The sequence below is a fragment of the Coregonus clupeaformis genome, chromosome 36 (genome assembly GCF_020615455.1).
Source record: "Coregonus clupeaformis isolate EN_2021a chromosome 36, ASM2061545v1, whole genome shotgun sequence".
NCBI classification, from domain to species: Eukaryota; Metazoa; Chordata; class Actinopteri; order Salmoniformes; family Salmonidae; genus Coregonus; species Coregonus clupeaformis.
Genome location: NC_059227.1, coordinates 34,411,295 through 34,555,473, shown reverse-complemented (window position 1 = coordinate 34,555,473; position 144,179 = coordinate 34,411,295). Strand labels below are relative to the sequence as shown.

At 41.9% G+C, this 144,179-nt stretch overlaps 2 protein-coding genes and 1 long non-coding RNA gene across 4 annotated transcripts; 1 reads left to right on the top strand and 2 right to left on the bottom strand.

The window, feature by feature from the left end:
* Positions 1–68,922: 68,922 nt before the first annotated feature.
* Positions 68,923–72,076, bottom strand: LOC121552749 (H2.0-like homeobox protein). Of its 2 annotated transcripts, XM_041865776.2 has the most exons (4): positions 71,462–72,076; positions 70,946–71,107; positions 70,476–70,660; positions 68,923–69,627 (listed from the first exon to the last, which is right to left on the bottom strand). In XM_041865776.2, exons 1-4 carry the CDS (start codon positions 71,895–71,897, stop codon positions 69,310–69,312), a joined length of 1,101 nt encoding a protein of 366 aa, XP_041721710.2. In that variant the 5' UTR covers positions 71,898–72,076; the 3' UTR covers positions 68,923–69,309. The 2 variants fall into 2 exon arrangements, with proteins under 2 accessions (XP_041721710.2, XP_041721711.2); XM_041865777.2 differs by lacking the exon at positions 70,946–71,107 and having other exon boundaries at positions 71,462–72,073.
* A 3,860-nt stretch (positions 72,077–75,936) lies between these two features.
* LOC121552756 lies at positions 75,937–81,666 on the top strand. The gene is made up of 2 exons (XR_005997292.2): positions 75,937–76,033; positions 80,817–81,666. It is a non-coding gene; the product is annotated as an uncharacterized LOC121552756 (long non-coding RNA).
* A 7,722-nt stretch (positions 81,667–89,388) lies between these two features.
* LOC121552748 (solute carrier family 35 member F6-like) lies at positions 89,389–109,267 on the bottom strand. The gene is made up of 6 exons (XM_041865775.2): positions 109,072–109,267; positions 106,219–106,291; positions 105,804–105,975; positions 105,049–105,264; positions 91,643–91,753; positions 89,389–91,325 (listed from the first exon to the last, which is right to left on the bottom strand). Exons 1-6 carry the CDS (start codon positions 109,146–109,148, stop codon positions 90,847–90,849), a joined length of 1,128 nt encoding a protein of 375 aa, XP_041721709.2. The 5' UTR covers positions 109,149–109,267; the 3' UTR covers positions 89,389–90,846.
* Between the last annotated feature and the right edge of the window lie 34,912 nt (positions 109,268–144,179).

Genomic DNA, 144,179 nt, shown 5'->3' with positions numbered 1-144,179 from the left:
CTCCGCATAAGCCGTACACAACCGACCGAAGCGACTGCTAACGACACCAGATACAGTGGGGGAAAAAAGTATTTAGTCAGCCACCAATTGTGCAAGTTCTCCCACTTAAAAAGATGAGAGAGGCCTGTAATTTTCATCATAGGTACACGTCAACTATGACAGACAAAATGAGAAAACAAAATCCAGAAAATCACATAGTAGGATTTTTTATGAATTTATTTGCAAATTATGGTGGAAAATAAGTATTTGGTCAATATCAAAAGTTTCTCAATACTTTGTTATATACCCTTTGTTGGCAATGACACAGGTCAAACGTTTTCTGTAAGTTTTCACAAGGTTTTCACACACTATTGCTGGTATTTTGGCCCATTCCTCCATGCAGATCTCCTCTAGAGCAGTGATGTTTTGGGGCTGTCGCTGGGCAACACAGACTTTCAACTCCCTCCAAAGATTTTCTATGGGGTTGAGATCTGGAGACTGGCTAGGCCACTCCAGGACCTTGAAATGCTTCTTACGAAGCCACTCCTTCGTTGCCCGGGCGGTGTGTTTGGGATCATTGTCATGATGAAAGACCCAGCCACGTTTCATCTTCAATGCCCACCGTTCTTGTGATCATTTTGACCCCATGGGGTGAGATCTTGCGTGGAGCCCCAGATCGAGGGAGATTATCAGTGGTCTTGTATGTCTTCCATTTCCTAATAATTGCTCCCACAGTTGATTTCTTCAAACCAAGCTGCTTACCTATTGCAGATTCAGTCTTCCTGTCACGGTTTCGGCCGAGGCTGCTCCTCCTCCTGGTTCGGGCAGGCTTCGGCGGTCGTCGTCCCCGGAGTACTAGCTGCCACCGATCTATGTTTCATGTTTGTTTGGTTTTGTCTTGTTGTTGTACACCTGTGTCTTGTTAGTCCTCGTTAGTGTCCTATTTAGTTCTCGTTGGTTGTGTTTGTCTTTGTGTGTGATTGCTCTTCTGTTTTCGTGTTGGAGCTACGTACTTTCCCTCCAGTGTGTTGGAGAGGTTTTTCGCACATGTTAGTGCGCCGTTTGTTTGACGCCTGTGTGCGCCGTGTTTTCGCCTTCGGGCTTATTGTGCTTATTTTCTACGTGAATATTGCACTAAAGTCTTTTGGACTGAGCTTCTGCGTCCTGCGCTTGATTCATGCACCACACCCACCTTCAGCACCCCTTGACAGAATCACACACCAGAATGGAATCAGCAGGATCTGCAGTTACGCCTGAGTCGCTCGAGGAGCATGTTCGCGGCCAAGATGACCAGATACGACAACTGGGGACCGCTCTACAGGACGTCATCAACACCCTGCACCGATGGGAGGCCAGCGGGGTACCCACACCTCTACCTACCCTGCCAACCCCATCGGCCGGTCCACCAGTCCCAGGTCCGGAACCCAGGGGGATTCGGCTCTCGCTCCCGAGGGCGTATGACGGAACAGCTGCCGGGTGTCAGGGGTTCCTCCTGCAGGTGGAGCTCTACCTGGCCACTGTACACCCGGTGCCCTCGGGACACGAGAGCGTTTCCGCCCTCATCTCCTGTCTCACGGGCAAGGCGTTGGAGTGGGCTAACGCCGAGTGGAGGAAGATGGACGCCAACACCATCTCCTACGCCGAGTTCTCCCGTCGCTTCAAGGCCGTGTTCGACCATCCACCTGAGGGCAAAGTGGCGGGGGAGCGTCTAGTCCACCTGAGACAGGGGAGGAGGAGCGCACAGGCGTTTGCTCTAGAGTTCCGGACTCTAGCGGCGGACGCAGGGTGGAATGAACGGGCCCTCATCGACCATTTTCGATGTAGCCTACGGGAGGACGTTCAACGTGAGTTGGCCTGCAGGGATACCCATCTCACCTTCGACCAGTTGGTCGATATGTCCATCCGTCTGGACACCCTGCTGGCCACCCGTGGACGTCCCGAGCCGAGCCCTATGGAGCTCGGGGGTGCCGGCGCTAGAGAAAGGAGGAGGAGGAGCCCGAGGGGGCCTGTCTCCTGCACCAAGTGCGGTCGTGGAGGGCACACTGCGGCCAGGTGCTGGGGAGGGTTCTCCGGGGGAGAAGACAACAGGCCACGCACTGGGGGGGCCTCCCAGGTGAGTAGACGTCCCACTTACCCTGAGCTTTCTGTTGCGCACTTTTGTATACCTGTTTGTTTTCCACAGGTTGCACCTCATTCCCAGCATAAGGCGCTAGTAGATTCAGGCGCAGCTGGGAATTTTGTTGATCGGAAGTTTTGTTTAGATTTAGGGATCCCTCTCCTACCTGTTGACAAACCTTTTCCCGTTCATGCCTTAGATAGCCGCCCGTTGGGGTCGGGGTTGATTAGGGAAATCACTGCTGGGAATTCCCTGGTTAAGCACCCATAACCCTGCTATTTCGTGGCAACAGAGGGCTCTCGATGGGTGGTCTGCTCAGTGCGAGGGGCGATGTCTGGGTGTTTCCGTGGGGGCGACTTCGGTGGAAAGTCCAAACCAAGTGCCCGCACTGCACATTCCGCCTGAATATGGGGATTTAGCTCTCGTGTTTAGTAAAACTAGGGCGACGCAGTTGCCTCCTCATAGACAGGGGGATTGTGCGATTGATCTCCAGGCAGGAGCAGCGCTCCCACGGAGCCATGTGTATCCTTTGTCTCAAGAGGAGAGAAAAGCTATGGAGACTTACATAGCCGAATCTTTGAGACAGGGATACATTCGGCCCTCCACTTCTCCCGCCTCCTCGAGCTTCTTTTTTGTGAAGAAGAAAGATGGAGGGTTGCGCCCGTGCATTGATTACCGTGGTCTCAATCAGATTACTGTGAAATACAGTTATCCACTCCCTCTGATTGCGACCATGACGGAGTCATTGCATGGAGCGCGGTTTTTCACAAAATTGGATCTCAGGAGCGCGTATAACTTGGTGCGCATTAGGGAGGGCGACGAATGGAAGACAGTGTTTAGTACCACGTCAGGTCATTTCGAGTATCTCGTCATGCCATATGGGTTGATGAATGCTCCATCAGTCTTCCAATCCTTCGTAGATGACATTTTCCGGGATATGCAGGGACAAGGGGGTGGTCGTGTACATTGATGATATTCTGGTGTACTCGTCTACCCGAGCGAGCATGTAACCCTGGTGCGTCGTGTATTGAGGAGGCTGTTGGAGCACGACCTATATGTCAAGGCAGAGAAATGTCTGTTTTTCCAGGAGTCGGTCTCCTTTTTGGGTTATCGGTTGTCCGCGTCAGGGGTGAGAATGGAGGTGGATCGTGTGTCCGCTGTGCGTAATTGGCAAACCCCAACCACTGTAAAAGAGGTGCAGCAGTTCTTGGGCTTTGCGAATTACTACCGGAGGTTTATCCGGGGTTTTGGACAGGTGGCAGCTCCCATCACGTCCCTTCTGAAAGGGGGTCCGGTGCGCCTGCAGTGGTCAGCTGAGGCGGACAGGGCCTTTGGGAGACTGAAGGACCTGTTTACTTCGGCTCCGGTGCTGGCGCATCCGGATCCCGCATTACACTTTCAGGTTGAGGTGGACGCGTCTGAGGCAGGTATAGGGGCCGTTCTCTCTCAACGGTCCGGCACGCCACCTAAACTCAGCCCCTGTGCTTTTTACTCAAAAAAGCTCAGCCCGGCGGAGCGTAACTATGACGTTGGGGACAGGGAGCTGTTAGCTGTAGTTCAAGCCCTTAAGGTGTGGAGGCATTGGCTTGAGGGGGCTCAACACCCTTTCCTCATTTTGACTGACCATCGGAACCTGGAGTACATCCGGGCAGCGAGGAGACTGAACCCTCGCCAGGCTCGATGGAGTATGTTTCTCACCAGGTTCGTATTTAAAATCACGTACATCCCTGGGTCCCAGAATGGTAAGGCAGATGCGCTGTCCCGGCGGTATGACACGGAGGAGAGGTCCGTTGAGCCTACTCCCATACTACCGGAGTCTTGCCTTGTGGCACCGGTGGTGTGGGAGGTCGATGCCGAAATCGAGCGAGCGTTGCGTGCACGACCCCCAGCCCTCCACAGTGTCCTGAGGGTCGGAAGTACGTTCCGCTCGAGATTCGGGATCGACTCATTTACTGGGCTCACACGTCACCCTCCTCTGGACATCCGGGTATTGGCCGGACAGTGCATTGCCTTAGCACTAAATACTGGTGGCCCACTTTGGCTAGGGATGTGAGGGTTTATGTCTCCTCCTGCTCGGTGTGCGCCCAGTGTAAGGCGCCCCGACATCTGCCCAGGGGTAAGTTACAACCCCTGCCCGTTCCACAACGACCATGGTCCCACCTCTCAGTGGATTTTGTGACAGACCTTCCCCTCTCTCAGGGGAATACCACCATCCTGGTCGTTGTGGACCGGTTCTCTAAGGCCTGTCGTCTTCTCCCTATGTCGGGTCTTACTACTGCCCTACAGACCGCTGAGGCCCTCTTTACCCACGTCTTCCGGCATTACGGGGTACCCGAGGATATAGTGTCTGATCGAGGCCCCCAGTTTACCTCCCGTGTTTGGAGAGCGTTCATGGAGCGTTTGGGGGTCTCGGTTAGCCTTACCTCAGGGTACCACCCGGAGAGTAACGGGCAGGTAGAATGTGTCAACCAGGATGTGGGTAGGTTTCTGAGGTCGTATTGCCAGGAACGGCCTGAGGAGTGGGCACGGTACATTCCCTGGGCCGAGATGGCCCAGAACTCTCTCCGCCACTCCTCTACCAACCTAACCCCCTTCCAATGTGTGTTAGGTTACCAGCCGGTTCTGGCACCTTGGCAGCAGAGCCAGATCGAGGCCCCTGCGGTGGATGATTGGATGAGGCGCTCGGAAGAGACGTGGAACGCTGCCCACGTCCACCTGCAGCGGGCCGTCCTTCGTCACAAGGCGAGCGCCGATCTCCACCGCAGTGAGGGGCCGGTGTACGCACCCGGAGATCGAGTCTGGCTCTCTACCAGAAACCTACCCCTCCGCCTGCCCTGCCGGAAGCTGGGTCGGCGGTTTGTGGGGCCCCTTTAAAGTCCTGAGAAGATTGAACGAGGTGTGTTATAGGTTACATCTACCTGTTGAGTATAAGAATATTAACCCCTCGTTCCATGTGTCTCTTCTCAGGCCGGTGGTAGCTGGTCCACTCCAGGACAATGAGATAGGAGAGACTCCTCCGCCCCCACTAGACATCGAGGGGGCTCCGGCGTACACCGTTCGGTCCATCTTGGACTCTAGACGCCGGATGGGGGGTCTCCAGTATCTCGTGGAGTGGGAGGGGTACGGCCCGGAGGAGCGGTGCTGGGTGCCGCGGAGGGACATCCTAGACCCATCTCTCCTGTTGGAGTTCCACCGGGACCATCCCGCGAGCCCTGCTCCGCGTCCTCCTGGTCGTCCCCGAGGCCGGGGTCGGCGCACGGCTGGAGCCGCGCGTCAAGGGGGGGGTACTGTCACAGTTTCGGCCGAGGCTGCTCCTCCTCCTGGTTCGGGCAGGCTTCGGCGGTCGTCGTCCCTGGAGTACTAGCTGCCACCGATCTATGTTTCATGTTCGTTTGGTTTTGTCTTGTTGTTGTACACCTGTGTCTTGTTAGTCCTCGTTAGTGTCCTATTTAGTTCTCGTTGGTTGTGTTTGTCTTTGTGTGTGATTGCTCTTCTGTTTTCGTGTTGGAGCTACGTACTTTCCCTCCAGTGTGTTGAAGAGGTTTTTCGCACATGTTAGTGCGCCGTTTGTTTGACGCCTGTGTGCGCCGTGTTTTCGCCTTCGGGCTTATTGTGCTTATTTTCTAGGTGAATATTGCACTAAAGTCTTTTGGACTGAGCTTCTGCGTCCTGCGCTTGATTCATGCACCACACCCACCTTCAGCACCCCTTGACACTTCCCAGCCTGGTGCAGGTCTACAATTGTGTTTCTGGTGTCCTTTGACAGCTCTTTGGTCTTGGCCATAGTGGAGTTTGGAGTGTGACTGTTTGAGGTTGGGGACAGGTGTCTTTTATACTGATAACAAGTTCAAACAGGTGCCATTAATACAGGTAACGAGTGGAGGACAGAGGAGCCTCTTAAAGAAGAAGTTACAGGTCTGTGAGAGCCAGAAATCTTGCTTGTTTGTAGGTGACCAAATACTTATTTTCCACCATAATTTGCAAATAAATTCATTAAAAATCCTACAATGTGATTTTATGGATTTATTTTTCTCCATTTGTCTGTCATAGTTGATCTGTACCTATGATGAAAATTACAGGCCTCTCTCATCTTTTTAAGTGGGAGAACTTGCACAATTGGTGGCTGACTAAATACTTTTCCCCCCCACTGTATAGGTCGCTACCCACTAAAAGCCCTTGTGGACTTTTCTTTATTGTGCGCTCTTCGTGCCCAGACGACAAATCATCAACAAATCTGCTGCCTGGGCTTCTGACATAAAACAAGACAATCACACATTTCTGGTCGATGGACCTTTCGAATTAAAAAGGGATTTGTGGGAGAAAAAAAATACAATAAAAGTATTGTCCACGGAACGGCCGCAGTGCTTTTCAACTATTCCAGAGAATTCTGGGAAGGTAGTAAATTACAGTATGTGCAGTTTTTTCTTCTGTCTCTCTGTTCCCCCAATGATCCATTATATGACAGTGAATCGGGGGCCTGGAGTTGAGTGGTCTCGGATGACTCTTCAGTGTGTTCCCTCCCCCTGCACCCCCTTTCAACAGAATACGAGAGATTTGGATGTGCAGAGCTCTACTCAGCCCCTGATGTCAGTGATGATGACTTCATCCAGGAGGTTACAACAGGCCCAAAACACAGCTTGGAGATGCTGAATGGTGAGGAAAAAGAAAGGAAGGGGAGATCAATTTATGTATTTTTACCCCCCAATGGTATGTTTCTCGACACTTCCTCAAATATTCTCCTCATGATTTATCATGTAGCGCAGAGGAGGGATTTAAAATGGACCAACAGGCGAGGTGACTAAACTTACAATGTAAGTTTATCGAGCATTAGAGTTTATGGTCCGTCCCTACTAGGTTAAAAACTCTCTCTCTCAAATGAGAATGTTGATTGTTTATGGTGGTGTACGTATAATTTCTGTTTACTCTTTTTCTCAATGAAAGAAAATATGGTTGGTCCATATTTCTCTTACACTGTACTAATTGTAACTTTATTAAAAGCCTCCTGGCTTGTAGTCTTCCCTCCCTACAAGCCCAGCCTTCCGACCCGGGGGTTCCAGTCCCTGGAGAAGGCTAGATTAGCTAGTTTGCGATGAGATGGTGAAAAATACCCAACAGTCCTCTACCTTACAGTCCTGAATGGGGGTCTACGACCGATACGAGGATAGCTTGGATAAGGAGAGGAAGCAAAACAAAACAAAAAAGGAGAAATTGGAAGCAGGAAACACGCTATCCATTTCATACCCCTTCCATTTACCCTGCCACCTGTTGGACATGAGCTGTGGCGCTAAGGAGGGGGCTAAGCCGGCCACATTTATATCACCAAACCCGGACAAAACTGTCTAATTATCCCCAACGGCCCCCAAGTTCTGGCCCACCAGACCCCTTTAGGCCCCCTCTCTCCTCACTGATCCAGACCCATTTGCCAGGTTGGCCCGGGGCCGACACTGCAGGCTGGTATCTGTAAGCAGTCTAAGCACATCTTAATGACAGCTCTCTTTCAATCCCCAGGCTGTATAATTGCCCAGTGTAGCTTACAGACGGTCTGTGGGCGCTCGTCCAGGTCAGTCGTAAGGAGGGTCAAGGAGAGGTTTACTGGAACATTACAACCTATGTGGGCCTAAATAAAAATGTCCGTATTATTTACAAATGGTGAGGGCTTGTGTTGCATTAGTGATGTCTCGATCCAAACAAGCGGTGGATCTCGGGATCTCGGAATGACATACTCCAGGCGAGGTGAAAATACATGGTCTCAAGTGTCTGTGTGGTTCTTCAAGGATTACTTGTGAAACTGATAGTACTCGTATAAAATTGTCAGTGGTCAGTTGCGTGGGAGTGTTTGGCATTCTTTGAGTGAGTCTAATTGTACTGTACATGTGACTATCTTCTGAGTTAATTGGACATCTGTGAGGAAAGTCTTTGGTTGGGGAAAGTTTGACATTGATGACCTGTCTTGGTTGGTCATTAGTAAAGAGCAAATGTCTGAAAAATGTGAATAATTTGCACCTACACAGACATTTTAGTGAACCGTAAAACCATAACAGTTTTAGGTAGGATTAGCTGTGTAAAATACTTTCCAGTTCAAAGCCAAAACACAACACAGTACCTTTCCAATAAATAGGGCATCTAAACGTCCAGTAGCCTAACCTTCATGCTAAGCCTCTGTAGCCCTGTCCCATTTACAGGTTGACTGGACTCACTGCAACTGTTTTCTCAGGGAATTATCAAGTGTGTCCACCACTAAACATTTAAATTTTAGTCATTTAGCAGACGCTCTTATCCAGAGCGACTTACAGTTAGTGAATACATTTTTTTATACTGGCCCCCCGTGGGAATCGAACCCACAACCCTGGCGTTGCAAACGCCATGCTCTATCAACTGAGCTACATCCCTGCCGGCCATTCCCTCCCCTGGACGACGCTGGGCCAATTGTGCGCCGCCCATGAGTCTCCCGGTCGCAGCCGGCTGCGACAGAGCCTGGATTCGAACCAGGATCTCTAGTGGTACAGTTAGCACTGCGATGCAGTGCCTTAGACCACTGCGCCACTCAGGAGCAAACAGTTGCCCCCGGGGCAAACCAGGGCAAACAGTTGCCCCTGGGGTGGGCTATTAAGGTCTTAATTAGGATGCAAGGGGAAAGGTTCAAAGTGCTCCAATGGGAAACCCAAGCCGATCGTCTTCCCCAGTTCAAGGCTAATTGCTGAAAGGGATCGGACACTAAGAGGCACTGGGAGACAGAGGAAGCATGTAATAAGTCATTGATGTGAGGCCATTTCTAAATACCATTTCTGGGCTATTTTCTAATCTTGAATTCTAACTCATTATACAGACAAGGTTTATAACGTACATCTCCAGACCATTCATTCTAATAGGAGGCTCATTTAAGCGACTAAATATCTAATTTGATGTTTATTTTTCATATCAAAATAGCCAAAACATATAATTAGCTGGTTACTATTACAGTAGGCTAATGTATATGCCAAACATTCACAGAATTTTAACAGGGATAAAAATATATGCTGCCTTAATCGATGTATTTCTTACCAATGATGTGTAGCCTACAATGGGCAAATATTGCTTTATTATCATTTGACTTGAATTAACTCATTTGTTTCAAACTTTCAACACAATATCACTTACTGAAAACGGCAGTTTGCATCTGCGCCAGGAAGTCATCCTGCCACTGGTGGCTTTTCACTGGTGACCTGCAGGAGCGACAACTGAGGCAGATAGGGTTACCCAATCAAAATGTGCTGTCTGTCGAGAAAAACCAAATGCAGGAAGTTGGAACTGGGGAATACACCGAAGACGACCAAGTAAATCAATATCAGAAGCCACTAAAGAGCCTATGTTATTTACCTGCAACGTTATTGACTGTTCCTCTTTATTATGACGGGTTTCTGCATCTTTTCCAATGCAAAACCTACCTCAATGACAGTTGGTAATGTTGCCTATTTTTTGTGTTACAAACAGGGTTGCATCGGATTCTACATTGGGCAGAAATGAGCATTTGAATCAGGAAACTTTCCTCACGATCTCTACAAGCCAGAATGTTGAATAAAATGTCTGGTTGTCCGTGCGGTTGATTCTTTTGGCGGTAGGAGACAATATATCCACAGGAAAGTATAATTACAGCAACTTTTCAAAGCGCTGGTAGTGCGTTCAGATTTCTATCACCTGAAGCATGAACATAACCATGTAAACACGTGCATGAGCTCAGCAGGTATGCATGCATCCTGTGCATGTCTTTTTATCTTGTGCACATGCTTCGGGTGATAGAAATCTGAATGCACAAATAGTGCTTGTCTCACATTCCTACCGCTAAAAGGACCAACCGCAAGACAACCGGCAAAGTACATTACAAAATAATTTTATTCAACATTCTGGCTTGTAGAGGTCCTGAGAGGAAACTTTCCTGATTCAAATGGTCAATTCTGCCCGATATAGAATTCAATGCAGTTCCAAGTCAGGTTTCCAGGCAACAAAAATAGGGGTGTTCCAAATCGTGTAGCTACCCCATCCTAAAGTGTCCAAAAAGCAATAACAAATTAGGAAAACATACGCAGCCTACTGTAGCAAGCCTATGTGTAGTCTGCATTACATATTTTCCCCATCCATCACTAAATATGGCTGCAATAGGCATTACAACTGTGAACATAAACAATTACAAATGCCATACATACTTCACATCAATTCAAGTGCACTGAGTCAATGGAAATACAACAGCCGTACAGAGCAAATATATTTGATAGGGTTAGATTGTGTTTTCGCAACACATATTTCTGTGATAATCAGGGGGCCTGTGTTTATAGGAATTCATTATATTGATTTAAGTTAGTTGCCTTCAAAATAACTCTACATTCAGGAATTCTAGAGACAGTTTGAAATCATTAAGGAAGATGACTACAGGGATGTAGCTCAGTTGGTAGAGCATGTTGTTTGCAACGCCAGGGTTATGAAAAAAAAAAAAATGTATGCACTCACTAACTGTAAGTCGCTCTGGATAAGAGTGTCTGCTAAATGACGTAAATGTAAAAATAAGGATATTACTGCTGCTGATTGTCAAAATGAATCCACACATCAAGAGGTACAGCATGGATAATAACCACACAGTGAAATAAAACAATTCCAGTTAATACCAAGTATCATGTCCTCCAGCATGACATCATTCTCAACACATCTGTTTCCGGACAAATGACCAGATTTGTGTGAACAAAGGAGGAGCGCAGCGCTGCTGTTCAAAAAGATCATCCGAAAAATTATTCCCTTGGCAGGAGTCTCCACAAGCCCTTTTGAGGGTAGTTTAATGCAAGCCTGCCCCAATAAAAAGATACAAGTTTTCCCACAAACTTTTATAGACCTCTGTTTAATCAATAAAAATAAGACATCCTCTCCTCTCTCTTTGGCTGATGAGATCTTTGCTTTGTCTTAGGATGAGACAATACAACGAGCTGAATGACACAGACATGAGCAGGCCACCACGAGGATATCCCCTCCCTCCAGCGTTCGTTACAAAGGTAAGTATTTTTTAATGATTAGAAATGATTTGCCAGCCTGCTCGAAACATCAAAATGTCAGCTCGTTCATCTCCCAAGTAAAAGAGTGATCCCCAGCTTTTGAAGCATTTATAGGCCAATGTGAATGGGGGTAAAAACCTTATACAATTTCCACTTGAAATAGGAAGATGGGGGTCTTCGGGGAGACACTAAATTGAAACTAAGGCTGTGCCTGGTGGACCACAGGATATGCCTGCAAATTTAGTCATATCAAAATGGCGAAACAGTCTGTTAGTGCCCATTCACATAAACTGAATGGCTTGTAATGTTCTCGGTTCCTTCGAGGATACTTGCAAGGTTGAGGAAAGACTGCAGGAAGAGCAGAATGGTTTTGACATAACTTTATTTTAGTGCACTACTGGTGTTCTCTCATCCCCATGGTTTAATGTTGTATTCCACTGGGTCCCAGAAGAAAGCTGCCCAGTAAGTCCCTACTGCTCCACTTTAAAAGGAAACGTTATCTGAAGACAGGTGAAAACCGGAAAGAAAAATACACCCAGCCCCTCTCGCCTATAGCTTTCCCCTCTCTAGAGAGTCATCATCTCCCAGTGCCTCAACGTAATGGCTCAGGTCCGAGGTTTACATTTAGCCAGAGAGGAAGTTACAATGATAAAATAATATCCACTCACCTTTGAAACCATAATTTATTTGATTAAAAAAGTTATACTTACATATTACAGGTGGCCGTCATGTTTTAAAAAAATCGGGTTTTGGTTTTCAGGCCCCAAATGCAGTGTTTAACTGTTTAGTAGACTAGGTCCCGCTTCGGGGATCTCCTTGCCGGAAGTGGGATCATTTGAAACCACACAGGAGATGCTCTAGACGGGGACGAATTAGGAAGTCTTCACTTAGCCTGCCGTGATGAAGTGAGCCAATGTCCACTGCTGTAAGGTTTACAATTTTGCCTTTCTTTATTGGAGGAAGGAGGTTGGGGGTTGAAAAGTAAACAATGAGAAGGTCTGCAGACGCCTCAACCGCTCCCCACGTGCTTCAAAGGACCTTCCATATGTTTTCGAGATTTGAAATGAAATTGAGCTATTGCCGTTTAAAGAGCGCCTTGTTATTGATGCTTTTTTCTGTCTGTTTGTTTCATTCCCGGCCTCGCTTACCTTCGTTTGCTCTAATGTGTTTCTGCCGCTCTGAAATCTGTTAATATTGCATTTTCTAAACGTATAGCTTTTAGATGGTTACCAGGATCAGGGGTGTCGTGTTGTGGGGAAGGGAAGACAACAACCATCTGGTAACCCTACAAGTGCTTGTCATTGTAAGATCAATAGAAGTGTACTGGCTTGTCAATGGTATCCCAAACACCACTGAGTGCTTTATGGGCTCATCAGACACTGCATCTTACAGTACAATAAATAGATAAAACACAGGAAACAAACAATCCTGGACATGCCCCATTTTTCTTCCACATGTTATTCCAACAATAACTATTGGACAATTATCAGGGTGTTAACCTTCAAATTGTTCAAGTTTAATAATACCAATCAGTACAAATATCTAGCTGGCCATATCTGGTTAGTTTCAGTAATGTTTATCAATGAATGCAACCACTAAAATCAACTGGACATAAAATGTTAAGGCTTCTAACCTCATTGTTAAGGTTTTCTTAGCCAGCTCAGCCCCTTATCATTATCAACCACAGAGAGATATGCACAACCTAGGAACCGTGCAAGAAGAGGCCAAACATGTAGCGTACTGCAAAGGCTCTGGCTTCACTTTACCATAGCCATGGTACAGCCGCATTCATAGAATAGTTTAATTGTTACCTTTCTATGGTTTGTTAAGCCGTAAGCTCATTATTCTTTACTTAAAGGTAATCAACGGTCCTCTCTGGGCCAGATATTACAGGACACAATATTTACATATCTGCTTTAATCATGGTGGTTCATTTATTTTAAGACTATTGAAATAAACTGATGAGAGTATTACCAGCTGGCTAATAGAAGGAATAAAAAAAACAGTGAGCATACAAACGACATGGCAACAGTTAGTTAGTTACCATGGTGCAGCACTGTTCATGAGGCATTTCAAAACAAACATAATTGACGGGTAGCAACTACACGGAGGAGTTGAGGATTGACCGCAACATCTGTGTGGATCTGGGAACGGAGAGTCAGCTGAGGACTATGTTTCATCTCAATCACAGTGACGTGTGATTATGACAATAGAGAATCATGGACTTTCAGGTTATTAAAACAAAACAAAAATGTGTTGGTTCAACAGGTAGATAAAGGAACAAAAATGTTAATAACATGTACCACTGTTACAAACTGTTACTGTACCAGCAGACATGGGCTAGAGTCTTTGTATTGCTCATCTAAACACTCTCCCACATTCATTTATAACACCAGAAGATGAAGCAAATTGCTTAAACACCAGCAATTCTCTTGGACACTTAAATTTTTTTTATCTGTCTTTTATTTATTTTAAACACAGAGGCAAGAAAAGTCTGCTACGCACTTTCTTTACTGAACAAAAATATAAACGCAACATGCAACAATTTCAACGATTTTACTGAGGTACAGTTACACGCTCCCTCAAAACTTGAGACATCTGTGGCATTGTGTTTTGTGACAAAACCGCACATTTTAGAGTGGCCTTTTATTGTCCCCAGCACAAGGTGCACCTATCTTGGCAAAGGATAAATGCTCACTAACAGGGATGTAAACAAATGTGTGCACAACATTTGAGAGAAATAAGCTTTTTGTGTGTATGGAACATTTCTGGGATCTTTTATTTCAGCTCATGAAACATGGGACCAACACTTTACATGTTGCATTAATATTTTTGTTCAGTATACAAAATAAGTCAAACGTTATCTGAATGTGAGGAAAGGCATAAAAAGCTCTATGAAACCAAACTGTTTCAATCTCTTAAAGTGCCGTGACCGTGCACCATCTGTTTTTCCCCCAACAGCGAGGTCCACTGCGATGCATAACCTCAATAAATATTGCTGAGATCCTCTGGGATGGCCCCCAATTTGTCCGACGCTGATTCATCTGGGAACTACTAGAGGAAGACATTGACCATTAAGCCGCTCCATCTGAAACACATCAGTAAACACACACATAAATCACACAGAGCCCATCGTGATGGGAGGATGGAGGATGGAGAGGAAACCCTCTTCTCCAAATGGTCTTGTGGTGGGGACGACTGTATAGGGCTAACCACCGGAGATGGCAGAGGCAGTTCTGAGTGTGCTAGTGTGGATGAGTTACGGGAGCCTGTCCTCAAACAGTGGTGCCCAAACAAGGAAGCTAGGCGCCTCCAGATGTCCTGCTAGCCTGATGTTGTGCAGTGGATGCTATGCTGGGAATACGGCAGTTTGCCACGCAACCTCACAAGTGGGAAGAACATTGGATTTGAAAACAACTGATGCTCTGACCTGATTTAAACTGAATCCAGTCAGTTGTCTCTCTCCCCAGATTTCCACCACTGAAATGCAGGGTCACACGAAGAACTACTGTTTGGATCATAGCTTTAGAGAAGGGCCTGTGGTGTCTGAAAGGACTGTTGGGGTGCAAAATCCAAACTGTGGCTCTATCTCAATCATACATTGTTTTTTTGCAATGATCATTTAGATGTAAGTGAACATCAGTCATTTCTATGAAGACTGCTTAGCATACACACACATATATATACACACACTCACATACACACACACACACACACACCTCTAATACAGCACATGCCCATATATTATCCATCATCTAATCCATGTGCAATGACAATTTTATTGTACTCGTAAAAAAAATATTTAAAAAATACATATGCCCTAAGCACAATGTATTTTCAGCAGCCGATTTCAAAAAGGTTTAAATTGCACTCAAACAGCATTGAGATTAATGGATTGGAGTATTCATGAGTCCGATTTTTTTTCTGAGGCAGGGAATTTTCCTTTGCTCTACCTTGCCAAGAGCAGGAGGGGAAAAGCAACTCTGTTCAACTATTTGTCAACTCCCATTAGAAACATTTAATAGTAATACAATTTATGGCCCCAGTTTCCAAAGGATACTGCCAGTAAAGTTCATCACTGCGAAAGCGGTAGTAAATGCTACCATTGTTTGCCCATTATGAATTATTGTCAAACTGGGCACCTAGGTTTTTGGAATTTACAGCGCTGCTGATTTTTTGTAAGTGACTACTTTGTGAAAACCTAGAGATCCAGGGGCCAGCGAAGGAAAACTCTCCTAGAAATGCCATCCCAAAATTGTTTTCCCTTTTTTCAGGGATGCCTATAGGGAACACACACACAATAATGGATTCCCCTCCACCAAAATCCCTCAAACCAATTAAACAACAAATAATTCCCCAAAAAGAATGGGGGACTTTGAATGCTAGACCCGCTCTCCTTTTGCCAGGATGAGCAATGACAGTGGCAGATATCTTTGAGGAATCCATTGAAGCAGCTCCTCCAATATTGAGTTCCCTTATGGTACCACTGCGAAGCTAATGCCTGGAGACAGGTTAAGCATCCATGTCACATGTCATCTCTATCAGCTTTCATTTCATAGCTAGCAAAACCTTTACATATTGCACATAGTTTGAAAAAAAAAACTTTAAAATTATTGTATTGTAGTGACTATTGTAGTTATGTTCTGTTCTGTTTCTCTCTCAGTTCTTTATAACAGCAAATCTCTCCAACTCTTTTTGGGCTCCCTTTTCCATGGTTCCATTACTGTATATCTCATGAAATATTATAAAAAATGTTACTCATACCATGGACCACAGTTCAAAGTGTAAACCTTTTATTGGACTGTGTAGAATTGCCTGTAATATGGCCCTTAAAACACAGCCCAGTGGATGGTGAATCCACCAGTATGGAGGGGCGAAGGGAATCGCTGGCCGGGTGACTTACAGACCATAGAGGAGCAGTAAAAGACCAGTGATGAAATAGTATGTATTTTTCCCATTTTTTAATTTTCCAATTTTTTTCTCATCCTGACACAGGGAAGGACATGCTCTGTGTTTTCTTTAGGATGTGCAATTTTCTCCTCTTCATCCATTTAAAATCCTCCTGCTGAATCCTCAAGCCATCATGGAGGATTTAGAGGCCTTTGGCGGCTGTTACGGCTCCCAGTAGTATCGCTCTCATGATACCTAGCAGCGACTCGGCAAGGTCAGGGAGGAAAATCAATTTAGCTGAAAAAATATATACTCCGGAAAAGAGAGAGAGAAAAAAACTGGCGAACTTCCGCAATTCAAGTTTCATATGGGACATCAATCAATTCTCGTGCTCTCTTTACTATAATTACTGGAGAAATGTTATAAATTCTGCGCTGATTTTCATGTGAATTTTGTCTTGCATGCATAAAGCGCTTCCTCTGTTGCAGGAGAGAGTGAGTCACTTGTGCTCTATCGAATCATTATCTTTCTCTCATTGAGGAGATCAAGTGAGAAAATCATAATATTCCTTTCTCTGTGTTAAGTGAAATGGACATACTGCAGTATATTGATACAGTTGAAAGATACTGTAATATATTATATTTAGAACATTTAAGGCAAAAGCTCTATTCAATTATAGTAGATAGCAGTCCTGTTATAAACTTTTAATTCTTATTTATAAAACTATTAAAGTTTATTGATTCACTGGAAGGCAACTGAATTACAAATGCAAGTACATCATCAAGTCAAGTACATTGCAGTTTGGCTGAATCAGACTTCTGCAGCACAGTGGTCATGGATGATCTTTATCACTAACCATGTGAAAAGGCTAACATAAGAATATCATAGAATGAATGCTCGAAGAGTGCACAAAAATGGCTTGGGACCACATCTTAGCACTGCAAAATGGAATAAGGGATCGTCGTATAACATCAACTTCACACTCACCCACACAGTTACACATCCGCACACATGTAGATTGCATTATGTACTGGGTCCTGCCACAGAAACCTATGTAATTTATATGCCAATAAATCTATCCCCTTCCTGAAAACTACAACTGAACTCTTAAGGGTGGCACAAAAGAAAAGGTTTCCTTTAAAAGAAGAAAAGGGAACAACCCCCAGCTCTATCTTAAATCAGTCACAGCAATACCACTGAGATCTTGGACTCTTTCTTGGGAGTGTTTTGCTATTGGGACTGAGCATTGAGTGGCGCACAGGGCTACTGTGTGTTAGTAAGTGCATTAACATTGAAGTGTGCATCTGTCATATCCCCAGTGAATGTGGGGTTATTTGTGACCGGGGCAGGGATGCTGATGGTGGTCAGATAGCTAACAGGTGGCAGTAGTGCTGATGGATTTGTTGACACCGTCTCAGTGAGAGAAAAAGTATTTAGTGACACAGTATAGTGACTGTATAGTGACACAGTATAGTGACTGTATAGTGACACAGTATAGTGACTGTATAGTGACACAGTATAGTGACTGTATAGTGACACAGTATAGTGACTGTACAGTGACACAGTATAGTGACACAGTATAGTGACACAGTATAGTGACTGTATAGTGACACAGTATAGTGACTGTATAGTGACACAGTATAGTGACTGTATAGTGACACAGTATAGTGACTGTATAGTGACACAGTATAGTGACTGTATAGTGACACAGTATAGTGACTGTATAGTGACACAGTATAGTGGCTATATAGTGACACAGTATAGTGACTGTATAGTGACACAGTATAGTGACTGTATAGTGACACAGTATAGTGACACAGTATAGTGACTGTATAGTGACACAGTATAGTGACTGTATAGTGACACAGTATAGTGACTGTATAGTGACACAGTATAGTGACTATATAGTGACACAGTATAGTGACTGTATAGTGACACAGTATAGTGACTGTATAGTGACACAGTATAGTGACTGTATAGTGACGCAGTATAGTGACTGTATAGTGACACAGTATAGTGACTGTATAGTGACACAGTATAGTGACACAGTATAGTGACTGTATAGTGACACAGTATAGTGACTGTACAGTGACACAGTATAGTGACTGTATAGTGACACAGTATAGTGACACAGTATAGTGACTGTACAGTGACACAGTATAGTGACACGGTATAGTGACTGTATAGTGACACAGTATAGTGATTGTATAGTGACACAGTATAGTGACACAGTATAGTGACTGTACAGTGACACAGTATAGTGACTGTATAGTGACACAGTATAGTGACTGTATAGTGACACAGTATAGTGACACAGTATAGTGACTGTATAGTGACACAGTATAGTGGCTATATAGTGACACAGTATAGTGACTGTATAGTGACACAGTATAGTGACTGTATAGTGACACAGTATAGTGACACAGTATAGTGACTGTATAGTGACACAGTATAGTGACTGTATAGTGACACAGTATAGTGACTGTATAGTGACACAGTATAGTGACTATATAGTGACACAGTATAGTGACTGTATAGTGACACAGTATAGTGACTGTATAGTGACACAGTATAGTGACTGTATAGTGATGCAGTATAGTGACACAGTATAGTGACTGTATAGTGACACAGTATAGTGAATGTATAGTGACACAGTATAGTGACTGTATAGTGACACAGTATAGTGACTGTACAGTGACACAGTATAGTGACTGTATAGTGACACAGTATAGTGGCTATATAGTGACACAGTATAGTGACTGTATAGTGACACAGTATAGTGACTATATAGTGACACAGTATAGTGACTGTATAGTGACACAGTATAGTGACTGTATAGTGACACAGTATAGTGACTGTATAGTGACACAGTATAGTGATATAGTATCTGAAGATTATGCCTTTGTTAACTGTTTTTCATGAAGAAATAAAATGTTGTTTATGGTAGTATCAAGAGGGAATGTTTTAGGTGTAATACCACATACCACAGATAGGAGGTGGGTTGTAGACAGGGGAGACTGGTGATTGGCCAGAAGAGGGGGCATCAGGGTTTATAAATAGGGGTTAAACGATGAGACGTTAGAACGGCCATAGCAATCTTGAGGAGGCGTTCTCCGGACAACGCGTGTCTGTAATTTATGCTGTAACCTCGTGGTATGAATAAAAGCCTCTAACACGATGCAGCATAGATCGGACTCTTTTGTTGACAGCGATAATTGCCACCATTCATCATATACGACAGTGACACAGTATAGTGACTGTATAGTGAAAAAGTATAGTGACTGTATAGTGACACAGTATAGTGACTGTATGGTGACACAGTATAGTGACTGTATAGTGACACAGTATAGTGACTATATAGTGACACAGTATAGTGACTGTATAGTGACACAGTATAGTGACTGTATAGTGACGCAGTATAGTGACACAGTATAGTGACACAGTATAGTGACTGTATAGTGACACAGTATAGTGACACAGTATAGTGACTGTATAGTGACACAGTATAGTGACTGTATAGTGACACAGTATAGTGACTGTATAGTGACACAGTATAGTGACTGTATAGTGACACAGTATAGTGACTGTATAGTGACACAGTATAGTGACTGTATAGTGACACAGTATAGTGACTGTATAGTGACACAGTATAGTGACACAGTATAGTGACACAGTATAGTGACTGTATAGTGACACAGTATAGTGACACAGTATAGTGACACAGTATAGTGACTGTATAGTGACACAGTATAGTGACTATATAGTGACACAGTATAGTGACACAGTATAGTGACACAGTATAGTGGCTATATAGTGACACAGTATAGTGACTGTATAGTGACACAGTATAGTGACTATATAGTGACACAGTATAGTGACTGTATAGTGACACAGTATAGTGACACAGTATAGTGACGCAGTATAGTGACACAGTATAGTGACACAGTATAGTGACTGTATAGTGACACAGTATAGTGACTGTATAGTGACACAGTATAGTGACACAGTATAGTGACTGTATAGTGACACAGTATAGTGACTGTATAGTGACACAGTATAGTGACTGTATAGTGACACAGTATAGTGACTGTATAGTGACACAGTATAGTGACACAGTATAGTGACTGTATAGTGACACAGTATAGTGACTGTATAGTGACACAGTATAGTGACACAGTATAGTGACACAGTATAGTAACTGTATAGTGACACAGTATAGTGACTGTATAGTGACACAGTATAGTGACTATATAGTGACACAGTATAGTGACTGTATAGTGACACAGTATAGTGACACAGTATAGTGACACAGTATAGTGACTGTATAGTGACACAGTATAGTGACTGTATAGTGACACAGTATAGTGACTGTATAGTGACACAGTATAGTGACTGTATAGTGACACAGTATTGTAGATTACAACTTTACTACACCCTTTCCCTTTTTGGAGGTTTTCGATGCTCAAATCGACTTAATCTCTTCAATATTTCTGGTTGTTAATAATAATATGTTACTTCTGAATTTAGGCAGCATATGAATGCAATGTGATATAAAACGAATATGTCATTATAGTGCCAAATAAGTTAACACATAAGTAATATGTTAAATTAACACATAAGTAATATGTCACCATAATTACATACAGTACCAGTAAAAAGTTTGGTCACACCTACTCATTCAAGGGTTTTTCTTTATTTTCACTATTTTCTACATTGTAGAATAATAGTGAATACATCAAAACTATGAAATAACACATATGGAATCATGTAGTAACCCAAAAATATATTTTATATTTGAGATTCTTCAAAGTTGCCACCCTTTGCCTTGATGACAGCTTTGCACACTCTTGGCATTCTCTCAACCAGCTTCATGAGTTGGTCACCTGGAATGCATTTCAATTAACAGGTGTGCCATCTTAAAAGTTAATTTGTGGAATTTCTTTCCTTCTAAATGCGTTTGAGCCTATTAGTTGTGTTGTGACAAGGTAGGGGGGTATACAGAAGATAGCCCTATTTGGTAAAGGACCAAGTCCATATTATGGCAATAACAGCTCAAATAAGCAAAGAGAAACGACAGTCCATCATTACTTTAAGACATGAAGGTCAGTCAATACGGAACATTTCAAGAACTTTGAAAGTTTCTTCAAGTGCAGTCGCAAAAACCATCAAGCGCTATGATGAAACTGGCTTTCATGAGGACCGCCACAGGAAAGGAAGACCCAGAGTTACCTCTGCTGCAGAGGATAAGTTCATTAGAGTTAACTGCACCTCAGATTGCAGCCTAAATAAATGCTTCACAGAGTTCAAGTAACAGGCACATCTCAACATCAACTGTTCGGAGGAGACTGCGTGAATCAGGCCTTCATGGTCGAATTGCTGCAAAGGAACCACTACTAAAATAATCCAATAAGAAGAAGAGACTTGCTTGGGCCAAGAAACACGAGCAATGGACATTAGACCGGTGGAAATCTGTCCTTTGGTCTGATGAGTCCAAATTTGAGATTTTTGGTTCCAACAGCCGTGTCTTTGGGAGATGCAGAGTAGGTGAACGGATGATCTCCGCATGTGTGGTTCCCACCGTGAAAAATGGAGGAGGAGGTGTGATGGTGTGGGGGTGCTTTGCTGATGACGCTGTCAGTGATTTATTTAGAATTCAAGGCACACTTAACCAGCATGGCTACCACAGCATTCTGCAGCGATACGCCATCCCATCTGGTTTGCACTTAGTGGGACTATCATTTGTTTTTCAACAGGACAATGACCCAAAACACACCTCCAGGCTGTGTAAGGGCTATTTGACCAAGAAGAAGAGTGATGGAGTGCTGCATCAGATGACCTGGCCTCCACAATCACCCGACCTCAACCCAATTGAGATGGTTTGGGATGAGTTGGACCGCAGAGTGAAGGAAAAGCAGCCAACAAGTGCTCAGCATATGTGGGAACTCCTTCAAGACTGTTGGAAAAGCATTCCTCATGAAGCTGGTTGAGAGAATGCCAAGAGTGTGCAAAGCTGTCATCAAGGCAAAGGGTGGCTACTTACAAATATATTTTGATTTGTTCAACACTTTTTTTGGTTACTACATGATATGATACATATGTGTTATTTCATAGTTTTGATGTCTTCACTATTATTCTACAATGTAGAAAAACCCTTGAATGAGTAGGTGTGTCCAAACTTTTGACTGGTAGTGTATATTACACTTGTCTCTATAAAAATATCAATAACTAATTTGGATGAAGCATTAGCCTGCCCTATATATGTACTTAATAATTATCTAGGCTTCTCATAGAATTTATTTGCCAGAAATGTGGATTTATCCTCTAAACCGAGTCTGTTGTGACTAAGCCCCTACTTCAGAGCCAACATGGACAAAGATGTCTTTGTACCTGGCCTATAGAGAGTCATTTGGTAAACAGAGAATGTATTTCAGCAAACCTATAGCTATGTAAGTCAGGTTTGTGAGGACAGAGGTGTCGCAGATTTGGGGATTTTCGTAACTGTTGTAGGGTTCAACCAAACAGTAAGCAATTCCTCAGGCTAGAGACAATGTCAGGGAAATAATGTTCTCTGGTTTGGCGCTGTTGTAATTATTTGGAAACGAGGAGGACCTTTACTTTGGCCCAATTCCTACCCTCTAACATTTCATTAGAAAAAAGTGAGAGTCATGTACTTATGTTCTTCAAACGAGCAGAGGGGAATTCCTCAATGTAAGTAATGCTACCATGTGTGACAACAGTTCCATCTACAGAATGCTGAATCCAATAGGCTGTTTATACACATGTGTTCGTCATTGTTTTCACTTTGGACACACTGGAGCTCTCTGACATGAACTTTCCAATAGTCCTAGATTCAACCCAAGGGAAACAGTATATTATAACTTCTAAAACATATAATAATAGTACAGGGAAACCTCAGATTCCTGCCTGTGACCTTAAAGGGAATGTTGGAATAATTTTACGGCACTGTTAAAGGTAAAGGTTCTAGTTTTAGATGTTTGATTCAATAAATCTCCAGCAAACGGAAGAAGAAAAGATCTTGCCTGGCTTACAATGCAGTGAATTCAAGTATTTTTTACAAGTGACTACTTATACGAGAGTTCAGCTGCTCCATAAGATGTCCCTCTCGGTCGGCAGAGTTGCTGCACGTGACTGTTAGAGTCCCGTGGAAGAGTATTGGGAGCCTTCAACAGGGTATTGAACTCTGAGGTGGGCGACTTCTCCTCTATACGATCATTTGAGATTTAATTGTGGTGGATACAGCTGTTGAATTATGGCCTTTTCGGATAGCAGACTGACAGCATGACAGTTTCATAGGTAGAGTGAGAGAGGATGTTAAAATGGAATCCTGGCCAAAGGATAATCTGCAAGGAGTCTCTTGAAATCACTTTAGGATCGTTACTTATAGATTTCCTATGTAGCACCCTCGCCCTGAACTCTTTCAGATCGACCAAACCTACTACCAATGGTTATTGTGTTTGAGACATGCTTTATACTTTTAAAATAATAAATTGTGTCCCTTTTTACACACAATGCAAAGTAGGGAGTATTGATGTTTGTTATTTTGAAGAGTTAGTGATACCAGTGACAAAATCATTTTTAAGTACCTGTTTAAGTTTTCTCAGGTGTCAGTTTCTTGTGTTATTTTGGGGATGCAGACTTCTCATGTCTTGTTGTTAGAGCCATTACGGAGACACACTGTATGTCACAACTAAGTGACATGAGTAATATGTCACCTAAAGTGACAAAACTACTATGGTTAAAAAGTCAACATTCTGACATATTTCTAATGAGATAGGTCTGGTGTCAGGTGATGCCAACAGGTAGTGTATTGCATAACCTTACCTGTAATTAAGCAGATGTTTAGTTCAACTGTTTCTGGCATGCATTTTGAACCACTACACCATCACCTTGCATCAATGAAAAAACACATTTTGAACCCTTTGCCTCCTGCTGTGTCCCTAACCTTAAACCATATTTTCCTGGTTTATTATGGCACACATTTGCCACCCATACTCTGTTGTGGTTAACACCTAAATTCTGTGACACCCCCACAAACTATTATGCCAGAAGAAAACCTATCTCCAAATTTGATAGTACTAATTACTGATACAATTACAGCTAAATGTATATTTATATAATTCACCCCCTTTGCTATGGCAAACAAATGAGTAATAAAGAAAGCTGTATTGATGCCTAAGGTGCTCCCACCAAGTAGTGACTGAGATGAGAACGCCTAAATAAAATCAAGGCATGTACTGTATTTAGTATTTAGTTTGACTTTCTGTTGAATTTTCTGTTGTATTTTTTGTTGTATTTTGTATTTAAATGTTGTTGTTTTTTATTCTGTTTCCTTTTGACAGTTTGGAGTAGGCAACAATATATAAAAACTGTGCAAGTTGGGAATACTATTGAAAGAACATAAATATTTGATTAATCCCCAAGGGGAAATTGGTTAAAGCGGCATTGTATCTAGGACAAATAAGACCAAGTCAGACATGCACAGAGCTGAATAATCTGCCACCTGTGTCCTTATTAGTGGCCAGACCAAATGTTACATTATCTTTATCTCTGTACAAACTACTGCTCTGTATAAAGGATCAACCAAAGACTAAATACAAAACTTTGTAAAATGTACCTTAAGTGTACATTAATGAATATGTAACTAAATAGTAATATATGTATTTATCACATAGTAGTTACATGTAATATAGCGAACAGGAAAATGGTCTGTAAACATTTTCTCAGAGACAAAAATGACCTTGTAATAAAGATAAATCATGTTGACATCAAAATGTTTTTAAACATTTAAAAAAATGTTATCTCATTTTGTCTTTCCAAGATCTACATATACTTTTTTGGGTTTGTGATTTCTTTACTGCTTGCAGATTAGAGGGGCATATATAATTTGTATATGCAATGCACTGCTCTCCCTTTCATTCTCACTTTCCCTCTCTTTCTCTCTCTCTCTCCACATGCCGTGCATTCCTCTATGTTTGCTCATGCAGAGGCCTCCCCGTGGAGCCTGGGCCTGACTTTCTCAAAGCCGATATTAATATCACAGGCCATTGTGATGGAGTTATTTTCATGGAAGCCCCGGAGGAAGTCACGTGGCTATGATTAGTCCCTGGAGAGCACAGAGTCTCCATTAAGCTTGTTGTTTTAACTCACATAACCATCAATGAAGTACAAAAGTTAAGGAACTAGCAATCACTGTGGCCAGCTGGGGTGTTTTTTGAGCACCTATTTTGTTAATGGGCCCAAAACCTTTTTGGGGGGGAATTATTCTAGCGGATGCTAGATTTCAAAATGAACACACACGTGTGTGTGCATTTTACGCTGACCTACTACCATTAAGATTGATAGCAATGGGATCTGGTGGTTAACACACTGTTTATGCCCAGGGAAAAAAGAAAAAGATGTCCAGAAAAAAAACGACATAAGGAAAAGCACAAGGATGCACACACACTCAACAACGACATGCAAGGGTGAGTCCCAATGCATCGGCCATCAGGAAGACAGCTTGACTTAAGCTGGAAAAAAGCATCCCTGAAATACATTTACTCTGTCAGGTTGCTACTTAAACACACATGACTGAAAAAAAACAGACATTGCCAGATGCATGTTTCCTCTCATAATTCTGTAAGTTCACCTCTCTTCTTGACCTAAAAGCTTCCATTATCCACTGGGCCACATCCAAGAAAATGAGCAGAACAGAACTGGGCCAAAGAGTCAGTGGCTGAACAGTTTTCAGATGGACTATTGGTGATCTCCACCATCACTATATCCCGCCTTGATGGAAACTTGGACCCGCTCCTGATCATCATTTTCGAACTGAGATTACTCCCGATGCTAAACTCATAATGCTCATCCTCAAGTTTCTGTTGTCAGAAGGTATTCAGAATATGCTGATTGCAAGGAAAAGGGTGGGCCGGGAATCTGAGATAACGATTGTCTTGGTAACCAAAAGATTCTGAGAAAATCCCAAGAAGGATTAGCTTTCTTTCTTTCTTTCTTTCTTTCTTTCTTTCTTTCTTTCTTTCTTTCTTTCTTTCTTTCTTTCTTTCTTTCTTTCTTTCTTTCTTTCTTTCTTTCTTTCTTTCTTTCTTTCTTTCTTTATCTTTTTTCTTTTTTTAGGGGTAGATCAGCTTTAATATTGCAGATAGATTGTAACTTCCATCAATGTAATTGTCTGCATCACTTGCAATCCCCCATATGTTTTTTTCTCTCGCAAATATATATATATATATATACATACATATACATTCATACATATACATATCCTTTTTAAAAATATATTTCCCTTTATTACTTTCGAACCCCACTACCCCTTCCCTAATTGGAGTAAACTAGTGAACAACAATGCTTAGGCCTCTACTTCCAGCTTATACATACTATATACATTTTATGGACACAGTCAATTTTACAATAATTCTATTTTGTTTGTTTTTACTCCTGAACTTCCTCTACCCTTAAACTCTCCGATCATTTTCATGATGTCCATCCGGTTTGCTTCTATATATATGCCATATATTTGTCATGAACGTTGAGAGACGGGTCGGACCAAGGTGCAGCGTGAAAATAAACATAAAACAAAACAAGAAACAACGTAACGTGAAGTCCTCAGGCTAAACACATACAAGCCTAAATGGAACAAGATCCCACAATACGCAGTAGGCAATGGGCTACCTAAGTATGATCCCCAATCAGAGACAATGAGCGACAGCTGCCTCTGATTGGGAATCATACCCAGCCAAACATAGAAATAGACTAACTAGAACCTAAACATAGAATATATAACATAGATTTCCACACCCTGACTCAACAAACAAGAGTTCTATAGGTCAGGGCGTGACAGTACCCCAAAGGTGCGGACTCCGGCCGCACAAACCTGACCTAACAGGGGAGGGTCCGGGTGGGCTTTCAGCCTCGGAGGCGGATCCGGCTCCGGGTGTGACGACCTCTCCCTCTCTGCCTCCCCGTTGCGCCCCTGGTCTGGTATGGACCTCGGCGCGATGCTTCCCCTCTCCTTCCTCCCACGATGCACCAAGCCCTGTCTGGACCCTGGTGTGGAAGACCCCGAACCTGGAGAGGGGCTGACGTCTGGGCCTGGATCGGTAATCCTCCCGCGATGCACCAAGCCCTGTCTGGACCCTGGTGTGGGAGGCCCCGACCCTGGAGAGGGGCTGACCTCTGGGTCTGAAGTGGAGCCGCTGACTGGAGCTGAACTGGACCCCGGTGGAGCGGACTGCTCTGGCTCCGGAGTGGAACCGCTGACCGGAGCTGGACTAGAAACCGGTGGAGCGGACTGCTCTGGCTCCGGAATGGATCCGCTGACCGGAGCTGGACTGGGCACCGGTGGACCGGACTGCTCTGGCTCCGGAGTGGAGCCGCTGACCGGAGCTGGACTGGGCACCGGTGGAGCGGACTGCTCTGGCTCCGGAGTGGAACCGCTGACTGGAGCTGGACTAGGCACCGGTGGAGCGGACGGCTCTGGCTCCGGAGTGAAACCGCTGACCGGAGCTGGAATAGGCACCGGTGGAGTGGACTGCTCTGACTCCGGAGTGGAGCCGCTGACCGGAGCTGGACTGGGCACACTCACCACTGGTCTGGTGCGAGGAGCAGGCACGGGCCGTGCCGGACTGGAGACACGCACCACTGGTTTGGTGCGAGGAGCAGGCACTGGCTGTGCCAGACTGGATACACACACCACTGGTCTGGTGCGAGGAGGAGGTACAGGGCGTACCGGGCTGGCGATACGCACCACTTGTTTGGTGCGGGGAGCAGGTACGGGCCGTACTGGACTGGATACACGCACCACTGGATTGGTGCGGGGAGCAGGTATGGGGCGTACCGGGCTGGCGACACGCACCACTGGTTTGGTGCGAGGAGGAGGCACGGGCCGTGCCGGACTGGATACACGCACCACTTGTTTGGTGCGGGGAGCAGGTACGGGCCGTACTGAACTGGTGAGGCGCACTGGTGACACAGTGCGTAGAATCGGAGCAGAATATACTGGACCGTGGAGGCGTACTGGAGGTCTGGAGTGTACAGCTGGCACAACCCGTCCTGGCTGGATGCCCACTTTCGCACGGCACGTGCGGGTCGCTGGCACAGGACGCACTGGGCTGTGAACGCGCACTGGCAACACAGTGCGTAGGACTGGCACAGGATATACTGGACCGTGAAGGCGCACTGGAGACCAGGAGCATTGAGCCGGCACAACCCGTCCTGGTTGGATGCCCACTTTCGCACAACATGTGCGGGGCGCTGCACAGGACGCACTGGGCTGTGAATGCGCACTGGCGACACAGTGCGTATCTCCGCATACCTAGGTTCCTCAATGAACACACGCTCCCTTTGTTGCCTGACTAGCTCCTCTCTCCGTGCCTCCACTACTTCCTTCTCCCTTTGAGCCTCCTGTAGCGCCTCCCTCTGAACGGATAACTCTTGCTCCCTCTGAGCTAACAGCCCCCGTAACGTGGTGGCCTCCTCTCTCAGACTCTCGATCCGCAGGTCTTGGAGGACCTCTAAAATAGCGGCCTCCTCCTCGATAGTCAGCCCTTTCCCGGCCTCCTGCTGCCTCGTGGTCCACCCTGTGTGCACCCCAATTTTTTTTTATTGGGGCTGCTTCTCGGGCTTCCTCTTCGGCCGGCACCGTTGATGTCGCCGATGATCCTCTCCCACCCGGGCTTCCTCCTTCATTGCCTTACCGTCACGGACGGCCTCCTCCTCGGTTTAAAAAAGTTCTGAACCTTTCTATTCTCATTGTTTCTACAGATTGTAAATTGAAAATAAACATTTTTGCTAAAAGTATTATTATATTATTGATCGATTGACTATGACTTTTCAGAACACCCAGTAATGCTATCTGCAGGGTTAGCTCCACGTAAATATTGCAATCCTTTAGCCATTCCTGGACCTGTGTCCAAAAACAAGCTACAAATGTACAGTACCAAAACAAATGATCTAATGATTCTGTCTCTTCGCAGCAAAATCTGCAGACCTGGGAAGACTGTATCCCCCATATAAATAACATTATATTGGTAGCAAGAATGTTATATAATAATTTTAATTGAAAAATTATATGTTTTGAATCCGGCGTTGTTTTGCGTATCAGTTCATAAACACTATGCCATGGGATCGGTACGTCAAAAATCTCTTCCCAACTATTTTGCAATCTATATGGGACGGCTGTCAATCCTTTGGTCCTTAAATGAAACTGGTATACTTTTTTTTATTTATCACAGTTTTCTTTAACCAATTATGTTCTTTAATGCAAGGCCGACAGACAAGTTCCTTACTTTTTCCCCCTTCCATTTTCCTCTTCCATTTTTGCGGTAATGCTGTAATTATTTGGTTGTAATTTTGGGTAGAGCAGACATTTCCATATGTTTTTGTTAGCTGCATGTGCAACATAACTCCACTAGTCCTACCTATGATGTCATTTACGAAGATTATACCTTTTTTAAACATTTTGTCAAAAAAAAAAAGTTTTCTTATCAATTAGTATGTTTGAGTTTAACCACAATATTTGTTGCATCATTTGTTCTGTCGTTTCTGGAGGATTAAATTGAAATTGCAACCAACTTTCTTTGGCTTGTTTTAGAAATAGTGATATTTGGGAGATGATTTCCTTTTCAAATAACTGAAAGTGAGAGGTTGTAATCTGAATAAAGGGAAAAAGGCCATTCTTGAACATTAGGTGAGACAATCTTACTAATTTGCTAGAGAATCAGTTCGGATTTAAATATAACTTTTGTATGACTGAAGCTTTTAGTGATAGGTCTAATGCTTTAATATTTAATCATTTATGTCCTCCGAATTCACATTCATTATATAAATAGGCCTGTTTAATTTTGTCTGGCTTGCCGTTCCAAATAAAATGGAATATTTTTTTCTCATATAATTTTAGAAAACTGTTCGCTAGGCGTAGGCAAGACCATAAGCAAATAGGTAAACTGGGATAATACTAAAGAGTTAATCAGGGTGATTTTTCCACAAATAGACAGGTATTTACCTTTCCATGGTAGCAAGATCTTATCTATTTTTGCTAACTTTCTATTAAAATGTATTGTAATGAGATCATTTATTTCATTTGGGATATGTATTTCGAGTATATCCACATCATTATCAGACCATTTCAGTGGTAAACTACATGGTAATGTAAATTTTTTATTTTTTAGTGATCCAATACGTAATATAGTACATTTATCATACTTTGGTTGTAATCCAGAGAAGTTAGAAAATGTATCTAGATCCTCTATGAGGCTGTGGAGGGATTCAAGTTGTGGATTTAAAAGAAAACATGAATCATCAGCGTACAATGACACCTTTGATTTTAAGCCCTGGATTTCTAATCCGTTGATATTATTGTTGGATCTGATTTTAATAGCTAACATCTCGGCCATAATAAACAGAAATGCCGACAGTGGACAACCTTGTTTCACTCCTCTTGACAGTTTAAAACTTTCAGAGAAATAGCCATTATTTACTATTTTATGCCTAGGGTTACTATACATGATTATAACCCATTTTAGAAGAGATTCTCCTAAATTGAAATGCTCCAGGCATTTATATATAAACCCCAGTCGTACTTTATCAAATGCCTTTTCGAAGTCTGCTATGAATAGCAGGCCTGGTTTCCCAGATTTTTCATAGTGTTCTATTGTTTCCAGTACTTGCCTTATATTATCTCCAATGTATCTTCCATGTAAAAAAACCTGTCTGATTAGAATGAATAATGTCCGACAATACCTTTTTAATTCTATGCGCTATACATTTTGCTAGAATGTTTGCATCACAACACTGAAGTGTAAGGGGCCTCCAATTTTTTTAAATGGACTGGATCTTTAGATTTTCCACTTGTATCCTGTTTCAGTAATAATGAAATCAGACCTTCTTCTTGAGTGTCTGATAATCTACCATTTACATAGGAGTGGTTAAAACATGCTAATAACGGTCCTCTGAGTATATTAAAAAAGGTTTGGTATACCTCGACTGGTATGCCATCCAACCCTGGAGTTTTCCCGGACTTAAAGTCTTTAATTGCATCCAGAAGTTCCTCCTTTGTAATTTCACCTTCACATGAGTCTTTCTGTATGGCTGTTAATTTTACAATAGAAAAAAAATCTCTACAATTAGCTTCAGTTAGAGGAGATGGAGGCGACTGAAACGAAAACATATGCTTAAAGTACTTTGTTTCCTCCTTCAAAATATAATTTGGTGAATCATGGGTGACTCTGTCATTTGTAACCAGTTTCAGTAAATTATTTTTGATAGCATTCCTATGTTGAAGATAAAAAAATTATTTGGTACATTTTTGCCCATATTCCATCCAGTTTGCTTAATTTTTTATAATATATTACACTTGATCTTTCTTGAATAAGTTTCTCCATTTCTTTTTGCTCTAATTTATTCTGAGCCTCTATGTTACAGTTTTTATTACATTTACGTCATTTAGCAGATGCTCTTATCCAGAGCGACTTACAGGAGCAATTAGGGTTAAGTGCCTTGCTTAAGGGCACATCAACAGATGTTTCACCTAGTTGGCTCGGGGATTAGAACCAGCGACCTTTCGGTTACTGGCACAACGCTCACTAAGCTACCTGCCGCCCAGGTTGCTATCTATCTGTTCTGTTAGACCTTATATTTCCTTTGTTAGTATGGACTCTTTTGACCTAAATTGCTTTCGTTTTCGAGATGAGTACTGAATTGCATGGCCTCTAAAGACACATTTAAAGGTGTCCCATACAATAAGGGGATTTGCTGTACCTATGTTATGTTGGAAAAAATCAGTTATAAATTCCTCTGTCCTAGTTAAAAACAAGTTATCATCCAATAGGCTTTGATTACATTTCCAATATCCTCGCCCACTTGGAAATTCAGTAAGAGTAATGTATATCAAATAAAATAAAATAAAATGCTATTGGCCACATGCGCCGAATACAACAGGTGCAGACATTACAGTGAAATGCTTACTTACAGCCCTTAACCAACTGTGCATTTATTTTTTATAAAAAAGTAAAATAAAACAACAACAACAAAAAAATTGAGAAAAAAAGAGCAGAAGTAAAATAAAATAACAGTAGGGAGGCTATATATATACAGGGGGGTACCGGTGCAGAGTCAATGTGCGGGGGCACTGGCTAGTTGAGGTAGTTGAAGTAATATGTACATGTGGGTAGAGTTAAAGTGACTATGCATAAATAATTAACAGAGTAGCAGCAGCGTAAAAAGATGAGGTGGGGGGGCAGTGCAAATAGTCCGGGTAGCCATGATTAGCTGTTCAGGAGTCTTATGGCTTGGGGGTAGAAGCTGTTGAGAAGTCTTTTGGACCTAGACTTGGCACTCCGGTACCGCTTGCCGTGCGGTAGCAGAGAGAACAGTCTATGACTAGGGTGGCTGGAGTCTTTGACAATTTTGAGGGCCTTCCTCTGACACTGCCTGGTATAGAGGTCCTGGATGGCAGGAAGCTTGGCCCCAGTGATGTACTGGGCCGTACGCACTACCCTCTGTAGTGCCTTGCGGTCGGAGGCCAAGCAGTTGCCATACCAGGCAGTGATGCAACCAGTCAGGATGCCAATTATATGATGGTCCGACCGCATTCTGTCCCCTATCAACAGCTTTTAAACCTTTGGTGGCAACAAGAATGACATAAGAAAGAAGTCAAGACGACTAGCTTGATTGTGTCTCCGCCATGTATATCTCACTAGACCAGGATATTCAAGCCTCCATATATCTACTAGTTCTAATGTATCCATGACATTCACGATTTCCTTAAGAGCATGAGGGTGATTGTTTGTAGTGTGATTTCCATTACGTTCCATTGAGCTATTTAAAATGGTATTATAATCTCCCACCATAATAATAGAGTCTTGAATTGCTTGCAGGGTTGATAATTTATTATATATATTGTCAAAGAAGTGTGGATCATCATTATTTGGTCCGTAAAGGTTAATGAGCCATATCTGTTTATGGTCCAATAACATATTTAAAATAATCCATCTACCTTGCGTTTCTGTTTGGACAATTTGCACATTCGGATCGAAATTACTGTTAATTAATATCATCACCCCTTTTGAGTTTCTTTGCCCATGGGAGAAATATATTTGGCCCCCCCTCCATTCCTTTTTCCACGCAACTTCATCTAGAATTGTTGAATGAGTTTCCTGTAAACAATAGATATTATATTCCTTCTCTTTGAGCCATGTAAATATTGTTCTTCTTTTGTTATTATCTGCTAAGCCATTACAATTATAACTGGCTATACTTATTTCACCATATACCATAATGAGATACAAGTTTCAAATCTATTTATCATTATATATGTTTGTAAATTTACCAATAAAAAAACCATAGTGATTGAGTGTCCATATATAGTAGCTGTACCATGAAATTTGCATTGCTACTAAGTAACCCTCCAATTGTTCTCCACTCCCCCGCTAAAGCCCCTCCCCATCCCAAGTTGGGTTGTCATCCCAGTGATCGGCATACCACCCCCGTCCCTCCGGATCCCTAGGGCCCCGAGAGGCCAGGACCCATCCATCGAAAACAGCACACAGTGCCACCCACAAAACAGAAGCAGGTCAACCGCCAAAAGCATTTCCAATGCTCTCACCTCAATATATATATAAAGCTATTTAAAAATATATATCTATTCAAATATCTTGCATATCTTATTTTTACTTTGTGTCGCGGAACATTTAGTTGTCAATATACAGTTTATCGACAACAAGTGCAACACGCTTCCCTTTTAATCTATTTTCCTTGAAGATTGGGTACAGAACTTTGCGCCGTTCTGCAATCTCCCTCGGGAACTGATCATTCATGCCTATTTTCATGCCAGCAAGTCTTTAACTTAGGCTTTTAACCATTACTTTGTCCTTAAAAAAAGCAAATTTGGCAACGATTGGATATCTCTGTCCTCTTTGTCCGAAACGGTGTACATGTTCAAGTTGGATTTTGTCGACAGCCTCGAGTGGAATTTGAAGCGCTGTAAGAAAGAAGTCCTTCACAATTTTTTCTGTAATCTCTCCCTATTTTTCCTGGATACCCGTAAATACTAGATTTTCTCTCATCGATCTAGTTTGTATGTCTAGTAAGGCTTCTCTCAGAAGTTGTTCTCCTTTTTAAGTTCCTTAACGTCCGTTTCCATCCTAGTGACTGTCCCTTTTAGTTTTTTTGTATCGCTCTCCATTATCGCAGCTTTTCCGTCACTCATTTCCAGACTCGCCTTCAACTCTTTTACATCATTATTGACCAACTCTAGTATGCCCAGTTTGTAATTTATCGACTTCAATAGGTTGCTTTCCACACTTACCAGTCCCAGTGGTGAAAAGCATAAATCATCTGTATCAGTCGACGAGTCGCGTTTTCTCTTGGAGATTGATTCTCCTCGTTTATCTTCCATCATGTTTGGGTGTTGCGTGTTGTTGTAATATTTGTCGATACATTTTTCTACCCTTATAATTTGTTTTGTGTTATTATCCAGATGTAATGTTATTACCCTCGAATATATGAAATGTTAATATTTAGTCTAACTGATATTACTGATATTGAATATTATGTTTTTATCTTGAGGTGATTTGTACCGCTGTGTATTCAATACGCCATCTTGTATACCTGCCCTCTGATGAGCTTTCCTTTGGGAAATTGAGAAATAAATAAGAAAGAAGGTTTTGACTTGGAGAAAATTGATCACCATCTCCTGTCAATGGAAATAACCTACCATGATATTAATGGGTAGAGGATGAAAAAGCCTTCAGAGATTGTCTGTTCTTCCACTTTAGGGGTTGATATAATGAATAGAAAACTCAAGCAGATGTATAAAATATATACTACATCTTTTCTTTGGATTACTGACAATCTATATCCATGTTTTTTTTTTTAACTTAAACTCAGGAAAGTGACATAGGTCAAAGTGAGGTTGTGAAAGAGCTCTGTCATCCATTAACACTTGAGGAAACATGAATGGCTGAAAAAACAGGAACTAGTTGTCAAATAGGAGCCTGCTTTCCCTCGTAAAACAGACATGGTGCAGAGAGTCAGTGAACGTCACGTGGGGGAAACCTCTCCCCCGTCTGGGCTACTGGGGGAAACCTCTCTCCCCTATCTGGGCTACTGGGGGAAACCTCTTTCCCCTATCTGGGCTACTGGGGGAAACCTCTTTCCCCTATCTGGGCTACTGGGGGAAACCTCTTTCCCCTATCTGGGCTACTGGGGGAAACCTCTATCCCCTATCTGGGCTACTGGGGGAAACCTCTCTCCCCTCTCTGGGCTACTGGGGGAAACCTCTCTCCCCTATCTGGGCAACTGGGGGAAACCTCTTTCCCCTATCTGGGCTACTGGGGGAAACCTCTCTCCCCTATCTGGGCTACTGGGGGAAACCTCTCTCCCCTATCTGGGCTACTGGGGGAAACCTCTCTCCCCTGTTGGCTACTGGGGGAAACCTCTCCCCCCTCTCTGGGCTACTGGGGGAAACCTCTCTCCCCTGTTGGCTACTGGGGGAAACCTCTCCCCCCTCTCTGGGCTACTGGGGGAAACCTCTCTCCCCTATCTGGGCTACTGGGGGAAACCTCTCTCCCCTGTTGGCTACTGGGGGAAACCTCTCCCCCCTCTCTGGGCTACTGGGGGAAACCTCTCTCCCCTGTCGGCTACTGGAGGAAACTCTCCCTGATGTCCATAGGTTCTCTGGGAGGTTTTCCAGTGCTTTACACAGAGGTATACCCAGTGTTGTTCTACTGTAACATTTCCCCATTCCAGGGACTGAATTGTCTGGCAACAAATCACTGACTTGGAGGATGGTATGTTTTGACCATTACTTGCCATTGAGGCATTGAGGACAGAAAGGTTTTCACTGGACAGGTTGTTCTAATAAAATCAATTGTAACCAAATAAAATCAATGGTTGTTTTTTTGGGAAGACCAAGTTGGACACCTCTTTGTGCAAATGGAGGACTTTTCAGTCATCTGTTTTAAACATTCCATTGGCTCACATCTGCATGTCGTCCAAAACGATGTAAGTTCCCATCACTTTCCCTTATTAATGTCAGCTCCATGTTGAGCGCTGCACTACACAAACACCCACACACATGTTCATAATACACGCGCAGCAAGACTCAGGCGGGCCCCATTTGACCCGCGTGTTAAACAGACACACGTAATACACCGTCTATCCCCTCTCGTTCCCCCTGCTGTTCAGCCCCCCGATAGGGACCCCAGGAAAATGGAAGATCCACATGGAGACTGTGACACCACCGGCCCTCTCCCTTTTCCCCAATCACCAGGACCAGAGGAGGCCGGGGCCGAGCCGGGGGTCGGGCCGGGGGTTGGGCCGGCTTAGGAACAGGTGCAGTGAGTCGGGCTTCTTTTTCTTTGTTGGCTCCTCAGGAAATCATAAAGCAAATATATTGCAGGAGGATGGTTTTCGGGGTGCCCTGTGAGCAAACTGAGAGGGGAAATGGATCAACGAGCGGCCACCAGGGATAGTAAATCAACAGGCTAAAAGGAGAGCTGAATGTACTGTGGAGGCCCCGGGAGCCCAGCCCAAGGCCAGGGCCTCTGTCAGTCAGGGCCTGGTGTTAATGTCAAAGCCAGCTGGGGCTGGCAGCGCGCGCCTATAAGGAAATGATTGAGCTGTCTGTGTCAATCGCCAGTGCTCCACTAGAGGCCATTGTGTCACAAGGAAGGAGCATTCAGTATTTGGAGGAAAACATTTATGCAACTGTATTTTCTCTGAAAGTTCACTTTTTTAATGTACCAGATTTCGCTGACCATTTTATTTCAAGACACCACAAAACCTTTTTGTCATCAGACCTTTATGGCATTGATATGGAAAAATTACTTTTACAGTTGTTTGTAACATTGAAAACCCCCCTTTGTTTTTACACTGCTGCTACTCGCTGTTATTATCTATGCATAGTCAATTTACCCCTACCTACATGTACAAATTACCTCAACTAACCTGCACCCCCTGTATATAGCCTCACTATTGTAATTTTATTGTGTTACTTTTTTTAAATTACATTTTTATTTATTAAATGTTATTTGGCACATGTGACAAATAACATTTATTTGATTTGATTTGGATAGCAAGATATACAGTGTACCTTCATTCAAAGCATTCCACAGGAAGCGAATGCTACAATGTGCAGAGGCTATTCCACTGGCTCTTCAGAGTCATGGGACATCACTAATCAATTGGTCGTGCCTGTGCGAGCTCAAGTGAGATATCCCTGTCGCTCTGTCCAATGCCTGAGCGCACACAAATTTATCGCTGGCTCAAAACACAGCCCTCTCTGCTACCACACTTGATTTCAATCGTCGTCAATCAGTCCCATATGCGGTTCCCTGCATGCCTGCCCACACCCTCACCACGCCAACGCCACCAGCACCACCATGCTCAGTGCCACATACATTTTCCCTCCCTGCCCACTCTGCTCTTTGTTTCTTCTTTTCCTAGTTTACAAATGAGCACAGCTGACGTTTACTGCTACTTCTAAAGGGGGCCAGATTGGCCAGTGGAAGCGGGACCCACTTGGTTACACACTGCAAGTCCTGTGAATGGACCATTATCATGGGTTGTAGTAGACACAAGCTGGTCTGGCCCAATGTTTCTGATTGAGCGTTTCAACACATCATGTAGGGAAACAGCTGTACTACAAATTAGCCCTTTCTCTGTGACGTTGACGAATGCGCTTCTTGGGTTGCTTAAAAGCCCTGTAGAGTTTCCAGAGCCCACACTCCCCCTTGCCTCTTCACCCCCACATTATCCATTCCACTAGCACCTCCTTCCCCACTCCTACACTTGTTATTCCAGATAGTGATCTTACAAAGATTTGAAATATTGAAATATTTTGGTTATGTTTCCAAACTTTGGACTGGAAGTGCAAGCTGATACATCGGAAGTAAAATCAACTTGAGCGTGACATGACAACGGGTCATTCTCTGTAGTTATGTGGCTTACCGTGTTAAATGGAGAAGTACAATATGAGAGAGTGTACTGAATAGAAAGTATGACATGTTGCCAGTCAGAATGTCACCTCAGTCACCTCAGTCATTTGAAGTCAGTTACAATCCACACAGTGTGGTCAGATTGAAAGTTATGACTGTCACAGTTACAGTTATTTAGACATTGAACACCTCACTTACTGTTAACTTGTGTTGCAAATTAAAACAAAGACGTGCATTTCCAGAGAGAACTGAAACTTTTTTTTGGGTGCAACCTCGGGGTAGGCAGCTGGATAGAAATATATGTTCTGAGGTTCAAGTAACAGGACAATAAAAGCTACTTCTCCAATTTGATCTATGCTTCAAGTGGAAAACAACTCTACACAAAAAACATGCCACCCAAAGATATCATCATATCACTCTCTGAAATCATTGCAGTGTCATGATATACTCAAAGTTATGCCTCTTTATTTTCAAACATATCTCATAAAAATGTCAAAATGTTGACATTTAACCATTGTAGTTATATAGTGACATATAACTAATACTATACATCAGTATATGTGACATATAACTGCAAAGGTAAATGTCACTATTTTTACATATTCTAATGAGACCATGTTGTTATTCTAGCTCCCTCAAACTCAACTCTGGACCTTGAAGCCAGTTCCACTGCTTGTTTTCATTGTTCCCCTCTAATCAGGGACTGATTTAGACCTGGCACACCAGGTGGCTGCAATTCATTATCAGATAGAACAGAAAACCAGCAGGCTCTGGATATCGTAGGGTAAGAGCTGAAAATCTAGCTATTTGGTGTGATTGTAGCTTGTTGTGGAGAAAATACACACTGTCCCTTTGCTCAAAGTAAAAGTCAGCGAAACCACAGTGACCTTTCCAGCTTATATTTTATTCTGAAAACGATATTAATACCACAGCAGCATCTTTACTTCCTTATTCTGATAATGACACATTGTCACTACTTCCTGTTCTGTTGTCATGGTGCTCGTTTTTTACACTTTAATCTAATCAATACAAATACAATAATTTAATTATAAACACAAAGATAAACATACAAATAGTGGGCTTACCTGACCACAAAATCCCTTATACATCATGCAATAGTCTCAAAAGTAAAGTTCATAAAATAATGCCCCTCCCTAAAGGTTGATTTCTTTAAATGCAACTTATGTTTTATGCATTGCAAGATGTTAGCTAAATCATGATCTGTAAATTCAATAGCTAAGCTTCGTGTTGTCTGCTCCAACTCAAGTCTGCTGACCAAAAATGAGAACATCATAATAAATAAGGAGACCACATGGAATAAAGTTTTTAAACTCACAGAAGCTGGGGGATTTTTATGTTTTAGATTTAGCCTGACCAGGCCTCTGAAGTATAGCCAGACTAGTCTACTCCAGTCTTTTGATGGGAAACATCTATACTCACATAGGCAATGAAGGGCGAGGCTCAATGTTATTCTCCAGCCCTTTAACTATGAAGTGGCGAAGACAAGCTAAATATCTACCCTTACATTTTACTCAGTAGTATTAGCCGAACATTGACAGGGTGTACCTTTGTCTTGAATGCCTGGGCCTTTGCACTGCAGAAATCCTGATGCTCCAAACCAATCGCACCACTTGGGATTATTATTAATACGGTTGCACATATCTTCATGGGCCATACACCCAGGCCTTCATTTTCCTCTTACTGTTTATATATATTTTTGGGGCCATACGTGAGAGTTAGAGGGGTCACCTCTGGTTATTGTTTGAGAATCAGACCCCTGGAAAGTATAAAACGGTCTATTTCTTTGTACAACTATGAGGCTTGGGGTATGAACAACTCAGCACATTTTCAGGGTTAGCAACCTAAAGAGGCAGCCATGCAGCGTTGCTACTGTGTCACAATGGCCACGATCACCGTGACAAGGCAGATGGCGCCTGGGATGTGTCAAATTTCTTAACACTAGGGTTGACAAACTGTTTGGGGTTAGATTATATAGTTTTTCAAAGAAACCAAGGTCTTGAACAATTTGGGCAGACCCTAAACCGCATATTTCATCCATGTTTCTGCCAAGAGGGTAACACAATCTCACATCCCACTGGCAAAATTAACGTTTATGAGTGTTTTTTAAAGGGCGCTAGCTACCTCAGACCTAAGCTTTTTAAAATTATGCTACCAGTGCCTCTGAAAGGATTTCAAAGCAATAAAGAAAACAGTATTTTCTACTGCCCATACTGAGAATAAGAGCAATTTCCCCTCAAGTCATTTAATTTATGACAATGAAGGAAAAGCCCTCGCTTCTAAATGTTTAGTTAATCAAACAATGTAGTTTCTTCACTTCTGTGATATATATTTTTGCAATACAGTACAGTAGTGATTTGCACAGAGAGAGAAATTGGAAATAAAACAATGAGATTATAAACACTCAGGTGTACGGCATCCATATTATTGTTTCCACTGACTTAAAGACAATACAATTATGGGTATGGTGAGATTTGGGGAATTAAGTGTAATGGGTTTGACGTAAACGTTGGCTTGCTGTTCTGCTGGTTTGGACAAAAATAATATAATCCACCCCATCCTATCAACACTTTACAGCTTTCATATTTATTTTTAAAAAGCAGATTTTGTTTATACAGTGTGAAATATCAAGATAGAGGACACACCAATATACACATACAGTGGGGGAAAAAAGTATTTAGTCAGCCACCAATTGTGCAAGTTCTCCCACTTAAAAATATGAGAGAGGCCTGTAATTTGCATCATAGGTACACGTCAACTATGACAGACAAAATGAGAGAAAAAAATCCAGAAAATCACATTGTAGGATTTTTAATGAATTTATTTGCAAATTATGGTGGAAAATAAGTATTTGGTCAATAACAAAAGTTTCTCAATACTTTGTTATATACCCTTTGTTAGCAATGACACAGGTCAAACGTTTTCTGTAAGTCTTCACAAGGTTTTCACACACTGTTGCTGGTATTTTGGCCCATTCCTCCATGCAGATCTCCTCTAGAGCAGTGATGTTTTGGGGCTGTCGCTGGGCAACACGGACTTTCAACTCCCTCCAAAGATTTTCTATGGGGTTGAGATCTGGAGACTGGCTAGGCCACTCCAGGACCTTGAAATGCTTCTTACGAAGCCACTCCTTCGTTGCCCGGGCGGTGTGTTTGGGATCATTGTCATGCTGAAAGACCCAGCCACGTTTCATCTTCAATGCCCACCGTTCTTGTGATCATTTTGACCCCATGGGGTGAGATCTTACGTGGAGCCCCAGATCGAGGGAGATTATCAGTTGTCTTGTATGTCTTCCATTTCCTAATAATTGCTCCCACAGTTGATTTCTTCAAACCAAGCTGCTTACCTATTGCAGATTCAGTCTTCCCAGCCTGGTGCAGGTCTACAATGTTGTTTCTGGTGTCCTTTGACAGCTCTTTGGTCTTGGCCATAGTGGAGTTTGGAGTGTGACTGTTTGAGGTTGTGGACAGGTGTCTTTTATACTGATAACAAGTTCAAACAGGTGCCATTAAAACAGGTAACGAGTGGAGGACAGAGGAGCCTCTTAAAGAAGAAGTTACAGGTCTGTGAGAGCCAGAAATCTTGCTTGTTTGTAGGTGACCAAATACTTATTTTCCACCATAATTTGCAAATAAATTCATAAAAAATCCTACAATGTGATTTTCTGGAGAAAAAAAATCTCAATTTGTCTGTCATAGTTGACGTGTACCTATGATGAATATTACAGGCCTCTCTCATCTTTTTAAGTGGGAGAACTTGCACAATTGGTGGCTGACTTAATACTTTTTTCCACCACTGTACCCATGTGGGTTCAGAGATGTGGCTACATGATAGGTTCGGTCTATATTTCCTCTGAACTCATGAAAACTTCAGTCTAAAATATTATGAAGTGATTTCATTTTCTCATTGTGACAATCTGGTTGGGGTGTTTATACCCCTTTCACACCATCGTTCTGACCATCGTTCTGATATTTTATTTTCACATTGTCCTTTTCAGCATGGTTCCAGCCACTATGGTGGTTGCATAACCAGGCCTGCGCAGTACAGCTTGGCTTGGCTCGGCCCAGGTGTCTCCTGACCCCACTACAACAGCAGGTACTGGCCTTGCTGCTTGGGGTTAAAGCCGGAGAAAGCCCTCCACTCGGGGAGATGAAATGTTGCGTGGATGAATATGTGTACCGCTACACACTGAGAGGATATGGGAGCCCTTTATCACCTTCCCGAGCTGTTGAAGAAAAAGAATGCCCCCTCTGTTATCCTCATTACCGACACAGCGAGCAACGTCTGAGGGGATATCCTGTTGGGGAACCGAACACATTTATCCTGCTCTGTGGTGGTTTTGGTGACACAAGATTTACAAAATGTTCCACCCGCCTCCCTTACCTCTTTACAATATTCCAAATATAGAGTAATGGGCCTTAGTTCCTCTGTTATTTCAGAAAACGGGATAGTCCAAACGAGGCTAACTTCAGTGAAATGGAAACCTGAGGACCAATAGCGGTGGGGCGTCCTAATCACCCTCGGCAACCAGGACTTTGGGATAACTGACTCGTCAATCTAATGGAGAGGGGTTAGGATTCTTCATTAATTGTTTGGAAATTATATCACTTCAATATGGTTCATGTTAGTAAGACTGGCTAACATTGCTTGAGTTTTTATTTCATATGCGCCTAAGGTATTTTCAAGCATAGTCTTGTGTTATAGAATATAAAAAAATTAACTAACTCAAAATGTGTGAAATTACGAATAAAGATGTTGAACATGCAGTAGTTGATCTGCAATAGCAGACCATGATTTTCACTGTATTCACAGGGTTGCAAAAAAGAGGGTGGAGATTACTCAGCGTCCAACTCAATGACTTAAGCAAAGGTTTCAAACCACGGTGAAACAATTATGTGGGCTGGGTAAGGAGTAACTATTAAGTAGTTCAAGTAATTCAAAACATCCACTCACCATAATGCACTGTGTGGTTTTAGATTTCTGGAAAACTTAAATACTTAAAACAATCAGAGCAACAAAAAAAAACTTTCCCTCTATGTCAATAAACACTTTCACTGACCAAAATAAAGTTTGATCTATTTTTTATGCATTTCTGAAATGTGTTTAGGGTCAAAAGTCTGCTTGCTGTTTGTGTTTGTATGAGCAATCATCATAATCCCATCATCCCTTTGTCTGACCCAAACCACGCTTGTGGTCGGGTCCCCTGTCATGCGGACGAAAGCAATGACATTAACATTGGAAACCAAAGGAAGTTAGGGTAAGGGCCACCCAGGCTTTTCAGGGGTCTGGAGAACCAGGGAAAGTGTATCTTGGACAAGCCGCTGGGCTACTCTTGCATTTCCTATTATTAATTGTACGCACTGCTCTGTAAATCATACCTGTGGTTTAGAATGGTCTCTCTCTCTCTCTCTCTCTCTCTCTCTCTCTCTCTCTCTCTCTCTCTCTCTCTCTCTCTCTCTCTCTCTCTCTCTCTCTCTCTCTCTCTCTCTCTCTCTCTCTCTCTCTCTCTCTCTCTCTCTCTCTCTCTCTCTCTCTCTCTCTCTCTTTCTCTCTCCCTCCCTCCCTCCCTCCCTCCATCTTGAACATCTCAACCCTTGGTACTGAGATAGAAAGTTTGTGAAGTTCAGGTCTGTTTCATGGATGTAGTCATAGTGTAAAGTTAAAGTAGTCTGGACAAGTTGGACATACTTTTACTTCTGGCATAGTCTTGTTTCTGGCACATTTGTGTTATTGCAGTGTCAGAGCTACTTTAGTGAAGAAACTGTGGTGAATACTGGCTACTAGTTTCACCCTCTGCCCTACAATTTAAGCAGAAGCATAAACGGGCCTGCTTTCTCAACATCATACACACAGAGAGGTCAGTGGGGAGATCGGTGAGAAAGAAAGAGAAATTCATTCTGATGCTCAGCTTGTAGATGGCTTACTGGTGAAGTATTTTGTATCTGAAGTTCAGACTGTGTAGACAATCCAGTCATTATAGTGACACCACTATCATGTCAGCATCTGTGACATGTAACTAATATGTCAGCTTGAGTGACACATTTTTTCTAAGAGTGTATTTATCTACAACCAAAAAACATTATTTGGCTGTCCCCATAGGATCATATTTTGGAGAACCCTGTTTGGTTCCAGGTAGAACCCTTTTCACAGAGGGTTCTGCATGGAACCCAAAAGTGTTCTACCTGGAACCAAAAAAGGTTATCCTATGTGGACAGCCAAACAACCCTTTTGGAACCCTTTTTTCTAAGAGTGTACAATGGTTAAATGTCACTATTTTGACATATTGTAATGAGACCATGTTAGAAATGTTCTGTATACGATAGGCATATCAGGGCTTCAAAATCGAATTGGCATTCGAGCATGACAAAGCTCGTATTTCTCCCAAAGCAACATGCCCCTCATTGAGAACTACCCAGTGTGGGCATCTTTGGTCTCAAAATACAGCATATACTTTTCATACAGACAACATCAAACAGTGGTCGGGCCCACAAAATGACTAATCTCTTATCCTACCCCGGATTTAAATGGATCCGTTTTTTTATTTAATGGACTTTCCAAACCATTCCCCATTTATAGAAGTATTTCAAGCAGAACCCTCAGAGGGACTATCAGGTACATCTTTTGTTTAATAAAGTAACTCCATTCATTCCTTTTTGTTATTCTTGGTGCTTTAATCCCATTTGCAAAAATTAGATTTGGATCTCCTTGGCGATTCCAATCCGTCAACACTGTATAAGAAAACTGTCTGTGAAACCTCAAGTGATCGCCAAAGCCAATTATCTAATTGTTTTTTTGGCATGCTCCAAGAAGAAATTGTGACTGCTATTAATATAATAATTGGATAGTTTACTTTGACATCCGTTGAATATGTTATGGTAAAAATATGTGAAGCATGCAAATCAGCTGGTGGTACATTTTAACCGGTAAATTGGTGTTACATCTAAATTTCGGGCAAAGGTTAGAAAATACCATTGTTGTTATTTTATTATCAAAATGGTAATATCTAGTTATTTAGATCATTGTAAAAATGTACTTCCTCCTCAGAAATACTTGAAATAGAACTTGAAAATACAATTTGATCTATACTCAATTTAGCTCCATAAAATTATTTAATCATTAGGATTATTTTAACACTTAAAGTGTTTAATAAGGATCGGACCCTTTTTCCTAAAATGACATATAAACAAATTAGATCTGGTAAAAGATAATACAAACAAAAAAACATGCATTTTCTATAATTTTCCATCATCTTTGAAATGCAAGAGAAAGGCCACAATATAATATTGCAGTTTAAGCGCTATTTCGATTTTGGCCACTAGATGGCAGCAGTGTGTGTGCAACGTTTCAGATTGATCCAGTGAAGCGTTGCAAAACTGGACTATTTTGTATCAAGTCTGCCCAAATGTGCCGAATTGGTCAATTGATACATTTTCAAGTACATAACTATAGAGAACATACATAAATGATATGGTAATACAAAATGTAAGTTTACACACTCCCAGGAATGTCATACAGGTTGAATCATTAGCTTATACACTAACTTTCACACATCTAGGTGGGTGTGGAGCCAGAGACAGCAGGGGTTCAAACTGTAGAACCCAGTTCCTACATTTGAATATAAAAATGGATTTTATCAAAAAAACGATGCTACATTTTATCTCTGGGACCCTTAGGATGACAAATCAGAGCAAGATTACTGAATGTAAGTACATTATTTACCTTCAGAAGTGAATGTATCAAACCAGTTGCCATGATACGTTTTTTGTTGTTGTGCACTCTCCTCAAACAATAGCATGGTATTATTTCACTGTAATAGCTACTGTAAATTGGACAGTGCAGTTAGATTAACAAGAATGTAAGCTTTCTGCCCATATGAGACATGTCTATGTCCTGGAAAGTTTGCTGTTACTTACAACAGTCATGCTAATCACATTAGCGCACGTTAGCTCAACCGTCCCATATACGGGACACTGATCCCATAGAGGTCAACACTGTGTAAGTGTCTTTCCTAATCCTAATGTTAGGATTAAGTAGACTTCATTTCTAATTTCCCTAGTAGATTTAAAGCACGTTTCAGATAATATATGTATAGTTACTACTGTGTAGTTACATTCTCTGGATGGATAGATCATGAAACTAATAAAGATGACTTGGAATGTGCCTTTAAGCTCTCCAGCAAGTCTCTGTGTGAATGTGTTTAGATTCGATGTCATCTAAAAGCATTAGTTACTATGTAAACACAAAGGAACAGGCCTTAACCAGACACAAAAGAACAAGCAACAATCAAACAAGTCACCCGAAGATGAGTCTAGTCGTATCATGAATACAACCATAATTTTTTGGACTATTGCAAGAAATCCTAAAATACTGGGAAGAGGTTAGAGCGGTTGGGTGGGGAGGTCGGCGCACAAGTCATTCTGTAAAAACACCGGGCAGACAGTTCAAGGAATGTCGAAACAAAGCCGGTGGACATCTATCATATCAAAACCGTTTTACGTTTTATTTGGGTCTCTGGTATCTCTCATCCCTCTTGGAACATGACAGTAATTACAGCCATCAAGGTGTTTCGGCCGGAGCCATCGGCCAAGAGCGCCGAGACTGCTTCTCCTCAGCGCCTTTCGGCAGTGGACGCTTGACATCATCTCCCCGTTTATTTTAAAAGGGCCTGAAGTATGTAATGGCGGTCTAATTGCAGACAAGTCAGATTTATACCGAGAGCTGTCGCCCCGGCCTAATCCATGCATCAATTTAACTGTTACTTGGTGAATAATCTTATAAACAAGATAAAGTATTACCCATACCAGAGAGAGAGAGGAGGGAACATTCTAGATGGAATGCATCGTGAGTTGGCGGCTGGCGCTACTTATTCATCGCTAGCGGCTAAAAAGAGTGAGTCCTCCTCGCAAACTGTATCTGAGATGATGCCACTGATATTGAGGGAGTGGATTGAATTGGGGTGATAAATGTTGACATGTTTGTACAGGACCTAGCCCATAAAACAAGCTGCGATGACACAGAAGGATGACCACATCTGTGTATTTTCACTTTTTAGTGCAATACCAACTTTTGGGGTATGCCCTGGCCTGGCCTGGCTTAAAGCTGCAATAAGTACCTTTTTAGGCGACGCGACCAAATTCACATAGAAATTTCAGTTATAGATCTGTCATTCTCATTGAAAGCAAGTCTAAGAAGCGGTAGATCTGTTCTATGTGCACTATTTCTATGCTTCCCGTTCTTAAGTTTTGTTTTTGTATCTTTTACTTTCGGTTTTGTACACCCGCTTCAAACAGCTGAAAATACAATATTTTTGGTTATAGAAAATATATTTCACAGCGGTTTAGATGGTACAATAATTCTCTACACTATACTAGCTTGTTTTGTCACATAAACTGAAATCAGGCGAATTATACGAATTTTTGCAACCAGGAAAGGGTGGAGCGATTTCTGCAGAGTGCACATTTAACAATGAGTAAAAACGTTCCACTTAAAACACTGAGTAATAACTTTTACACTTTCCATTTGTAACACTTAAACACTTCTCGTCTATAACACTGACCTAGTCCTTTCAATTTCTTGCAAATAGTTGTGATCGAGATGTTTTCATTACCAAGACTGATTACCAACATCCATTCCCTGTTTCTTTGCTATGCTCACACTGTCTGTCAACAGAGGCAGAAATTATGGGCTAGTCTTCCTGCAATTTCACTAAGATAGAGATTATTGACTTAACTGGTCCGCACATTGGCAATGAGAGACGGTTGAACATGGAAGATGGCTTGTCAAGCTCTGAGAGTTGATTTACTTTTCTAGATGAGGAGATTACAAACTATATGTGCTTGTTTTGTCACTTAAACTGAAATTAGGCGAACTATTAGAATTTTAGCAACCAGGAAATGGCGGAGCGATTTCTGCATAGTGCAGCTTTAAAGCAAGCAGCCAAGGGCATGGCAATGCTTTTGAATTAGCACCGAAGCAGTCGTCTTGCTTCAAAATTCCATTGACTGATGACATGTATCCTAATTTCATGCCTGTGAGGGATGTTGTCACCTTTTCTCCTCTTACATATGAAATGCTAAACACAAGAATATGGCATATATCATTTTAATTTCTTTTTTTTAATGCTGGTTTAAAAAAGGCTTGATTGATCTGCTGTAGTCATTATGTGTTCCTCTATGAGGTTTCTCTGTATTGATTTCTATGATGTCATTATTTTCCACATTATAAACGTGTTCAGAGTGATTTAACAATTAACCACCACATATTAATTCAAAGGGACATGGTCCTGCTAAATTATGTATTAGTCTTTAAAAGACTCCAATAAAACTGGGACCTGAATGGAAACAAGGCCCATCTGGAGAGAGCAATGTGCATAACATCAACAATCTGCTAATGAAATGTGAAATGAAGAAAGTGACCTTTATTGGCCTCGCTGCTGTACCCCTACTCCCATTCATCAGCTGCTTCAGACGCCACTAAAAGCAGGCTTTACAGCCAGCCGACGCACTCGCCCTAAAATATGTTCTAGAGGATAGACAGAACGTGTCGATGAGGTGGTATTTCTCAGGCCCCCTTGTCTGTCCGTTACGCAGGATGTGGAGTCAGGGAGAGGGAGGGCGAGAGGGAGAGAGAGAGTGGGGAGGAGTGTGGAGCTCTAAAGCATGCTTTTGACCTCGTTGAGCTGGAACTCACGGTGAGACCCTCATTAATTCAATTTGGACATAAATTGGTTAAAAATTGGAACGCGTGGAAGACTTCCAGACATACACAAAGAGTTATGAAATCTCAAGCACCCCCCCCTCTTTCTCTTGCCCCTACTTCCCTCCCTCTATGTCTCTGTCACTCTCTCTCTCTCTATCCAGTCCCCATTCCTAACGAAAAGCATTTCTAAATCGCTCCACGTAAATCAGTCCGTTCGGAGGAGTTCTCTAATGCCGATCTGAGGGGAGGCGGCCATAGGAACGTTTGGTGCTTATTAGTCTGCAAATATGGTGTTGTTTTATGCGATTATCAACTGCGAATGATTTTTCACTCCCATCCATTTTCGAAGCCCAGGCCTGTCTTTTGTTTGGGAAAGGAGGCGAAGGAACTGCAGAGCCGAGTGGGAAGCCCAATAAATTACACTAATGCACACATTTAAAGCGGCTCATATTCCTGCTGGCCTGTTATCAAGACTACTCCAGCGAGAATGTAAACTACCTCTCTCTCTCTGCCCTCCCAGGCCCAATATTTAATGTTATCTCCTTCTTAAAACATCTCTGTTTATGTAATAACAAATAAAGGCAGATTATTTAAACTTTTTCTCACTATTTCATCAGCCCCTGGCAAATAGTTGTCTAATAGTGTTGTTACTCTCATTAATTCAAAGAGATACACCACTGGGTAAAATAAACATGAGAAAGTCCTGGGTGGTGGAGTGAGTCACACCTCCAGTTTACAGACACAGAGGGAAGACACTGTTTTAAAGAAACATGGGGCCCACACAATAAAGCTAGAGACTAGTTCGTTTCACATCAAGTTTATTTGGAAACACTGACTAGGTCGGAGTGGAGCTAATGAGACAGCAGCCTGTCCAGGGTGGATTCATCACTGCTATATCGGGGTTATCAGGCTCTGCCGTGCTCCAGTACTTTTAATCAGGCTCACCGCTGGTCACTCCCTATCACCAGGAGCCGTCACCATACATCAGGCCCCACAGACAGGCCCAGGGAGCATGGCTGTGGAGTGCATTAGTAAATTATGGCCCGGTGGCTTAGCTGCTGTGTCTGTCATGTCTTCGACACACTCACGTGCGCGCACGTGCACACACACTTATCTCCTGGGCACTGCTCTGTCACACTCTTTATGTGTGTGTGTGGACTGTCTGTCTTCTGATTAATTTAAGTTTTAAGGTGATTTAGTGTTGCTGGTGTTAAAGCAACATCACTCACACCAAATGACAGTCCGGGTTCTCCCCCCACCCTCCTCTTGCAGGAATATGCGGCCAAAGCACTTCCCACTGGTTGAATCAACGTAGTTTCCACTTTATTTTAACCAAAAAAATCTGTGACTATGTTGAATCAACGTGGAAAATGTATTGGATTTGCAAAAGTCAAAGAACATTTCATATTTTTTTCCCCACAAACGTTTAACCTAAACCCAATGACATGGTGACCTTTTGTTGATTTCACATTGAATTCACGTTAGTTGAAAATTCAACCAAATGTAAATCAAAACTTTGAACTGATGTCTGTGCCCAGAGGGTCTTTTGTCTTGCTCTGTAGAAATGGGATGACATGAAAATTAAGAGAAGTGTGTCTGGGGGGAAATGGTGCCACAGTTAAAGCACATTATATTTTTTAAAGGAGAGAGTTGTACTACTTTTATTTTGAGAATAATAGCAGACATTGCTATTTGTGTTTAGTATAGGCTATTTATGTGTTTTGTAATCTCCTCATCTAGAAAAGTAAATCAACTCTGAGCTTGACAAGCCATCTTCCATGTTCAACCGTCTCGCATTGCCAATGTGCGGACCAGTTAAGTCAATAATCTCTATTTTTGTGAAATTGCAGGAATACTAGCCCATCATTTATGCCTCTGTTGACAGACTGAGTGTGAGCATAGCAAAGAAACAGGCCATGGATGTTGGTAATCAGTCTTGGTAATGAAAACACCTTGACCACAACTATTTGCAAGAACTTGAAAGGACTCAGTCAGTGTTATAGATGGGAAGTGTAAAAGTGATTAGTCAGTCTTAAGTGGAACGTTTTTACTCATTGTTAAATGTGCAATCTGCAGACATCGCTCCGCCATTTCCTGGTTGCTAAAATTCGAATAGTTTGCCTAATTTAAGTTAATGTGACAAAACAAGCAGGTATAGTGTAGAGAATCATTGTACCATCTAAACCGCTGTGAAATATATTTTCCATAACCAAACATATTCTATTTTCAGCGGTTTGAAGCTGGTCTACAAAACCAAAAGTAAAAGACAAAAACTAAACTTAAGAACGGGAAGCATAGAAATAGGGCACATAGAACAGATCTCCCGCTTCTTTGACTTGCTTTCAATGAGAATGACAGATCTATAACTAACATTCCTATGTAAATTTGGTCAGGTTGTATACTGATAGAAGACAGGCGCAGAAATACATAATAGGATTTTTTATTACTCAACCCAACATAAGGTACGTCATGGAAAACGACGTGGACGAAGCCCAAAACAAACACATATAACACAGGGCTGTAACCCAAACAAAAGAGCGAGGTGTAAACCTCTAAATAATACACGGGACAAGACCCGTAATAACAAGAGCACAATTACTCTGTATGTAAACTGTAATACAAAGTACTCACGAGACCAACGGACATGGGACAATAATCAACAAGGACAATGGGGAACAGAGGGCATATTATGCACATACTAATCAGGGGGAATAAGAACCAGGTGTGCGTAATGAGACAAGACAGTCCGGGGTTGGTGGTAATGATCCATGTCAGTAACGCCTAGAAGGCCGGTGACGTAGACCTCCGGAACTGGTGAACGGAATGAGCAGCAGTACCGGGGGAATCCGTGACACAGGTTGCCCAAAAAGTTACATATTGCAGTTTTAAAGGTGTAAAGTAAAATGCTTAGTTATAAGTAGTATGTTTAGTTAGTGTTATTAATGGATAGTGTTAAAATGGTTAGTCAGTGATATAAGTAGAATGTTTAGTTAGTGTTATTAATGGATAGTGTTAAAATGGTTAGTCAGTGATATAAGTAGAATGTTTAGTTTGTGTTATTAATGGATAGTGTTAAAATGGTTAGTCAGTGTTATAGGTGGATAGTGTTAAAGTGGGATTAATCAGATCACCATTTGTCGGCTATGCACAGTTTAAAGGCAATATTTCCATGTTTGCGGAGACCGCATTCCCGGTAAAAGCTACATATGTCGGCTCAATTGCAAATTCCCTTTAAACGGCAAAGTACGATTTGATTAAATCCTGGCCAAAATGTTTAGTCAGTGATTTAGGTATAAAGTGTTAAAATAGTTTGTCAGTGGGTATGTTTACATGCACACAATAATATGATTGTTGTGAATACTCAGATTAATATAATAGTTTGATTAAAGTGTTTACATGCTGTCAGTGGCGACAGAGTTTTGAGCCCCACCTGTTTAGCTAAAATAAAAAATAAAAATATATACAGTACCAGTCAAAAGTTTGGACACACCTACTCATTCAAGGGTTTTTCTTAATTTTTACAATTTTTTACATTGTAGAATAATAGTGAAGACATCAACACTATGAAATAATACATGTGGAATCATGTAGTAACCAAATCAAAATATATTTTATATTTGAGATTCTTCAAATAGCCACCCTTTGCCTTGATGACAGCTATGCACACTCTTGGCATTCTCTCAACTAGCTTCACCTGGAATGCTTTTCCAACAGTCTTGAAGGAGTTCCCACATATGCTGAGCACTTGTTGGCTGCTTTTCCTTCACTCTGCTGTCCGACTCATCACAAACCATCTCAATTGGGTTGAGGTCAGGGGATTGTGGAGGCCAGGTAATCTGATGCAGCATTCCATCACTCTCCTTCTTGGTAAAATAGCTCTTACACAGCCTGGAGGTGTGTTGGGTCATTGTCCTGTTGAAAAACAAATGATAGTCCCACTAAGCCCAAACCAGATGGGATGGCGTATCGCTGCAGAATGCTGTGGTAGCCATGCTGGTTAAGTGTACCTTGAATTCTAAATAAATCACAGACAGTGTCACCAGCAAAGCACCCCCACACCATAACACCTCCTTCTCCATGCTTTATGGTGGGAACAACACATGCAGAGATCATCCGTTCACCCACACCGCGTCTCACAAAGAAATGCCGGTTAGAACCAAAAACCTCAAAGTTGGACTCCAGACCAAAGGACACATTTCCACCAGTCTTATGTCCATTTGTCATGTTTCTTGGCCCAAGCAGGTCTCTTCTTCTTATTGGTGTCCTTTAGTAGTGGTTTCTTTGCAGCAATTTGACCATGAAGGCCTGATTCACACAGCCCCCTCTGAACAGTTGATGTTGAGATGTGTCTGTTACTTGAACTCTGTGAAGCATTTATTTGGGCTGCAATTTCTGAGGCTGGTAACTCTAATGAACTTTTCCTCTGCAGCAGAGGTAACTCCGGGTCTTCCATTCCTGTGGCAGTCCTCATGAGTGCCAGTTTCATCATAGCGCTTGATGGTTTTTGTGACTGCACTTGAAGAAATTTTAAAAGTTCTTGAATTTGTCAGTATTGACTGACCTTCATGTCTTAAAGTAATGATGGACTGTCATTTCTCTTTGCTTATATGAGCTGTTCTTGCCATAATATGGACTTGGTCCTTTACCAAATAGGGCTATCTTCTGTATACCCCCCCCCCCCTGCCTTGTCACAACACAACTGATTGGCTCAAAGTCATTAAGAAGGAAATCAATTCCACAAAATAACTTTTAAGAAGGCACACCTGTTAATTGAATTGCATTCCAGGTGACTACCTCATAAAGCTGGTTGAGAGAATGCCAAGAGTGTGCAACGCTGTCATCAAGGCAATGGTGGCTATTTGAAGAATCTCAAATATAAAATATATTTTGATTTGTTTAACACTTTTTTGGTTACTACATGATTCCATATGTGTTATTTCATAGTTTTGATGTCTTCACTATTATTCTACAATGTAAAAATTTTTAAAAATAAAGAAATACCCTTGAATTAGTAGGTCTGTCCAAACCTTTGACTGGTAGTGTATATATTTGTTATTATAATTTTTTACCTGTTTTACATGTTATTTTGGCATTAATAAGTGTCAGTTTGCCAAAAAAAAAAGTTATTAAAGTTAATAAAGCCGCATGCAAACATGGTCTCTTTTTTGCTTTCTTGAGTAAGGCAGCTCCAAAATGCAGTTGTTTCAGCCTAGCTCAGTGCTTTCTGTGGTGGAGGGGCAGCCAGTGGAAAATACAGAGCGTAGGGGTTGGTAATCTTCTCTAGTTGCCCTTGGGTGCTGCCATAGATTTACATTAGAAGTGTCCATCCAAGAAGGCTCAAGGTCATTGGCCACAGATAAAATGTTGTCAAATCACATTATATCTACCGTAGCTTTGATTGGACTGATCATGTCAACATCATACTTTCAAAATCTTAGCTAGCAAGCTAGACAAGCAGTCATCATCATGAATCACGTAGACAATCTACTGGCAAATCCTTTTCAATCCTTGTCATATGAAGAGAAATTATAGATAAAACGTACCGGTGCTCATCGGCCATTAGACATAAACATTACACAACAAGTTGGAAATCGCAAATTAAACAATGAGTGGTTTGGAAGGAATCAGTGGCTAACTGCAAGGGTTGCAAATCAATCACTCTTTTGCTTCCCCTGCTATTCGGTGGAGAGGGTGTGTGTTCCAAGTCTGGGATTAAGGGTCTCTTTTCCAAATTTCAAAGGATAAAAATTCACACGCAACACCATGGGCCAGAAAAGGTTGAATACATTGGCCATGCTGTCAATCCAGAATGACTTCTGCCAAGTAAAGAAAAAACTGGAAACTCGGGAACTGGGAAATCTCAGACTTTAGTGAGTTCAAGACAACTGTTGAACTCTGAAAAAAAACGAGCTCCGACTGGGAAAATACATTTTGAACAGTCATCCAACGGAATTCCAAGTCGGGAACTCTGCCTCTTTCTAGAGCTCCGACCTGAAGATCACTGACGTCATGATTCAACCTTGTTTTTTTCCATGTTCCCAGTTGTCTTGAAAGCACCATAAATCCAGAGAATGAAAGACTTTTATGACAAAGTTTTATGGCAAAATTTGCCCACAAGAAGGACCGCCTCGCCACCTTCTGGTTCAAGTGAGCACAGCACAATGGTGAGTCCAAAAATGTATTGTATGCTGCTACATAAATAATGTAATATGCCAGGGAGATATGTATACTGTAGCTAAGAAAGTAATACTAAGTGTATGTTGTGTAGTAAGCTGTTGGTAGCCCATGTGCCTCACCCTAATAATTTGGTCTCTTTTCCCCTCATAACTTAGCCTACTCTTCAGACTTGGTGGTGCACATGTAGCCTATTGCCTGTTTTAGAGAAATTGTCATCATCGAATATTGTAATTGCTTTCATTGTCTGCTTATACACCCCCTTTATTTATCCTACAGTTCTGTCTTGGTGTACAGGGAGAATACTGTAAGAACGGCCCATGTTCTGAATTCTGTCGCTGTACATTTCAAAAGTGCTGAACAAATAGTTATATTGACTACGTCTGTCTTAGCTCGCTCATTAATGTCTTAATCGAAATTACGGATTGCCTCTATATCTGCTCATCGTTCCCTTATGCCATAGTTTGTACATCTCAATTGTCAGTAGAAACCACATTTGTTTAAGCAAGTCAGCCATATCAGCAATGGTTTTTTAAAAGGCAGTAAATGAGGCTGAATTAACTCTTTCGCTGCCAGACAAGGCTGCGCTGATAGCCAGGTGTAGCCGTGGTAAGGACTCACACCATGGTACTGAAAAGAAAGCTTTGCTGTTGGGACAGCTTTATGTAGCCCTGTACATTGTCTTTAAATGTGGTCCTCTGTAGCTCAATTTGTAGACCACCTATACGTAAAAATGTATGCACGCATGACTGTAAGTCGCTTTGGATAAAAGCGTCTGCTAAATGGCATATTATTATTATTATGTAGGCCCTAACAGTTTGTGGTCACCGTTATAGTGCAATTAATGTATTGTTTATTGTTGTGTTGTGTAGTGGCTTTGCTGGCATGCATAAAATAAAATAAATCCAGTTTTCCCCACCAAGATTTACATGCAAAAATCGCCACTGCATGCTGTGCAAGAATAACGATTTCCCTAATAATTATATTTACATGGGCAAATCTGAAATCAGGCTACTGGTGGGACTTTGATGAATGCAGAAAATCACCAATCAAAATAAAAGTTATATCAAAGTGACCATGTTATTTTTGGGAAGCCTATTAATTTCAGCTCGGACATATAAAGTTTGTATGTGAAAACTATTTCTAAGATGCATATACGTTCCGTTTTTCCGAACTCACTTCCTCATTCAAAAGAGGGAGGCTCGCGCTGCTGGTGCTGCTTACGACACCAAGGGTAAGCAGACACTTTGGTCAATTACACAATTATATGGATAGAAAACAGTGCGCAATCTGAAGTGTTCAGAGACCATAGTACTGTTAGGAAAGGGAAGTCTCTCACCACCACATTAATATCCTTTCCTGCTTGATCACAGGGCAATACATGTGCAAGTTTATTTGGACGTGTGAATCCCTAAAGCCACTCATACACTCAATAGTTCTGTTATGGGTATACCTACATGTAAATCGACATGATCTCAGTATATGGTACATTTAGTGTTATTATCACAAAAATACCTGAGTTCTCAATTTGGACCATCTCAATTATTTGACAGGTTCAAACGGGGAGAGTAAGGGAAAACAACTGTCCGTCAGCTCCTGGATAAATATGACGTGGCTACAATAAACATGTTTCAGTTGTGAATGAACCTCGCCTGGTTCTAATCCCCCCCCATGCTGCCTGCAGCCTGCCGCCCTTCACAGGCTGTAATTACAAGGCTGTGTAATGTGTCTTTATGGTGGTGCGGCAGTGTGGCCCAACCTGCAGCTGCTGGCTGTGTGTAAGTATTAGAGCACTGCATCCCCTCACAGACCCCTTAATGAAAGCCAGATGGCTGCCTGTCTGTTTAAGGCTCCTAATCAATAGCCCGCTCATCGCCGCCCCAGCCTGACTCATACTAACAGTTTGTTATGAGAGGATCTGAATGGCATGTCTTGTAGAGCAAACAATTGGAAGTGTGTCAAGAGTGAGATAAACTAATTGGATTCTGGACATTCGTTTTTGTTAGGTGGGATTAGTTTGGGGATATGGGGTTTAGGAGGTGGCGCGCGTGTGTGTGTGCGTTCGTGCGTGTGTGTGGGGTCAGGGAAGTGATCCCTCCCTATAGCCTCAACAAGCTACATGACATCTCCAGGTCTGTTCCTTGCTGTCTCAGGGAATTTCGGGAGATGGGGGAATTCCACAGAAAAGTTATTTTCCCTGTCCAAATAAATAAACTGAAGTGGCACTCGAAGCGATTCAGTGTATCTCCATTTCCTGTGACTGTTTCCTGCAGTCACAGGGGATTGCTTTATATCTCAATCAACTAGCCCATGGTGGGGAAACATTTAATATACATTGTTCCCTGGAAAAAGCACTGAGTACACTGCGGCACAGTGCTCCCAGCCAGAGAGGCAGAGGTAGGTGTCAGGACTGGAGTGTGTAGAGGTCACAACCCCGAGCTTGTAGTGATCACCTGATGGATGTTGTGTGCCTGAGTTCAAACATGTGTCAGAGGAGGGGGAGAGGGTGGAAGGAAAGAGGAGGGGGAGAAGGTGGAAGGAAAGAGAGAGGTAAAAATATGTAAACCACACATTATTGATTAATTGATTAATCTGTTCAACTTTATAGACTGTTGCTCACACATTATTACTAATGAAATCATTCTAGAGGGAAGTAATTAATTAATTTGTTTTTGCTAATCTAGTATTTATAAAAATACCAATGTATTGTAGCAATCCTCGCTATATGAGCCACGTTACAATTCCCACCAAGTGGGTTAACCCTATCGGCGCAATGCGTAAAGTGTTTGCCTTTCACGCCAGAGACCCGGGTTTTCTTCCCTGCTCCGCCGTTCGCTACAGCATATTCACACACCACAAGCAGGTTTCACAGTTATTACAGAAACAACTGCAGCAAAGAGCTCCTATACCTTGTTGTTACTCCTGCCTATGTTGATTATAATATATTGAATATTTTTAGCAAGATTAAGTGGAATTAATCAACCTGCAAAGAGCCAAAGACATTTTATAAATGACAAAATAACTCAGCTCATGTCCTGCATCCAACATACTGTATGTCCAACATCAAACTCTAGGAAGGCTATCATCAAACTCTAGGAATGCTATCATCAAACTCTAGGAAGGCTATCATCAAACTCTAGGAATGCTATCATCAAACTCTAGGAATGCTATCATCAAACTCTAGGAAGGCTATCATCAAACTCTAGGAATGCTATCATCAAACTCTAGGAAGGCTATCATTAAACTCTAGGAAGGCTATCATCAAACTCTAGGAAGGCTATCATCAAACTCTAGGAAGGCTATCATCAAACTCTAGGAAGACTATCACCAAACTCAAGGAAGGCTATCATCAAACTCTAGGAAGGCTATCATCAAACTCTAGGAAGGCTATCATCAAACTCTAGGAAGGCTATCATCAAACTCTAGGAAGACTATCACCAAACTCTAGGAAGGCTATCATCAAACTCTAGGAAGGCTATCATCAAACTCTAGGAATGCTATTATCAAACTCTAGGAAGGCTATCATCAAACTCTAGGAAGGCTATCATCAAACTCTAGGAAGGCTATCATCAAACTCTAGGAAGGCTATCATTAAACCCTAGGAATGCTGTCATCAAACTCTAGGAATGCTGTCATCGTAAGTGCATATATAGATAAATATGTAGTCCATATGAAAGCCCATGCCATTTCAGGCAGAAGGCCAAAGGGAAAGGCGAGGAGCGCCAGGCCTGATGCTGACGGCTCTGTCCGGAGTAACTGGGAATAACAGTGGGAACAACTATATCTCAGCTGATAAAAGCAGCTGGCTCTGGCGACACTCCGTAAAGTTTTATAGTCAGATATGCACAGATGATCAGGCCAGCTGTGCAGTGTGATATATTCCCAAACAAACCCTGCTGGGACTGAACTTTCACCTCTCACACACATGGGTTACAGAGCTCAGGAGCACACATTCACATACACACACTCAAATTCATGCAGGCTGTGTAGCACACACTCATTCATACATACATATGCTCTGTCTTTTACACGGGTGTAAAACATATTACCCTTTCTATCCCAGAGCATTGTTGTGTGTTACAGCTCTGCGGATGCAAATTAGAAAGGCAATAATGGTCTGTCACCCATGTCTGGCTCTCTCAACCGTGTCGGTTGGAAGGAAACATGAATAAAGGATGTGAAACCAAGCAGTGCTTTCTATAAATCACCTGTGTTCTCTCTGCTGGTGTGACTACACTCTGGTTGCTGTGGTGATAGGCATGCAGATGCAGTGATGCAGACACAAGCACACAGATACACACACACACACAGACACACACACACACACACACACACACACACACACACAGACACCGACAAATACGCTTGCACATACATGCAGAGTCATACACACGTACGTAAACACACACACACGGTCCTACTCAGCTGATTAGTTTGGTCCAAGGTACCATCACACTAACACCAGCCAGCGGTTCTGTTGCCCCTGTCCCCACTAAGTCCGCTCTGTTTATTTTGGAACAAGAGCAAGACTAATTAAAGTGATGCTTTATTTATTTTCTCTCTCTTCCCCCTCTCCTTCTAACAAGCCGAGCCGTGAAGAAGAATGCCTTGATAATCGGTCAGTATCAGTCAAGGCAAAGTGTGTTGACACCGTGCGGCTCACACACACACATACACACCTACACACCTACACACACACACACACACACACACACACACACACACACACACACACACACCTACACACACACACACACATACACACACACACACATACACACACACACACACACACAGAGAAATACAGACACACACGCACACACACACACACACACACACACACACACACACATACACACAAAACACACACAAAAACATAAAACACACACACACGGTCAATGGAGCTTGACCAAGACTGGTGCTAAAACACAGGGCCAGAGGAGAATCCTATGAAGCAAGCTAGATCTAGTCAGGATTTTCTAAAGTTAACCAGCTTCAGTTAGCTTCACATTCCAGCTCAGGTGTCATCCGTACTACGACAGTGGATATTGCTCGTCCGCCTGCCACTAACTCTAGCAGGCTTGTAACTGCGCGTGCATGTCGTACATGGCTAGTCGAACGTGAAATTCTTAATTGAGACAATGCTGACACATCAATCCATGAGCATAGCTGTGGGAAGTAGCGGTGTTGAGGGTCGCTGCAATCACTATTAAAAAATAAGAAATATAACATTTTAAATAAACGTTAATTTTTTAAATAAAAAATTCACCAGATTTGTGCACTAGGCCTTTATTACTGCTGTATGAGTAGAGACAAATACTTGTCAGCAGAGCTGGGAGAAAAAATGTAGGCAGCAACGTTCGTGTGACTGGTTACCCCGAGCTAACTCCTCAAACCTGATTCGTAGGATACCCCTCAGATAATGAGGTTGTTAGAAAAGGGGACATGAAGAATTAGTCCATTTAAGCTTTTGTGATTGGTCCTCAGGGTGGTCCCAATCAAGTCCTGTCATTCTGCTGTCCCAATAGCAACACACGACTCATTCCTGTTGTATTAACATAAATAATGTAATAATTATGTTTCAATTATTCACACTTTCTAAATAATGTGACAATGTCATTCATGTTTTATATTTGTATTTAAGAAAGAACCCAACACTAACCACAGTATTTTGAAAGAAGTTTAGGCCTAATAATTTGGACAATGGGTTTTACAATGACGCCTATAGTTGACCACAGTTACCTAATAGTAATCAAATAACCCCTCTGTTATTCAAGTGTGAACACATTTTTTTGCGCTCTATTAATGATTGCCCAAAGAAAACGTCTGTTGCCGTTGGAGAAGTGTGAGACATAGATTATTTTTTGTTATTCACCGTTTGGTGTTTCATTTCAGCTGCTCTTCTTCAAATAAAAGACCATCTGTGAGCCTTGATAAGCCTGGAAAGGGGAAATGAGGAAACCTCAGACTATGCAGAGGACACTCAACATTTCTCTCCTCGATGCCAGGTAACCTCAATGATGTATACATGGAGACATGGGCTCCCCTAAATGCAACAAAAGTCAAACTTTGGGGGGTCTCTAAATATTGATAATTTGACCGAAACGCGCGCCGACAGCAAGACACATCAATGTCACCGGAGAAAAGCATCCAAGTGGGCGAAACAGCTTCCCTCTGTCTCAGTATGTGTCACCCATGTATCTGATGCTGTCTGGACAAAAGGAGTATGACAGCATCAGATACATGGGCTACGCACACTGAAAAAGATGGCCGCTGTTTCACTCGCTCGAACGCTCTCTCCTGTGAGATAGATTCAGCCACTTGCACATTGAAGGAAGATTATTAAACACGGAGAGACAAGAGAATCATTATTTCTTACATTTTATTTATTTTTGTTGTAAAAAAAATGTTTGCGGGGAAACATGGCTTCCCTTGGCATCCATGAATACTGTGTAGGCCTAATGACAATCTCTCATTAGAATATGTCAAAATAGTGACATTTAACCATTGTAGTTTTATGTAATCTATACTGACATATTGCTTATATGTCACTGTTAAATTTAATAATTTTTATTGAGGCATGTCTGGGAGGGAATGTTCGTGACTCAGCCTTATTATTATTATTATTAAATATATTTACTATATATTTATAATAAATACATGTATTAAATATATTTACAATATATTTAAATATAATCACATAGTCTACTGGTTCAGATGAATCAGTAAGGGTTGAATATCTCATACATCAGGGTGGGAAAAGCCCTACAATATTACCCAGTGTACAATTAGCTTGAGCCCTTGCCATCACCAAGTGAAACATAAGAACCAAACACTCCTCCAACCAACAAATTACCAGTGGAAATCCTGCTGCGAAAGGCGAGTTGAATCAAAGAACAACTCTCTCACATATATTTGGTCTTCCATAGCCGCCCACCACCATGCTTGGACTGTCTGAAACTCAACATAAATCTCCAAGCCGCAGCCTCAGTTTGGCTCCATTTTAGAAACAGGGAATGAACGTTTTGTTGTCTTTATGTTTGATGACAGTCATGTGAAATGAAATAGATTTTCTACACCAGCCCTTTTGTGTTTGTGTCTCAGCAGGCAGTCCGGTCATGACATAGCCATAATCCCCCACCTTGCATCTCCATCACTGTGTGAATGGAAACAGACAGGGGTCTGGAGGAAGCTACAGCCGCTTCTGAGGGGAGCGATGAGGACTAATGAATAGCAAGCCTCACCACTCCTCACAATTTACTTTATTCCACAAGGTTAGCTCAAGACGACTGGGTCTCGTATCTGTTTTAAAACGTTTCCTTTATAAGGCTAAAACATTTTTTTAAAGGGGGGGGGTCAGAAAGCCTTTAGATTAGAACTAATGACCGTTGGCAATCAGCTGTGTGTGTGTGCGGGTGCGCTGAGGGCTGAGGGTAGCGAAAGGTGGTGAAAGTGCTCTTAAGTAGTCGTATCCAGGTGGAAAGCTTTCTCCTTTCTGTCGGACAACTAAGCCTAGTCCAGTGGGAGAGCTTTTGTTCAGCCAGAGAGAGAGGAGGGTGTGGTGGGGTGGAAGGGGGGACTCACAACGGGGTGTTCACTGCCCCACGGTGCCCTGCTGGCTGTGGTCTCTCTGTCAGTGCAGCAGTAGGTAACTCTGGAGCCAAGGTGGAGTGAGAAAGGAAGGGAGAGAACTCTGAGAGAAACCATGAAAAATGTGGAGTATGAAAATGTCTCCGTTGGTTTATGGCAGCACAGACAACCTTCCAAGAGCAACACATCTTTAAATTTAACTTGAGATGCCTTTTTTCCCTCCTCTCCCCAACAGTTGGCAACGGCTCGGTTTCGAAAGCAAGGCCAAGTTGCTTGGAAACTGCGACCATGTTAAAAAAGCACTCAATAATGTGGCGAAAGGCTTCTGTATAAGGAGCTCAGTTTCCTGCTTTGGTGAACATGTTTTGGTTCAGACTGAAACTTGGGCAGGTCTAGCCAGAATAATCTGAAATTCCAAGTGATCAGACCTCAGAATACTGACATACAGTATAATTGACCATTGATAAAAGGGAGAAAGACTAATTTTGTGACATTGGTGGTCCAGGGAAAATTGAGAGGATATATTGATACCTACTTTTTAAAACATAATTCATAAAAATGTAAAATACATTTTCCACAGATCCCTGTTTTGGCAAAATGTTACATTAATATTAAATGTAAGCGCTCTCCTGGAAGCAGTTTGTCAATGGGATAGCTCACGGATTGATTGAGCTTTCCTGGTGCAATTGAACCAATGGAATAGTCCCAAAAGTACAAAACCCATCTATTTGACTGTCTAGGCAGACTCAAGCAAACCAAACACTCAGAAGTTGACCCAAGGTCTGCTCCAGAGGCAATATTTATTTATATTAATTTTGGAGGATGAAATCTCTTGAGATGCACCACCTCGTTTTCAGGAGTGTCCCCAAAAAATTTATATATATATATACTTAGAAAGAAAAATAATAATGCAACTACTGTCTAATAATAATAACAATGAAATAATAATATTAATAATAATAATACAAATAAAAAAACTTAACAGCATAAAAACGTTGTTGTACAACTACTAATAGGCCTACATCTAATAAAAACTGCTACTACAACTATTAATACAACTAATAAAACTAGGTACCTATAATATAAACATACATATTTACAAATATCTTCACATGGTGATGTTTCTATTAGTTAAAAACACAAACAGTTTGTTCTTAACATTTGGAAAAGGGCTTTCTTGAATTTACTGCGTGATTTTAATGTGCTGATTTCTATAGGTAAATTATTCCAGTCAGTTGTGCCTTTGTATCTGAAAGGTCTTACTCCAACCTCATGATGTACCGTTGGAATTTATCATTGCTGCTGTTGTTGAAAGGAGTAGTGTGAGTGTTGTAAAGTTAGGTGTTCCTAAATACAGTATATACAGGGAAATTTAAGTTGACACATTTAAATAGAAATTGGTACCAATGCAGATATGAGTGTCTTTTAATTAAATTCAAACCGTTCAAGGCTGAAGACTCCATACAGGAACACAGAAACCTCCCAAATGGATTTGCAATAAAGTCTCATAAATACAAGTTGTGATAGATGTTATTCCATTGAATTGGTTTAAAATTATGACTGGAAACAACACACAACACACACACACACACACACAAGTCAAGGCTTTGATGGATCAAACATACCTCTGGTGCAGAGCTCCATACCTCCAGAGAGTAGACACTTCCCGTTAGAGAAACTGAATAAAATGCACCATTGAGATGAACAAATGTAATGCACCTAAAATGTAACTGTCCCGAAAACGTCCCAGCTCAAAGTAACTGTCTGACTTGCTTGAAACACCGCAGTAATGCTATATGTTTCTTTCCTTTGGGGATCAGTTTGTATTGTTTTTAGCCACTGTATTCGGTACAGATGCAGATGGAACAAATTTAACATGATTTGAAAAACAACTCCCATGTGTTACGCCTCAAAAACAAAGATGCTATCTGAATATTGATGAAATAAGGTAATAAACAAAGGGTCTGTCCTTTAGGATTCTGCACTTGGATAGACTTTGAAACCCAGCAAGTAAATGATGTGGTAAACTGGTTTAAAACAAATACTTTATGTCAAAGCACAACTCAAAACACAACACAAAACACAACTCAAAACACAACTCAACCTGAGTGCTTTTGGCTTTGGTCACTTTTGCCTTCAGGTCTCCAGTTTTCCAGGCACTGGATGAATGATGATGTTGCTGTTTGTCTTTCAAGTGTGACACTGGCTGCTAACACTGTGATTTGTGGCATTACAGCAGACTTCTCCATCAGCCTATCGACCAACCTCACAGATAATGCCTCAAAGAGCTTGAGACTTCACAGCTTTTAAGTCATACTAATCCCTCAACCAATGTGTTTGGAAGCAGAACCTCCATGGTTTTTCCAAAGGCAATTTGTTTTAAACAGTTACTTTTTCAAAAGGTTGAATATGAGGAAATCTGTGAGGCTGATTTGTTTTATGGGCTAGCCCTGCTCTGAATTGCCAGCAGGACATATAGGACAGGTTTTAAGGGAGGGAGGGAGGCTGACATTACATATGGGCCAGATGGACTTTCTCCTATCCTGGTCATAAAAGTTCTTAGGACAGTTCACAAATCAAGGCCTTGCAGTATTATGTTAAGCGTTTGGGATTGTTATTGTTATTTTATGTTTGTAAATACTCATGTAATTTACAACTTTTCGAGGATCATTCGAGAATCAACCCACCCTGACGTTTTATGTGTGTGCTTAACAGTTCATACTTGGCTGATAAACTGTCCAGAGCTGTGAGGCTATATTCCATGGAAACGTGGTCAGCGTACTAACAGAACAACCAACTTTCTATCGTTTGAATTAAGACCTAGGATTATAATACTGTACCTAGGCTACTGTACCTAGGCTACTGTACCTAGGCTACTGTACCTAGGCTACTGTACCTAGGCTACTGTACCTAGGCTACTGTACCTAGGCTACTGTACCTAGGCTACTGTACCTAGGCTACTTTATAGCTATAAGCTCCTTGTTTTATGTGCAAGGGCATTTTATTTATTTAGTCGAATGGTTTTGGTGTAAAATATCCTCCGAAGGAAACAAAAGGGTAGCAGGTAGCAGGCGAGGAGAGGGGAAAATGAAAAGTGAAATTCAAGATGGTGCCGGGCTTAAACGGAAAACGGTCGTTCTCCAGGGGTCAGTCGTCTTTCCGGAGAAGAGGAAAGTGGACCCCACGGTGGAGAGAGCTTCTGGTGGTCTGAGCCAGGCTGCCTGCCAGGGTTACAGTCTATGAAGTTGTTTCCCTGACACAAGCCTCAGATAAAGGACCTTTCAATGGTCACAATGGTCTCAACCTCCTTGACGTAATGGTATTAATGTCATGATGTCTGAGTGGACATGGCTATGCGCCTCCCAAATGAAATTTGATATCATGAAGTTGCTTCCATTTTTGGATTTTGGAGTAATCACTATAGGCCTATCTGAGATGGGTTTACTTTTAACATTTGTTGATATGCCCTGGGATAGTGGCAAAACTACTGCAATAGGCCTCATAAAAGTAATGGTATTTTATATAGAGTAATACTAGAATTGGCCATGTTTTTCAATAATGTAATATATTGAGCTTTATTAATGCACCCTATCAATAATATTCACATTACATGATCAAATCAATGCACCCTATCAATAAAATATGTACATGTTCAAGTTTAAGCAACATGTTGACTACACCGCCATTCAACTACAGCACCCCCAGTCTGATGACAGGGAGGATTTGACATGTTTCATTGAAGAGAGAACAGGGATGTTATAGATTTATGAGTGTATTTTTTAATCTAATTATTCTCACAGACACTGATGGACATAACAGACACATAACATTGGAGGGGGGGGGGGCTGCATAATGGTGCTAGGACATCAGGTTGTTATGCAATGTTAAAACGTGCAATTGGCTGCATTTCATTCAGTGTGCAGAATGTGTGCATTTATTTCAAGATTAAATTATCTGAAATGTACTCCAGTTCACAAAGTTGAGGCACGCTGTTCCCTTCAATCAATATTGACTTTGAAATGCACCTTTGTTGAACAATACCCATTTTAGATGTATGGAACAAGTTTTATGATATTACAATTTATAATATATTTCCCTTATATATTTTTCCTAATGATGAAGAATAACAATATTTCATCACTTGACTTTTGATAATCATATTTGGCTATTTCCTTTATCATCATGCATACAGCTAATGAGAGATTTGTGTTTGTATAAATGATATACTGTCATTCAGAGACTTCTTTACAAGTGGCGAATATTTTGGTCAACTTTCCAGGCCTACACATACAGAGAATGCAGATGTAGGCTACATTTGATTCATTTGCAAAGTCCCATGTAGACCTAGGTCATGCTGATATAGAACGTACCATTGTCTTATAGGAATGTGGTGAGAAACATTATATAAGACGTTTATATATGTGAAGTTTATTGCCTTATTGCTGTAATCAATTAAATATATCTGTTATCAAAACAGGGCATTTAGCAACCAACTTTATTGCCTGTCGGCCAGTTTAAGAGAGAAGCATTAGAGGTCCATAAATGGAGTAGGGTTTGACTCTTAGATCTGCGCCTGGATACATCAAATATAGGCCTACTCATCCGTTTCGTCGATGATATCTGGAGCCAGCAAATGTATACAAACTGTAAATTCCCCGTCTTCTCTGCGCTCTCTTTGGAGCGCCAGATTTCTTCTGAATAACATTATTTAGAGGAAAGGGCTTAGCCTTAGCGGAATTACATTAACATGCTCAGATAAAGGTCTTAGAAGCCAAGAGATGTCCACATTTTCATTTATCAAGAGCTTATGATTCCGATATGCAACAAACGGTCTTTGTGAAGTAGCCCTAGCGAGGCTTGACAGGATGGCATCGTTATCCTGTCTCGGTGATGCATGCTATTAGTGTTGCGCGTATAGGCATGTTTTCACTTTAATCACCATAGCCAACTCTTGAATCCGCTTTAGAAAAAAAAAATTCATAAGGAAAAATGAAAAGGTCCTTTAAGGCCTGAAATACTAAATTAGGCCTAACCCACAAGTGTGCAGGTATCACTAAAGAGAAAGAAAGAAATGTGCCTCGATAGTATTATACAACTATTGCACAGATTATTTTCACACTTCCAGTGGGACTGGACAAAGTGAAGTAATAAGCCCTACCACCTTTGGTCCATAATGCTGCACTACAATATTGGCTCTCAGTAAGGCTAGAAGCTAATAAATAGTGAGTTTGACATAACCTGATATCAATAATATAGGCTTGTGGCGTGTGTAAATGCAATTAAAAAGTTGTTATTATGCCACTATTGTGTGGGCTAAGAGGAACTCTATAGTAGACTATAGCGGACTGCTAAATAAGGCGTATCTAATTCTTCATTCCCTCGGCTGACTCAACTTCATTGGTCACTCACTGACTCTCAGAATTATGAGGAGGCCTATTTGTAGCCTATGTGTTGCCTATTTATTTTTTTGCCATCACCTTATTTTAGACACTTCAATTCATCAATGTTAATGATTTAGAAAGCCTACTGACAATAAACACATTGACTTGGGCAAATTGCTCGTTGAAAACGCAGGTGGAAAATGTATTTTAAAACGACTTGCCTAAATTGCATTCGTAAATACAAACAATTAAATGGGGTTGGAATTGTGAGGGAGTATGACTAACTAATTTGAAAAGCTCTGATAAGTTTGATCTATTTAGAACAAATTGACGAGAAGTTAAATGCTCCACCATGTTTCGACTGGGTCAAGACCTGTGTCCATTTCGGCTTGAGTGTACCCATGCAGCTAGGCTTATTCCCAGAAAGCTAAATATTACTTCATATATGGATTATTCTAAACATAAACATATTCCAGCCCTCATAGCAATGATCCCTTCACACAGTGAAATAAGGCCTAGGTGGCAGTGAAGTCCAAGACTTAAAACAGTATTTTGATTTGTACGATAAGAGAGGAGGCTACATGAGGAATTAATGAATAAACATATATTTATATAATAATCATCATCATCATCATGCCCTTCATCATCTGACTTTGGACACACTGTAGGAAGGAAAGTTACAATCCTAAATGTAGCCTATGACGACGAGGAGTCATTAACATTTGACATTTTAGTCATTTAGCAGACGCTTTTATCCAGAGCGAATTACAGGTAGGGGGTAAAGTGCAAGTGTTGGTTCAGTAAAGTTTTGTGTGTGTGTGGGGGGGGTTCACTAGCTAAAACATTTAGGCTAAACGAACCGAATTAATTTAAGGCTACTAAAATAAACGTTATTATCTACTTCAGACAACTGTTTTGAGAGCGAATATTATAGGCTAGTCAAGACCTTGTCCGGTGTGAAGTTGTCTCTCCTTCAGTGTTGTTTTCAGTATTCGATTATTCCCCCAAAAGAGAAGGTAATAATGGCCCCAATAATAACAAATAATAATAATAATAATAATAATCATCATCATCATCATCTCTATACATAAGATACTTTTTTTTATCGAAAATCAAAAGTAAGAAACTTTTTATTTACAATATTTTCAGTGCAAATAATTATTGACAAACATATAATACAACAATATTTATCAACGCTTCCACAGTAAATTACATGTAACATTGTGTCATGTTTTGGGATTTCAGGACGCGTAATAAGTGGTTCAGATTAAAATTCACAACACAATATTTCCTTCAGTTGAGGAAAAAGTCATGCACATCGCCTAATACTGACTGACAGAGCTGAAAGATGGAGGGAGTCATAATATCCCATACACGCTGTACAGTCTCCTACTGGCCCTCCACTTTAGGACAACTCCGCTCTGTATATCCATTTATCAAAAGAATATTTATATTAAATTATAAATTTTACATTTAAAAAATAACATTTGACTGTGCACTCATATCAACATTTGCGATGATGGCACAGTTTCTGTAAGGGCACCGACTGAGTTCGCCTCCTCGGTACTCACAGGGATGGCCCCGGTCATTATCACTCTAGTCTTGTTGTGCTCAGAAATGTCCATGTCACTCTTGTCCTCCTGTCCGTCCTCGAAATCGGACTCGCTTGCTTCGCTCTCACACTCGGACTCTTCCGGCTCCTTGGGTTCGGCCTCTGTCAGTGACTTGTCCGGTGTCTCCTTCTCCTTATCCTTCTGTGCCTGGGCTTCTTTCGAATGCCTCCACTTCATGCGCCTGTTCTGGAACCACACTTTGACCTGCGGAGAAAGTGCACGAGCTTGTTTAGACGTCGTCGGCCTGAGCCTGTTACTCGCCAACATGTTGACAATGAAATATGCTTCATAGAAATATGACCCATAGAGAGACATAATGAAGAGCATCAAGGCCAGCCTCTACACAACACAACAAGATCTTCTTGATAAGGAAATCATAGTCTACATTTCTGAACGAATAACTTTATAGTAGCCTAGGTAGGCTACAATGAAGTCAAAGTAGAATAAAAAAAAAAATTATGGGCATACTTAGCGTAAAGGTGGTCCTAGCCTACAAGAACAATACAAATAATAATTAAACATCAGCTATATATTATATTTGTATTGCTTAACCCCAATGTGGTTAGGTAAGACAATGACCTTTATCCGTTTGCAATAACTTTATAATGACTGTTGCAACTTCCTTTTTAAAATATTTGTGCAACTTTATCTCGACCTGCAAATTGCATGGTGACGCAAATCCGCCCCTATGCTCATAATAAACAGAGGAAATCTATTCCCATCTAAAACGAAAAGACAATAACTTCAGAGGGCATACTTCATCGGTATTCGAGACTCACACACAATAATTCGTTGTAATCGACTTTCATTTGCTTAGAAGTTCTCCATTGCGCAATTGTGCAGTTGCCTACTGGGCTATATTACCGGGTGTGTCCTCTGAGTGGAGGCTTCCTGTCGTAGCAACACAAGGCCAAGTTTGATTGTTTTACACTATTATGTCTTTCCATCTCAAGAATCAACGATTCTATAAAATAACTCCAGATTTGCATGGTCTATGCTTAAACATGGTTGATTGAATTGGCCTGCTTGTCCATAACGTGCACGTATCTTACCTGTGCGTCTGTTAGGCCAAGCATTGCAGCCAGTTGTTTTCTGTCGGGTTTGGTGACGTATTTCTGTATTTCGAATCGTTTCTCAAGCCCTTTTCTTTGCAGGTTGGAGAAGACGGCGCGCGACCAGGACCTCTTCCTTTTGTACGTCTGTGGCATCGTGTCTTTAGTAAGGACAGCATATGGACCTGTATAAACAAAGGGACATAAAGGTTGAGCAATGTTATTTATTCGTTCAAATTTCAAAGTGTAACGATATTTAGTAAATGATAAGGGGCTATCCTAGAAAAGTGGTCAAGCCATCAAAATCCCAAATTATATTAATCAGAAATACAACAACAACAACAGAAGATAGGCCTAAGGTTTAAAAGCAAAGTCTGAATATGAAAGGCTATGTAAAAAAATATTGTTCGAATCCTTAAATGCGCTGTGTGCGTAAAAGGCCATTTGAAATATGCGGACGGCTACACTACCTGGAAAGGTGTCCTGAAACTGATGCTGCCCTGATTGCCTGGCGCTGTTTAGTGAGCTCATCATGGAGGAAGCGTCGCTCATCCCCGGGTCTATGGATGCGAAGTACTGGCTCGCTGGCTGGATCCCTGACTGACGGTTCGAGCTAACAATGGACGTGAGATCTGTCACAGGGCGAGAGATAAGTAAGAAATTACCGCAACGTATACACGAGTATTCAACGCTGAAACTTTTCAGCTAAAAATGAACTTTTGTGTGCGACTCTGAATTTTGTCTGAAGCTAAAGAGTTCCTAGTTTTATAATGTGGCAGCTGTGGAAGCTTGTATATTCATATTGAGATTTTCTATGAGTGCTTGAAGGATAAAGTACGTGTTGCCACAGTGGTTTTGGTGTCTTCAAGGTCAGTACTTTATAAACGTATACTTAAGTCAATATAGCCATCTTACAAAAAAGTGCCTTTAAAACATAATGGCATTCTTGAATGCTTTCTTTGGCAGTTAGAGAACCTTGAGCATACCTCTTAAAGACGATATGTCTTTTGTTTTGGGGTCGAAGTCTGTTGACAATATCCGATCGATTCCGAACTTGAGGTCCTTGCTTGAAGGTGGGGGAGCTTGTTGGGAGCTGAGACTCGTTCTAGATATCGAAGTTAAGTGTATTCCGTGTCTGTGATATGGAGACCCGGGGTTCACTCTCCCACCGTAGATCGACTGCTCTGGCCCCACCGGTGAAGGACGCAATGGCGATCCAGAGGCGTGAACCTGAGAACGGTGTCCCATATGAGCCATGAGGGCCGAGGATCCCGGGATGTTCTCAGCATCCCCGACCTGCAAAATGTCAGCAATGCAAAAGGAGGGCTTCTTCATTGTATCCATAGCGAAACCACCAGCGCAATAAGCAGACCAAAGACTAAAATTTGATGCGTAAAACGGGTTGAGTCCGGTCGTATACATCCTTAACTCGTAATGTTGCCTCTCGGTTTATCAGAAACTAAAATACAACAACAAATTCGGAATGCAACGTTTAGTTAAGTGTAGTCAGAGTAAGCTGCCGTCTTTATGTAAGTGCCAGAAATCTCTATCAAACAACTATGAAATGTTAGTCTTTGGTCTAAGTACTTCCACAGTGAAGTTTCTCCTCTGACACTGATTGGTTGCTTTCTAGCCAATAGAAGTTTGGTCTCGAACACCGAAACACCCCCTTGTGATGGAGATACGCAGAGTTAAGTGTTGCTAATGACAGTGACATGCTCGTTGACTTCTTGAATATCTTCATAAACATTTTCAACCGCAGCCACCGACAACATCATCATCTTCGTCACCATCTTCATCGTCTTCATGGATAGCAGCAGCAACAACAACAACAATAAATGCAAGTGCAATATGAACATGTAAAAATATATCTTATACTTATGTAATGTAATGTAATAGTAATGTAACAATCATGTCTATTCTTGCACTTGGCTTTTAGACATTCGGCTTTGTTTCTGAATAAGTAAAAAAAAAACGTTCATAAAAATCTGATGTCTAGGCTGTAGGCCTATAAATGGAATCATATGTTCATATTATTTTCTGCTAAACATTAGGGTGGTTCGGTTGGGTTTGTGTCGTTCAAATGGAAAAACAACTGACTTTTAAACGATGTAGCCTCCAAAAACTTAACACGGACAATAAATAAGACCGTATTAGAAAAATATCTCACATTTTTTGGCCATAGGCTCATTTAATTTCAGGCAATATCGTCAATCGAACATCTTAAATACATCTGGGTTACAAGCTAATTTAAGAGAAGTAACGTGATCTACATGGTATAGGCAGCTAGAGTGCAGGAAACTAGAGAGTTTCTATTAGAATTCAGGTCATCCTGTTTTTGATGGGCTGTGATTCGTGCTAAATGAGCCTGTTAGATTTGTCCCAAAATAGAACCTGTTTTAGTATTTTAGGATACAAGCGAAATCCTTATTTCTTCCGGAGCAGAGGGGGGAAACTTTATAATGACTGTTGTAACTTCCTTTTTAAAATATTTGTGCAACTTTATCTCGACCTGCAAATTGCATGGTGACGCAAATCCGCCCCTATGCTCATAATAAACAGAGGAAATCTATTCCCATCTAAAACGAAAAGACAATAACTTCAGAGGCCATACTTCATCCGTATTCGAGACTCACACGTTTCTCACCGAGTAACGAACATAATGGGGGACTGATTATTATGACAATGACAAAATATCTAAGGGTAAATTAGATGTTATTATTATGGTAAACTGGGAATATAATAGTTGTAATATTCGATAGGTAATAATAGCCTAATAATAATAATACAAAATAATAAACAACAACAACAACAATAATAATAATACTTTACTTTGAATAATGAACAATCATATTCATATTGATAATAATGAATAATAACATACTTTACTTTCTTATTATAATATACAAATATTTTACTCATGGCTACAATTTAGTAGTGTGTGTGTGTGGCCTACACATTCGATTGCTAACTTCCAAATTCCCACATCACATAGGCCCATGCATGCAATGTTTAACCCATTGTCATTACGTGCGCGTCTCATCCTCCTACTGCATTCATTAGACTTGATTCATTCCCGGAAGAAACTATGACCCTGGCCTGACTGCCTCCCGTCACGGTGTTTTCGAGTGACACTTTTCAGGTTAAAATTAGAAATGAAATGTAACGTTTACCCTAGATCATGCAGTCAACACAATCCAGGGAAAAGGATGTAGCAGAGGCACAGCGGGATAGCAAGCCTCAGTTATTTCAGGTGCTGATGAGCCTTCAGAAGGAAGCATTCGTGGGTGGATTGGCCATCTGGCAATTCTGGCAAATGCCAGAAGGACCATCTTTTATTGGGGTGGGCTGGTCGAAATATATATATATATATATATATATATATATATATATATACATACTGAACAAAAATATAAACACAACATGTAAAGTGTTGGTCCCATGTTTCATGAGCTGAAATAACAGATCCCAGAAATTTTCCATACACACAAAAAGCTTATTTCTCTCAAATTTTGTGAACTAATTTGTTTACATTCCTGTTAGTGTGCATTTCTCCTTTGCCAACATAATTCATCCACCTGACAGGTGTGGCATATCAAGAAGCCGATTAAACAGCATGATTATTACACAGGTGCACCTTGTGCTGGGGACAATATAAGGGCACTCTAAAATGTGCAGTTTTGTCACACAACACAATGCCACTGATGTTTCAAGTTTTTAGGAAGCATGCAATTGGTATGCTTACAGCAGGAATATCCACCAGAGCTGTTGCCAGACAATTGAATGTTAATTTCTCTACCGTAAGCCGCCTCCAACATCGTTTCAGAGAACTCGGCAGTACGTCCAACCGGCCTCACAACCGCAGACCACGTGTATGGCGTCATGTGGGCGAGCAGAGTGCCCCATGGTGGCGGTGGGTTTTGGTAATGGCAGGCATAAACTACGGACAACAAACACAATTTCATTTTATCGATGGCAATTTGAATGCACAGAAATACCGTGACGAGATCCTGAGGCCCATTGTGTGGCCCATTTCATTTAAGGTATCTATGACCAACAGATGCATATCTGTATTCCCAGTCGTGAAATCCATAGATTAGGGCCTAATAGAATTATTTCAATTGACTGATTTCCTCATATGAACAGTAACTCAGTAAAATCTTTGCAATTGTTGCCTGTTGCATTTATATTTTTGTTCAGTATATTTTAAATGGCCCTGTTTTTTTAATGAATTGTGCACAATTTCTCTGTTGCCATAATAATCTATATTGAGCATTTGGCTGACCAAGATGGGCCGTCCCGGTTTTCTGATTGGCTGAGCTGAGGTGGCGCAAATTCACATTCATAGTCAAACGCGCATCATCAAAGAAAGTGAGACCTGCTCTGACTCTCACTCAGTCAGAACAGAAAATCGTGGATCATAAAAAAAAACGGAAAGGTGGTGCCGAAAAAGTTAGAGAGTAAAAAAAAAAAAAATAAAAAGGCTCTTGAGGCCTTTGCTGCTAAAGGTCTGAAATTAACCGACATATTTGCTAAAAGTTCTGCTGGTCCGAGTGCTGTGTCTGTGTCTGTGAGAAATGACAGACGAGCTGTCGAGGTAGGGAGAAAAAATAGATAGACACACTAAAGACACACTGACACAGATCATGTAGCCTACTGCTGCAAGTTAGGCCTAATATTTTGGCCTCATATTGTATGAAATGGTAGGCTAATTAGGGAAGGGGGGAATTCATTCGGGTGAACATTTAGACACTAGGCTACTTGCAATATAGCCTAACACTTCGTTAGATTGGCTTTTATAACACATAGAGTAAGGCAATAGCCATCTACTAGTCATTTATACAGCGCTTTTTATTAAACACAAGTCATCATGTATTACAATAAAACATTGAATAAATGCATAAATGCTAAATAATCCTAATGAATCCGTTAAAGGTGAAGTCGGGGGCTGTCTGTGGTTAAAGGTGAAGTCGGGGGCTGTCTGTGGTTAAAGGTGAAGTCGGGGGCTGTCTGTGTATTTTAATTATTGATCTATGTTTAGGCTATTTGCTTAACTTCTAAATGTGTCTCTTCAGGCAGCAAGGCAACTAGGGTTTTTGAACTGTAGCAGAGAATGGTCGTACCTGACCTCGCCTCCTCCCGCCTGCCTTCCATCTTTGAGGACATGTATTTCCATTGTTAGAGCGGTCACTCGACTTGCCAATATAACATATCATATTTGACTTCAGTGACTAGGGACTCTGGTGTCAGATTACATTACATATCTACCGCTATTGGAGACTGGAAAGTCCCGCCTAAAATACAATTCTCTCATCGGAGGGCCCGTTACTGCTTTGCGGAAGGATACGCATACGCGACACAGTTAAACGAAGCACAACATTGGAAATCTATTATGCATTGATTTAGTGATTTTCTTCTTTGTCTGAAAAATGTGTGTTTATTCATTCACAACTAGGATGTTGCTGGGCCCAGTACAGGCAGTGTGGTCTCCTCATCTTCCGGTCCAAGTAATGCTAGACGCAGCACAGACAGTTGCAGCAGAGCCAACTGTAGTGGAGGTAGGAAGACAACACAGTGAGCGAGACACAATCTCTCTCTCTCTCTCTCTCTCTCTCTCTCTCTCTCTCACAGTCAATACTGCTGCAACTATTTACTTTAATGCACATCCCATCCCATATTCTGTAGTATTCATAGTATATTCTGCATATTCCTGTTGTGTATATATTCGTATTAGCCTTCCTACTGCAATATGTTTTTATTACTTGGTTGCATACACTACCGTTCAAAAGTTTGGGGTCACTTAGAAATGTCCTTGTTTTCGAAAGAAATTCAATTTTTTTTGTCCATTAAAATAACATCAAATTGATCAGAAATACAGTGAAGACATTATTAATGTTGTAAATGGCTATTGTAGCTGGAAACAGCTGATTTTTAATGGAATATCTACATAGGCGTACAGAGGCCCATTATCAGCAACCATCAGTCCTGTGTTCCAATGGCACGTTGTGTTTGCTAATCCAAGTTTATCATTTTAAAAGGCTAATTGATCATTAGAAAAATCCTTTGCAATTATGTTAGCACAGCTGAAAACTGTTGTGCTGATTAAAGAAGCAATAAAACTGGCCTTCTTGAGACTAGTTGAGTATCTGGAGCATCAGCAATTGTGGTTTCGAATACAGGCTCAAAATGGCCAGAAACAAAGAAAAAGCCATATCTCAGACTGGCCAATAAAAATAAAAGATTAAGATGGGCAAAAGAACACAGACACTCTGCCTAGAAGGTCAGCATCCCGGAGTCGCCTCTTCACTGTTGATTTTGAGACTGGTGTTTTGTGGGTACTATTTAATGAAGCTGCCAGTTGAGGACCAGTGAGATATCTGTTTCTCAAACTAGACACTATAATGTATTTGTCCTCTTGCTCAGTTGTGCACCAGGGCCTCCCACTCCTCTTTCTATTCTGGTTAGAGCCAGTTTGCGCTGTTCTGTGAAGGGAGTAGTACACAACAATGTCTACACTGTATTTCTGATCAAGTTGATGTTATTTTAATGGACAAAAAAATTGCTTTTCTTTCGAAAACAAGGACATTTCTAAGTGACCCCAAACTTTTGAACGGTAGTGTGATATATATATATATATATATATATATATATACACACAGTGCATTCGGAAAGTATTCAGACCCCTTGACTTTTTCCACATTTTGTTGAGTTACAGCCTTATTCTAAAATTGATCAAATCGTTTTTTCCCCCTCATCAATCTACACACAACACCCCATAATGACAAAGCAAAAACAAATTCATATTTTTTTAAAACACAGAAATATTACATTTACATAAGTATTAACAGCCTTTACTTAGGACTTTGTTGAAGCACCTTTGTCAGCGATTACAGCCTCAAGTCTTCTTGGATATGACGCTACAAGCTTGGCACACCTGTATTTGGGGAGTTTCTCCCATTCTTCTCTGCAGATCCTCTCAAGCGCTGTCAGGTTGGATGGGGAGCGTCGTTGCACAGCTATTTTCAGGTCTCTCTAGAAATGTTCGACCGGGTTCAAGTCCGGGCTCTGGCTGAGCCACTCAAGGACATTCAGAGACTTGTCCCGAAGCCACTCCTGCGTTGTCTTGGCTGTGTGCTTAGGGTCATTGTCCTGTTGGAAGGTGAACCTTCACCCCAGTCTGAGGTCCTGAGCACTCTGGAGCAGGTTTTCATCACGGATCTCTCTATACTTTGCTCCGTTCATCTTTCCCTTGATCCTGACTAGTCTCCAATCCCTGCCGCTGAAAAACATCCCCAGAGCATGATGTTGCCACCACCATGCTTCACCGTAGGGATGGTGCCAGGTTTCCTCCAGACGTGATGCTTGGCATTCAGGCCAAAGAGTTCAATCTTGGTTTCATCAGACCAGAGAATCTTGTTTCTCATAGTCAGAGTCCTTTAGGTGCCTTTTGGCAAACTCCAAGCGGGCTGTCATGTGCCTTTTACTGAGGAGTGGCTTCCATCTGGCCACTCTACCATAAAGGCTTGATTGGCAGTGTGCTGCAGGGATGGTTGTCCTTCTGGAAGGTTCTTCCATCTCCACAGAGGAACTCTGGAGCTCTATCAGAGTGACAATCGGGTTCTTGGTCAACTCCCTGACGAAGGCCCTTCTCCCCCGATTGCTCAGTTTGGCCGGGCGGCCAGCTCTATTAAGAGTCTTGATGGTTCCAAACTTCTTCAATTTAAGAATGATAGAGGCCACTGTGTTCTTGAGGCCTTCAATGCTGCAGAAATGTTTTGGTACCCTTCGCAGATCTGTGTCTTGACACAATCCTGTCTCGGAGCTCTACGGACAATTCCTTTGACCTCATGGCTTGTTTTTTTCTCTGACATCAAATCAAATCAAATTTTATGGGCCACATGCGCCGAATACAACAGGTGCAGACATTGACAGTGAAATGCTTACTTACAGCCCTTAACCAACAGTGCATTTATTTTAAATAAAAAAGTAAAATAAAACAACAACAAAAAAGTGTTGAGAAAAAAAGAGCAGAAGTAAAATAAAATAACAGTAGGGAGGCTATATATACAGGGGGGTACCGGTGCAGAGTCAATGTGCGGGGGCACCGGCTAGTTGAGGTAGTTGAAGTAATATGTACATGTGGGTAGAGTTAAAGTGACTATGCATAAATAATTTACAGAGTAGCAGCAGTGTAAAAAGATGGGGTGGGGGGTGGGGGTGCAAATAGTCTGGGTAGCCATGATTAGCTGTTCAGGAGTCTTATGGCTTGGGGGTAGAAGCTGTTGAGAAGTCTTTTGGACCTAGACTTGGCACTCCGGTACCGCTTGCCGTGCGGTAGCAGAGAGAACAGTCTATGACTAGGGTGGCTGGAGTCTTTGAAAACTTTGAGGGCCTTCCTCTGACACCGCCTGGTATAGAGGTCCTGGATGGCAGGAAGCTTGGCCCCAGTGATGTACTGGGCCGTACGCACTACCCTCTGTAGTGCCTTGCGGTTGGAGGCCAAGCAGTTGCCATACCAGGCGGTGATGCAACCAGTCAGGAAGCTGTAGAATTTCTTGAGGATCTGAGAACCCATGCCAAATCTTTTCAGTCTCCTGAGGGGGAATAGGCTTTGTCGTGCCCTCTTCACGGCTGTCTTGGTGTGTTTGGACCATGATAGTTTGTTGGTGATGTGGACACCAAGGAACTTGAAGCTCTCAACCTGTTCCACTACAGCTCCGTCGATGAGAATGGGGGTGTGCTCAGTCCTCTTTTTTTTCTTGTAGTCCACAATCATCTCCTTTGTCTTGGTCACGTTGAGGGAGAGGTTGTTATCCTGGCACCACACGGCAAGGTCTCTGACCTCCTCCCTATAGGCTGTCTCATGCACTGTTAACTGTGGAACCTTATATAGACAGGTGTGTGCCTTTCCGAATCATGTCCAATCAATTGAATTTACCACAGGTGGACTCCAATTTACATTTACATTTACGTCATTTAGCAGACGCTCTTATCCAGTGCATACATTTTTTATAAATTTTTTATACTGGCCCCCCGTGGGAATCGAACCCACAACCCTGGAGTTGCAAACGCCATGCTCTAACAACTGAGCTACCTCCCTGCCGGCCATTCCCTCCCCTACCCTAGACAACGCTGGGCCAATTGTGCGCCGCCCCATTGGTCTCCCGGTTGCGGCCGGCTACGACAGAGCCTGGATTCGAACCAGGATCTCTAGTGGCACAGCTAGCACTGCGATGCAGTGCCTTAGACCACTGAGCCACTCGGGAGACCAATCAAGTTGTAGAAACATTTCAAGGATGATAAATGGAAACAGGATGCACCCGGGCTAAATTTCGAGTCTCATAGCAAAGGGTCTGAATACTTATGTAAATACATTTCTACAAACCTGTTTTCGCTTTGTCATTATGAGGTATTGTGTGTAGATTGATGAGGAAATTTTTTTATTTAATCCATTTTAGAATAAGACTGTAACGTAACAAAATGTGGAAAAAGTCAATGGGGTCTGAATACTTTCCGAATGCACACACACACACACACATATACATATATATATATATATATATATATATATATATATATATATATATATATATATATGTGTGTGTGTGTGTGTGTGTGTGTGTGTGTGTGTGTGTATGTATGTATGTATGTATGTATGTATGTATGTATGTATGTATGTATGTGTGTGTGTGTGTGTATTGCACTGTTAAGGAGAGCCCATGAGAACGTATTTCACTGAAACATTTACATCCTGTATTCTGGGCATGTGATCAATAGACTCACAGTGATGTGGGCTGGTGTGGCTAAAATGCTAGGACTGAATTTTTGTCCCAGTCCGCCCCTGTTAAAACATGAAGACAAGCTAAAGCATGTCAAAGCTCTGGAGTCTTTATTTTACCCTGTGGAATGTCATACAATAGTGCCATTTCATTGGTCAATTATTTCAAAGTGATTGAATATCAGGTTTGTCCAGTTGAAAATGGAAGTATGACCCATGACGTAGGCCTATACAGTGATTGTTTCAGTTCTAATATAATTGTTATTGCCTTTAGTTTTCAATTACATCAATGCAGGATTGTATTACAACACCATAACAAAATATGGGTGGCATAAAACCAATAACATTGTAATAGCATATTGTCAATTTATAAAAGGCATTGTGCTTTGCATTGGACTGTATCCTGGAAAGGTTGGTTGAGGCTGTCAGAACTTCCTTAGGCTACTGTATAAACAACTTGAATAAAAACAACGTTTGACAGCTACAGTACAGCTCACCATTGAGAGCCAGCATTCACTTCAAGCCTATTGTTATCGGTTGATTGCTCTGTGTGTATTTTTCAGGAAGCCTTATCAGACCTCAGGAAAGCTGAATGAGCGCCTCAGCCAACAACTCTCTCGGATCAAGAAGTTGGGAGGGACGCAAATTAAATAATTTCCATTATTAAACAGAGAATTATTACTCCCCTCTGGTAAAACTTAGACCTAGGCCAAGATTACTATTTCTGGCAATGTTTGTATCAGGAAGGAACTTTCACAGATTTAATGGGACCTGCGCCATTGTACATGGCCTTCTGTATGGCATGGTGCCATCATTTCCACAGCAAAAAAAAAAAAGTTAGGGAGTTATCCAAAGTGAATTGAAAACAGGATTGTCCCGTTTATATGACCCCAAATGTGGCTTTTATTATATTCAATAATATTTGAATCAGTTCTGTTCAATAGGCCCCCATGTTATGAGGGAAACCGGCTCTCCACATGTGTGAAAAGATCTAGAGACGTCTTTGAGGATTGTTTCAGGGTGTCTGTCCAGCCAATGGTGCAACAAACATCAATTGTCTGTGTTATGTCTGTGGTCCATATGCGTAATCCCATAAACTCTGTGGTAGGGGTGTGACACAGACTAGCACATCAAATACATCCCCACAATAGGCCTCTGTAGACTATTAGGACATAGACTCAACTATCCAGGTTTTTAATCTGATAGGGGAGAGCTCTTCATTTGTTCCTGTATGTGTGATGAGAACATCATCTAAATGCATCAGGACCCTTTGGGAGACTTTATTTTATTTTATGCTGGATATTTGGAGGCCTATCCATGTTGATCTGTTGCTAAGGGCCCGGCCAAGAGGAGAGGAGCTAGTTCCTCGGATACAGTGGCCTGGGAGCCCCAGCTGCCCATCAGTGGAGATGGGACTCATCACGCAGGAAACATAAACATCGAAATATCAAAATCCTTCCAGCGCTGATCATGGGAAAATATGGAAACCTCCTGGATTTTCCCCTACCCTTTAGGCCAGCAATCACCATCAGGAGAGTTCCACCCATATGGCTATCAGATTCAACTCCACAAACGTAAGCACAGGCTATAACTGTGACTGTCTCTGAATATGTCCACCACAGACAAGTGATTGTTACTCATTAATGCCACCTTGCGCCAATCTAAATGTGGAAAGGATATACAGTGCATTCGGAAAGTATTCAGACCCCTTGACTTTTTCCACATTTTGTTATGTTACAGCCATATTACTTATGGAAATGTGATATTTCTTTTTTTTTTTTTTATACATTTGCTAAAATGTCTAAAAACATGTTTTTGCTTTGTCATTATGGGGTATTGTGTGTAGATTGATGAGGTGGGGGGAACAATTGAGTCAACTTTAGAATAAGGCTGTAACTTAACAAAGTGTGGAAAAAGTCAAGGGGTCTGAATACTTTCCGAATGTGCTGTACTTCCATAGTTTATATAGATTAATAAGTCACAAACACATTTCATTTAATCCATATATGACGATTCAGAATGAGTAGTTACACATTTCAACGCACTCCTCCCAATTAAATATAATTGTCTACATGTTTCATTTCCCAACCTCTTTGAGAAAATAAAGTCCACAGACTTCTAATGCAAAAAACCAAAGCTGAATGTCTCCGCAGTTCTTGTGCTTTAAGGCCATATGTAACAGAAAATAAAAATGATTCACCAGAAGACATCATTACAATCACATTATTGAAAAGGAAGATCCTGAAAGGCTACAGTGTGGTCATAGAATGACACAGTTCTCCTGCGTTTCCCCCACACAAGAGGACGTAGATAAAGACATTAGGTGGTCATCAGATGGACATTAGGAGTGGTAGACTAACCACACTCTCCTCAGTCTGCCCTGTCCTTTAAACAATCGAAGGGCTTCTTTAATGGAAGCTTTTAAAAATGATGGTGTCCCACTGTCTGTACATTAACAACTTATGTGTTTACTTAAAAAACAGCCCTGGAGCAGATTAAAGTCGCTCCCCTCCGTGCCTCTTGTGACTGGTGCCTTTAAGGTCTTCCGATTACTCGCTGGGTCAATGTACACAGGGTTAAACCATGTTTGCTGAGTACTCTGGGGTCGCAGTGCTAAATAGGAGAGGAGACTAATGGAAACGCAAAAGGTCATCATAACAAACCATTACTGCTTCTTCTCTCCAGTATCCTGGCAGGCATCCCAGGAGGCCAAGAAGAGCAGAGGCACCGTGCACATAATGACGCCCATGTGACCGATGGCTCGGGTCGCACTCGGCAACCCTGCGCAAAAAAGAAAACTTCTCAATTTATAGACTCTCTTTAAGCACTGTCTGTGACTGCCAGTGATCAATTTTGCATGTGTTTACCACAACCCTTCACTATTGAGGAAAAGCAGAGCCTCTCAGTGCGGAGGAGATCTATACCCATGTCACACTGTCCCAGGGGCAGCGCTTGCTGCGTCAATTAATTGTAATAACACTGTGGAAACAAATGCGCAAATTATCGGGTGGGAATTCTAAACAGCAATGGAACCGGAGGCTGCAGAGTAGCAGGTGCTGACAGTATGTGGACACCCCTTCAAATGAGTGGATTTGACTATTTCAGCCACACCCGTTGCTGACAGGTGTATAAAATCGAGCACACCACCATGCAATCTCCATAGACAAACATTGGCAGTAGAATGACCCTGTACTGAAGAGCTCAGGGACTTTCAATGTGGCACATCATAGGGTGCCACCTTTCCAACAAGTCAGTTAATCAAATTTCTGCCCTGCTAGAGCTGCCCTGGTAAACTGTAAGTGCTGTTATTGTGAAGTGGAAATGTCTAGGAGAAACAACAGCTCAGCTGTGAAGTGGTAGGCCCCACAAGCTCACAGTACGGGACCACCGAGTTCTGAAGCACATATTGTGTAAAAATCGTCTGTCCTCGGTTGCAACACTTACTACCGAGTTCCAAACTCCCTCTGGAAGCAACGTTAGCACAAGAACTGTTCGTTGGGAGCTTCATGAAAAGGGTTTCCAATGGCGAGCAGCCGTACACAAGCCTAAGATCACCATGCGCAATGCCAAACATTGGCTGGAGTGGTGTAAAGCTCACCGCCATTGGACTCTGGAGCAGTGGAAACACGTTCTCTGGAGTGATGATTCACGCTTCACCATCTGGCAGTCCGACGGATAAATATGGGTTTGGCGGATGCCAGGAGAACGCTACCTGCCCTAATGCATAGTGCCAACTGTAAAGTTTGGTGGAAGAGGAATAATGGTTTGGGCTAGGCCCTTTTGTTCCAGTGAAGGGAAATCTTAATGCTACAGCATACAATGACATTCTAGATGATTCCGTGCTTCCAACGTTGTGGCAACAGTTTAGGGAAGGCCCTTTCCTGCCCCCGTGCACAAAGCGAGGTCCATATAGAAATGGTTTGTCAAGATCGGTGTGGAAAAACTTGACTGGCCTGCACAGAGACCTGACCTCAACCCCATCGAACACCTTTGGGATGAATTGGAAAGCCGACTGCGAGCCAGGCCTAATCGCCCAACATCAGTGCCCGACCTCACTAATGCTCTTGTGGCTGAATGGAAGCAAGTCCCAGCAGCAATGTTCCAACATCTAGTGGGAAACCTTCCCAGAAGAGTGGAGGCTGTTATAGCCCATGATTTTGGAATGAGATGTTCGACGAGCAGTTGTCCACATACTTCTGGCAATGTAGTGTATCTTAGACTAATGACTGACAGGCTCAATGTCTTATCATTTGAATGTATTAGAGACTTTTGTGTAGGGGTTTCATTAGAAGTGTGTGTGTGTGCGTGCATGATCGCGTGTGTGAGCGCGTGTGTGCCTCTAAATCTCACAGATTACTAGTTGGATAACGTTCGATATCTATAATAGGCCTGGAACATTACCTAGGCCTACTTATTTTAACTTCAGAAAATGATGTTGTTATAGCTCTCTAGCTGATTTGTGGTCGCTACCAAAACAATTAAATCAAGGTTATGATCGGGCGTGTTCTCACAAAGCGACATTTCACACCGCAGGTATCAACATGATGGATTCCAGTTTTGTCAACGCTCCAGAGCTGTCCAAACAGACCGTGTTTTATGACCTCTCTGAAAGTACAGCTGTCAGAAATTACGAATAGCCTAAATCGGAATTGTCATTAAAACAGAAACATCGTCTAAGCAATGACAAAATAAAATAATAACATAAATTGAACACTCATAATGGTTATTTTGTTTAATTTCCGAGTCGTCATTGCTTCTAAATCCACATAGGCCTAATTTAACCACGAATCTGGGTATTAATTTGACATAGGCCTAAATCAAATTGTATAGCGTCGAATATAGACTAAAGTAGCCTAGCCAATACCAAAAACATGAATAATGTTATTAATTTTGTGAGGAAGACAAGTAGCATACGTCCAATTTTTTCCTATATGCTCTAGTGCCTAGGCCTATATATTATCCTAACGTTTTGAAAAATTAATATAGGCCTGGACGTCTTTGGGTGGCAATAGTGATTTCTCTAATCAATAAATCTGTTTATCCTTTTTTTGTGGAGTTTTCATTATGGACGTCTGGACAGCTACAGAAGACGACAATGCACTTTCACTTATCAGGATCCCACTCCAGGGAGAAGAGGTCCCGAGGAGAACATCCATACATGAAGTTAAAAACACAACAGTCATAGTTTTCCACACTATCCCAAGCGTCTTATATTTCATGTACCTTTCAAAATATATTTTCTCGTGCCAGCCTAAAGGTCAATGGATTATGGACCATACATGTTTATTTGTTTTGTCATTTAGCAGACACTCTTATCCAGAGCGCCTTACAGGAGCAATTAAAAATCAAATCAAATCAAATGTTATTGGCCACATGCGCTGAATACAACAGGTGCAGACATTACAGTGAAATGCTTACTTACAGCCCTTAACCAACAGTGCATTTATTTTTAACAAAAAAGTAAAAATAAAACAACAACAAAAAAAGTGTTGCGAAAAAAAAGAGCAGAAGTAAAATAAAATAACAGTAGGGAGGCTATATATACACAGGGGGGTACCGGTGCAGAGTCAATGTGCGGGGGCACCGGCTAGTTGAGGTAGTTGAAGTAATATGTACATTTGGGTAGAGTTAAAGACTATGCACAAATAATTAACAGAGTAGCAGCAGCGTAAAAAGATGAGGTGGTGGGGCAGTGCAAATAGTCCGGGTAGCCATGATTAGCTGTTCAGGAGTCTTAGGGTTAAGTGCCTTGCTCAAGGGCACATTGACACGTTTTCACCTAGCCGGCTCTAGGATTCGAACCAGCGACCTTTCGGTTCCTGTCCCAACGCGGCCTCTTAACCGCTAGGCTACCTGCCGCCCCTATGCAGATACTACAGTAGCCTATTTTTTTATTATGCAAATAAGTTACTTTGGAGGCATGTGTGAAGCTACTTTGGTGCTATAAACACTAGTGCCTTGTGCATATCAGTAGTAATGTATTCATGCTAAATGAATAATACATAATTTAAAGTGATTATATTAACATTAAATGTGTTTATTGCTTGTCAAATAATTATTATTTCTAGAGACTATCGTTTCCAAAGAAGGGTTATTAAATTAAGGCTTTTGGGCAAGTAACCTATAGACAATAAAATTATAATATTTCATGTTAAGACAAAATTGTGCAATTATCCTACCAACAGATTTCAGGCCCACACACACACATTTAGAAAATGATATAACAATACTGAACAAAAATATAAACGCAACATGCAACAATTTTAAAGATTTTACTGAGTTCATATAAGGAAATCAGTCAATTGAAATGAATTCATTAGGCCCTAATCTATGGATTTCACATGACTGGGCTGTGGGTGCAGCCATGGGTGGGCCTTGGAGAGGCCCACCCACTTGGCAGCCAGGCCCACCCACTGTGGAGCCAGGCCCAGCAAATCAGAATGAGTTTTTCCCCACAAAAGGGCTTTATTACAGACAGAAATACTCCCCCCACCACCCCACCTCTGACTATCCCGCAGGTGAAGAAGCTGGATGTGGAGGTCCTGGGCTGCAGTTTCCTGGGCTGCCAAATTCTCTAAAACGACATTGGAGGCAGCTTATGGTAGAGAAATTAACAATCAATTATTTGGCAACAGCTCTGGTGGACGTTCATGCAGTCAGCATGCCAATTGCACACTCCCTCAAAACCTAAGACATCTGTGGCATTGTGTTGTGTGACAAAACTGCACATTTTAAAGTGGCCTTTTATTGTCCCCAGCACAAGGTGCACCTGTGTAATAATCATGCTGTTTAATCAGCTTCTTGATATGCCACACCTGTCAGGTGGATGGATTATCTTGGCAAAGGAGAAATGCTCACTAACAGGGATGTAAACAAATTTGTGCACAAAATGAGAGAAATAAGCTTTTTGTGTGTATGGAACATTTCTGGGATTTTTTATTTCAGCTCATGAAACATGGGACCAACACATTACATGTTGCGTTTATATTTTTGTTCAGTGTAAAAAAAACTTGAACATTGCCTTTATTAAAATGTTTATAAGGTGCAGTGTTGCCTGTGTAGACATAGCCTACCTGGTCATGATATGATACCCTACTTATCAACCATTTAGGCTACATTACTTAGATAATGGGATCAGCTAAACTATTATCACAGACCCTCTCCATTTTAATCAAACACACTACTTATTCACCGATTAGGCTTCAGTAGCTACTGCATCCTTCAAATTATAGGCTATATTCTAACACCACTCTTGAAATCTGATACATTTTTTGTCATAAAGCCGTCTGTTACGCACATTTTTTATTTATTTTAATGCGCTCAACTATGTGATCAGACATTCTGGTCCTCGTGCAGGTCCTTATTATAGCATAATAAACTCAATCCAAAGGTCAACTAACAAAATGCTGTCATCTAGTGGTGGTTCTTAGAAACAATCTGGCATCTAAAAAATTAAAATGATCACTTGACTGCTTTTACACAGGCACCGCAATACTGAGCTTTTGACCAATTATTGGCAAAAGAGCTAATCTGATTGGTCGAAATAAGATAATTGGGCTACCTGTGTAAACGCAGCCATAGTGACATAGGCCTATCTATCAGCGTTATGGCAGCGACTGTAGAATATTGCACATAAATAACGGAAAACATTGACAAAATGTCTGTCAGACTCAGATGCTGAGGGCGATGCAATAACATCTGTTAACCTCGGTTCAGTTATGTGTAGAAAAACATGCTATTTTCCACTAAATCATCACTGCGCTTCCCAACGACGTCTCAATCCGGTTTACACTTTGGGCTATGTTTAGTGCATTGAGTGTGAGCCAGTTTCGGGGGTCGAACAGGGTTCCCTCCCCATCAAAACTCCGCTATAGAGCCCATGGGACTCGTTCAATCCAGGAGCAGTGAGCATATTTTGGACCAGGCGCATCTCCGTTTAAACACGTAGGCCTAGGCTAATGCACAACATGCTTGTCAAGTGCGAATAATTTACAACAGGTGGGATTCATCCTGTTTCTTATCCCGATAAACAATCTATTTGTCTTTCCTCATAGCACAAGTTCAGCTGTGGTAAGAACGTTAAAGATTCAGCTGTCCACTTGTAACTTGACAGTCTGCTGAGGAACTGAACTACTCATTTTCGATTCAGTTTCGTTGTTCCATTTTAGGCTAAATGGCAAGTTTTAAAGTGGGAACACATGCTGTTTCTTTTGTTAGGCATGCATAGCTTAGCCAATTAGCCCATTTAACTTTTCAGAATCGCCCATCATAATGACATTAAGTCTTCTACTCTTAGGATGAAAACTTTGAGCTTGAATGACCAGACATACACAGGTTTTCTGAATTTACAGATCAGAAAATGATCTTGGGTTGAGTTGAAGCCATATCCATTTTACTACACTACCACATGTTACAACCAAGCCATGACATTTGATGGAAACGTTACCTTTCAGTTGCCTGTAGGGGGGAACCCCAATCTAATGGCAGCACAAAATCTGAGAAAACACATCGATCACCTGATCTGTATTGGATGTTCCAGATGAGCCAGCTGCAGTTAGTCTATTGGAGATCGTTGGAGTTGGCATTGAGGCAATGCTCGGGTTTAATCTCTGACCTCAATAAGGGCCTAAACCATTAGGGAGGACGTTCCGCTGATAGCAGGCAGGGCCAGGCAGACAGGAAATCCAGCGGGTGGTCCTGTGGTGGTCTGATAGGCGACACCTGCACTGGATTTGATATTCATTTCACACATTAAAGCTGGAATCCTTAATGGTGAAACTGCCACATCCGTTTGCGTTATTACAACAACAAAGTTACTGCAAACAAGAAACCGTTTTTTCCCCCTTGGTCATCATTGCACTGCAAAAAATGTTTTTGCCCTGATACGTGACGCTCCCCACCTCTGCCTGGTCAACAAAACAATAACAATGGCCGTGGGGCGGACAGTGTTGCCGTTTCCCCCTACTACAGAGTCCATCTTTAAAGGGGAAATTCAAAGGGACATTAAAGCGGAATGGCAAGTTAGGAATTTGTCATATTTTTGCCACAATTGTATCATGAATAACCTTTAGAGCAGAATTGCTACTACACTGATGATTTTTTGTCATAACGTAGAAATAATACCCATTTCATCTCTATAATCTAGCACATTTTCCACCCAGAAACATTTTATTTCATTACTATTTTAAAAAGCATTTAACGGGAAACCCTCTCCATTTCCCTTTTTTTTGTTGCCAAATTCATTGCATCCAGTCAACGTTTCACATGACACTGCAAATCACAAGCAAATCTATGTCCTAATCAAAAGGTGCAGCATAGGTCTCAAAAAAGCATAAACATTAATATTCTATGTACCGAAAACAGTTCCCTTTCACTTACTGAGAGCTTGGTAGGCTGCTCAACTAACCTATTTAATCTATGGCATAGCCTTAGGGATAGCGCCAGCAATATTCACAAACGCTACCCAATGATAGAAAAAGATATACCAAGAAGCATGTGCTTTTTACAACATTTACATGTGATAATGTGCCAGTCAATGAATATATGAATATAGCCAAAACCATTGCAATCATGCAGGAATGATTAACTCATAGATCCCAAATCACACTTGAGGTACTGCATTGATATTGGCATTGGTACTCTCACAAAGTCAGTCATTCTGCAACAAGTATTCAGTGGGGAACATTTCAGCTAACTGTGGTCGCTGGTAAAATGTACAGTGCAATAATAGAAAACCATTAAAAAAAGCATGAAACCAATAGCTCGCAAGTTCCATGTGCAATATCTTGTCTATTCGCTCTATTCAATCTGTAAAACTGAAGCATTACAGATTCCGCGATAGAAATGTAAAGGTAATTTCCGATTGAGCCGACATATGCAGCGTTTACCGAGAATGTAGTCTCCGCTAAAGCGGGAGCATTGGCATTTGTACTGACCTCTTATTTCTGACTTCCCCTGGTATGAAATCATGGACTTGTATTAACTTAGGTCTCTATTCAACCCGCATCGTTCAGCTTTACAGCGTGATTTACATTTTTTAATCAATATTCCCTTTTTTTTAATGACTTAAACAAAATCGTTTAATCTGAGCAATTGTATTAGTATAAAATAATATAATTCCCCCCCCCAAAATTGCATACAATATAGCTCACTATTTGTATTATTTATTTTATAGTGGTTTTTGCTCATCTTTATAAAGGGTGCCAATAATTTCAGTCGTGAATATCTACCAATGACCACAGTATGGCACTCTCTATCAAACGATGTTATGCTTCACCTTTAGGTGATTTATAAAATGTCTGCCACCATTGACACACACATTTAACTGATGCTGCAGCATGACATGAAGAAGGCTATTCCAAGATCATATCAACATGTCACCTGAAATGTACTACCAGGAGTGAACAACACGGTTTTAAAGAGTGTCTTGTACAGTAATCTGAGAAATGTGTTGTCTTCGTGTCACACACACACAAATGGTGTGGTTAGGGGTATGGTGAAGTTATGTCAGACCCCCCCCCCCACCACCACCACCACACACACACACACACACACTTTCAGCATGTTGCGACATCATCATGTCAGGTCAGTCAGTTAGGTCTCCTCCTGCACCCTTCCCTCATCCAGCAGTCTCGCCCTCTCTGCCGGGTTGCCCTCCTCTTCCTCCACCATGCTGGCGCAGCACGGAATCCTCGCCAGCAGAGGGCGATGAAGTCCATTATACAGCGCTGCACCCACCAACAACACAATGAAACCCAACACCTGTAACCCATGGAACTGCTCCCAGCCCAGAGCCAGACTGACCACCCAGATCACCACGGTGCGCAGACTGTCCAGCACCATGCGCGTGGTGGCGCTGATTTCCTTGGTGACGGAGATGCCGGCGAAGTTGAAGAAGGCGATAGACACTGTGTTGCCGAGCAACGCCAGGACGATCATGGGGTTGTTGCCGATCTGGCAGAAGGCGTCCAGCGCGTCCTCGAGGACGTGGCGGGGGTTGTTGCTGAAGCTCCCCACCGGGACATAGAAGAAAGGGATGAGGAGGAGCGAGAGGATGAAGAAGCCAAAGAACCCTGGAAAGAAGAAGAAGAAGGGTGGAAATGAACGGAGGCAGGGTGAATTACTAACGCTCTACAAACATTCCGTCCTTGATACGGCGCTAAAGGTGACAACACAGACATTATGATTATTTCCACAGAAACAAAAAAGAGAAATGTCAAATAGGTCACTAAGTACTGCCTACACATGTACAAATCTAATTGCTATGCTTGCATATCTTCAGACTGTAAGCTTCACTCTCAAAGCTGTACAAACACCACTGCAACATTCTGTATATAGAGTTATACATTAACCCAATGTATACACCCATAAATGTATACGTTCACTGTACCTTCAGTGCCCACTGCCCGTAAAGGATGAACGTCGTGCTTGTAGACAAACTTCTCCTCCAGAACCATCTGGACAGCAGCAATGACCTGGGCCATGATGATCAGAAGGTCACCTGGGGGTAAGAAGAGATGGGTAAGGCCTTTAAAATGGTAGTTCCTCATTGGACATTTGTTATGGCAAGATGTTGCTGCTGAGAGAAAACCAGTCAATTGAGAAGCAAAATGTAAATAATAAAAAGTCAATATTGACTCCAACTCAGTCATGGGCCTTGTTTGAATTGAAGACAATTCAAATATATCCTTCCTTCCCATTTTCCTTGGGGTAATCACTGATTAGACAAGACTGGACTGCTGAAATCAATGCTTTGGAAAGGTTATTTATTTTTTAGGGGTAGATCAGCTTTAATATTGCAGATCGATTGTGGCTTCTATCAACGTAATTGTCTGCATCATTTCCAATCCCCCATATACACACACACACACACATACATATATATATATATATATACTGTATATAGTGAGGGAAAAAAGTATTTGATCCCCTGCTGATTTTGTACGTTTGCCCACTGACAAAGAAATGATCGGTCTATAATTTTAATGGTAGGTTTATTTGAACAGTGAGAGACAGAATAACAACAAAAAAATCCAGAAAAACGCATGTCAAAAACATTATAAATTGATTTGCATTTTAATTAGGGAAATAAGTATTTGACCCCTCTGCAAAACATGACTTAGTCCTTGGTGGCAAAACCCTTGTTGGCAATCACAGAGGTCAGACGTTTCTTGTAGTTGGCCACCAGGTTTGCACACATCTCAGGAGGGATTTGTTCCACTGCCCTTTGCAGATCTTCTCCAAGTCATTAAGGTTTCAAGGCTGACGTTTGGCAACTCGAACCTTCAGCTCCCTCTACAGATTCTCTATGGGATTAAGGTCTGGAGACTGGCTAGGCCACTCCAGGACCTTAATGTGCTTCTTCTTGAGCCACTCCTTTGTTGCCTTGGCCGTGTGTTTTGGGTCATTGTCATGCTGGAATACCCATCCACGACCCATTTTCAATGCCCTGGCTGAGGGAAGGAGGTTCTCATCCAAGACTTGACGGTACATGGCCCCGTCCATCGTCCCTTTGATGCGGTGAAGTTGTCCTGTCCCCTTAGCAGAAAAACCCCCAAAGCATAATGTTTCCACCTCCATGTTTGACGGTGGGGATGGTGTTCTGAGGGTCATAGGCAGCATTCCTCCTCCTCCAAACACGGCGAGTTGAGTTGATGCCAAAGAGCTCGATTTTGGTCTCATCTGACCACAACACGTTCACCCAGTTCTCCTCTGAATCATTCAGATGTTCATTGGCAAACTTCAGACGGCCCTGTATATGTGCTTTCTTGAGCAGGGGGACCTTGCGGGCGCTGCAGGATTTCAGTCCTTCACGGCGTAGTGTGTTACCAATTGTTTTCTTTCTGACTATGGTCCCAGCTGCCTTGAGATCATTGACAAGATCCTCCCGTGTAGTTCTGGGCTGATTCCTCACCGTTCTCATGATCATTGCAACTCCACGAAGTGAGATCTTGCATGGAGCCCCAGGCCGAGGGAGATTGACAGTTCTTTTGTGTTTCTTCCATTTGCGAATAATCGCACCAACTGTTGTCACCTTCTCACCAAGCTGCTTGGCGATGGTCTTGTAGCCCATTCCAACCTTGTGTAGGTCTACAATCCTGTCCCTGACATCCTTGGAGAGCTCTTTGGTCTTGGCCATGGTGGAGAGTTTGGAATCTGATTGATTGCTTCTGTGGACAGGTGTCTTTTATACAGGTAACAAACTGAGATTAGGAGCACTCCCTTTAAGAGTGTGCTCCTAATCTCAGCTCGTTACCTGTATAAAAGACACCTGGGAGCAAGAAATCTTTCTGATTGAGAGGGAACACTTAAACAACACAATGTAACTCCAAGTCTGATTGAGAGGGAACACTTAAACAACACAATGTAACTCCAAGTCAATCACACTTCTGTGAAATCAAACTGTCCACTTAGGAAGCAACATTGATTGACAATACATTTCACATGCTGTTGTGCAAATGGAATAGACAACAGGTGGAAATTATAGGCAATTAGCAAGACACCCCCAATAAAGGACTGGTTTTGCAGGTGGTGACCACAGACCACTTCTCAGTTCCTATGCTTCCTGGCTGATGTTTTGGTCACTTTTGAATGCTGGCGGTGCTTTCACTCTAGTGGTAGCATGAGACGGAGTCTACAACCCACACAAGTGGCTCAGGTAGTGCAGCTCATCCAGGATGGCACATCAATGCGAACTGTGGCAAGAAGGTTTGCTGTGTCTGTCAGCGTAGTGTCCAGAGCATGGAGGCGCTAACAGGAGACAGGCCAGTACATCAGGAGACGTGGAGGAGGCCGTAGGAGGGCAACAACCCAGCAGCAGGACTGCTACCTCCGCCTTTGTGCAAGGAGGAGCAGGAGGAGCACTGCCAGAGCCCTGCAAAATGACCTCCAGCAGGGCACAAATGTGCATGTGTCTGCTCAAACGGTCAGAAACAGACTCCATGAGGGCCCGACGTCCACAGGTGGGGGTTGTGCTTACAGCCCAACACCGTGCAGGACGTTTGGCATTTGCCAGAGAACACCAAGATTGGCAAATACGTCACTGTGCTCTTCACAGATGAAAGCAGGTTCACACTGAGCACATGTGACAGACGTGACAGAGTCTGGAGACGCCGTGGAGAACGTTCTGCTGCCTGCAACATCCTCCAGCATGACCGGTTTGGCGGTGGGTCAGTCATGGTGTGGGGTGGCATTTCTTTGGGGAGCCGCACAGCCCTCCATGTGCTCGCCAGAGGTAGCTTGACTGCCATTAGGTACCGAGATGAGATCCTCAGACCCCTTGTGAGACCATATGCTGGTGTGGTTGGCCCTGGGTTCCTCCTAATGCAAGACAATGCTAGACCTCATGTGGCTGGAGTGTGTCAGCAGTTCCTGCAAGAGGAAGGCATTGATGCTATGGACTGGCCCGTCCGTTCCCCAGACCTGAATCCAATTGAGCACATCTGGGACATCATGTCTCGCTCCATCCACCAACGCCACGTTGCACCAGACTGTCCAGGAGTTGGCGGATGCTTTAGTCCAGGTCTGGGAGGAGATCCCTCAGGAGACCATCCGCCACCTCATCAGGAGCATGCCCAGGCGTTGTAGGGAGGTCATACAGGCACGTGGAGGCCACACACACTACTGAGCCTCATTTTGACTTGTTTTAAGGACATTACATCAAAGTTGGATCAGCCTGTAGTGTGGTTTTCCACTTTAATTTTGAGGGTGACTCCAAATCCAGACCTCCATGGGTTTCCATGGGTTGATAAATTTGATTTCCATTGATAATTTGTGTGATTTTGTTGTCAGCACATTCAACTATGTAAAGAAAAAAGTATTTCATAAGATTATTTCATTCATTCAGATCTAGGATGTGTTATTTTAGTGTTCCCTTTATTTTTTTGAGCAGTGTACTTATTTCCCTCATTAAAATGCAAATCAATTTCTAACATTTTTGACATGCGTTTTTCTGGATTTTTGTTGTTGTTATTCTGTCTCTCACTGTTCAAATAAACCTACCATTAAAATTATAGACTGATCATTTCTTTTTCAGTGGGCAAACGTACAAAATCAGCAGGGGATCAAATACTTTTTCCCTCACTATATACACTGCTCAAAAAAATAAAGGGGTTCAGGTCTGGAGATTGGGCTGGTCATGACAGGGTCTTGATCTGGTGGTCCTCCATCCACACCTTGATTGACCTGGCTGTGTGGCATGGCGCATTGTCCTGCTGGAAAAACCAATCCTCAGAGTTGGGAAACAATGTCAGAGCAAAAGGAAGCAAGTTTTCTTCCAGGACAACCTTGTACGTGGCTTGATTCATGCGTCCTTCACAAAGACAAATCTGCCCAATTCCAGCCTTGCTGAAGCACCCCCAGATCATCACCGATCCTCCACCAAATTTCACAGTGGGTGCGAGACACTGTGGCTTGTAGGCCTCTCCAGGTCTCTGTCTAACCATTAGATGACCAGGTGTTGGGCAAAGCTGAAAATTGGACTCATCAGAGAAGATGACCCTACTCCAGTCCTCTATGGTCCAATCCTTAAGTATTTTGCAAACCTCAGCCTGGCTCTTCTTTGCTTCTAATTGATGAAGGGCTTTTTTCTAGCTTTGCACAACTTCAGCCCTGCCCCTAGGAGCCTGTTTCAAACCGTCCTCGCCGTGCACTTCAACCCAGCTGCCGTTTGCCATTCTTTTTGTAGGTCACTTGATGTCATCCTACGGTTGTTGAGGGACATTTGAATGAGTTGGCAGTCATCCCGGTCAGTAGAGTCGTTTTCGCCCTCTGCCGGTCTGTAGCTTTGTTGTCCCCAATGTCTGCTACTTGACCTTGTTCTTAAGAACCACTGTCTTTGACATTTTAAGGATGGAAGCAACCTGACGCTCACTATATCCCTCTGCCAGTAAAGCCAGAATTGAACCCTTCTTTTCCTCACTCAAAACGTTCCTTTTCAACTCCTTTGGCATGGTCAATAGTTATTTTTTGATTAATATTATTTTTGAGGTACTATTAGCACTGTTTTTGCCATCCAGCTGGTCCTATTGCAAGAGGATAGTGATGACCACAGCAGTGTTATACTTTTCCTCGTTAAATAAGATTTGGGTCATGTGATGACCTAATCAGTACCTAATTCAGTAGAATGAGGTGTGCCTGTGTTGGAATTCATACATGTAGAGATGCTGATTTAAGAAAGATTTGCAGTGGTCTCTTAATTTTTTTATACATACATACATACATACATACATACATACATACATACATACATACATACATACATACATACATACATACATACATACATACATACATACATACATACATACATACATACATACATACATACATACATACATACATACATACATACATACATACATACATACATACATACATACATACATACATACATACATACATACATACATACATACATACATACATACATACATACATACATACATACATACATACATACATACATACATACATACATACATACATACATACATACATACATACATACATACATACATACATACATACATACATACATACATACATACATACATACATACATACATACATACATACATACATACATACATACATACATACATACATACATACATATACATACATACATACATACATACATACATACATACATACATACATACATACATACATACATACATACATACATACATACATACATACATACATACATACATACATACATACATACATACATACATACATACATACATACATACATACATACATACATACATACATACATACATACATACATACATACATACATACATACATACATACATACATACATACATACATACATACATATACATACATACATACATACATACATACATACATACATACATACATACATACATACATACATACATACATACATACATACATACATACATACATACATACATACATACATACATACATACATACATACATACATACATACATACATACATACATACATACATACATACATACATACATACATACATACATACATACATACATACATACATACATACATACATACATACATACATACATACATACATACATACATACATACATACATACATACATACATACATACATACATACATACATACATACATACATACATACATACATACATACATACATACATACATTTTTTTTCTCTCCAGAAAATGACATTGTAGGATTTTTAATGAATTTATTTGCAAATGATGGTGGAAAATAAGTATTTGGTCACCTACAAACAAGCAAGATTTCTGGTCCTCACAGACCTGTAACTTCTTCTTTAAGAGGCTCCTCTGTCCTCCACTCGTTACCTGTATTAATGGCACCTGTTTGAACTTGTTATCAGTATAAAAGACACCTGTCCACAACCTCAAACAGTCACACTCCAAACTCCACTATGGCCAAGACCAAAGAGCTGTCAAAGGACACCAGAAACAAAATTGTAGACCTGCACCAGGCTGGGAAGACTGAATCTGCAATAGGTAACCAGCTTGGTTTGAAGAAATCAACTGTGGGAGCAATTATTAGGAAATGGAAGACATACAAGACCACTGATAATCTCCTCGATCTGGGCCTCCACGCAAGATCTTACCCCGTGGGGTCAAAATGATCACAAGAACGGTGAGCAAAAATCCCAGAACCACACGGGGGACCTAGTGAATGACCTGCAGAGAGCTGGGACCAAAGTAACAAAGCCTACCATCAGTAACACACTACGCCGCCAGGGACTCAAATCCTGCAGTGCCAGACGTGTCCCCCTGCTTAAGCCAGTACATGTCCAGGCCCGTCTGAAGTTTGCTAGAGTGCATTTGGATGATCCAGAAGAGGATTGGGAGAATGTCATATGGTCAGATGAAACCAAAATATAACTTTTTGGTAAAAACTCAACTCGTCGTGTTTGGAGGACAAAGAATGCTGAGTTGCATCCAAAGAACACCATACCTACTGTGAAGCATGGGGGGTGAAACATCATGCTTTGGGGCTGTTTTTCTGCAAAGGGACCAGGACGACTGATCCGTGTAAAGGAAAGAATGAATGGGGCCATGTATCGTGAGATTTTGAGTGAAAACCTCCCTTCCATCAGCAAGGGCATTGAAGATGAAACGTGGCTGGGTCTTTCAGCATGACAATGATCCCAAACACACCGCCCGGGCAACGAAGGAGTGGCTTCGTAAGAAGCATTTCAAGGTCCTGGAGTGGCCTAGCCAGTCTCCAGATCTCAACCCCATAGAAAATCTTTGGAGGGGAGTTGAAAGTCTGTGTTGCCCAGCGACAGCCCCAAAACATCACTGCTCTAGAGGAGATCTGCATGGAGGAATGGGCCAAAATACCAGCAACAGTGTGTGAAAACCTTGTGAAGACTTACAGAAAACGTTTGACCTGTGTCATTGCCAACAAAGGGTATATAACAAAGTATTGAGAAACTTTTGTTATTGACCAAATACTTATTTTCCACCATAATTTGCAAATAAATTCATTAAATATCCTACAATGTGATTTTCTGGAAAAAATGCTCATTTTGTCTGTCATAGTTGACGTGTACCTATGATGAAAATTACAGGCCTCTCTCATCTTTTTAAGTGGGAGAACTTGCACAATTGGTGGCTGACTAAATACTTTTTTCCCCCACTGTATATATATATATATATATATATATACACACACACACACAGTTGAAGTCTGAAGTTTACATACACTTAGGTTGGAGTCATTAAAACTCATTTTTCAACCCCTCCACAAATGTCTTGTTAAACTATAGTTTTGGCAAGTCGGTTAGGACATCTACTTTGTGCATGACACAAGTAATTTTTCCAACAATTGTTTACAGACAGATTATTTCACTGTATCACAATTCCAGTGGGTCAGAAGTTTACATACACTAAGTTGACTGTGCCTTTAAACAGCTTGGAAAGTTCCAGAAAATGATATCATGGCTTTAGAAGCTTCTGATAGGCTAATTGACATCATTTGAGTCAATTGGAGGTGTACCTGTGGATGTATTTCAAGGCCTACCTTCAAACTCAGTGCCTCTTTGCTTGACATCATGGGAAAATCAAAAGAAATCAGCCAAGACCTCAGAAAATAATTGTCAGACCAAACACCTGAAGGTACCACGTTCATCTGTACAAACAATAGTACGCCAGTATAAACACCATGGGACCACGCAGCCGTCATAACGCTCAGGAAGGAGACGCGTTCTGTCTCCTAGAGATGAACGTACTCTGGTGCGAAAAGTGCAAATCAATCACAGAACAACAGCAAAGGACCTTGTGAAGATGCTGGAGGAAACAGGTACAAAATCATCTATATCCACAGTAAAACAAGTCCTATATCGACATAACCTCTGTATCTCAGTTGGTAGAGCATGGCGCTTGCAACGCCAGGGTTGTGGGTTAGTTTCCCATGGGGGGCAGTATGAAAATAATGTATGCACTCACTAACTGTAAGTCGCTCTGGATAAGAGCGTCTGCTAAAATGACTAAAATGTAAATAACCTGAAAGGACGCTCAGCAAGGAAGAAGCCACTGCTCCAAAACCGTCATAAAAAAGCCAGACTACGGTTTGCAACTGCAAAGATCGTACTTTTTGGAGAAATGTCCTATGGTCAGATGAAACAAAAATAGAACTGTTTGGCCATAATGACCATCGTTATGTTTGGATGAAAAAGGGGAAGGCTTCCAAGCCGAAGTACACCATCACAACCGTGAAGCACGGGGGTGGCAGCATCATGCTGTGGGGTGCTTTGCTGCAGGAGGGACTGGTGCACTTCACAAAATAGATGGCATCATGAGGAAGGAAAATTATGTGGATATTGTGATGTCACGAGAGGCTGTGTCCTGGAGGGACGTTACATCCCCCTGAGGTGGCTGCAAACCCAGACAGCTATGGCTCCATCTGCTGGTATGGTCGGGAACTCCAACCCTCTATGGCCAATCTTCCCACGCAGCTGAAACCAATCAGGAGCTGATGAGCTGAAGGTTTGTTGAAGGAAGAGACACGGTCTCAAAGCTGGGCTCTCTGGAGGACAAGAGTGCTGCACGTCCACTTCCATGAGGAATATAAGGATTTGGAGATACTTACCTTTGGGAAATACTCACCTTTGGATATATGCACCTGTGGAAATACGTGTGGGACATTTGGAAGGACGTTTTTGCTGGGTTGGCCACTAGCTGCAACGTCGAATACAGTAAGACTGGGGAAAAGTTATTTGAGCGAGGAGAGTTATGATTTTGGATGTGGAAGAGACATCCCTGAACTGTTAACCCTTAAAGAGCCACAAGAGAACAGAATTTTGTTATATTTTCGTTAATTTCCCAAGACCTATAATAAAATCCTTGTTTTGTTTGAACCTTGTCTCCTTGCACTACTTGAGCAATCCCGCTGAAAGCTGTGTAGCCTCTCGTGACATCACAGATGGTGGAGAATACGGGCACGCTCAAGCGTTAATAGTGCATGTCAGAGGAGGATACCGAAGGTTTGATCACCCAGTTTTCCAAGTTGGCCGTGAGGCTCCCCGCCGACTGAAATGGAGGACATATTGAAAGCCCTTGTTGCTGGCCAGCAAGCCCAGATGCAAGCAAACGTGGCTCTCTTGGAGGAGCAAAGAAAGCCAACCTTCTGAAGGCAGAGGAGTTGCAGTTGCAGAGACAGAGGGTGGTCCAAAATACCCGCCCAATAAAGGCAAGTGACTTTATATCTAAGATGGGAGCTACCGATGACATTGAGGCATACCTGCATGCATTTGAGGCCACGGCCACTAGGGAAGCCTGGCCCAAGCAACAGTGGGTTGGTCTGTTAGCCCCCTTTCTAACCGGGGAATCGCTGAATGCTGTCCGGGACCTGGGCCCTGACCAGGTTACTGACTATGATGCCCTGAAGTCTGAGATCCTCAGCAGATATGGACTCACAAAGTTTGGTATGGCCCAGCGCTTTCACAGTTGGACCTTCCAACCAGACCAACCTCCTCGGGCGCAGATGCATGAACTTGTCCGAATCGCAAGGAAATGGCTGGATCCGCAGAGGAATACAGCAGCGGCGGTGGTGGAGGCCGTTGTGGTGGATCGTTACCTACGCGCCTGCCTTATGAGGCAAAACGGTTCATCAGTCAACAGGCCTTGACCACGGCTGATCTGACCGTGGAAGCTGTGGAAAAGTACCAGGCCACAGCGGAGATGCTGAATGCTTCCCGAAAAGACCCCAGGAGGGCGGCCCCACCACAAATGGGAAGAACCCGTCCAAAGGACCCCAAGGTCTCGAACCCAGCCACGTCAGGACTTATCCCGGCTCCAGGGGGAGCCAGAAACCAGGCGGGTCCAAGAAGAGTACACCAGGAGGGGGAAACTCGACAGTGTTACGGTGTGGGGAGATGGGACATATCTCCTGGCAGTGTGGGAAACCAGCCGATGAACCTATGCCCACTGCGGAGTCCTCCAGCTCAGCACCCACACACCGTTTTGCCTCGCTCTTGGGAGTCGTAGATGGCGGCCCAGATCGACCCCCCACCTGCCCGGTAACTGTGAATCACCATGATGTGGAGGCCTTACTGGATTCTGGTAGCCGGGCCACCCTGGTGCGTAAGGATTTGGTGGGCCCAACGTGTCTGACCCCGGGGAAAGTCCTCCCAGTTTCCTGTGTCCATGGGGACACCAGAGAATACCCCATTACTGAACTTACAATGACCAGCACACGGGGAACCATACACACGACGGCGGGGGTGGTTGATTCCCTCCCCGTCCCTGTCCTAATTGGACGAGACTGCCCAGCCTTTTACCCACTCTGGAGAGAGTCTCAGGAGAGGATAACCCGAGTACCTCGGAAACGGAGAGGCAAGACTCATCCTGGGAAGGCTCCGGTGCAATCCTCCGAATTACTCACTCCCGCCCGGGCTCTGATAGGGATGGCAGGTGCCCAGACCGACACAGAGACGGAGCTACAGAATCTGGACAAAGAACTGTCTGGTCTGAAGGGGACCGCTGAGAGGTATCGTTTGTTAAAGCAACAGTTAGACATGAAGACAGAAGAGTTAGATATCCTCCAGGCTAAACTCCAACAGAGCTCCTTCCCTAAGCAACAGGGGAGCTGGAGAGGCTGCGCAGGACCATCGAGGAGTGTGAGGAGACCCTGCGCAGTAGTAAGGAGGTCCAGAAGAAGGCAGAGGAGAAGTACAAGGTGTTGGAGAACAAGATGAAGAATGGGAGGCAGAGAGAGAGAAGGAACTGAAAGCTGCTCAACAGAAGCTAAACTCTGCTAAAACCAAGGCTGATGCGTTCAGTAAGAAACTCAAGGAGAGACAACAGGAGGCTGAGTCCCTGGTCCTAGAGGTGGAGGAGTTGAAGAGAGAGCAGGCTGGCAAGCACCACGGCAATGCGGACGCCCTCTCCGGCGTGATGCCTTCTTCGCTGCCTTTACCCGACGAGGACGTCGGTCCCGAGGAGGGGGATGTGTGATGTCACGAGAGGCTGTGTCCTGGAGGGACGTTACATCCCCTGAGGTGGCTGCAAACCCAGACAGCTATGGCTCCATCTGCTGGTATGGTCGGGAACTCCAACCCTCTATGGCCAATCTTCCCACGCAGCTGAAACCAATCAGGAGCTGATGAGCTGAAGGTTTGTTGAAGGGAAGAGACACGGTCTCAAAGCTGGGCTCTCTGGAGGACAAGAGTGCTGCACGTCCACTTCCATGAGGAATATAAGGATTTGGAGATACTTACCTTTGGGAAATACTCACCTTTGGATATATGCACCTGTGGAAATACGTGTGGGACATTTGGAAGGACGTTTTGCTGGGTTGGCCACTAGCTGCAACGTCGAATACAGTAAGACTGGGGAAAAGTTATTTGAGCGAGGGAGAGTTATGATTTTGGATGTGGAAGAGACATCCCTGAACTGTTAACCCTTAAAGAGCCACAAGAGAACAGAATTTTGTTATATTTTCGTTAATTTCCCAAGACCTATAATAAAATCCTTGTTTTGTTTGAACCTTGTCTCCTTGCACTACTTGAGCAATCCCGCTGAAAGCTGTGTAGCCTCTCGTGACATCACAATATATTGAAGCAACATCTCAAGACATCAGTCAGGAAGTTAAAGCTTGGTCGCAAATGGGTCTTCCAAATGGACAATGACCCCAAGCATACTTCCAAAGTTGTGGCAAAATGGCTTAAGGACAACAAAGTCAAGGTATTGGAGTGGCCATCACAAAGCCCTGACCTCAATCATATAGAAAATTGTGTGGGCAGAACTGAAAAAGTGTGTGAGAGCAAGGAGGCCTACAAAGCTGACTCAGTTACACCAGCTCTGTCAGGAGGAATGGGCCAAAATTCACCCAACTTATTGTGGGAAGCTTGTGGAAGGCTACCCGAAACGTTTGACCCAAGTTAAACAATTTAAAGGCAATGCTACCAAATACTAATTGAGTGTATGTACACTTCTGACCCAGTGGGAATGTGATGAAAGAAATAAAAGCTGAAATAAATCACTCTACTATTATTCGGACATTTCACATTCTTAAAATAAAGTGGTGATCCTAACTGACCTAAGACAAGGAATTTTTCCTAGGATTAAAAGTCAGGAATTGTGAAAAATGTATTTGGCTAAGGTGTATGTAAACTTCCGACTTCAACTGTATATCACCAGTCAAATATTTTGACACACCTACTCATTCAAGGGTTTTTCTTTATTTTTTACATTGTAGAATAATAGTGAAGACATCAAACCTATGAAATAACACATATGGAATCATGAAGTATCCAAAAAAGTGTTAAACAAATCAAATATATTGTATATTTCAGATTCTTCAAATAGCCACCCTTTGCCTTGATGACAGCTTTGCACACTCTTGGCATTCTCTCAACCAGCCTCATGAGGTAGTCACCTGGAATGCATTTCAATTAACAGGTGTGCCTTCTTAAAAGTTAATTTGTGGAATTTCTTTCCTTCTTAATGCATTTGAGCCAATCAGTTGTGTTGTGACAAGGTAAAGGGGTATACAGAAGATAGCCCTATTTGGTAAAAGACCATGTCCATATTATGGCAAGAACAGCTCAAATAAGCAAAGAGAAACGACTGTCCACCATTACTTTAAGACATGAAGGTCAGTCAATACGGAACATTTCAAGAACTTTGAAAGTTTCTTCAAGTGCAGTCGAAAAACCATCAAGCGCTATGATGAAACTGGCTCTCATGAGGACCGCCACAGGAATGGAAGACCCAGGGTTACCTCTGCTGCAGAGGATAAGTTCATTAGAGTTACCAGCCTCAGAAAGGACACCAATAAGAAGAAGAGACCTGCTTGGGCCAAGAAACACGAGCAATGGACGTTAGACTGTTGGAAATGTGTCCTTTGGTCTGGGAGTCCAAATTGGATATTATTTTGGTTACTACATGATTACATATGTGTTATTTCATAGTTTTGATGTCTTCACTATTATTCTACAGTGTTGAAAATAGTAAAAATAAAGAAAAAACCCTGAATGAGTTGGTGTGTCCAAACTTTTGACTGGTACTGTACATATATATTTTTTTGTAAATATATATATTATTTTTTTCCCCCTAACCCTAACACCCCTCCCCTAAATGGAGTAAACTAATGGACAACAATACTTAGGCTTCCACTTACAGCTTTGGAAAGCTTGCGTTCACATATACAATCACAAGTTAGATCTGTGATTAATTCAAGTATGGAAGGAGGGAAAGATTATTTTCTATCAGAACCCTACCTTTGCCACTAAGTGCCAACCCACCATTCTCTCTCCCTTACCAGTGATGACCTCGCTGAGTTTGTGTGAGTCGTCCTTGTTTCCGCTCATGAAGTCGGCCAGGCCCACCACTACCAGGCCCAGAATCGTGATGAAGATGCCCGTCCACTGACTGGCCACCAGGCGGCGCCCCAGGAAGGCCACCGACAGCAGGCCTGTGAAGACGATCACCGCCCCACGCAGCATCTGGAAGCTGGAGGCACTCGTCATGTTCAGGGCTGGGGAGAGAGGATAGAGTCAGAGAGGGTAACAGACAGACCTTGGTTCAAATAGGATTTGGTTTATTTATTGTTTCATGAGCCTGCCTGGAGTGGCAGATGGGCGGGGTTTGCACTTTTTGAACTATTCAATTGGTTCAACTGGCAATTAATTTCAGGCAAAAGAAAGCAAATACTAACTGATCACAGGTCTGCAGACAGTCAGCACAAACTTTCACTATGATGACCCAGAAAGGGAGACTTCTCGGTTATTGTGTTACAGTTCCTTAAAACAAATGGGAGATACTTCACAGGAACATACATTGGAATACAATTTAAAATTGTGCCTCTGACCATAATATTTTATAGATCATTTAGACTTTCTTGCAGTTCTTGAAGAATACCCTTTTTGGTGTAAATTGTCAAATTATGAAAATATTATCTAAAGTGCGAGGGAATTAAATGGTGGCTCAAGCAGCGAGTGACACATTCCCAGAAAACTCTGGAACCCTCTGCAACACAAAATGAAGATAAATATCCAGGATGTTGGGGTCACATACCGACATACATGATGGAGGTAGCGGTCATGTCACAGAGGGCAGGGGGGAGGAAGAGGAGGGGGTTGAAGCTCTGGCCCGTGTTCATCTTGGGCTCTGGTCTTCGTCTGTCATGACAAAGCAGCATGTGGAAGACGGCCAGACAACTGAGCTCCCCCAGGAACATCCCTACGGCCTAGAGAGAGAGAGAGAGAGAGAGAGAGAGAGAGAGAGAAGAGAGAGACAGAGAGAGAGAGAGATATGGGAGAGACAGAGAGAGGGGACAGACAGAGGGAGAGAGACACAGTGGAGACAGAAGAGAATGTCAGCACTCAGGAACCTTCCCATCAACACTGTTGATAAAGATCAAGTAATTAACTTAGGTCTTAGCTTATATAGTTATGTTCTGTGTTTTTTATGAGGAGAAGGGAGACTGTACCTGTACAAATGGGTGGGAGAATGTGTGTTCAGGGGAGTCTTTGCAACCCTTTGCGGAGAACATGTCAGCCCATCTGGGGGAGAACAAGAGAACGTTTATTAAGTTTGTTCAAGAATCTCACACTAACAGATGAGTCAGAAACCAATCTGTTCAAGAGCTCTGCATTGCTATGCAGGGCTATGATAAATGTGTCCTTTCAAATACTTGCGCTTGATTGATTGAGCTTGCCTTGCGCAATGGAACCAACAATATAGTCCCAAAAGTGCAAACCACACCCATCTGGCACTTCAGGCATACTCAATCAAACGCTCAAAGGGGTTAATGAGTGACTTAGTCGTCTGTGTCTAGCTACCTGAGCACCTGCTGACTTTTATAGTCCAATAGGCCTGATCAGTAGAAGCATGACCAGCATGTGAGTACTCCTTGCTGATTGAATATAGACTTAGGGATGTGGTCACAGCGCCTCACAAAAGGATGATGCGGCCTTTTCCTCACAGTAGCAGTTTAAGCTCCATATCACAACTATGCCTAATTGAGCAACTGGTTGATTGACTGAATTTAGCTCTTGATCTGTGGAAATGTTACGTTCACACATTGCGAAGTCCGATAACATATACAGTTGGTTAAATCAACTCGAAGGGCTACTGACATCTACGTTTTTAATCAACACAAGAGGCAACTGTTCTCAGCTCAAGATAACATTCTCCTCAGTGAAGCACAGACAATGAAGGGTTTGGTTTCAGGTGACTGTTCTGGAAAGAAGCCCAAAGAAAGTGGATGAAATGTGATCTCTCTATTTGCTACATTGTATCATTGCACTGAGCAAGAGCAACCATCTATTTATACAGTATTCCAGAACAGTTGTGATTTGAGACATACTGATGGGACTTTTGCCAGACTAGACCACATACCATATTGATAAAGTGCCATTTGCACATGACATAAAAGAGCACAACTACGACCTATAGGCCCAGTCCATATTCCATGTTGCATGACAGCAAAAGAGAAGTTGAGACGCCAGGCCTTAGCTTAGAGAAGTCTGCATCTTTTGTGGCACAAAGCAAACGTGATTTGCAGAGTCAGCAGTGTCCTCGCGCTTCATGACATGACAAGACATGAATGAATCAACAGTGACGCAAGAGCACGTGAGAGGTTTCCCTCCCTGTGTCTGGCACTTGTCTAATGTCTAGCAATTTCACAATTTCAAATGTAGTCATACATTGCATTTAGGCTACACCTAAGCTAAGCAAGTAGGCATACATACAGCTTCTAATTCTCAACCATGGTTGTTTGTTTAAAAAGTCATTGTTTACAGACAGATTTGCTCGTTGCTGGACAAAGCAATTTAAACAGGTAGTTAGGCCTACAAGGCCGGCATCATGGAAATCTAGCTTTTCCCCCAAAGTATGATACAATGTCAAGTAGCCTCGCCTAATTTAGCCTACTGTAAAATATACAAATAGATTGAGGCACAATAACTCAGTTCACGAGTATTTAACAGTGCAATAAACATGAGAAACATTGTAGCCCAAATCTTGATGTCTGGGACAGTGGTCACCAACCTTTTCTGAGTCAAGATCACTGAGTCAAAATGCAAGCCGAGATCTACCACTCAGATTATTTATTTTTTAAACTTGACTTTAAAAACGTAAGCCTATGCAACATTAACCAATTAAAAACCGTCTCATAACAATGAGGTTTGTGCAGGAGGCTATAGGCTCAATACATTATCAAGTGACCTTACTGTTACAGAACTGTTTTTAATTGGTTAATGTTGCATAGGCTTACGTCTAAAAATAAAAAAATGGCCTAAACTTGAATTGCCCTGCCAATGTTGTTCTTCTCATACCATTTTGAAATTAGATTTCAAAACTGTAGGTATATGATCACATTGGTAATATATAATTTGTTGTATTACTTGTGAGGCACAGCTGAGTGAGCATAATAAATCGTTTTTGTTTTTTTGTTTTACTGGACTGATGGCCTGCATCTGATGGTCAGTCTGAGGGGAGCGAGGAAGCAGCGGTGAGGCTGCCTCTCACCAGACTCCTCGCTCTCTACCTGCACTGAGAAAAGGTGACAGTCTTCCAGCTGATGGCGACACTTAAGTCGCCCTGCATTATTTCTGCCTCATGCACCAATTCATGTTGTTACTCCTTTGACCAGAAAAAGTGAAATACTCCTCGATATTAACAAACACACAAGCCGCAAATAATAACAACGCAAGATTATCTAAACACTTTGTTATACTCATTCATTACAGCTGCAGTGCTGGTAACGCGCATTTTATGGCTTGTAAAACTGTTGAACAAAGTCTTGACAGTTCTGATTAACAACTTAAACATGAACTTACTCATAAACAGCAGCACTTTGCTGTATTCTTCGAATCTTTCACTAGTCATGGTTTTAAAGTTTTGAAATCTCATATTATCAACTTTGCTGTGCGTTTGAGGTTTGTTTTTACAGTCTATGGCGCGAGGAAACTGCGCAGACAGTGATCTGAGCTATCGGATTGGCCAGCGGTAGACCTATAAGTGCACTTGATTTGCTCTCTGGGCCTGCCGGGTAAGCAGAGTTCTATCTTCAGACACATTAAATGGTTCAAAATGGGAACACTTTGCCTTCCCGGCGCTAGGGCTGCTGAATCACGTGCACCTACCGCCAACATCGCGAAACGAATAAAACAATTAGGGACCCAAGGCTTTATCGTTGGGTTTTTTACATAAATGTTTGGTGATCTACTCTGAATGGCTTGGCGATCGATCGCGACCAGTCGATGACCACTGGTCTATGACATAAGCCATTGTAAAGACCGTGAAATCAATTGACACCATGAATGAAGCGTTCACTTACTTTGCTGATAGCGTGTTGATAGAGCCGGTTGTGAGCATAAGACCCGCAAGAAAGAGTTGATACTTCGTCCAAGCCATGTTGGACGTGCCCGGAGTGAAAATACAACTACTAGATACTTTGTTTCAAACGCTGCAATATATTGAACAGCGACTTGTGTGTCTCTCTCGCTGCCTACAGAAATGAAATCACATGACTTCAAGTGTGTCAGCTGACCGAGTGCGCACAAGCAGTGAAAGGAAAGTTTCCTGTTGTGGTTTTGTCAAAGTCCGGCGGGCTGCGCCTTCTTGTCATTCACTCTGAAGGACTACTTTTTTGTTCCCGAAAAACGACCTTTAGACACATTATAAGATTATAATGTATTAAGATCAGGGAACAGTTTGGATTCATATGGGGATATCAGTCTAGTAGTGGTTATTAAACTGAGGACCCCTAGGGGCCCTGGCAAGAGGCATCATGCCCATAGGGGGCGCAATGGCACGTGGCCCCTCAGATTTATCCTGTAAAAAAAAAACATACATTACCAGTCAAAAGTTTGGACACACCTACTCATTCAAGGGTTTTTCTTAATTTGTTTCTATTTTTTACATTGTAGAATAATAGTGAAGACATCAAAACTATGAAACAACACATATGGAATCAGGTATACAAAAAAGTGTTAAACAAATCCAAATATATTTTATATTTGAGGTTCTTCAAATAGCCACCCTTTGCCTTGATGACAGCCTTGCACACTCTTGGCATTCTCTCAACCAGCTTCACCTGGAATGCTTTTCCAACAGTCTTGAAGGAGTTCCCACATATACTGTGCACTTGTTGGCTGCTTTTCCTTCACTCTGCGGTCCGACTCATCCCAAACCATCTCAACTGGGTTGAGGTCAGGGAATTGTGGAGGCCAGGTCATCTGATGCAGCACTCCATCACTCTCCTTCTTGGTCAAATAGCCCTTACACAGCCTGGAGGTGTGTTGGGTCATTGTCCTGTTGAAAAACAAATGAAAGTCCCACTAAGCCCAAACCAGATGGGATGGCGTATCGCTGTAGAATGCTGTGGTAGCCATGCTGGTTAAGTGTGCCTTGAATTCTAAATAAATCACCTTGAATTCTAAATAAATCACAGACAGTGTCACCAGCAAAGCACCCCCACACGATAACACCTCCTCCTCCATGCTTTTCGGTGGGAAATACACATGCGGAGATCATCCGTTCACCCACACCACGTCTCACAAAGACACAGTGGTTGGAACCAAAAATGTCAAATTTGGACTCCAGACCAAAGGACACATTTCCACCCGTCTAATTACATTTACATTTTAGTCATTTAGCAGACGCTCTTATCCAGAGCGACTTACAGTTAGTGAATTCATATTTTCTTTATACTGCCCCCCCGTGGGAATCGAACCCACAACCCTGGCGTTGCAAACGCCATGCTCTATCAACTGAGCTACATCCCTGCCGGCCATTCCCTCCCCTACCCTGGACAACGCTGGGCCAATTGTGTGCCGCCCATGAGTCTCCCGGTCACGGCCGGCTGCAACAGAGCCTGGATTCGAACCAGGATCTCTAGTAGCACAATTAGCACTGCGATGCAGTGCCTTAGACCACTGCGCTATTCAGGAGCACTGGAGCATTGCTCGTGTTTCTTGGCCCAAGCAGGTCTCTTCTTCTTATTGGTGTCCTTTAGTAGTGGTTTCTTTGCAACAATTCGACCATGAAGGCCATGAAAAAAAAAAAAAAAAAAATTATGCACTCACTAACTGTAAATTGCTCTGGATAAGAGCGTCTACTAAATGACAAAAAAATAATAATTAACATGTAAATTCACACAGTCCCCTCTGAACAGTTGATGTTGAGATGTGTCTGTCACTTGAACTCTGTGAAGCATTTATTTGGGCTGCAATTTCTGAGGCAGGTAACGCTAACGAACTTATCCTCTGCAGCAGAGGTAACTCTGGGTCTTCCATTCCTGTGGTGGTCCTCATGAGAGCCAATTTCATAATAGTGCTTGATGGTTGTTGCGACTGCACTTGAAGAAACTTTCAAAGTTCTTGAAATGTTCCGTATTGACTGATCTTCATGTCTTAAAGTAATGATGGACTGTCGTTTCTCTTTGCTTATTTGAGCTGTTCTTGCCATAATATGGACTTGGTCCAAATAGGGCTATCTTCTGTATAACCCCCTACCTTGTCACAACACAACTGATTGGCTCAAACGCATTAAGAAGGAAAGAAATTCCACAAATTAACTTTTAACAAGGCACACCTTTTAATTTAAATGCATTCCAGGTGACTACCTCATGAAGCTGGTTGAGAGAATGCCAAGAGTGTGCAAAGCTGTCATCAAGGCAAAAGGTGGCTATTTGAAGAATCTCAAATATAAAATATATTTTGATTTGTTTAACACTTCTCTGGTTACTACATGATTCCATATGTTATTTCATAGTTTTGATGTCTTCACTATTATTCTACAATGTAGAAAATAGTAAAAATAAAGAAAAACCCTGGAATGAGTAGGTGTGTCCAAACTTTTGACTGGTACTGTAGATATATATATATATAGAAAGAGAGAGATAATTTTATTTATTTGTTTTTTCTCTGTAATTCTACTAGCCACTTAGCAATTTTATGAAGTTGGCTCTAGTTAGCCCAGATAGGTTCCCAATCTCCTAAACTCATAACTAGCTACCAATAAGCAATTTTAGGCTGTCAATCAAGTTAGAGTAGCTAGCTTGTCTAACTATCTTAGCTGGCATGCCTGCTGGCAAGGTTGGTAGACTTTAGAAAAGCAAGGAAAAACTAAATGTACTGAATAAGATTCACATTCCTTTAAATCTTTTACCCAGATTTGAGCAGAGATGCAGAGAAGCATATCTAGTTTCTTTAAAAAATAAAAAACACCAGTCAGGAGGATACTGACAGCTTAAGAGGTATGCTTAGATATGCAGAAAAAAAGAACATAGTTTTTACATAGAATTAAAGGGAAATTTCACCGCTGCTCTATTTCACTATAAATATATGTTCATTAATATGTTATTAACATATCCTATATGTCATACAAATGTGAGAGTTTCTGCATCTCACCAGTAGGAACGGGCCAGCTACATGTCCTTGTTGTAAGCAAATCACAATAACCAGAATTCATAGCGATTTCAGGACTTGGAGGACCGCCCTGTGGAGGTGTATCCAATTGATGTGAGAAATTGCAAAATGTCTGTGTATGTAGCCAGCACTTTCAGCCAAAGGATTTCGAAACGGAATTGAAGTCTCAACTCATGGGGTTGCCATGTTGTCAAACGTAGAAAAATGATGCTATTCCATCGATTTACCCCTTCACTTCAAAGAGGAAGGCATCCGATCAGCTAACATAAGCGCAGCAGAAAAGAAGTCAAGCTGAAGTGACGTGGCTAACATTACCTAGCTAGCTAACTAGCGAACTACATTTGTTTATCTAAACCAAAATCTAGCTAGTTAGCTTTCATAATACGCTGGCTAGACCTTCCAAAGCATATCAGTGTAAGCCAGCTGCTATCTGGCAATGTGATTTGTAACTTTGCAAGCTAATGTACTACTGCAGAAGCTAACGTAACGTAATGTGTTCTGTTTAGAGTCCGATCCATTCAACATCTGCAGAGGCATTAACATCAAGCTAAGCATTAGGAGCTAGTGTAAGTCACCTTCTAAAATCGTACAAAAATTGACTAAATCTTTCCATTATTCCGTGATGCGCAAATAAATATACTGGAGCTAGGCATAAACATGCTGCAGGTCTTGTTGTCATAGTTGGTGGGTTTACAAGTAGGCTACAACTTCTTCTGTAGTTTTCTTTGTATTATGGAGGCTTAGTTGATTGTTCATGCAAGGCTTGAAGTCTAAATTGGAGAAAATGAGGTATTAGTAAGGAGGGGATGGTGTGGGTGACTGACTGGTGTTGGTTGGGGGGTGGGTATTGTGTGTAAAGGTTAGTATGCATGATCTATTGACATGAATGGGTGGGTGGATATAGTACCTTGTTTGAGTGTGTATTGATGGGGACAAAGTAGTAAAATGTTGGCTAATCACTGACTACTGTGTGTCCTACAGAGGTTACTCCTGCTGCTGCTGATGACAATGACCTTGACGCCAACTTTAGTAGTACAGAGCCTGTAGACTCATTGGATGAAAGCTTTCAGCCTGGAATAAGCTCAAGCTCAACATCATCTGACTTTGAAACAAGCCAGGACAGCCAAAGTTATTTATGAAATCACAATACCCTCTTGAGAAAACAACATCACCAATACACTAAACTGTCTACAAGTCAAGCCCCCCTCAAACTTTTCACATCTTTGCAAACAGCCCATCTCAAATCAAATCAAATCAAATGTTATTTGTCACAAACATGTGTTTAGCAGATGTTATTGCAGGTGTAGTGAAATGCTTGTGCTTCTAGCTCCGACAGTGCAGTAATATCTAACAAGTAATATCTAACAATTTCACAACATTTACCAAATACACACAAATCTAAGTAAGGAATGGAATTAAGAATATATATATATATGGATGAGCAATGACAGAGCAGCATGGACTAAGATACAGTATTCTAGAATACAGTATATACATATGAGATGAGTAATGCAAGATATGTAAACATTATTAAAGTGACCAGTGTTCCATTTCTTAAAGTGACCAGTGATTTCTAGTCTATGTCTATAGACAGCAGCCTCTAATGTGCTAGTGATGGCTATTTAACAGTCTGATGGCCTTGAGATAGAAGCTATTTTTCAGTTTTCAGAAATGTACCATTTCAGTTTGTCAGTGATGTGTACGCCAAGGAACTTGAAGCTTTCCACCTTCTCCACTGTGGTCCCATCGTTGTGGATAGGGGGGTGCATCCTCTGCTATTTCCTGAAGTCCACGATCATCTCCTTTGTTTTGTTGACGTTGAGCGAGAGGTTATTTTCCTGGCACCACACTCCCAGAGCCCTCATCTCCTCCCTGTATAATGTCTCGTCATTGTTGGTAATCAAGCCTACTACTGTTGTGTCGTCTGCAAACTTGATGATTGAGTTGGAGGCCTGCTTGGCCACACAGTCATGGGTGAACAGGGAGTATAGGAGTGGGCTGAGCACGCACCCTTGTGGGGCCCCAGTGTTGAGGATCAGCGAAGTGGAGGTGTTGTTTCCTACCTTCACCACCTGGGGGCGGCCCGTCAGGAAGTCCAGGATCCAGTTGCACAGGGCGGGGTTCAGACCCAGGGCCTCGAGCTTAATGATGAGCTTGAGGGTACTATGGTGTTGAATGCTGAGCTATAATCAATGAGCATTCTTACATAGGTATTCCTCTTGTCCAGATGGGATGGGCAGGGTGCAGTGTGATGGCGATTGCATCGTCTGTGGATCTATTGGGGCGGTAAGCAAATTGAAGTGGGTCTAGGGTGACAGGTAAGGTAGAGGTGATATGATCCTTGACTAGTCTCTCAAAGCACTTCATGATGACAGAGGTGAGTGCTACGGGGCGATAGTCATTTAGTTCAGTTACCTTTGCTTTCTTGGGTACAGGAACAATGGTGGCCATCTTGAAGCATGTGGGGACAGCAGACTGGGATAGGGAGAGATTGAATATGTCCGTAAACACACCAGCCAGCTGGTCTGCGCATGCTCTGAGGACGCGGCTAGGGATGCCGTCTGGGCCGGCAGCCTTGCGAGGGTTAACACACTTAAATGTCTTACTCACGTCGGCCACGGAGAAGGAGAGCCCACAGTCCTTGGAAGTGCCAGTGGGCCATGTCGGTGGCACTGTGTTATCCTCAAAGCGGGCGAAGAAGGTGTTTAGCTTGTCCGGAAGCAAGAAGTCGGTGTCGGCGACGTGGCTGGTTTTCCTTTTGTAGTCCGTGGTTGTCTGTAGACCCTGCCACATACGTGTCGTGTCTGAGCCGTTGAATTGCGACTTTTAATAGTCACAGTGGGCACAACACCTCCTATACACTTCCTGATAAACTCCGTCACTGTTTCAGTGTATTCTAAATGTAGTCTAAATTATTTTCGCAAGCTACCCGGAACATATCCCAGTCCGCGTGATCAAAACAATCTTGAAGTGTGCATTCCGATTGGTCAGACCAGTGTTGAATAGTCCTTAGAAAGGGTACTTCCTGTTTGAGTTTCTGCCTATAGGATGGGAGGAGCAAAATGGAGTCGTGGTCAGATTTGCTGAAAAGAGGGTGGGGGAGGGCCTTGTAAGCATCCCGGAAGTTCGAATAGCAATGGTCGAGTATTTTAGCAGCGCGAGTACAACAGTCGATATGTTGATAGAACTTCAGCAGCCTAGTCCTCAGATTTGCTTTGTTAAAATCCCCAGCTACAATAAATGCAGCCTCAGGATATATGGTTTCCAGTTTGCATAAAGTCCAGTGAAGTTCTTTGAGGGCCGTCGTGGTATCGGCTTGAGAGGGGATCAAAATGGCCACGGCTATAACCAAGGAAAATTATCCTGGGAGATAATACAGTCGGCATTTGATTGTGAGGTATTCTAGGTCGGGTGAACAAAAGGACTTGAGTTCCTGTATGTTACTACAATTACACCATGAGTCGTTAATCATGAAACACACACCTCCGCCCTTCTGCTTCTCGGAGAGATATTTATTTCTGTCTGCGCGATGAACTGAGAACCCATCTGGCTGGACCGATTTCGACAGAATATCCCGAGAGAGACATGTTTCCGTGAAACAAAGTATGTTACAGGCCCTGATGTCTCTCTGGAAAGAAACCCTTGCCCTGAGCTCGTCAACTTTGTTATCCAAAGAATGAACATTAGCGAGTAATATACTTGGAAGCGGTGGGTGGTGTGCGCGCCTCCTAAGTCGAACCAGCAGGCCACTCTGAGTGCCTCTCCTCCGCCGGCGATGTTGTGGGTCGGCCTCTGGAATCAGTTAAATTGCCCTGGGGAGAGCGAACAAGGATCTGCTTCGGGAAAGTCGTATTCTTGGTCGTAATGCTGGTAGTTCTGGTGAGTTACCGTCACTCTGATATCCAATAGTTTTTCCCGGCTGTATGTAATGATACAAATTTTTTTTTGAGCTAATAATGTAAAAAAAATAATACATAGAAAAACAAAATATTGCAAAGTTTCCTAAGAGCCAGTCTCCATCTTCGTCGGTGCCATTTTTGTTGGCCCCATCATTGACTCTGAGTGTAGCAAAACAAATACCAGTACTGTACTCTTTTTTGTTTACAGATGAACATGGTTTATTGTATGGTTACACATCATCATGATCAGTCTTCGTGTTTTACACATCCTCATGATCAGTCTTCATGTCTTTCCAGGAGACTTGCAGTACATACAAATCTTCTGCAAGGGGTCGAAGCAGTGGTGGTGAAGAACATCGCCACAGCGCCAAAGCCTGCTAAACCAGCTGCCATTACCCAACACAAGAAGAGGTTCACCAGCTGAAGAACATTCTGGAACCTGCCTGGAACATTCAACCAACACAACATCCATATTGAGTTAGACTGATGTTGTAGTATAATATAGAATGCCTAGTATGCTCACAACTGCATTGTGATATAGATATTGCGAGCTGTTGTACATATGTATATAATGGTGTTTTATATAATCATTTTTACATGTATTTGAATAAACTAGCTTCAATCTTACTGCTAAAACAAATTATGCAGGGAGTTGGTGTATCATTTAAACTTTAATTTGTTGGCAAGTAAACGTTTCAATAAAACAGTAGATTAGTCTCAATATAGCAAATAAATAGACATCCTGTATTCAATACAGTTTATTTGCTCTGGAGACCGAAGTGAGTTTACACAGCAGTATGCAGGAACAGCTGTGGCAATGTATGACATACACTATACAGTAGAATAAAAATATACTACTAACGCTTATAATACTACAGTTCTACAAAGGCAATACTTGCATATGGTGTGTTTGGGTAGTGCAGTGAGGTGTTCGGAGTCACTTTGATACAAGGAGAGATTGTTGTTATGGGACCTTTCACATCTCTTGAAAGTCATCAACCTCTTTGTATCCAAGCAGTATTGTCTGAGAGAAAGACGGAAACGCTATTAGACATTCATGGGCAATCATTGTGTACTGCCTGTATTCCTACTGTAGCACCATGGTGTAGAATATGAGACATCCCACAGACACGTTAACTAGCTAGCTAGCTAGCTACATCACAGATATAGTTACTCCAAGACTAATATGAGTCATAAAGCCAAAGTCATTCCTTTACTCTCCGCCATCATCATCAAAAAATGAGAGGCACTGAGGCTAGTTAGCTAACTAGCTATACCACTAGACTACAGTACATTTTAGGTATAGCAAACACAGCTAGCTAGATAGCTAGCTAAACTTTGCTAGCTTGGCTTGTAGTGGTACTAGCAAGCCCCATTATGGCCGAATCGATCACCAAATTGTACTGTACTGAACAACACTGCCTCATGTATAAAGAGAGGTTATATCGCTAGCTTGCTACTGACAGCAAAACAACTTACTGGTTTGTCATTTGCCCTCCTGAGTCCTGGTCCAGCTGGTCTAGGCTGCCACCGCTGCTTGCTGGTCTCACAATTATTTTTCTCGTTGTCTCAACACCTCTTCAGTGTATTCTGGCTCAAATAAATAGGGCTGTATGTTCCTATGTAAAAGAACATCAAAAACTGTTTTGTCGTCCAGCTCTTCTTGGAAAGAGGAATCATCAGAAGCAGCCATTGTAGCTAATTATTTAGCAATCTCGGATAGACAGTGCATGGTAACATAGCTCCGGTGAACCTGTAAACTAGTACCACTCCCATTTTGAAAAGCCTGCCTTCGAGGGTGGGAACAAGGAAGTAGGGCTCCCGTCAGGCTGTGGTCTTTACAAAACCAGGGAAAATTAGTCAACCTAGATATCCTGCAATGTCCTGGCAGATAGGAACATCATTGAGACAAGTCCAGTGGCTCTATTGAACAAGGACAACCATATCTACTCGCTGCTAGTGTGATTGTGCAATCGGCAAAATACAAAGGCCACAATAATTGCTACAAAACATGACCATTCATTTTTAGATCAGACAGCATGCTCAATCAACCAATGACGTCATTGGTTGAACTTTCCCGGCGTGAAAAAAAAGAAAATACCGCTATAGTGAATAAGTATGTCTGAAACACTCTCTCATCACTCATAATTATGTAGGGAGACTGGAAAAACACCCAAAATAGTGTCTAGCGGTGAAGTTTCCCTTTAAGCATAATGATTATGGCTCTAGATTGCAGGAAAAAGCTGTTTCAGGTGTTTGAAAAATGCTAAATTCTCCAACTTACAGACCACCCCCCAGCCATCCTCATGTGCTTTGTGCCCCCTCAGGTTTTTGGGGTGCATGTAACACCTGGCCCTGGCTCTTAGTGATTTCTTTGGTCCCTGAAAAGCTCACATTTTATGAAACATTGCAATAAAAATATATTTAAAAAATGCATATATTGGTGTAAAACACGCAGGCACCACTAGGCCTTAAAACCTTTATCTGAATCATGAGACAAAATATGGGGTTGAGTCTCAGACAGTAGACCAAGAAAAGAAAAGGTTGAGAACCATCGGCATAGCGGCTTGTCACATGGATAATGTAACAGTATCATATTCCACAGATCTAGATTGTTGCAAAAGTACCACTATTGGTTAAACTACAACATGCATCATCAACTGTAGGCTTGTTGTAATTGTTACAGTCCGTGCGTTTTCTTTTTGGCTACTTGTCTTACAATGTACATCACAGTTGTGATGACTTCTGCAGATTGACAGAATTAGGCTAAGATCACATTCCCCTAGCCTGGTTGCCGTCACTGTCCAGCTATTACATTCCACTCCTTGCAACTCCTTTAATTTGCCAAAGAAAGCATAGAGAATTATTTTATTTTATAAAGGAAGCAAAGAAAGCGTTCCCCTGCTCAAACGTTGCGTGCATCAACCAATGGTGGCGTGCCACGTCATCGACTGTGCCATCTATTGACAGATTGCTATAACATATGTGATTAGCTGATACGTAAAATACCTATCCAGGCATTTGTAAGATCTGGCATGCGTCAGCAACGCCTGGGGCAGAGGAATGCACACTAAATGTTCAGCTCATGATAGAGCTTACATCATTTTCACAAGTTTAAGGGCCAGACATTGAAATGGGTTTAGAATATTTATTGAGGCAATTGAAAGGATGTGAAAATAATTCAGGAGGGGAATGAGAATGCGCCAGATGAAGCCGAAGGCTGCAGATGAAGGATCCGATGGGGTGGACCATGTAGAGTTTGGCTTGGAGTCTCAGGTAGACGTTGTCACCAGGCCATGGAAGTTACGCTGCTGTGGTGACAGCAACCCCCGATTTAATTAAAGTCAACAATTAAGTATTGAATGCTATTATTCATGGCCTACATTATGCTTGATATAAAGGTTTAATTAAACCAATAACAATTCAGCTATTCACCGGCTGTGCATTGTCTCAGAGAATAGAAACTACAGAGTATTTTTTATCCATGCTACATCCAGACATAACGTTCACTACACATTCATGCATTCATCGATCCATAGATAGGTGATGTTAACATGCATTCATGGCATGAAGGGTTAATGTTTCTTCTGTTATTAGAATCAATGGCTTAATTGTCCTTAGAATTATTCTAGTACATAGGTTAACTCTGATAATTAAACTTCTGTGGCAAAGTATCAATATTGACATGTAAATCTCCCATGATTTTGGTTAGTTGAGGTCACATGAAACATTGGCTCCAGCCTCCAGGTTGCTTGCTGTATTCAAATACACTAGGAATCATTGAATGTTTCAAATATGAACAGCAGATGGCAGCCAAGTCCAAAGTTGTTTGGCTGGCTCTGGCTTGTTCTGCCTCTGAGTTGCTCAGGGCTAGTGTAGATGTCAATCAAGCCAGGTCGGTGAGCAGAGCATTTTTGTCAAGGACAACCATCATCCTTAAAGAAAGGCCCCCAGACGTCTCATAATACGCACCGACCTGGCACGATTAACATGAATACGCACATGTCTTTTTCCTCAGGCATCATTTCAATCCCATGATATTCACTGACTAACTCGACTAATGTTAATTCCTTAAAATATTGAGGCATGAAAGCAATGCATAATATATAAATTACTATAGATAAGAGTCTAGGGTTTATATCTAAGTTTTACATGGTTTAGAATGACCTCATATCCAGGGCTCATCTGATGTTTATTAAATGAACTGAAATGGGCTGCCTGTTGCATTACCTCCTGCCTGCGTGTCTGTGCACTCTCCACAGAAATAGCACTTGTGATGAGAATGGTTTCAGGGCAGGCAAATGCCAGCGACTACTAGACAGCCACTGAGCGAGTTAGGAACCCTTCTCACTCTCTGTGAAGCCACTTGTCTCTCCTCACTGCAGACTGGAGTCCTCTCATCTCTCACCCCCACAAGGTCTGTTCAAGTGCCTCTCCACGTGACACAAATCAGCTCTCGCCTCGATCCTCTGAGAATGGTATTCCTATGTACTGTATCTTGTCAAAGTGTTTATGGTACAAGGTTTGCCCAGGCTTCCACTCTCATTTGGAGATGGGTACGGTAAATACTGCATAGCTAGGGCTCCCAAACTGGAACAGACTATATTGTCCTCAGGTTGTTTACCATTTTGGGATTGTGTTTGCAGTCAACATTGCATTACAACATTAAAAATGAAAGATCACACTGAGCAGTAAGACAAGATACTGTAGGTGCATCGTTGGATCACTTGGATGAGATTGCGTTACTGAGCGACATACATTTTTCAGTGCTCACACATTTTCAAAGGCAGTTGAACTGACAGACTGTTGATGGGGCAAGGGCATTTTGAGGTTACGAACAGAGCAGGACAGAAAAATAGACAGTGTATTCATAATCATAACATAATGGAGATAAAAAAAAATATTTTAAAAAGAGCCTAAAAAAAGCATAAACAGAACATGAAGCTTCCAAACACACATTCAAACTCTAAAGGCACTAAATCATGGATAAGGAAAAAAGGGAAAATCTAATCCAACAAAAAAAAGGGGGGTGGAAGAAATAATAGGTAGATCATAGTTATTCACTAAATCATAGTTCTTAATATCAATAAGTTAACAATGTCACTTTACACTTGTCAATCAGTCATAGCGTGCAGCAAAACATTTGTGTACCTCACAAAAAAACGACATGCCTATGCAATATATGCTGCAAGAAATGTTCCCTATCTTCAGACGTGCCCTTTAAGTGTTGTAACATCTGTGTGAAGGAGACACATGAAAAAAAGATGAAGAGCCAGAAGCATGTTGATTTCATACCGACTGACCACGAAGAAACACTTGATTGACAGCTGCATTCAGCTTTGTCAGGTGGGACCTAAGGGAGAACTGGAGAAGAGGATGTTGGGGAAAACTGTACAGGCTGTTCTGTTGTCGAACTAAGTAGAACGCAGAAAGGTCAGATGGGGAGCTTAGCGTAATGGCAAACCTGTTCTGTCAACCTGCCTACTAAATAATCTAAACCGAAGTTTGAAGAAGTAGTCTATTTCAATGTTTTATGGACATAGACTAGATCAGGGATGGGCAACTTTGATGGGGGTGCGGGCCACAAAAAATTGGATCATGAGGGGCCGCAGTGGCTCGCAGGTCTGCATATCCACACCCACACATGCAGTCAGAGCCGGCCCTAGCCTTTTGGGGGCCATCAGCAACATTTTGTTGTGTGCAAAACATTTTAGTGCCACCTCTCTCTTGACAGCGGGGAGAAAATGTTGCAGTTTTAAAGCAAGTTTTCTGCACTTCTACACATTTTGCCATGTGGCGGCAAGAAGATTTTGCAATTTTATAACTAATTTCATGCAATTCTACTCATTTTGCCATAGGGTGGAGAGAACTGTTTGCAGTTTTTAATATGATATCTGAGTGAAACTAGCAAAATCACTGGGGGCACCCCAGTCGGTAATTCAATTATGATAACTACAAGTTTAGATAGCTGGCTGGTAGACCAATTTACCAATCAAAAAATGTTAGCTGACATGGGCTAATTGAGTGACTCTCAGTGACTGATATAATAAGCGAAAAACTGCTGATGCACAACCAAATTTAGAAAGTGCACCTTGTGTATTTTACTATTCTAAGTAAAGTTGAGACCCCGACTGAGTTCCTGATTTAGTATATATTCTTTGTTTGATTTTGGAAATTGATCTGCGGACCTACAAAAGGGGGCCACCAGTTGCCCATCCCTGGACTAGAGGCATGAAATAAAGGGGGAAATAGACAGAAGGAGATACAGTGTCGAGAAAGGCCAGTGGGGCCGGGATTCAATCCCATGTAGGCAGGGGGACATACAGTAGTATATGTCCCGGAGGACACGGCCTTAACGGCTCGACCAAGCCTGGGCATCATGATGCTGCCTTACATTAACCTAAAGTACACACGATCCTATGGTCGTCTGATGCTCCTAGTTGCTGCTGGTATGTTATAGTACAGTGTATGGGTGGATTATGTAAATCGCTCTGGAAAAGAGCGTCTGCTAAATGACTAAAATGTAAAAATGTAAATTATGTGCTGTCTGTGTTATATCTATAGTGTGAGGGTAATATTACATTTGGTCAAATGAACTAGGTTATTTTAGCTCTTTATCATATTCTGCTCTTACATTATAGAGTTGATGAGCGTATGTATGTACATGCTTGTAACAGTGTTTGCAATTAAATCATGAACACGCATCTATTACTCGTATGTCCTACTACTGAGTGTGAATAAAAAATACATACTTTTGTCATACAACCCTATGTCCCCCCCAAAAAGGTCATGTACATTGGAATCACTCTGTCTGTGCGTGTGATATTGAGAGGCTCATTTGACAGTGGGTGCTTTTGATTAATAGTGATACATAACACTGGCTCAGGTCACAGCCACCTATAAGCCTATCAAAAGCAGCAAGGCACTTAGAAAATAGTGCCTCCAACTTAATCAAGCCTGTTGCTAAGCTACATCTTTCCAAACTAATTTGATGTCTTTCCCAGACTCCATAATCAATCTAATTGCGACCTTTCATCTCTTTCATTTATTTACTTGTTTGCTTTTCCCTTCCTTTGGGCATTTAAACTGAGAACCAGAGGCCTCATTTTGCACATGAAGAGATGTACAATGTGTTAATCGCTTGAAATGGCTCAACTCCAGCCAATAATGCCTTGATAGTTTAAACCAGAGTTTCCCCGCCAGGTGTACGTTTTGGTTTTTGCCCTAGCACTACACAGCTGATTCAAATAACCAACTCATCATCAAGCTTTGATTTTATTTGATTCAGCTGTGTAGTGCTCAGGCAAAAACCCAAACGTGCACCCAGGGGGGGCCCCAGGACCGAGTTTGGGAAACCCTGGTTTAAACTACTGTACTAAGAAATGCTATTGGGCCTACTTTAATCATAGAATTGCACATGCTGGTGAGATGATCACCCTCTCAGGGGAATAACTGCAGTTCTCATGTACTCCTAATTTACTTGAAAGAACAGTACCAGTCAAAAGTTTGGACACACCTACTCATTCCAGGGTTTTTCTTAATTTTTACTATTTTCTACATTGTAGAATAACAGTGAAGACATCAAAACGATGAAATAACACATATGGAATCACGTAGTAACCAAAAAAGTGTTAAACAAATCAAAATATATTTTAGATTTTAGATTCTTCAAAGTAGCCACACTTTGCCTTGATGACGGCTTTGCACACTAATGGCATTCTGTCAACCAGCTTAATGAGGAATGCTTTTCCAACAGTCTTGAAGGAGTTCCCACATATGCTGAGCACTTGTTGGCTGCTTTTCCTTCACTCTGCTGTCCGACTCATCCCAAACCATCTCAATTGGGTTGAGGTTGGGTGATTGTGGAGGCCAGGTCATCTGATGTAGCACTCCATCACTCTCCTTCTTGGTCAAATAGCCCTTACACAGCCTGGAGGTGTGTTGGGTCATTGTCCTGTTGAAAAACAAATGATAGTCCCAATAAGCACAAACTTGATGAGTTGGTAGCCATGCTGGTTCAGTGTGCCTTGAATTCTAAATTCTAAATAAATCACAGACAGTGTCACCAGCAAAGCACCATCACACCGCCTCCTCCATGCTTCACGGTGGGAACCACACATGCGGCGATCATCCGTTCACCTACTCTGCATCTCACAAAGACACGGCGGTTGGAACCAGAAATCTCAAATTTGGACTCATCAAACCAAAGGACAGATTTCCACTGGTCTGATGTCCATTGATCATGTTTATTGGCCCAAGCAAGTATATTCTTATTATTGGTGTCCTTTAGTAGTGGTTTCTTTGCAGCAATTCAACCATGAAGACCTGATTCATGCAATCTCCTCTGAACAGTTGATGTTGAGATGTGTCTGTTACTTGAACTCTGTGAAGCATTTATTTGGGCTGCAATTTCTGAAGCTGGTAGCTCTATTGAACTTATCCTCTGCAGCAGAGGTAACTCTGGGTCTTCTTTCCTGTGGCGGTCCTCATGAGAGCCAGTTTCATCATAGCGCTTGATGGTTTTTGCGACTGCACTTGAAGAAACTTTAAATGTTTTCCGGATTGGCTGACATTAAGGTCTTAAAGTAATGATGGACTGTCGTTTCTCTTTGCTTATTTGAGCTGTTCTTGCCATTAAATAGACTTGGTCTTTTACTAAATAGGTCTATCTTCTGTATACCGCCCCTATCTTGTCACAACACAACTGATTGGATCAAATGCATTAAGAAGGAAAGAAATTCCACAAATTGACTTTTAACAAGGCACACCTGTTAATTGAATTGCATTCCAGATGACTACCTCATGAAGCTGGTTGAGAGAATGCCAAGAGCGTGCAAAGCTGTCATCAAGGCAAAGGGTGGCTACTTTGAATAATCTCAAATATAAAATATAAATATACTTTTTTGGTTACTACATGATTCCATATGTGTTATTTCATAGTTTTGATGTCTTCACTATTATTATATAATGTAGAAAAAAGTAAAAATAAAGATAAACCCTGGAATGAGTAGGTGTGTCCAAACTTTTGACTGGTACTGTACGTTTACGACAAGCCATTTGACAGATACTACATGGTCAACTCCCTCTATACCAAGGAAATCCCTCACTTTTGCCTGCAGATATTGCATATTGTTCACCTCTGATACTGGTTCCAACTTCCGCTCATTGGAAAAAATAGGGTGGCATTAGCATTCTGACAACATTCAAAAAAATTTTTTATCAAAGACTTATAGACATTTCTGAAAATCAGCTTTGAGGACCAAGATATAAAAAAAACAGTGCGTGGACTCAAACCTCTGACCATTGGACCCAATAATTTTATCTGAGATGGAACATGAATTAAATAATGTTGATTTGGTGTAATATTGTTTTGAGGGAAAAGCTCTTTCACATGCTTCAAATGCTGCTCAATAAGACATTTCAAATTTGATACAGTTTGAAGAGTAATAACGGGTACAAAGATAATCTGAACCATATCTATCAATGTCAAAATAACTTTAATATATTAATTTCCTTCAATAGTGTCAAAAAAAAATGGCTATATTTTAAGGAGAACAAGCATTTGCCCTGAGGACTGCTTAATTGTACTATCATTTGATGCCAATGTACTGTAGGTTATAGGGCATGGTTTATCTCTTACATCCAGGGGAGAGTAGGGGAATCCAAGGATAGCAGCATTAAGATTAAAAGCAGGGAATTCAACTAGCTTGCTCTTTCTGTTTATACCATATGTTGTTTTCAGACTGTTTCTTAAGAAGTCAGTGCTGGTCTTTTCAATTTCACAGCATTGACGAATATGTCTGTCCAATGTTCTGTGCACAAAAACATCCTCATTAAAGTACATCTGCATATCGTCAAAAGTACTTTTACAATGTCTACATTTGCTGAATGTAAATCCCACCCCTTCTTTAAATCCACAGAGCTCATGGTGGGCTAAAGTGTCTCCGCAGAGAGAAACCAATGCACCATTTATCTCTCTCTCCCCACTGACAGTTTGAATTTGAACACCATTGTACAATAGAACCAAGTCCTCTTGAATTTTTTGCAATATCGCATCAACCCCACACTGTGCCTAAAGGATTAGACAACTCAGTTTTGTCTGTATATAAAATGATCTGTAAAGCAGTGGGTTTCACAGAAAATAATGGATGTGATCTTATAAGTGGCGCAGTGGTCTAAGGCACTGCATCGCAGTGCTAACTGTGTCACTAGAGATCCTGGTTCGAATCCAGGCTCTGTCGCCGCCGGCCGCGACCGGGAGACTCATGGGCGGCGCACAATTGGCCCAGCGTCGTCCAGGGTAGGGGAGGGAATGGCCGGCAGGGATGTAGCTCAGTTGATAGAGCATGGCGTTTGCAACGCCAGGGTTGTGGGTTCGATTCCCACGGTGGGGCAGTATAAAAAAATATATATATGTATTCACTAACTGTAAGTCGCTCTGGATAAGAGCGTCTGCTAAATGACTAAAATGTAAATGTAAAATGTTATAAGGTCCCTATCTACAATGACATATAAGAATCCATAGGTGCATTTCTGAGGTCCATATTCAATCATGGCTAGTATTTTCGGGTGAGACAATAACTGTTCCAAACTTTTCACTGAAAAGGTATGTAATGAAACGATATGTATTTTATGGTAAGGCCACTACCTTTCACCTGTCGTGGTAATTATTCTAATCAAAGGAGAGACTTTTAGATTTTTTCAAAACCATCAAACTTTGTTATTAATTACTGCAGTAATGGAGTGTTAACGGTCACCCAATGGTGTAGAGTTAAGGCCCAAATAATAAGGGTTAGGTTACAACTTTTTATAGTCTTTCTGAGACCTCGTGACGAGGAACAGATATGTGACTTTATACAAAGGTACATTGTGCTCTCATACAACAGACAGCAAGATTTACATGGCGCCAAATATACCAAATATATGTTTATACAGAAATACTAATGAAACATAGGATACTAAGTCCTTCCCTTAATTTATGAAGTCCAGTGCTCAATATTAATCTGGAGGGAGGGTTCTCCTCACCCTGGCAGACAGACCAGCATTCAACATAGACACTACTAATGGAATGGAGTGTTTTCTTATCACCAAGCCATCGTAAATTAACTGTCAGTGTTAAGCCTCAGAGAACAGACATTGTGAAAGTACTAATATAGGAAAACATTCTAATATAAAAGTAATGTGATTAACATAACGTTTTAATTCTACGACATTCCCCCATTTTGAGACTCGTCTCAACTTAAACGATAATTTAAAAAACATGAATACACATGTAGAAAACCAAATGAGGCATCAAACAACTTCTAACTTAAGCATAAAAAAACTTCCTTGCACTATTATATTACCATTGTAAATGACCATCTGTTGGTTCATTGAGCTTTTAACCTTAACATAAAATGATCCTTCATTGGGAATGATATAAACATTAGTAAGAAATTCTCAGCGATCTAAATCAGAGTACATTTTTCATCAGTACGAAACAAAATCATCATGTTGATACTGAGCATCCTCCAATTGCTCAGCATGGTGGAAATAACTATTTCCATCCCCATAACACCAGCTGTAGAAACTAAAATTAGTATATTTTGTTGGACAAATTCAGGTAGTGACTCCCGGTTTAAGTAAAATTTCTTCAGCTAGTGCCTAATGAACACGACCCAGGACAAGCATCATGATTCCACTACTTATAAGGCAACACCTACGGACTCTATGTTCCATTAGCATAGTTCCTGAGTATTATCATTATCATCAAAAATGTAATTTGGTAATGGACATTGGTCAAATACAGTGGGGCAAAAAAGTATTTAGTCAGCCACCAATTGTGCAAGTTCTCCCACTTAGAAAGATGAGAGAGGCCTGTAATTTTCATCATAGGTACACGTCAACTATGACAGACAAAATGAGGAAAAAAAATCCAGAAAATCACATTGTAGGATTTTTAATGAATTTATTTGCAAATTATGGTGGAAAATAAGTATTTGGTCAATAACAAAAGTTTCTCAATACTTTGTTATATACCCTTTGTTGGCAATGACACAGGTCGAACGTTTTCTGTAAGTCTTCACAAGGTTTTCACACACTGTTGCTGGTATGTGGGCCCATTCCTCCATGCAGATCTCCTCTAGAGCAGTGATGTTTTGGGGCTGTCGCTGGGCAACACGGACTTTCAACTCCCTCCAAAGATTTTCTATGGGGTTGAGATCTGGAGACTGGCTAGGCCACTCCAGGACCTTGAAATGCTTCTTACGAAGCCACTCCTTCGTTGCCCGGGCGGTGTGTTTGGGATCATTGTCATGCTGAAAGACCCAGCCACGTTTCATCTTCAATGCCCTTGCTGATGGAAGGAGGTTTTCACTCAAAATCTCACGATACATGGCCCCATTCATTCTTTCCTTTACACGGATCAGTCGTCCTGGTCCCTTTGCAGAAAAACAGCCCCAAAGCATGATGTTTCCACCCCCATGCTTCACAGTAGGTATGGTGTTCTTTGGATGCAACTCAGCATTCTTTGTCCTCCAAACACGACGAGTTGAGTTTTTACCAAAAAGTTATATTTTGGTTTCATCTGACCATATGACATTCTCCCAATCCTCTTCTGGATCATCCAAATGCACTCTAGCAAACTTCAGACGGGCCTGGACATGTACTGGCTTAAGCAGGGGGACACGTCTAGCACTGCAGGATTTGAGTCCCTGGCGGCGTAGTGTGTTACTGATGGTAGGCTTTGTTACTTTGGTCCCAGCTCTCTGCAGGTCATTCACTAGGTCCACCTGTGTGGTTCTGGGATTTTTGCTCACCGTTCTTGTGATCATTTTGACCCCACGGGGTGAGATCTTGCGTGGAGCCCCAGATCGAGGGAGATTATCAGTGGTCTTGTATGTCTTCCATTTCCTAATAATTGCTCCCACAGTTGATTTCTTCAAACCAAGCTGCAGATTGCAGATTGCAGATTCAGTCTTCCCAGCCTGGTGCAGGTCTACAGTTTTGTTTCTGGTGTCCTTTGACAGCTCTTTGGTCTTGGCCATAGTGGAGTTTGGAGTGTGACTGTTTGAGGTTGTGGACAGGTGTCTTTTATACTGATAACAAGTTCAAACAGGTGCCATTAATACAGGTAACGAGTGGAGGACAGAGGAGCCTCTTAAAGAAGAAGTTACAGGTCTGTGAGAGCCAGAAATCTTGCTTGTTTGTAGTTGACCAAATACTTATTTTCCACCATAATTTGCAAATAAATTCATAAAAAATCCTACAATGTGATTTTCTGGATTTTTTTTCCTCAATTTGTCTGTCATAGTTGACGTGTACCTATGATGAAAATTACAGGCCTCTCTCATCTTTTTAAGTGGGAGAACTTGCACAATTGGTGGCTGACTAAATACTTTTTTTCCCCACTGTAGATTAGGATCAGTTTCACTCTCAGGATCAGAGTTCACCCTCGCCATTCACTAGGGCATGCTGAGAATAGTGTCAACATCTCTAGTACACAACTTCTTTACCCATGTCACAATTAGCATAACAACAATCAAAACAATCAAACCCCAACACATTAATTGCTTCACTCATATAATTAATAACATACTATAAACTTACTCAAATCAATTAGTCAGTTCTCAAAAAATCGTTCCGTTTCCAAATCATAATCAAAACCCAATCAATTATCCAACCCAAATTTAGAATGACAGTGCTTCAGTGATTCACATTAGTTCTATCACTCAAAGTTAAAACCCTCAACTTAACACATATCGACACTGGCAAAATGTACATTTATATTAACATACAGTATAATTATCCCTAATTCTAGTATTAACTTTCTCATCACGATTTATAATTACAGATCAGTATCTTAATGCATTCTTAATCTAAATTATTATAAATTTAGCAGTGTGTAGATCACCACAATCAACCTGATACCCCAACATTTTTTTTTTTTTAGACAAGCCTAAATCAATTATGGGCACAGTTGACCAACCCCCCCTCCTTCCCCGGCACTCAATCTTCTGGCGTCTCTTAATTTTCTTCTTCGGATAGCCTTATAGTTCAAAATGGATGGCCCATGATAATGTCACAATTTCAATGTCTCACATGGGCACGTCACCTTTACCACCCATTATGTCTTGTCCATTTGCCAAGCAGTATACCAGCAACATGAGAGAATTTTTGGAACAGATCTCTCTCCATGCTCACTCCACGTGGACTCCTGTTGCACTCTTGAGAGAAAAGGCATGAGAGAAAAGCAGTTGATAGCTTCGATTGGATGCTGTATACAGGTTGCTGGCTCGGACTCAGGTCTCTCGGTAGAAGTGACGCAGGACCATACTGAACGCCATTTTCTTCAACCAGTTAGAGGGGGTGTAGTATATGATGAATTGTGGTCGTCATGGCTGATGAACAAAAGGAGTCTGCTCATACTGAACATTGATCATAAGGTTTATTCAGATCAAAGGCTTCAGCATGAGTTTACAGACACGCGTATCCGGAGAGCAGTGTCCTCCCATTCTAATGTCTGCTCTGTTCTATCTTCTTCGTTCACCCCTATTTATAACCAATGCAACAAGATGGGCTCCCTCTGCTGGCCAGTTTACACTACACTTCCTGTCTACACCCCCCCCTGTCTGTGATATGTGGTATTACACCTAAAACATTCCCCCTTGATACTACCACAAACAACATTCTATCTCTTCATGAAAAACATTTAACAAAGGCATAATCTTCAGATACCACATTCCCCCTTTCGAGACAACCCAAACGTCTCGAAACCAAACAGAATAAGATTATGACTAGTAACAATTTATCTTATTGAATATCTTTAACCTTAAACCAAACACATTCTCCTCTAGAGTGTAAATACCTTTCTATGAAATACCTGTTTATGAAGTGTGAATACATTACTATGACATATGAAGAAATCTCTATGGAGTGTAAGAGCGAAAAACTGTCCAGCAGCCATCCATCCATATCAATCAAGACAGTAAAATTCTCTCACGGTCCCTCTGCCCCAGGCAACCACCGTCGGTACTCCAGATAACCTCATTAACCATGTAAATGCATTTGAAACTATGATGTAATTAAATACCCATGTAAACAAAATCCTATCCATAAATATCCATTGTACGGCTGGTCAACCCATCGAATCGTACAATGAATCTCTCCCTTCCTAGACCTTCTGTCCCTAACCCCATCGAAATAAACAAAAGCATCTAAGTTCCTCATCTGCATTCAATAACATCAAACATCATTCTACTAAAATCAATACCTAAGAATATGACACAATTATGTATTACACATCAAATATGCCTATATTTCATTGCAGACACTGGAATGTAGTCCACTACACTTCATCTCCTCCGTATTCTCCTCCTCCAATCTCGACTTCCACTGCATCGTTGATGATGGAATCAGCCACACCCTCCTTGTTTCATCTCCTCCAGTCATATTGTCCCTTCATATTGTCTTTGTTTCACATGTTCCCCCAAATGCTTCTGGAATGACAAGAAAATAAACGACCAAACAGTATCCTTTGCAAAACAACCACTTTCAAATTAAACCTCCATTTCACCTAAGAATTTAAAAAATGATACATAAATGATGCATGAATCACATTAACCTATCCCCCCCTTGATTCATAAATCATACTAAAAATCATACTAAAATCAGCCTACAAAATGTTTTCTTTGAAACAATAAACATAAAATGATCAAATAATCAAAAAGGATATTTATCCATCAGTTCCACTTGTCAATCTTTATCCAGATCAGGAACAGTCAACACCGGCATCTGAGTGTTGTCTCCAGGCACCACTTCTCCAACCTATCTCAATCTCATAACTTTATCAAAAGTCAGTACAAACATCACACAGTGTTATCAAAGCTGAAACTAAAATCTGACCCATCACTGCCCCTACTGGCCTAACTGATCTTGCAACCAAATCTTATTAGATCTCTCAAATGTTACACCATATCATGGAAGAGGTCCCCCCTTCTCCCTTAGACTCATTCTCCAATGGTAGGCTTGAAGACTATGACATGTAGCCATGTCACCCTTTTAACCCTAGATTTAGCTGTGTTCGAGTGCTAACTCTCTTTTAATAGTAAAAGCCTCATATGGAAGCTTCAATGTTGACATGTAACCAAATCCTGTCCATCCCTAATGTAAAAATATAGATGCTTTATCACCCCCAAACCCCTAAATATCTCTAAGATTCCCCATAGTCACATTGTCAGTCAAAAGCTAATCATTTAACCATCAAAGTCCTGCTTTTCTACTACCTGGTACATAAAAATTACACTATATTTGTCATCTCTAACCTTATGTTCATGCTTATCCAAAGTTATCATATAACATCCCAATATGATATTCCCATAAACATACCCTTAACTCATATGTTTTATTATAACAACAATAACTTTTAGCACTCAATGTTTCACCTGAATATTTCAGGTTTCCACTGTTACCTGACTTTACTTTCTATCTAACAATTCCCATATGGTAATCCATTTACCCAAGAACACTTAAACCCTACTGTTCTGACAACTACATTATTTTATCGGTCAATGCCTGTTGCCGACACCACAGTCATGACAAAGCATAACCCTGACCCAGACCCGCTAGAGGCTGCGCAACCGTCCAACACGTCTTGGGCTGGCATCCCCAACAGACATCAACCCTCAAGATTCCTCACTGATTCTCACAGAATGAGTTAATATATCTCTAATTTTCACAACAGAGGAACGAGCAGCACTGATCAGATGCCCCCCCCCTCTGTCATCAAAATCAAAAGACCCCATACTGCAGCTTCCATGATGAATCTCTATTCTCCATTTCAGATTAATCTATATTGTTTCTATCTGCTCTATTTTAACCCCATTCGTAATAACCTAAACCCCTGAGTCTCTCTTGCTGCCTCCTTTAATTTCAGAACAATTGTTGTCAGTATCATACTCCTATATTTGCTATTGCCATAGTATCATTAATCCCTTCCAAAGTTACCCTTAAAGTAGTTGATTTAGTTGCTGTATCAACCCTAATTACTTCTAGTGCAAAATTTCCCATTATCCTCTGTGTATTATCTACTGTTGGAGTGACTACTGTCCATTCAGTTCTACTCCTCCTGAACTCCCTCAATGACTGTGAAAACTTCTACAGACTTCAAATCTTCCATTATAAGCATCACCTTACAAATTACATAGCCCTTTAACCAATAATTCTTAACCGGAACAACTTCTAATGCTTGCACTAGATAAGTACACATATTCTCCCTGATCTTTATCTGTAACCTTACGCAAAATAATCCCTTATTTGAGTAGGTGCAACAGCTCCTACTTCTGATCCTGCTAACAATACTTATCCTCCCTAATTATCTCTCTCTCTCTGTGAAAGAAACATCATCATCCTAAATGGCATATTATTATTATTATTATCCTAACTCTAATAACAGTATTTTCCCCCTATAATTGGTGCTGTATTGATTCCCTTATAATCAAATGCAATATATTTATGACTTTAATACCTATCAATGTTGAAAGAGTTAAATTGCTTCTCCCTGTTGTTGTAATAGACTGAAGTGTTAATGTCCTTATTTACTCCTAGTTTTCCCCCAGTTTTCCCCTAAGACTTTGAACTCTTTCCTTGTACTTCCATCCATCACCACTAGTGTCACTTTTTCCCCCTTTCAGTTCTACCTCTAAACTTTAAACTTTTGATTACACAAAATACACCTATAATGACATTGATCTCCCTGCTGGAAACTGTAAATATAGATACTCAATCACCCTCAAATCATTCAGCAACACATACTTTCTCAATGCATCTGCTCCTAACCGATTTAAACTCCTACCATATCTTCCCACTAAACTTTAAAATGTCCTTCCTCACTGTTCTCTCTCTGTCTTACTACTAACTTTGAAACTTAGCTTACTGTCTCAGAGTTCCTTCACCCCTAGTTCTCCTAACTTATTTTAATCTAATCTTTTCTCTCATAACATTTAAAACCTTTTCCCACTGATTTATTGACAAAATTCCTTCCCCACCAATTTTAGAATACGTGATTGGGAATTCCCCACCTGCTTCTGACTCATTACACACAGACTTGGCAAATGACTAAACACCCTTTAGCCTAACCTCAAATCTCTTAGTGTAAGAATGTAACCCAAAATAACAGTCACCCCTATTAAGTTTATTCCCAGACAGATTGTCTAACAGGCAATCTAATACATTATCATCCTTCCTATGATATTTATCTTTTAAGCAAATGATTCCCCAAAAACCCTACTTCTTAAAATATTCCACCAGACAGTCAGTCGTCCAGTGTGTCTCTGATTGAACCCTTCAATTTAAACCATGCATCTCTTCCCACAATATCCTTGATATATTGTCCTAATATTAGTATGTCTATTGTAATTTCCTATTTGACTTCTATAACAGAGCTCAATTGATTCCCTAAGAGTATTTAAACTGTTTTACTACCTCAAATCCCTATCCTAACCTAATTAGTTTATTTTACAGAGTGATATGTTTAACCTCTTTAGGCTGAACCCAGATAAGTTTTCCCCTATTCACTATCACTTCTAATGGTCAGTTGTTTTTACTTCAATTGTTGGCTATTTTCTCTTCTTCTCTAATCGATGCTCTCAGCTGATACCCCCCTTCCGGATATTCTAGATACTAACAGGTGATCTTGAATTGCCCCTGTATCTTCCTTAAAAAGGTTCTCTGTTCTTCCTCCTAACTTGTTGCATGAACAGATAAAGTACCCAATCTGTCCATAATTATACCAGTCTTCTGAAAGTTGCTGAAAGTGTAGCTGAAATATTCCTCCTTCTTCTTTGTTCTTCTCCCTCTCCAATTCTGTGTCTGTCCAGAAACTGGCGGTCGATATGGCCCCCTTGGCTGGTACAATTGCATTTGATATTGTTCAGTTGAAGCTGTGACAGTGATTGTTGATTTGGTTCACTCTGATTCTTCATACTTTTCTTCTTCTCCACCACCAGTTATAAGTTGTATTTGATTGAGTTTTCTTCGTCCAGTTCTTCTCGTTGTGGACCTATCAGTATTCTTCAAAAGGTTATCTTCTAATTTCTGTTCTTGAAATATCATCTTCCATCATCTTCTGTGCCAGTCCTTGTAGGACAAACTCCTCTTGAAAATAAAGCACCTTTAATCTCCAAATCTTCATCGCTTTCTTCATCTTCAACTTCCATCAGAGATCAAATCTCTAGTATCCATTTCTTCTTTCCTCTCTTGCCACTTCCCTCTGATCACAGAGTCACCTCCACCCATGACCTCTCATGAATCACTCTCATTCTCCATCATCCTCTTCTCCTTCATCTTTCTAAACCTCCTTCTCTTCGTTTCCAGACATGTCGGTTCTTCTTACTTCTGGAGTTTTGAATTCATCTTCATCGTCGTTTCTGCTCGTATTCGTCTTCATCTCTGATGCCATAATCACCCTGCTGGATGATGTCTTTCTGCTGAATCCATATGTGAGAAAGGTGTACTAACTTCTGCCATTAGTCTCTCCTAACACTACTTTGATTAAAAAATGACTATTTTAATCAATTTTCCCCTATATCAAGCCCTTTATATTCCTTTATTGTGAACTATGTTATTCTAACCTGTATAGCCTAAGTAGCCTTCCCCCCTGTAATTCTTAATATAACCTAAACAAATCCATTAACAATCCTGAATAATTAACCCCAATTCCTATTCCTATGTCACCAATATCGATTAGTGTTGAGTATATTACCACAACCCATCAAATGCAAGTAAATGCAAGTTAGTCATCTTCAGACTAAAATACCCATAAACAAAGCCTTCTAACCTTACAACCCTTCAATACTCCAATTCCCATAACCCCTTGCTCTATTAGCTCTAATTATCATAAATTTACAGAAGAATCCTCAATCCATCCTGGATTCCCAACCCATCTGTAATTAAACCCCAATGATGCACATAGCCTCCAAAATGAAATTTTTAATGAATCAGTTTGCCAAGCTTATGCGAAATCGTCATAACATCACATATCCTGTATGGGGAAGATTTTGTGAACTAGCCTGATATCTGATCCGATCCTCTGCCTCGTCACCTTGTCACGTGACGCAGTCAGCACTTCCTGTATCTCCTCTCGCCTCTCGCTTAGCGTTCCTCTCATATGACAGAAGAACAAAGACACAACATAACATTTTAGTCGTTAATGCAATCACTGAGTATTTCCAACCATTCAATATTCGTTTGTTCTACATTATTCACTGTAAGACTTTAACTCAGGACTAATTATAGATCGCCCAAAAACCTTTTGCTTTCAATCCGTCATTTAATTATTTAATTCAATCTATTATAATCCGTTATCCTATATTTAATTTATAAATTCAATAGGCTCCAAACAAGTTTCATCTTAACCAATCACAGTTTAAACTAGAATCATCGTGTTAAAATCTCTTTATGCGTATTTGTTTCGTCGTCTGTGTCCCTCTGTCTCCCCCTGCCGTTTAACCAATGTGTTGTTTTGCAGAATCCCACACATGCGCAAATATCATTTTACCCTCATAGATCGCTCCAAAACATTTCATTTAATTTTAATCGTCTTTTAATTTAATTAATTATACCCCGTCAACATATATTTGATTTATAACTTTACTACATCTTGCCAAATAGTTTAACGTTCCAATAACAGTTACTGTAACGATTTTAAAAGATTCATGTCCAACGTTCCTTCCCAATAGCTATTAAACCCCTGCAACCACCAACAAGAAACCCCAAAGACCTCTGACCTTAAGCCACCATTTTGTTTTGGAGGCTCAGCACCACCTCATGTCGTAGTTTTTAGCCCCGTAAAATCACATGCACATGCGCACAACCCCTTAAGCCCATGCTGACCACACAATAGACCGATAGCATTACGCTACAACGTCACCATTATATACCTTATAATCACACAATTACACATAACAGAGCTCACAAAACATATAACCTGACTTACAAACAGTAACAAGTTTAAGAGACTTTAACCCGTCGCAACGGAATCTCTAAGGATACGTTAACATGTAGCACACAACACAGTTAGCCTGTAGCATTAGCATTTAGCTTAGCCTAAAGTACATGGTGACACAACACACATTTAGCCGTTAGCATTAGCCTGAAATACATAGTGACACAACACAATTAGCCGTTAGCATTAGCCGTTAGCATTAGCCACGATGTACCACGTGACCTGAAACAATGAAGAATGAGCTGTAGCTCAAGCCAACTGCGGCCTACTACACAAATCAATATCCTGCACCGCGGCCCAATCATTTTCATGATCATCAATAATATCTCCTTCTAACTTTTTGTTGCCTTGAAAGATGAATCTCATATCAAGAGATTATCCCCCAAACCAATTTCCCGTCGGCCAGAGGAGGAGAATAACGTAAATACACCAATTCACTTCATAATTTCCGCTTAAGAAATCAACCAAACTCAGTCTAACTAAGACCTGGATTTCTGGCCCACTCCTGTGAGTCGCCTCCTCGAGGTCTTTTCCAGATTCACGGTGCTCTAATTATGCAGATATCTTCCAACCTTTATTCTCTACCAATCCATTGTCCTAAACATGCTATTATTCCCCATTTACCCATCAACCAAATTTAGAATATTTTCGTTCAGACTCCCAGTTAACAGCCATAACACCACCCGAAACACGGTCGTAAGGGTACATTTCTCCAGTGTACATAAGCAGTAACAAAACCAACAACTTAGCTGTGTCTAGTCGGGTCATGACTCCAGACCAAAGTCAGCCTGAGTTAGCTTGATGACTCCAAATGCAGCAAAGAAGGATTGCATCATCCCTCCTGGCAAGCTCGCCATTATGTAGTATATGATGAATTGTGGTCGTCATGGCTGATGAACAAAAGGAGTCTGCTCATACTGAACATTGATCATAAGGTTTATTCAGATCAAAGGCTTCAGCATGAGTTTACAGACACGCGTATCCGGAGAGCAGTGTCCTCCCATTCTAATGTCTGCTCTGTTCTATCTTCTTCGTTCACCCCTATTTATAACCAATGCAACAAGATGGGCTCCCTCTGCTGGCCAGTTTACACTACACTTCCTGTCTACACCCCCCCCTGTCTGTGATATGTGGTATTACACCTAAAACATTCCCCCTTGATACTACCACAAACAACATTCTATCTCTTCATGAAAAACATTTAACAAAGGCATAATCTTCAGATACCACAGGGGTTTTGAGGTTCACACCGTTCTTGGCCGAATTATCCCTTCCATGCATCTAGATACCATCTGTAGTCACCTTCACCATAACCTCGAGAGAGGACAGATCAGAACTACAGTTTAGTTCAGTTCATTTCTGATTCAGGAAATCCAGACAAGCATTGACTGTATGACAAATGATTACTTTTACCAATATTCTCAATACAAATTTCTAAGACAAATGTCAAAGAGCATAACCACACATTCCTTTGAAACAATTTTTTCAAATTGGTTTATACTCCCCTATCACACTGTTGACCCCACCGCAGAGTCACAGGATCAGGAAGTTAGACTGCTAATCCTTAGGGAGTAATCTCGATCATCCAGAAGACCCAATCTGGTGAGATTTGTATCGAAACAAAACAGAAACAGAACAGACAACACAACAATACACTCCTTCACATATCACTCGATACACTTCTATACGTCACTCAAGGTGTGTAAAACTTCAATCCAAAAACCTTCAGAGGACTGGTAATTCCCCCATTTTGACACATGACTCACATCGTGATTAATGTGTAAAAAAAACAACAACACTACTGGTTAAAAATAAAACAATTCAACATAAGAAATCACTACCATTAATAACTCCTAAAAAAAATTGTACCCATACGATCATAAGAAAATAGACTTAAGACAGCCTCCCCATATTTAAGGGCAGCCCTCTCTTTCCCCTGTGGACCGAATCACAAATAGGGCTATGAACTACAGTGGGGGAAAAAAGTATTTAGTCAGCCACCAATTGTGCAAGTTCTCCCACTTAAAAAGATGAGAGAGGCCTGTCATTTTCATCATAGCTACACGTCAACTATGACAGACAAATTGAGGAAAAAAATTCCAGAAAATCACATTGTAGGATTTTTAATGAATTTATTTGCAAGTTATGGTGGAAAATAAGTATTTGGTCACCTACAAACAAGCAAGATTTCTGGCTCTCACAGACCTGTAACTTCTTCTTTAAGAGGATCCCCTGTCCTCCACTCGTTACCTGTATTAATGGCACCTGTTTGAACTTGTTATCAGTATAAAAGACACCTGTCCACAACCTCAAACAGTCACACTCCAAACTCCACTATGGCCAAGACCAAAGAGCTGTCAAAGGACACCAGAAACAAAATTGTAGACCTGCACCAGGCTGGGAAGACTGAATCTGCAATAGGTAAGCAGCTTGGTTTGAAGAAATCAACTGTGGGAGCAATTATTAGGAAATGGAAGACATACAAGACCACTGATAATCTCCCTCGATCTGGGGCTCCATGCAAGATCTCACCCCGTGGGGTCAAAATGATCACAAGAACGGTGAGCAAAAATCCCAGAACCACACGGGGGGACCTAGTGAATGACCTGTAGAGAGCTGGGACCAAAGTAACAAAGCCTACCATCAGTAACACACTACGCCGCCAGGGACTCAAATCATGCAGTGCCAGATGTGTCCCCCTGCTTAAGCCAGTACATGTCCAGGCCCGTCTGAAGTTTGCTAGAGTGCATTTGGATGGTCCAGAAGAGGATTGGGAGAATGTCATATGGTCCGATGACTTTTTGGTAAAAACTCAACTCGTCGTGTTTGGAGGACAAAGAATGCTGAGTTGCAGCCAAAGAACACCATACCTACTGTGAAGCATGGGGGTGGAAACATCATGCTTTGGGGATGTTTTTCTGCAAAGGGACCAGGACGACTGATCCGTGTAAAGGAAAGAATGAATGGGGCCATGTATCGTGAGATTTTGAGTGAAAACCTCCTTCCATCAGCAAGGGCATTGAAGATGAAACGTGGCAGGGTCTTTCAGCATGACAATGATCCCAAACACACCGTCCGGGCAACGAAGGAGTGGCTTCGTAAGAAGCATTTCAAGGTCCTGGAGTGGCCTAGCCAGTCTCCAGATCTCAACCCCATAGAAAATCTTTGGAGGGAGTTGAAAGTCCGTGTTGCCCAGCGACAGCCCCAAAACATCACTGCTCTAGAGGAGATCTGCATGGAGGAATGGGCCAAAAATACCAGCAACAGTGAGTGAAAACTTTGTGAAGACTTACAGAAAACGTTTGACCTGTGTCATTGCCAACAAAGGGTATATAACAAAGTATTGAGAAACTTTTGTTATTGACCAAATACTTATTTTCCACCATAATTTGCAAATAAATTCATAAAAAATCCTACAATGTGATTTTCTGGAATTTTTTTTCTCATTTTGTCTGTCATAGTTGACGTGTACCTATAATGAAAATTACAGGCCTCTCTCATCTTTTTAAGTGGGAGAACTTGCACAATTGGTGCCTGACTAAATACTTTTTTCCCCCACTGTATACACTTCTTCATAATTATCAGTATTACACATGACCTTCAAATCAGTATTACATATGACCTTTAAATCATCACCCAATGTCTCTCGGCTTTCCAGTGAGGGCGATCAAACCACACTAGAAAGTCAGGACAGAGGTCAGAGGTCATTCAACCCATTCAAAGAAGCGTTTCTTTCTATATTAGACTAATTATTTAAAAACAGTCAAACATTACATTACATTTACATTTTAGTCATTTAGCAGACGCTCTTATCCAGAGCGACTTACAGGAGCAATTAGGGTTAAGTGCCTTGCTCAAGGGCACATTTACGTCATTTAGCAGACGCTCTTATCCAGAGCGACTCACAAATTGGTGCATTCACCCTATAGCCAGTGGGATAACCACTTTACAAATTTTTTTTTGGGGGGGGGTAGAAGGATTACTTTATCCTATCCCAGGTATTCCTTAAAGAGGTGGGGTTTCAAATGTCTCCGGAAGGTGGTGAGTGACTCCGCTGTCCTGGCGTCGTGAGGGAGCTTGTTCCACCATTGGGGTGCCAGAGCAGCGAACAGTTTTGACTGGGCTGAGCGGGAACTATGCTTCCGCAGAGGAAGGGAGCCAGCAGGCCAGAGGTGGATGAACGCAATGCCCTCGTTTGGGTGTAGGGACTGATCAGAGCCCGAAGGTACAGAGGTGCCGTTCCCCTCACTGCTCCATAGGCAAGCACCATGGTCTTGTAACGGATGCGAGCTTCAACTGGAAGCCAGTGGAGTGTGCGGAGGAGGGGGGTGACGTGAGAGAACTTGGGAAGGTTGAACACCAGACGGGCTGCGGCGTTCTGGATGAGTTGTAGGGGTTTAATGGCACAGGCAGGGAGGCCAGCCAACAGCGAGTTGCAGTAATCCAGACGGGAGATGACAAGTGCCTGGATTAGGACCTGTGCCGCTTCCTGTGTAAGGCAGGGTCGTACTCTCCGAATGTTGTAGAGCATGAACCTGCAGGAGCGGGTCACCGCCTTGATGTTAGCGGAGAACGACAGGGTGTTGTCCAGGGTCACGCCAAGGCTCTTCGCACTCTGGGAGGAGGACACAACGGAGTTGTCAACCGTGATGGCGAGATCATTGAACGGGCAGTCCTTCCCCGGGAGGAAGAGCAGCTCCGTCTTGCCAGGGTTCAGCTTGAGGTGGTGATCCGTCATCCATACTGATATGTCTGCCAGACATGCAGAGATGCGATTCGCCACCTGGTTATCAGAAGGGGGAAAGGAGAAGATTAGTTGTGTATCGTCAGCGTAGCAATGATAGGAGAGGCCATGTGAGGATATGACAGAGCCAAGTGAAAAGGAGAGGGCCTAGAACTGAGCCCTGGGGGACACCAGTGGTGAGAGCACGTGGTGCGGAGACAGCTTCTCGCCACGCCACTTGGTAGGAGCGACCGGTCAGGTAGGACGCAATCCAGGAGTGAGCCGCGCCGGAGATGCCCAGCTCGGAGAGGGTGGAGAGGAGGATCTGATGGTTCACAGTATCAAAGGCAGCAGACAGGTCTAGAAGGACAAGAGCAGAGGAGAGAGAGTTAGCTTTAGCAGTGCGGAGAGCCTCCGTGACACAGAGAAGAGCAGTCTCAGTTGAATGACCAGTCCTGAAACCTGACTGGTTTGGATCAAGAAGGTCATTCTGAGAGAGATAGCAAGAGAGTTGGCTAAAGACGGCACGCTCAATAGTTTTGGAAAGAAAAGAAAGAAGGGATACTGGTCTGTAGTTGTTGACATCAGTGGGATCGAGTGTTGTTTTTTTGAGAAGGGGTGCAACTCTCGCTCTCTTGAAGACGGAAGGGACATAGCCAGCGGTCAAGGATGAGTTGATCAGCGAGGTGAAGTAGGGGAGAAGGTCACCGGAGATGGTCTGGAGAAGAGAGGAGGGGATGGGGTCAAGCGGGCAGGTTGTTGGGCGGCCTGCAGTCACAAGTCGCAGGATTTTATCTGTTGAGAGAGGGGAGAAAGAAGTCAAAGCATAGGGTAGGGCAGTGTGAGCAGGACCAGCAGTGTCATTAGACTTAACAAACGAGGATCGGATGTCGTCAATCTTCTTTTCAAAGTGGTTGACGAAGTCATCCACAGAGAGAGAGGAGGGGGGGAGGATTCAGCAGGGAGGAGAATGTGGCAAAGAGCTTCCTAGGGTTAGAGGCAGATGCTTGGAATTTAGAGTGGTAGAAAGTGGCCTTAGCAGCAGAAACAGATGAAGAAAATGTAGAGAGGAGGGAGTGAAAAGATGCCAGGTCGGCAGGGAGTTTAGTTTTCTTCCATTTCCGCTCCGCTGCCCAAACACTTCATACATTTCGTATCCCAGGTTTACAGTATGTCTTCAGTACAGTTCTTATCAAAATAAATCACGTTTTTAATTAGAAAATTCCATGTGTGTGCCCCTTTAAGATACCTCGGCTCTAACCTATGAAAAACCCACTAAACCAAATTAAGTAGTCCACTCAATAAGTCAAACATGGTATTAAAACACTAACTAATATTCATAACAAGTGTGTTGTGTGAGGGTGCCTGCAACCCATATGATACAGCGTCCCTTTAAGCAGAACAAACACCTTCTAAAGAAAACAAACCCAGAACCCCTGTCCGGTAATCTTATCACTGTAACCTGTTGCATTGATTCAGTAAAAATATAAACCTGTTGTTTAACAAATCTAGAACCTTCAACAAGTTGGTGCTGCCTCATCAGCGTAATAGTCAAAACTAACTGCAATCCACTTCAATGACTTGACACTGTTCCACGTAATGGAAACAGATTATCGGTTTAGAATACATCAACTGTTTTCTTAAATCACTGGTGTTATCCAAACTATAGAATTGAGTAATAATAATTAGAAATTGTCAAAGAACATCTCCACATTCAACTTAGTTATACCTCTACACCAAACTTAACCCACTACGTCCCTTACAGCCCACTCAATTTCAGCCAGCACCAGTCGCTCACACACGCGGACTAAAACAAGGAAACTCTTCTATTTTTACCAGTAGAAAATAAAATACAAAATAAAACCCATTCTCAAACAATGTTCTGCGTTTACCCCGACATGCCTTTTGCCCAATCATAACTTTCTTTAATTCATCATGATAAACTGTACATTTTATGGCACGGTCCTGCATGTGTGTTGTTGAAAGTCTTGCAAATGGATCTTCAAACGTGTCAAATATCTCCATTGCTTCCTTTTCCAGTTGACTTCCTGAATTCTGAAATACCATTTTGAGCCGATCCCTCAGGTTGTTGATGAGTAATCCCCGGTACTACTGCACCCCTGCCACAATGTCGTTAACGCTGCTCTGAAAAACATAAGAACAAAATAGAGAGAATTTAACATTAATCAGACACTGCTGGATCATGCAGATCATGGATAAACATTAAAGGGAGGATGACTTGTGATGATGATATATATGGGTACAGCTCTTGGCCAATACTGTACTGTACTCCTGTATCCTGCAAAATCATGATTCATAATTATTACTCCCATCCATTTTGTAACTCTACACAGAAACATACCTGTGACAGGAGGTGTTTTTCTCTTGCTGTCAACACGAAAGCAGTTGCAT

Excerpts from the sequence above, each read along its gene's own strand:
- LOC121552748 (XM_041865775.2), bottom strand. The coding sequence starts at position 109,148 with ATGGCTTGGACGAAGTATCAACTCTTTCTTGCGGGTCTTATGCTCACA. Across the intron at positions 106,292-109,071 it reads ATCAACACGCTATCAGCAAA|ATGGGCTGACATGTTCTCCG; the intron begins GTAAGTGAACGC and ends GTTCTCCCCCAG. Across the intron at positions 91,326-91,642 it reads ACGGGCAGTGGGCACTGAAG|GGTTCTTTGGCTTCTTCATC; the intron begins GTACAGTGAACG and ends TCTTCTTTCCAG.
- LOC121552749 (XM_041865776.2), bottom strand. The coding sequence starts at position 71,897 with ATGTATACGACCGGACTCAACCCGTTTTACGCATCAAATTTTAGTCTT. Across the intron at positions 70,661-70,945 it reads GTTTCAGGACACCTTTCCAG|GTCCATATGCTGTCCTTACT; the intron begins GTAGTGTAGCCG and ends TTGTTTATACAG. Across the intron at positions 69,628-70,475 it reads TTGGCCTAACAGACGCACAG|GTCAAAGTGTGGTTCCAGAA; the intron begins GTAAGATACGTG and ends CTTTCTCCGCAG.